General features: G+C 43.4%; 12 protein-coding genes across 19 annotated transcripts in view; 10 read left to right on the top strand and 2 right to left on the bottom strand.

Moving 5' to 3' along the window:
- The window catches only part of cpb2 (carboxypeptidase B2 (plasma)), a gene marked incomplete at both ends in the record, with an annotated part of 4,227 nt that extends 1,054 nt beyond the window's left edge, over positions 1-3,173 (top strand). The window contains 8 exons of the mRNA XM_083680586.1: positions 1-38; positions 485-586; positions 725-829; positions 1,045-1,155; positions 1,714-1,804; positions 2,221-2,423; positions 2,571-2,655; positions 2,986-3,173. The exon at positions 1-38 is cut by the window's left edge and continues 68 nt beyond it. Coding sequence (XP_083536712.1) covers positions 1-38; positions 485-586; positions 725-829; positions 1,045-1,155; positions 1,714-1,804; positions 2,221-2,423; positions 2,571-2,655; positions 2,986-3,173 — 923 coding nt within the window. The remainder of the gene's footprint in view (positions 39-484; positions 587-724; positions 830-1,044; positions 1,156-1,713; positions 1,805-2,220; positions 2,424-2,570; positions 2,656-2,985) is intronic.
- A 526-nt stretch (positions 3,174-3,699) lies between these two features.
- Positions 3,700-16,361, top strand: zc3h13 (zinc finger CCCH-type containing 13). 4 transcript variants are annotated; one of them, XM_083680177.1, is made up of 21 exons: positions 3,700-3,828; positions 4,633-4,779; positions 4,949-5,058; positions 5,281-5,395; positions 5,546-5,657; positions 6,155-6,282; positions 6,524-6,562; positions 6,681-6,829; positions 7,091-7,291; positions 7,525-7,695; positions 8,295-8,638; positions 8,925-9,419; positions 9,783-10,013; positions 10,279-10,792; positions 11,298-11,482; positions 11,785-13,140; positions 13,504-14,181; positions 14,422-14,568; positions 14,965-15,165; positions 15,392-15,555; positions 15,745-16,361. In XM_083680177.1, exons 2-21 carry the CDS (start codon positions 4,642-4,644, stop codon positions 15,958-15,960), a joined length of 5,694 nt encoding a protein of 1,897 aa, XP_083536303.1. In that variant the 5' UTR covers positions 3,700-3,828; positions 4,633-4,641; the 3' UTR covers positions 15,961-16,361. The 4 variants fall into 4 exon arrangements, with proteins under 4 accessions (XP_083536303.1, XP_083536304.1, XP_083536301.1 ...); XM_083680178.1 differs by having other exon boundaries at positions 6,681-6,850; positions 11,298-11,404; XM_083680175.1 differs by having other exon boundaries at positions 6,681-6,850.
- Positions 16,362-18,249: 1,888 nt separating this feature from the next.
- Positions 18,250-20,175, top strand: LOC310812538 (large ribosomal subunit protein eL31-like). The gene is made up of 5 exons (XM_083681155.1): positions 18,250-18,292; positions 18,732-18,835; positions 19,490-19,615; positions 19,890-20,002; positions 20,105-20,175. The coding sequence occupies exons 2-5, from the start codon at positions 18,732-18,734 to the stop codon at positions 20,134-20,136; spliced, it is 375 nt and encodes a 124-aa protein (XP_083537281.1). The 5' UTR covers positions 18,250-18,292; the 3' UTR covers positions 20,137-20,175.
- Positions 20,176-22,448: 2,273 nt separating this feature from the next.
- Positions 22,449-27,622, top strand: chst10 (carbohydrate sulfotransferase 10). The gene is made up of 6 exons (XM_083680834.1): positions 22,449-22,722; positions 23,129-23,265; positions 23,503-23,612; positions 23,727-23,961; positions 24,963-25,068; positions 25,433-27,622. The coding sequence occupies exons 2-6, from the start codon at positions 23,160-23,162 to the stop codon at positions 25,989-25,991; spliced, it is 1,116 nt and encodes a 371-aa protein (XP_083536960.1). The 5' UTR covers positions 22,449-22,722; positions 23,129-23,159; the 3' UTR covers positions 25,992-27,622.
- A 4,634-nt stretch (positions 27,623-32,256) lies between these two features.
- On the top strand, positions 32,257-43,202 carry taldo1 (transaldolase 1). Its single transcript, XM_083680160.1, has 8 exons — positions 32,257-32,446; positions 37,130-37,253; positions 38,056-38,163; positions 38,539-38,670; positions 39,220-39,395; positions 40,996-41,193; positions 42,066-42,211; positions 42,630-43,202. The coding sequence occupies exons 1-8, from the start codon at positions 32,347-32,349 to the stop codon at positions 42,660-42,662; spliced, it is 1,017 nt and encodes a 338-aa protein (XP_083536286.1). The 5' UTR covers positions 32,257-32,346; the 3' UTR covers positions 42,663-43,202.
- A 353-nt stretch (positions 43,203-43,555) lies between these two features.
- On the top strand, positions 43,556-54,019 carry LOC310811865 (uncharacterized protein). Its single transcript, XM_083680205.1, has 15 exons — positions 43,556-43,731; positions 44,644-44,777; positions 45,397-45,587; positions 47,489-47,593; positions 47,989-48,127; positions 48,460-48,613; positions 49,015-49,147; positions 49,626-49,781; positions 49,939-49,976; positions 50,554-50,583; positions 50,834-51,000; positions 51,490-51,926; positions 52,197-52,296; positions 52,534-52,783; positions 52,909-54,019. The coding sequence occupies exons 2-15, from the start codon at positions 44,652-44,654 to the stop codon at positions 52,989-52,991; spliced, it is 2,109 nt and encodes a 702-aa protein (XP_083536331.1). The 5' UTR covers positions 43,556-43,731; positions 44,644-44,651; the 3' UTR covers positions 52,992-54,019.
- A 475-nt stretch (positions 54,020-54,494) lies between these two features.
- LOC310812481 (paired amphipathic helix protein Sin3a-like) lies at positions 54,495-71,344 on the top strand. 2 transcript variants are annotated; one of them, XM_083681062.1, is made up of 21 exons: positions 54,495-54,566; positions 56,236-56,446; positions 56,836-57,015; positions 57,328-57,434; positions 57,631-57,946; positions 58,267-58,521; positions 58,970-59,122; positions 59,423-59,578; positions 60,300-60,386; positions 60,631-60,749; positions 61,000-61,210; positions 61,623-61,739; positions 62,068-62,306; positions 62,483-62,666; positions 63,034-63,634; positions 63,757-63,926; positions 64,155-64,328; positions 64,542-64,634; positions 65,073-65,167; positions 68,371-68,596; positions 68,935-71,344. In XM_083681062.1, exons 2-21 carry the CDS (start codon positions 56,258-56,260, stop codon positions 69,166-69,168), a joined length of 3,906 nt encoding a protein of 1,301 aa, XP_083537188.1. In that variant the 5' UTR covers positions 54,495-54,566; positions 56,236-56,257; the 3' UTR covers positions 69,169-71,344. The 2 variants fall into 2 exon arrangements, with proteins under 2 accessions (XP_083537188.1, XP_083537189.1); XM_083681063.1 differs by lacking the exon at positions 54,495-54,566 and adding an exon at positions 54,611-54,661.
- A 590-nt stretch (positions 71,345-71,934) lies between these two features.
- LOC310811859 (cellular retinoic acid-binding protein 1-like) lies at positions 71,935-77,198 on the bottom strand. Its single transcript, XM_083680198.1, has 4 exons — positions 77,058-77,198; positions 75,349-75,527; positions 74,587-74,700; positions 71,935-72,224 (listed from the first exon to the last, which is right to left on the bottom strand). The coding sequence occupies exons 1-4, from the start codon at positions 77,125-77,127 to the stop codon at positions 72,174-72,176; spliced, it is 414 nt and encodes a 137-aa protein (XP_083536324.1). The 5' UTR covers positions 77,128-77,198; the 3' UTR covers positions 71,935-72,173.
- A 2,029-nt stretch (positions 77,199-79,227) lies between these two features.
- Positions 79,228-85,591, bottom strand: slc25a44b (solute carrier family 25 member 44b). The gene is made up of 4 exons (XM_083681029.1): positions 85,449-85,591; positions 84,257-84,931; positions 83,951-84,078; positions 79,228-82,994 (listed from the first exon to the last, which is right to left on the bottom strand). Exons 2-4 carry the CDS (start codon positions 84,888-84,890, stop codon positions 82,803-82,805), a joined length of 954 nt encoding a protein of 317 aa, XP_083537155.1. The 5' UTR covers positions 84,891-84,931; positions 85,449-85,591; the 3' UTR covers positions 79,228-82,802.
- Positions 85,592-86,823: 1,232 nt separating this feature from the next.
- LOC310811888 (proteasome subunit alpha type-4) lies at positions 86,824-90,925 on the top strand. Its single transcript, XM_083680228.1, has 9 exons — positions 86,824-86,894; positions 87,374-87,400; positions 87,521-87,563; positions 87,922-88,084; positions 88,395-88,472; positions 88,754-88,842; positions 89,277-89,407; positions 90,263-90,386; positions 90,660-90,925. The coding sequence occupies exons 2-9, from the start codon at positions 87,398-87,400 to the stop codon at positions 90,812-90,814; spliced, it is 786 nt and encodes a 261-aa protein (XP_083536354.1). The 5' UTR covers positions 86,824-86,894; positions 87,374-87,397; the 3' UTR covers positions 90,815-90,925.
- A 16,438-nt stretch (positions 90,926-107,363) lies between these two features.
- On the top strand, positions 107,364-118,903 carry LOC310812074 (RNA-binding protein, mRNA-processing factor 2a-like). 4 transcript variants are annotated; one of them, XM_083680493.1, is made up of 8 exons: positions 107,364-107,792; positions 109,725-109,802; positions 111,740-111,778; positions 112,456-112,518; positions 113,627-113,777; positions 114,503-114,651; positions 117,167-117,239; positions 117,600-118,903. In XM_083680493.1, exons 1-7 carry the CDS (start codon positions 107,553-107,555, stop codon positions 117,230-117,232), a joined length of 786 nt encoding a protein of 261 aa, XP_083536619.1. In that variant the 5' UTR covers positions 107,364-107,552; the 3' UTR covers positions 117,233-117,239; positions 117,600-118,903. The 4 variants fall into 4 exon arrangements, with proteins under 4 accessions (XP_083536619.1, XP_083536618.1, XP_083536617.1 ...); XM_083680492.1 differs by having other exon boundaries at positions 114,503-114,666; XM_083680491.1 differs by having other exon boundaries at positions 112,438-112,518.
- Positions 118,904-128,770: 9,867 nt separating this feature from the next.
- Positions 128,771-139,304, top strand: cpeb1b (cytoplasmic polyadenylation element binding protein 1b; the record flags this gene model as incomplete). The annotated part of the gene is made up of 12 exons (XM_083680830.1): positions 128,771-128,785; positions 129,132-129,291; positions 131,077-131,313; positions 132,980-133,233; positions 133,859-134,126; positions 134,484-134,597; positions 134,726-134,830; positions 135,250-135,386; positions 135,652-135,850; positions 136,199-136,293; positions 136,426-136,506; positions 137,643-139,304. The coding sequence occupies 12 exons, from the start codon at positions 128,771-128,773 to the stop codon at positions 137,751-137,753; spliced, it is 1,776 nt and encodes a 591-aa protein (XP_083536956.1). The 3' UTR covers positions 137,754-139,304.
- Between the last annotated feature and the right edge of the window lie 1,239 nt (positions 139,305-140,543).

Raw genomic sequence — 140,543 nt, 5'->3', positions numbered from 1 at the left:
CCACTTCATATTATGATAGATACCATTCGCTGGAGGATGTAAGAGACCTGGGCCCTGTTTGAATATTTGAAGCGCATCCTTCCTTCAGTCCCTTCCTCAGTCATCACTGATCTAACACCATTGGATTGATCAGTGCAAGCTTGTCATAGCGTTGTTTTCATCAATCACATCACATCAGATTAGGGATTTCTTCAAGGAAGGGAGGAAGGAAGGAAGGGGGCCCTCTTAAGAGTATTCAAACGGGGCCCTGGTTTAAGGTCAGACACTACACTACCTGCTATTTTACTGATATCCCTTACCTGCAGATGCAAAGCTCTGTAAACATGCAGATGCATGTTGATACAGATGTACAGCATGTTTACAGATTGTTGCATCTGCAGGTAAACCAGGGCCCCGTTTGAATGCTCTTAAGAGGGCATCCATCCTTCCACCAGCCTCCACTGCTGTACATGCTGACCGTGTAAACATGCTGTCTCCTCTCTAGATATATCACTGGATAAATAAGACTGCCCAGGACCACCCTGACATGGTCAATACCATACTGATCGGCTCATCTTTTGAGAAGCGACCGCTCTATGTTCTAAAGGTGCCCAAAACAGGTTTTTAAGAACTCCCTTAACCAAATCAGTGATGTGTTTTGCAATGAAATTAATTTGCTTGTTATAGACAAGCATGTTATAGACAAGCATTAGAAATGATAGCAATCATTTGTTGTCTTTTCCAGTTGTCTGGACAAGCGGGAGCTGGAAAAAGAGCAATGTGGATTGACTGTGGAATTCATGCTAGAGAGTGGATCTCCCCAGCTTTCTGCTTGTGGTTTGTGCAATATGTCAGTAACATGCTTCTATCATCGCCTTTTCAACCACTGTATTTGTAAACAGGTTGTGTACTGTACATCTGTCGTGATATGTTGTCCTAGATGATATCACCTGATAAAGGCATTGGTTTTAATGTCCAGTGGAATATTTCTAACCTGGCTGGCACTTTTTTATGTTTCAGACAGTGGCATCAAAGTGTTCATTCTCACTTGTGTCCTTTCCTCAGTCCTTAGCAGTTTATAATAAAAACAAAGACATCACTCACATGCTGAACAGCATGGACATCTATGTCCTCCCTGTCATGAACCCCGATGGATACAAGTACACGTGGACACCGGTAAGGTTTATGAGGACTAGTAAGTGGTATTGACGTAAGTGAGATAGATAACCTTAAAAGGGGTCAGTCTAAGTTATATGAAATATGGGCTCCTTTAGAGGCAGGGATCTGGGATCCAGACAACATCAAAGTGGTCGCCCAGACACTTTTGTAAACAGCTGACAGAGTAGCTGGAGAAATGTAACCACTCTCAAATTCATAGACAGAGCTATGGATTCAAGGACTGACCATCCATTAGATCAAAATGATTGTTTACTTATTTAGTTATTTTTGCAATTTTACAATTACATTGTTTACAAACAATGGAGTAAAACAAGCGTATATTTTGAGTTCTGATGGGGTAAGATACAGAACTAAGCTCATGAGGCATTTATAAGTTAAATTCTTCAAGAATCAATGGCTATGTATAATTAATTTAAAAGTTAAAAAATGTATGTACGAATCCATTTTGCACCTTACTCTTACTCCTAAAGAACTAACATAAACTTAATGCATGTTGATAATATGCCAGATAGATGTTGCTATTACATACAGATCTGTGCCCCCTGTTTTTAGGGAAATCGTATGTGGAGAAAGAATCGTTCCTCAAGCAAGGAAAGCAGCTGTTTTGGTGCCGACCTCAATAGAAACTTTGATGCAAACTGGTGCAGTAAGTCTGACAAACACACTTTGTTTTACAGTCCCACAGTATTACCACTGGTATTAATTTTGTATGTACTTTTTAATTACTTTGTAACAATTGGACAATATAGCAACAATATTTCTATATTGTATTCAAAATACTGTGGTAGTGCACTTGCTTTGCAAACGTGAGACCCAAGTTCAGTCTTCGCTCTGCAACTTTGTCCCCTCAGTGAAGGGCTGATGTTTGAACTGGTTGCCACACTGTGTTTAAATCTGTATGCCTTGAAACAGTTCATATGAGATGTGTGTGTGCCCTTGCAAATGGAGTTGATAAGTCACACATTGTAGTAGAATTGGGACAGAAAAGCAGTGTGTGTACCTAGTATACGTTTAGAAATCAGTAGTATATGTCAAGTCCCCACTGCACCCTTGTCTCTTCAGCGGAGGGCTCCTCCCCCTGGCCCTGTGATGAGACCTACTGTGGACAGTTCCCAGAGTCTGAGCCCGAGGCACAAGCTGTGGCCAGGTTCCTGCGCAGCCATAAGGACTCTGTCAAGCTCTACCTGTCCATCCATTCCTACTCTCAGATGCTGCTCTTCCCGTACTCTTGCTCAAATGATGAGGCGGAGAATCACAACGAGCTGGTGAGTCGATAGAGATGAATGGACAGCTAGAATGATGTGTGTTGTCTGATGGTCAGTGCATACATATCTTTTGGAGTTTGTATGGGAGGTCTTTGTTTCTTCATCACCTAGGCCTACAGTATGTTATGTTACATTTATTTTGAACAGTTTGAGCTTGTCATGGAGGCAGCCATGAAAATCAGAAGATACTACAGAAGTATCTACAAATATGGTGCAGGAGCACAGACAATATGTGAGTCCTTCTCTGTTAAAAACAACACTAAGAACTAACTCTACTCTCATACAGTAGGACAAAACTCCAGTCCTGTGTCATAGATGATAAAAACTGCCAATGAACTGAGTTCATTGCTATATTAAAGAGGAGCCGTTTACCGGACACAGATTAAGCCAAATCCTGGACTAAATCACACTTTCAATTAATAATCTCCATTGAAGATGCTCTGACTATAGTCTAGGACTATAGGCTTAATTGTTGCCTTCGATACCATTCCTTTTCAAAAGCTATTACCACCACACAACAATGTGAAGTGCTTTGCGTTCCCCTGTTCCTCATGTGATCCAGATCTAGCCCCCGGTGGTTCCGATGATTGGGCCTACAACCTTGGCATCCGCTACTCCTTCACCTTTGAGCTTCAGGACCGCGGGCGATACGGATTCCTCCTCCCACCATCATCAATCTCTAAGGCCTGCAATGAGGCCCTCCTTGCAGTGAAGAGCATTGCTCTTAGAGTCATAGAGAAGACACAATAACACTCTCTTTGCTCCAGATGAAGAAAGAAGAAATCTGTAGAAGCAACCATTTTCTTGACCAGGCTTCCTAGTACAATAGATTAACTGGGACTCGCCTGGATGGATAAATGAGAAATAGAAATAAAATACCAACTAATCTTGTCAGAAGTGTTTAGTTTAGTTTAGTTTTTCTGTAAATCAGAGTATGAACCATATCAACATAGCCTATTGTTAGACTTGCCAAATGTTCAGTGTGATACAGTCAAGTTAATTCAATGAATCTCATTGTAGAAATGTCATATAACAACATTTAAAGAATTAAAAAGCAAGCAAACTTGAATAAAGGTAACTTTTGAAATGCAAATAATATTTGTGTTTTATTTTTCGGGTCTTGTCAAGTTTCTCCCTCCTGGCTTGCGACTTGAATGGGGGACTTGTAGTTCATCTTCTGAACCTGTTGGTGGCGACATCTGATTAAGTCCTCCGTTTGTCTGCAATCAAAGAAAAGGAAGACATCCCACATCCAATCACTACACGCGCGCACCCATTGCCAACAACATGAAGGCGGATAGGGGAGCCCCTGCCATTGAAATACAAGAATAAAACTTGTAATTTCAAGAGGTAGCGAATCCCCAGACCTTACGAAAATAGATGCGACACCAAATCAATATTTTGGGTAAGGATCATTCTTAACCGCAATGCACGAATGCTATCAAACATCTTTTTAATGCGGTGGTCTGAATGGTGGGGCCCGCGCGCCGCAGACAGAATCCTGCAGACACACATATTCGATGAGGCTAGGCTAGCTAGCTGCTAGCTGTCTATCGAAGGTCCTGTTCTCACTCAGGAAAGGTTTTACCAACACTAACTTACTGATAGAGATGGCTAACTGTAGACAGTGTAATATGCACTCGCTCTAATGCAGCTCAATGTCACACACGTCTCTGGCAGCTATTGTATTGTAGCAAGCTAGCGACTGAGCCATAACAAGTTAGTTATCTAGCTAGCTAGCTAGCTACATAGCTTGCTAACATTTGTGGGGTAAATCTAAATGCTAGACTGGAATGCGAAGCTTCAGTTATACACTACCGAAACAAAGTTTCCCGATCATAAGTACATTTCTTTTTTTGTTGGTATCTTCAATCAGTAAGAACTTCTGAAAGATGGCAACACCTGTGCACGTTGTGTTCATAACATCTGACATTTCTGGGAACGTTTTAGTTCCAGGCGTTAGTTATACCTGTTAGTTATTAGTTATTCCATACCGTTAGTTATGCTTTTTTTAAATCAACGTTCAGACTTACAAGCTGCCATCAGCTTGCTTTAGATTCCAAATAGGCTACACATGTAAGTCATATGTACAGCATTAGATCTCTCACAGTTATGTGACATTTGAAATGTTTTGTTTGTTTGTTTACATTGCTGTTCAGAGTGCACACTGTACGTGTGTGGATTTATAATCATTCTCCAACATTTACAGTCCTGCAGAATGTCCAAGATCAGGCGGAAGGTAACAGTGGAGAATTCTAAAACCATATCTGACAGCAGCAGCAGTACCGCCACCTCCTCTCGCCGGCCCAGCGTTTTTGAAAGACTAGGCCCCAGCACTGGTAGTAATGCTGTCGAGGTATGTAATCTCTAGTAAAGTGCATCTTACCTAATGCAGATGCTGTACATCAAATGCATTGCAGCTATAGAAAGGAGGCATTTAAAGTAACATGAATGGGATCTGTTATTAAGAAAAGAAAGTGGTTCAGCCTTATAAAATCACATCTTTCTTTTGTTCTTTCTTTCAGACTCATTGTAGAAATTGGTTAAAAACTGGGAATTGCAGTTACGGCAACACTTGTCGCTACACACATGGAACTCAGCCTCGAGGCAAAGGATTTAGTGGTACATTTAGTAGGTAAGATGGCATTGTACAACTGCCTACGGTTGTTAGACGCAGGCAGAGATATCATGCACATTTGAGACACTTTAATAGATTTTGGAGCCATGACTGTCTCACAGGTGTTCATAATGTATTTCATAAGTCAGTGGTTTGATAGAGAAGCAATGCCTTTTGTATATGATCCTGGCCCTTCACTAACTCTGTGTGCATGCACGTGCGCATGTGCATTCATAACAGGTCAGCAGAGAGGCCCACTGGCGATCTGCGGGAGAGGATGAAGAATAAGAGACAGGATGTTGAATCAGATGCCCAGAAGAGAGACCCAGAAGAGCCTACGTCCCCCACAGCCAGAGTGAGCCAGAGTTTAATCTGTTTTCTTTTGCCCAGTGGTTTATAGCAGTGTTCACCATCTAAAGGTTCTATAACGTTACTTTTCAATGATAACCAAAGTGAAATAAGTGGGAATATTGTATTAGAAATGTCTTGTAACGTGTTTGTTTAGCAGCGAGACTCCTCCAGAGGCCGACACCGAGAGAAGGAGGATATAAAGATCACTAAAGAGCGCACTCCTGCCAGCGAGGAAGAGCCTGCAGAGTGGGAAGCCAATCGCGAAGGTGAGGTTGAGAGTTGGGTCCGGTTTGAATACTGATCCTTCCTTCCTTTGCTCCTTGAAGAAAACACTGATCCGATGTGTCTTGATTGCTGAAATCAGTAGTTGCAGTTGAGCAATCCAAACACATTAGATCAGTGACTACGTTTTCACTCAGTGTTTGGCCATTCAGAAGGAATTCATTTTGAACAAACATTCCTAAAAACTGTTTATAGAGTCACTGTTTATAGACTGTTTTTAAGAGTCACAAATTCAAGTGGCTATATTGGAGGTTACTTTTTACGTGTCCTAACATATAATCTGAATACAGTAGTTTCTGACTCGCGTTGAGGCCTTTTCTTCGCGTGGCCTGCAGCACAAACAGCCGACATGTTTTTTCACGTCATTTGGACGAGAAGGGAAATAGTGTGTCAATCCTAATCGTATTGGACTGTAGGTATTTATGTGGCTGCTCTGCTTACCTGGCCTGTTTATAGAATGGCTTTTATTGCTGGCTTTCAGACTCAGACAACGGAGACTACGACTACGAATTATCCCTGGAGATGAAAAGACAGAAGATTCAGCGTGAACTCATGAAGTTGGAGCAGGAGAACATGGAGAAAAGAGAGGAGATTGTCATCAAGAAGGAGGTATGAACCGATGCACCAACTACCATTGTGTTTGTTGATAGTCTCATGTAATTGAAGAACCGTTCAAAGTAGTAATATCATTCTTGCAGTTCGAATAGTTAAGTAACTATCCCAGATGACTCTAACAATACAACAGTTACCAGAAGTATCTCAGGATGACTACCTTGTGGGGCTTCTGTGATTTTTATTGGACCTTTTGATCTGTTTAATAACCTCATGTACATGCAACATCTCTCACTAGGAACCAACAACCAAAACTAGGACCAGTAGCACATCCAAGGTAAGGATACGTCCTCGACTTGGTGTAGCTGCACTATCAACACTTGTACCTCTCCTGCCAGTGGTTGTCCTGGAAAGTGCTGCTCAATCACTTCTGCTTTGTTTTATCTTCCATCCAGCCCTCTCCAGAGCGATCAAGTTCAAAAGGATCACCCTCATCTCGGAAATCCAGTGGATCTCCCAAACACAAAGCTGGAGCGAAAGCTTCTGGCTCTGGGAAAAAGGAGAAGAAATCCTCTGTGTCCTCCCCCGTGTCAGATACCACCAGGTCTGAGTCTATCAGCAAAGGGTTTGTGTTTGTTTGTGTGTTTTTGTATATTTCGGTGAAGGGAGACTTAACTCCTCTTACCCACTTGGATTTTGATGTTGTTCCTCTCTAGTGTAGTGGTTCTTTCCTGTAATTTGATTCCATTTGCATCTTCTTGGATACAGATGATTGAACGAGAGAATAAAGTGACAGTAAAGGAAAATGATCCATCAGACCCGTTTGATTTCCTTACTGTATTATTTTTGCTTTCCTGTCCCTCAGGCCTTCCAAGGTGGGCCACAGTAAGAAGAAAGGTCCTCGCACGCCCAGCCCCCCTCCCCCAGTGCCTTTGGAGAACCCTGTGGTGGGGAAGAAGCACAAGGGGAAGCACAAGAACAAGGAGAAGGCTGAGGAGAAGCCCAAGGAGGGCAAGGAGAGGGGCCGCGACACAGAGAAACACAAGGAGAAGAAAGAGAAACGCAGGTAGAGCATCGCTCTGTTTCTCTATTCTCTCTGTGGAGCGAAATGTTGTCTGTCACGTTTTCTGTAATTATAGTGCTTTTAACAATACAGTTTAGACACACAAGTAATTGCTGAACAACAGTAATTGGAACCTAAGAGCTCTGCGGTGAAATGTGTTTACTAGAAGACTGTTGACGTCTCTGTTGACGTCTCTTTTTGCCGTCTCTTTTTCACTGTTTTCTTGGTTTGTGCAGCAGGGACCGTTCAGACAGCTCCCATAAGGCCAAGAGGTCGGTGACGTCAGAGGAACGTTCCGGAAGCGTCTCCTCCCCTTCCAGAGAGATGTCCCCGGCAGCCAGAAAGAAGTCCCCCTCCCCAAAACAACCCCCCCAGAAGACCCCCACACCTGCCTCCCCTCCACACAGGTTAGCCCACGCTTCATTATGCAAGCTAACAGCGTCAGTTTTCAATGGAAAGTGTTAATTGAAGATGCTTTTTAGTCTAGGATTGGGTTTAATATACTATGTATGTACAGGAAAACTGATTCATAAAGACTATATTACGACAGATATGTATCACCTTCCATCTGGGTCAAAACTGTCATCTCCCCAAACATGAGATTTTCCAACTTGTTATCTGACTGCCATTCCTCTGAAGTCTTACACGGAAACCGTACTGGCCATGCATGTGTGCCAACTTCAACTGGTTTTGAGGCGCTATGCTCCAAACTCATTAGTGCGTGTGTGCGCACAGTGAGTAGCGAACTCACCATTGAGTAGCGTGTGTAGCGAACTCACCATTTTCTGTTTCCCAACCGGCCATGCTAGCTTCTGCACCAAGAGAGTTAGCTCACTTGGCAGAGATGCCAACGGGTCTTATACAGGGTCATTATGGAATCATAGTCTTCAAACTCCCAACTGTACAAGTATATTAACGAGATACTCGTTAGTTAGTGCAGGATGTAGATAAGAAAAATGTTCTCTCACCCTGAATATCTGTCTTTGTTCTCCCCTGGTTTTTGCAGGTCTCCCACTCCCCCCCGCCACCAACGCACCCCCACCTCACCACGCCACCACTCTCCCTCCTCCCACTCCGGCTCCTCAGCCCAGAGGCACTCGCCCTCCCCCCGCAGACGCCGTTCTCCCTCCCCGACCTACCTCCGTGACCGTGAGCCCCTGGCCCCAGCCCCCACCTCCTCCTCCTCTCCCAGCCAGAGGCGCTCCCGCTCCCCTGCAGCCCCCCGTGACCCCGCCTCACCCCAACGCAGGACCAGCCCAGGCCGCCACCACTCCCAGGGTCGTGACAGGGGTCGCAGCGAGAGGGAGAGGACGCCGCCTGCTCAGGAGCGCAGACACGAGCGCAGAGACGGTAAGGGATTTTTATTCTCTTTGGGACGGTTTCCAGGACACAGATGAAATTACTGAGAGACTATGAAGCACCTTCAATGTAGATTTTCCACTGAAAGTGCAATCCAGTCTTGCACTTAATCTAGTGACCATGACACCGCCTCTTAATGTCTGACTTGACTCACCTTGTAACTTCATACTCGGACATCCTGCCTATTGCTTAGTCGTAAATGGCCCTGCATTCACGTGACCCAAATTGGTCATTAAGACAGATCTGTTTTTTTTTTATGTTTCACTTGTGCAAACAGAGAGCCGTGGGAAACGTGACAAGGATGGAAGCCGCGATGACCGGGACTACGAGGCCGACCAGAGCTCATTGCGAGACACCCGCGAGGATCGGGAGGCGAGAGAGGGTCGTGAGCGGCGGGACGGGCGGGACCGACGTGACGCCACCAGGGAGACCGCCAGGGACACCCGGGACCACAGGGACGCCAAAGACACCAGGGAGACCAGGGCAGCGGAGACACGCTCCGGCAGAGACTCCCTGGAGTACAGGGACCGCGACAGAGAGCGGGAGAGGGAGAGAGAGAAAGAGAGGGAGCGGGAGAGAGAGAGGGATAGGACAGACGCCCACAAGAAAGAGGAGCCGGCCCCCGAGGAGCGCGCCTACGGAAGAGGCCACGGCCGTGACGATGGCGGCCGGAACGACGGGAGGGGAGAGGGCCGCGGGGAGGCGAGGGCGGAAAACCGACCTGAGAGAGCCGGACGCGGGAGGGGCCGTGGCACCGAAGCCTCGGACAAGGGTGAGAGGAATACGCACCAGATGACAGTGGCTGAATTCCATTCTGCTTCACTCTATTCTCCCAAAGTGTGCACTTGTTCACTCAGCCTCATGGATGTCAAAGGAATGTGTTGGTGTTGGAAATCGGATTGATTCTCCTTCCAGCCCGCCGATTGATAACCATAGGGGGAGGTGAATGAGCACACATTTCGGGAAGAAGGTTGAAGAATTAGTCTTCAAGACAAGTTGAGACTACATAACTATCGTCATCAACAGTTTGTAAATATGTGACGGGGTTTGGTTATCTTTTTGTTAGGTCTCCAATACTGATTTCAGGAATTACCTCTGTGTGTATTTGTTTTTAACCTCTTTGCCTCTCCCTCAGGCTCCACCCGGAACTCTAGAGGCTCTCAGTTAGAGAGTAGCCATGACAGTTGGGACTCGCGTAGTGCTTTCCGTGAGCGGAGCGCGGAAAGGAGCACAGACCGCGGAGCTGAGAGAGGGGCGGAGCGTGAGCGCTACGACACGGAGAGAAGAGGCGAGCAGGCCAGAGACTCGTCTTATGACCGGCGAGGTGGTCATGCTGAGCGTGACCGCAGAGAGAACCGGGAGAGAGGTGAGGAGAGGGAAACAACAAATATTAGATTGATGATATTTATTAACATTATGAATAATAGAAATTCCGAGAGGATCCCTCTAACCTTAATTAGGAGACATTGGCTCACGATACGATTTACCCTCAAGTTGTCATTTGCTAGTCTTGTCATAGTTTGCTCGGAACTGGAGGCTTGGAAATAAACCATGTAGCAACTGCAACTGGAGTGGCTGACTGATGTTTGATGTGGTGACTGACTGACCGACTTAATGTTTTGTTTCACCAGACCAAAGAGCACCCTCCCCAGGCAGGCACCAGGGCCGAGGAGAGGAGCCCGAGAGGGAGGAGAGGAGGGATGAACGCAGGACAGACCGAGGGGAGGACAGACGAGAGGACAGGGCCCGCGAGAGGGAACGGGAGAGAGAACGGGAACGAGAGAAGGAAAAGGAGAGGGAGAAAGAGAGGGAAAGGGAAAAAGAGCGCGAGAAGGAGAGGGAGGCAGAGAGGGAGCGGACCAGGGAGAGGGAGAGGGAACGCGAACGGGAGAGAGAGAAAGAGCGAGAGAGGGAGAGGGAGAGGGAACGAGAGAGGGAGGAGCGTGAGAGGGAGAGGGAGGAGCGAGAGAGGGAGAGGAAGGAGAGAGAGCGGGAGAGGGAGAGAGAGCGGGAGCAGAGGGAGAGGGAGAGGCAGCGGGAATGGGAGGAGCGAGAGAAAGGGAGGGAGGAGCGACGGGAACGGAGAGATGACCCGAGGGACGACCGTTCCGTTCGAGACACTCACGAAGACCGCAAGACCGCAAGGCATGTATCTGCATCAGGAGAAACCCAACACCTGGGCCAAACACGCAATTCTGTCCACAGCATAGAGACAGGATTAAAGAGGCCAGACGCTTGTTTGGTTTGGCACCAGCTCAACATGCTTCGAGTCACTAACTCTAATTGACCGTCTGTCATCAAGATTACCAGTAATATGATTATCAAGGGATTATTAAGGGATATTTTCTGTGCCCACCAGGGGAGGCTGGTGGAGGCAGAAATCAGAGGACGGGCGCATTGTAATGAGTGGAACGGAATGAGGAATGGTATCAATGAGCCCATCCCCCTGATTTCTACCTCCACCAGCCTCCCCTGGTGCCCACATACACTGACCCTACAGTAGGTTAATCCTATATAGGTACCAGCCAGCAGAACAGCCAGCCTTTTCTCCTTTTCTGCCTTCATTCTACTGTCCCAACTGTAGCACGGCTGACCTCTGACCCCCCCCCCCCCCCTCGGGGTCTGTTTCAATTTCCTGTGTCCTCCTCAGGAAGAGGCACCGGGTGGAGAGCAGCCCCAGCCCCCGGCCTTCCCCGAAGAGAACCCGGGACGCCACGCCCGGAGACAGCGACGGCTACAACAGCGCGGAGGAGAAAAGTGAGCTCTTGACTGGCGTAGGCCAGCCCAAGCTCCGGGCCGCCCTCCCCGCCCCAGTGTGTCCGCCTCCACCTGACAGTAGGGACACTCTTTATGGGGCACTCAGCACTGGCTCTGGGAGATACTTAGTCTTATGGATTATGATTTCCCCCCCCCCCCCCCCCCCCCTCCCAAAGGGGCGCCTTGGTTTGCTTTTTCTAGAACTTTCAGTGTGTGGGCACTCTTGCACCCTCCAACAAAAGGAATAACAATGTTTTTTAGCTTTGTTGAGAAAACCACCCAAGGCGCCCTTAAATAAGGTGTTGTTTTTTTGCATCACAGTTCCAATGTTTGTGTTGTATCGTGCTAACAGAGGTCATCTTTTGTGGGGGGTTTTCTAGGCGGTGAGAAACATCGGCTCCTGAGTCAGGTGGTACGCCCCCAGGAGCCACTGCGCTCTCCCCCCAGCACCCCCGCGGAGGACAAGCCCAGCCGCTGGAAGGACGAGGAGCGCCGCGGCGACAAGAGGGAGGTTCGCAGCCGCCACGAAGAGGCGGAACCCCGTGGAGACAGAGGAGCAGGCAGGGGAGGGGGAGGGGGGGAGAGGCGTGGGGAGCACCCCTCAGACAGTAACCTCACCACAGGGGCTGGCTCAGACTCCAGGAGAGGCAAAGAGCAGCGGGAACCCACCCCTCCCCCTAACTCTGCTCCCGCTCCGGCTCCGGCTCCCGCTCCCACTCCTGTGCCTTTGGCCTCAGTCGCCGAGGACAGAGATCCCCCGGTCACATCAGCCCAGGAGGAGGGCAAGAAGAAGACCAAGTCCCAGAAGAAAGGCCTGAAGAAGATCCGGAAGGAGGAGGAGGTAGGAGCAGGTGCAGCAGCTGTCCCAGGTGAGAGGTTCAACCCAGAGCCCCCGACCAGCGCCCCATTAGAAGCCGGTGCCCCTTTCCAATCGCCCCGCAAGGCGCCCAAGAAGAAGGCGCTCGACAAGAAGCGGAAGCGCTCTCGTGGCGGCGAGTCGGACGTGTCGGAGGAGGAGCCGGCCGCGGCCCACCTGCCCCCCGGCAAGAGGAAGCGCGGGCCCAGGACACCGCCACCTATGCCCAAGGCAGAGCTGCTGTCCCAGAGGCCACTGGCCGCCGCGCAGCCCTCCCCCCAGCCCCTCAAACTGGACGCCAATTTCAGCGACTGGTCCGACGAGGACGTCCTGGAGCGCGCAGGGGAAACGGCACCGGTGGCGGCGACGGTGACGGCGGTCCCGGCAGAGAGAGCCCCAGCTGAAGCCCCCAGGAGAGGGGGGCCAAGGGCAGGCAAGGAGAGGGCCAACAACCCCCCAGCCATCGCCCCTCTGCTGCCCCAGGAGCCGCCGGTGCTTCTCCAGACCCTCCCCCCGCAGCCCCTCATGTCCCAGCCCCTGCTGCGGAAGCCCCCCCTGGAGCAGAAGCGCAGCAGCAGCATGGGCAGCAACCAGAGCCACGCCTCGTCCCGCCGCCTCCGCTCGTCCTCCAACGAGTCAGCCAACCGGGAAGACCCCCAGCAGGGCCCGCGCTCCAGGAGGGGAAGGATGCAGGGGGGCAACTCCCGCGACCGGGAACGCGAAAGGGAGCGGGAGAGAGAGAGGGAGCGAGAGCGGGACAGGGAAAGGGAGAGGGAGCGGGAGAGAGAGAGGCCCGCCGTCGCCGAGCCACCGGTTGCAGAGAGGAAGTCTCGTATAGACCAGCTGAGGAGAGGAGAGCCAAGCCGCAGCACCTCCTCAGGTAACGCACTCAGCACGGTACACTACAGTCTCCACACGGTACACTACAGTCTCCACACGGTACACTACAGCACTCAGCAGTATAAACTACAGTCTGAATACACACTCTTTATTTAACCCTCTAAGCAGTGAGGTTCAAATGCATTTGAACCCTACTTTGATGGGCTGTTCGAGATGCCATTCCTTGCTAACGTAGAACAGCTTACCTGTGATTTCCCTACCATTGAATGGTTTTGCCCGGCCCCAAAACTTTTTGGCCTAAATAGGTTTACATCATAAATATTCGTAATGGAAACCGTGAATGCTGATTTTGATGTTTCATCCCCATTGTCGCCCCCCCCACCACCACCACCACCACCTGCAGACCGCCAGGACTCTCGTAGCCACAGCTCCCGACGCAGCTCTCCAGAGTCCGAGCGGCAGGCGCAGTCCCGGGCGGGCTCCTACGACAGCCGAGAGAGGGAGCGGGAGAGGGAGAGAGAGCGAGAGCAGTTTGAGAGGGAGCGAGAGAGGAAAGACCTCAGACAGCAACAGCAGCCACCACCTCCTCTACAGCAGCAACAGCAACAGCAGCAGCAACAACAACAGCAGCAGCAGCAGCAGCAGAGAGACTGGGAGCCCGATGCCCGTGAATGGGGTGGGCGAGGCCGGGACCCCCTGCTCATGCGCGGGGGCCGGGAGCCAATCAGAGAGCGGGATCTCCGGGATATGCGGGAGAGGGAGCGGCTGCTGCCCGAGGGGCTCTTGCAGCACGACCGCGAGCGAGAGAGGGAGCGAGAGAGGGAGCGGGAGCGCCTTGACCGTGGCGATAGGCTCGAGCGCGGCGACCGGGGAGATCGGGAGCGCGAGAGGCTGCTGATGATGGACCTCCCGCCACACGGGGAGCCCAAGGGCAGAGGGGACATGAGGCAGGACAGAGGTGATTACGAGCCCCTGCTCCCCCGCGAGGCCTTCGGCATGGACACAGACAAACCTGGCAACAGCCATCACCAGGTGCTGGGGGAGCAACGGGAACAAGAGAAAACGACAGACAGCATCGACGGTAAGATCTGAACGTTTGAAGAAAAGTGCCCCCTTTTCCTTGTTTCTGTTGGAGTTTATGGCTCTGTTTAGAGTACTTCTGAAGCGCATCCTTATGCTTCCTTATCTATTCCTAGCCTTCCTCCCTTGAGCTAATTACTGATCAAAAATGATTAGATTGGTCAAAGCAAGCTTTCCCCTTGATTGCTTACACCAAAGAGTGTTTTAAACAGGGCTAATTTGGTGCTCTGTGTTCTCTTAGGCGAGGATGACGGCAAGGCAGATGACGCCCAGTCTGTGATGTCCGGCGTGGAGGAGTACGAGCCAATCAGCGACGACGAGCTGGACGAGATCTTGGCGGACAGCGCCCAGAAGAGAGAGGATCAGCAGGATGATGAGAAGGCCCCAGGTACAACCACAGGACAGGACACCACAACTACAGCAATGTGACACGCTGCCCTAAGTGATTGCTAGCACCCTAGGGGCTGTGCAAAACTACTAGAACCACAGTTGTGTGTGTGTGTGTGTGTGTGTGAGTAAATACCTGACATCAACATCAAAGAGGCCCATCCATTTATAGCTGTAATGCTCACTGGTGTTGATCAATGTACCCTGTGTGGTACACGCCAAGGGTCAACCCAGTGTAAAATAACTCAATGTGTTAATGTTGTGTTGCAATGGAATTCAATAATACATTGGGAGATGGCAAATGAAGCTCCTTCATCTTGTTTGGTAGCAATGAGTCCCAAATGTGTAAGAGACAAACTATAAGTCATTGCTCTGTGCTGTGGCTGTGCTGCTGTAGGTCCTCTGGATGTGATAGATGTGGACTGGTCAAGCCTGATGCCCAAGCAGAAGCACGAGCCGCGGGCGCCAGGGGCAGCGCTGCTCAGGTTCACCCCAGGCGCTGTGCTCCTCAGGGCGGGCGTCTCCAAGCGGCTGGCCGGGCCTGAGCTCCTGGAGAGGGTGAGGGAGGTCTGCAAAGGGGAGCTGGAGGACCCTAAAGGTGAGGGGGAGGCGTATTAATAAATGATTGTTGTATGTGACCTTAATAAATGCCTGTAAACTGTGACCTTGTTCCATTGTGCACACCGGTCCTAATACGACTTGATTTATTTTGAACAGCACACGATCGAGCAACCGAGATATGATGTGCTTGCTCTCTATTTACTGAGAATGTTGAGTTGGTATTGCACGAGTTACCGGTTTAACCCAAAGGTTAATCCTGACAGATGCTGATAAGCTGTTTGAGCATGACCTGGGAGCTCTGAACATGGCTGCCCTGAAAAGGAAGGTGGAGAGGGCGGGCCTGCTGCGAAATCTAGGCCCCTGCTGCAAGGCCCTCTGTGCTCGCAGGGACATAGCCATTCGTAGGCAGCTGCTGAAGAATGAAAAGGTGAGTACCATCTATTCCCTCAACAAAACATGGATCCTCCTGAGTGGCCAAAAATGGAAAAGGTTCAAATGATATCACAGCACAATTGTATGGTATTTTCCAGGGGAAAAGAGGGGCTATACTGATGCCTCCAAAAAAGTCTACCTGTCAACAAAATTGACCTCAGTCTATCCATCTGTCTGTCCTCAGGGCCTGACCAAGCAGATGTACCCCATCACTCCTGTGGTGGACAATGAGCTGCTGCAGCTCAGTGTGCGTCTGTTCAAGAAGACTGTCGCCAGCCAGGCCGCAGGCCAGGAGAAGGCTGACACAGGACCACCAGCAGCAACAGCAGCAACAGCAACAGCAGCAGCAGCCACCGCCGCCGCCAAGCCCAGCACACAGCCTGAGCTGTGTGTCTCCTGAGAGTATGGGCTTAGTGAGTAAACGCATGAAAACTGATCTGTGATCTGACAGCTAAGCCTGCTCTTTCCCCCCTAACACCCCCCACCCCACCTGACCCCCCCCTAGCCTTTTTAATCATGGGGAGAGGAAAAAAAAAAAAAAGCATATGCTGAAAATTTCTCAGCCAGTGCTATTTGGAAGATTGATCTGCAAGTACAGCGCCATAGAGACTACTGGGTATGCTAGCCTATGGCGGGATAGAGGCCTTGTACGTTGAACTAATGAAACCATATTTTTTTTTAATGCTATTCAATGTTTTAGAACAGCTTTTTAAAAGTCCCCTTTATAATGAAGTTGCTGTATGTTTATTTCTTTTGTTGTGCAGTGGTTACTAAAACTGTGCATTAAAGTCGTTAGCTGTTTATTTTGTAATGGGTCTTTATCCTTGTTTTGAGTTGAGTTGATGCTCCCTCTTGAATAGATGAACTACTACTTGTGTGTGTTTCTCGTGACTCCATTGCTTTGTTTCAGTGTACGTCAGTGATCATGTACTTGATCATCAACAGAAAAACTGCAAACCAAATCCCAAACCTTTTCGTGACTTGTGTGAATGTCTCCCCTGAACCAGTGCTGCCAAGCTTTTCCATCATGATTTTATATTTACCTTAATTCACTCAATGTGGGACATTTTCCGAAAGAAGAATGGATTTGTTTGAATGATTGGGCAAGGTGTCCTTTGGGTTCTGAAAGGTATATATGTTACAATCTTAGATGCTATAATGTCATTGGACAGCATCAGCTCAGAATATCATCTCCGCTACGTGATTCTAGCAGTCACAACCTCATGTGTCCTAAAAGGGAAGATGCTTGATAAAAAATAATGGGTTGATAGCATGACAAAATACGGTATATCTCTTCACACAAAACATGAACTAAGTTCCCACTAATGTGACTGGATTAGCCTTGTACCCAGGTCCCAGACTTGTCCTCAACACGCAAAGGAGCTCACCACCTTTGTGGCATGGTTGAACCAGATGCCTGCACTTCTATGAACAGGTCCGGCATGCTGACAAACTTGTTCCGGATCAGAGACTGATGGGACAGACTGATCCAATGGTTGTAATACACTAACAACCCATTGGGGATATTGGTGGTGTGGAAGCCAGGATGAACTGCGAGGTTGTACGCGTCAGCATGTCTGGAATAAGGGGACAGCCCATCGGGCGGTGCAGACTTTACAAGGAGCTGTGGATTCCATTATCAACATACTCAGACATTGCGCCACAATATATAACACTCCAGACCGAGCAGGACCCAGGCCAAATCTCTCCCTACTTGAAGTGAATTTGAGAGCACTTAACAGTACTGTATGTTTTGTCTTACTGTTTGAGGTAAAGGTGGGGATGTAAAGATGAATTAGTTCTGGTGCTAGATCTGTCCTTCACTGTGAAAATAAAGATAAACGGACAGCAAGGAATGTAGAAGTTTAGCCATTACTGCTCTGCTGAGGGGCAGTGGAGCCGGGTCATACTACGGGAGAGCTTCTGAATGTTTTTCTGCCCACAAAAGGTTGTTCACACTACACCCTAAATTGGGCAGGTGACACAGATGATCATTGAGCTCCTTTTTTCAGTTTTACTTGGAACTGGGCAAGTTTATCTCCATTCTTAGAACGCTTATATAAGAGTGGAGCAAAACTTGTAAAACTGAGAAAAAGATGAGCTAGAATGTGTGCATTTTTCTTTTTTCTTTTTTTTTTTTACCTGAGAACTAGTATTTGGATTTCGCTTACTGATGTAGGCCTGCAGTACTTAATAAATCATTGTGTTTGACCTAACCTTGCTCATTAGAGTGCAATGTTCTGCATAGATGAAGACTGAAAAGCATATTCTCAGCTGCTTGGAGGGGACATCGAGGGAAAGGTGGAGTATAAAGATCTTCGGAGAACAGCATGATCTTGAGAAATAATAATGTTAGATAGGAATACAAGCGCATGTAGAGGTTAAAACATAATGTTTTGGTGGTCCAGTCATGTTACCATGGCAATGTGATAATATGGGATATATGCTTAGATAAGAACATTCTTGATGCTTTGGCTGTAAAGGAAAACATGAGAAGATTCTGTGCCATGTAGCAACATCATGAATCAAATTGCTGCTTGCTGTTTGTTCCATGGTCAGGGTGATTTTATCCACAATCAGCCAACCACCATCAGTGGGAATCACTGACATATAGGTGGGAACCAACTCACGTGTGCTTGTTATTGTCTGGGGGCCACATACGGAACGGATCTACTTCCTGTACCCACAATCCTGTCTTTCACGCACTTCCTTTCCTACAGACCCCTGCCAAAGTGAGTTTTCCTGATTGATCATCATTTGTACAATCTAACTCCATCTCGCAGTGTTTATGCTGAAAACAACTATTTGCTTCATCCGAAGTTATACCTGTGTTGTTCATGGTGAAATGGGTGATATTCGTGAACATAATGTGCATTTCTGTGGTTAACAACAACAGTCGTATTGGTTGGTCCTCAGATTCCCTGCTATTAGCCAGCATTCAAGCCTGTGTTATCCTGTGTGTTTGTAGTCAGCGTAAAACACAGCCCTCTATCTAGCCCTCTGTTAGAAGTCACTTTGTGTGTGTAACTTGGAATTGTTGCTGCTGTAGTCATTTTTGTGGACCAGAGGTGTTCCGTACAGACAGTTTCGTTCAGTTGTTTTGATTAGCGACGCTTGCCAGCCGGTTGGTGTTCACTGCCTTTCTCAACCTACTTGTTGCCTTGTTGGCAGATGGCTCCTAAGAAAGGTGGTGAGAAGAAGAAGGGGCGTTCAGCCATCAACGAGGTCGTGACCAGGGAATACACCGTCAACATCCACAAGCGGATCCATGGCGTGTAAGTAGACACTACTGGGGGCATATCTTACCAATGCCAACAGAAGCTACATATCTGTGGCACTCTGTCCTTTTAAGATCATGTTAATGCATTGCACTCAATAATATCGAACCATACTAGATACTATTCAGGACATGCTGTTTAGTACAAAAAAAGTGTGGAGTATGGGACACATTTCAACATACTACATCTCATTCATACTGAGAAACTGTCATCTGTAACTCAACCATGTTGTTCATGGTAATTGGTTCATTTTGCTACTGCCCGCCTCCCTTACCTGCTCCATTGAATTGTGTGGCTAAAATCGGAAAGGACTTCCTGAATAGTGTGTGACTTCCTGAATAGCCTGCAGTGAATTCATCCTACATGGAAAGGCAAATCTAGTATGACATCCTCGCATTTTATACATTGCATACTGCAAACCTTTCGAATTGTACATAAACGCCTACTAAATAGGTTGCAGTACGAGCATTCAGACACAGCCATAGGGCATGGGTTGTGGTCAATTAGATTCACAGGTGCATCACCAGAGTGGTGGAGCTCAACTTGGCTGTTGTCAAATCGATGAAACTCCGCCTCTTCTCGTGGCATGATCAGAGAGGTTTACATGTAAGAAATACCTGGCATTAACAGTCTCTCTGCTTTCCTCTGCAGTGGTTTCAAGAGGAGAGCTCCTCGCGCTCTCAAGGAGATCCGCAAGTTTGCCATGAAGGAGATGGGAACTCCTGACGTCCGCATCGACACTCGCCTAAATAAGGCTGTGTGGACCAAAGGCGTACGGTATGAAGGATGTACTCTTATCACAAATATTAATCAGGACACAGGACTAGACGCATGGTATGTTTGTGTAATGGTGCTCTGACGAAGAAGCTTGCTCTGAAATGCGTCCGCGTTAAAGATTATTGAAGGGAACCCAGTTGCCGTCTCAGTGGGGTACATTTTTAACAGCAGCGCCAGCGCTCAAAAGCCACATACTTGAAGCCAACCCGTTCAACCACCTATTTGAGTTGTAACACTGCTGAATGCTCAGGCTTATGTTGATGTTTTTGTACAGGAATGTGCCCTACAGGATGCGTGTGCGATTGTCTAGGAAGCGTAATGAGGATGAAGACTCCCCGAACAAACTGTACACTCTCGTCACATACGTCCCTGTCACGACATACAAAGGTAAAGTCGTCATTGAGATGAAATACATAAGTATGACTCTGTTCTTGTTTTTTTCTTGTTTAAAAAGATCTCTTTCTTAACCTTTTCTTTCTTTTTCGACAGGCTTACAGACTGTCAATGTTGATGAAAATTAAATCTGTCCTCTCTGCAAGTGGAATAAATGTAGAAAAGGAGCTTTGTCTTATCTCTTTATTGCACACAACAAAAACTACTTTTGGGTTGACGTTTAACTGTATTTCCAGTACATGTCTGAGTAACCCACCACATGGATATGCGGTTGAGAATATAGTGGCTGGCTAGGATGGCATCACACGGTGACATCACCACAAGTCCATTCCTGGGTCCTCTGGCAGGGATGAAGCTGGATCTTGATCATAAACTTCAAGCCTATTTCAACCTAGTGTGTACCTTTGAGAATGATGATGTGCTGTGTTCACCTAGTTCCCAGTTACCAGCTGTGTTAATACAGCCTACTGTACACATCTGGATTGGTGTGAATTTCTTTTCAATTCCATACATTCCTGTCGTGAATTGAATTCCGATTAGGTATTGCACTATTGGTCCGTATTGCTTGGGTTTTACTTGAATAGTGCTTTAATTGTCTATTACCATTGCTTGTATCGCGTTAACATGTAGGCTACTGCTGTTTATTTACTGTTTTCCTATTTCACTTTTCTTCTATTGTACTATTGTTCCTCTGACTTTTTATGTACAGCACTTTGAGCTGCAGTCTCTATACGAAATGTGCTCTATAAATAATACATTTATTTTTATATTAATCAAAAAACAGCATTAATTTTAAATTATTTCCAATCAATTGAAAACATTAGAGCGTCTATGTTCCAATTATAGATACTTTATGTTCCAATGGTCAGCAACTCATCTCATCTTTACATTCTAAGGTCAATTGAAAGTAATTTTGAATTCGTTTCAAAAATACACCCTGAATTGAAAATAAATTTGCCCCACCCTGCATACCAGTGCTCTTCAATCCTGGTCCTTTTCAGCGCCTTTGTTAAGGGCCATCACTTTGGAGATGATGTTTCTTTCTCTGGCGGAAATGGTTGTGTGTGTGTGTGTGTGTGTGTGTGTGTGACACTGTACTTTGTGCAACAGTGATGCCACTGTTCCAAGCAGTTTTCCCCCATTGGCATCTGAATGTAAGACAGGGCATACATCTGAATGTAAGACAGGGCATACATCTGAATGTAAGACAGGGCATACATCTGAATGTAAGACAGGGCATACATCTGAATGTAAGACAGGGCATACATCTGAATGTAAGACAGGGCATACATCTGAATGTAAGACAGGGCATACATCTGAATGTAAGACAGGGCATACATCTGAATGTAAGACAGGGCATACATCTGAATGTAAGACAGGGCATACATCTGAATGTAAGACAGGACATACATTGTTTGTCCAAACACATTGACCTTTATGGTGGTGCAGTTCCTAGTGGTGCTACGATGTTACTCAGAACATGTCCTAAGAGTAAAACATTTGTACTGCCTTCTCTTGATCCAAAGGATACATGCATTGATAAGGACTGTCAATTGAATAGCAGTACAACCAGTAATCAGATACGATCCATTTTACTGAGGAAACTGATCACTACCTGCTGTAATGTTTCAATCTAATAGTATTTGGGATAAAACATTAACTTTATATAATAAATATTGCCTAAAAAGATTTTTGAAGTGTCCGACAAGATCATTCTGTGTTGTCCTGTCCAAGTTAGCTAGATACACCCCTATTAACCCTTAATGTTCCTTCTGCAAAACATGTGAAGAGACTGTAAAAGTCATATCTTTTGGGAATGTGCCTATTCCAGAACATTTTAGATCGATGTCTCCCATTATATCAAGATTAACATTTTGATATGAATGTAAAGTTTGTCTACTTATTTTTACGTTTAACGGCTGTCAACATATGCAACAACGAGGCAACAATTCTGCAATCAATTTAGCTATTTTTATTTTTAAAACATTTTGTAGAACAATATATTACTACGATAACATACTCAAAGAATTCAAAAGTCATAAAAACAATCTTAATTGCTTGACCTACAATTTACTATAATCTGTATACATTTGTCTCTTAATAGCCATCATGTCTGTTTATTTCTACCCCACTGTATTGTACTCAATTTGTGAGTATATGTTGTGTGTTCATTATGTATTGTTATGAATTAATTAAAATAACATTTATGATGGTGGCTTTTACTCACCCAGAGCAAATACTTGATGCACAACTTTCTCTTCGTCGCATCGCAAGATCATTGAAACTAGCCTTGTTTGTTGGAATGATGTATTATATTATTATTTGATTTGATTTGTTGACATGTTTATATTTTATTTTATTAGGGCCAATTTATTTATTTTATATAAACAAAAAATCATGTGAACGCTGGGGGGCGTTTTTTTGTGTCTAGAATCTCACATGCAGCCAGGACAGATATTTGGCCAGGAGAAATGAGTTTTTTGTGGACTAAAAGGTGGCGATAGACTTTGAATTACGGGATAAACAGAGAGATGGAGTTTCAAAGACTGGGTTCCACCGTATTTTTATTTCTGTATGGATATATCCTGATTCTGTGATAGGAAACCTCACAACAATATGCCGGAAAAAAGCTCCAACCAGATCCAACAATGATGTCAATACGACATGCAAACTACATGCAAACTACATTGGCTGGCTGCAAAGTAATTCAGCAGGTAAGACGCATGATATGGACTGTGCTAGTTAGCGATCTATCAGCTTTTCTAATGAACATCAAGTCTAAACGGGTAGGTAGCTATTACTGTAGTTAGTGTGTCTCAATACCTCCCTGTACACCACTTTTTGCTTTGCATAGCTAGCAAGCTAACGTCAGGGATCAGTCAATTAGTCAATATTTTGACAGAGGTAAAACTTGGCAGTCTATCTATTATCTAGCCCCGTCTGTGAATATGATTGGGGCTATCTATCACCGTTAGACAACCGATATTGCTTTAGCTAATGGTTAGCCACACACAAGAGTAACTGTATGGCCAATGGCTAACCGTTATGCCTGCTAGCCTCCTAGCTATAGCTCTGGAAGGCCATAATAATGTAGTTTGCTGGATGTCATCGTTCCTGCAGGTACATTCGCTGTTTCGATGACCCCCGGGTGATGCCCAAAACGATGCGGCACCACTGGCTGCTTGTTGGAGCTTGCGGTTGGGTGCTGCTGATCCTCATGTTTGCCAGCAGGTTAATCAACTTTAGAGCCGTGGATGGTGAGCTGACACATATTTTCCTTGCATATATACGATGCGTGGCATATAGTTATACTTATCGACAGAAATAATGAGTGGGCTATGTTTGTATGTTGACCATCGCAGTATCATAGTGTGGACAGAATTGCAGTAAGCAAAAAATAACGTAGGCCTTAGCTTATGCCTGCGAATTGACGAACCTGGTTGTGTAAAGAAATTCCATATCGATGGGGTATCCACTTGCCATCTTGCCTTTAGACTATGGGGAGAAAGCTGAGATGCAGAGCTGGACTGAGCCTGGAACCAAGACCATCAAATCGCTCTCTGCTCACAAATTTCAGAGACCAGCCCCCAAGCCTTCAGACCTGGTAAATTTTATATGGTGTAAAATAATGTGTTTCTCATTGTTGCATCATCTGTATATGCACTCATGGTGTGTTTGTGTGTGTGTGTGTGTGTGTGTTTGTGTGTGTGTGTGTTAGCCCTCAGCAGCCCCATCTGTTGTAGACCCCTCAGGCTGGAGCTCTGTGGAAGCAAAGCGTTTGGAGCTGCTTTCGTCCGTGTGCAAAAACGCCTCCCTCAGGAACCTCACTCACACCTCAATCAACAAGTTCGTCCTGGACCGCATCTTTGTGTGTGACAAGCACAAGATCCTCTTCTGCCAAACCCCGAAAGTGGGCAACACTCAATGGAAAAAGGTCCTCATCGTCCTCAATGGTGAGTGAGTGAGTGGATGATGATCATGATGATTATGATGATGATTGAGTGGTTGACTTAATTCTTACTCAGGTGCCCAAATCTGCCCATGAAACACTACAGGGTATGCAGGCTTTTTCTCCAGCTCAGCACTCACTAGCCTCTTGGACACTATCAAGCTATATCTGAGAGAGCCAGTGCCAGTACCCTTACCCTGTAAGAGGCTTTGGCAGTACATGATTGATAGTCAGAGACAGGGCAGAGAAATGTAAAGCAGAGGGACTTAACCAAAATCTACTTCCTGTTTGCAACACATCTTTGTCTTGGTATGAACGAGTGACCAGCAAGTCTGCTTCGCAGGCTTTAGAGGAAGTAATGTTTCTGGTGTAAGCACACACTGGCTCTCTGGGTGTAACGCAATACTGTACAAGTGGCTACTGTCTTACAACAGAAAGCAAGACTCTGTTCACACTGATCTGGTCAGTCGAGGGATTCGTTTTACATACAGTAGGAGTGACACCAGCTGTCAGAAGACAATGGCCCTAGTAAGGCACTAGTATACCCAATTCAACTAGCCGGCTTTAAAATCAGTAGACAATGCGACATTAGTGATGTGACTTAAAAGTGTAATGCTTGACTGGCTACATAACTTCACAAAGGGGTCAAATAAATAAATAAAACGAGGGGAGAGGGGAAGATGACACCTCCACGCTACATCTTGCCAGAAAGAATGTCCCTTCTACCTACCAGCCCATCCATGCATGTGTGTTTGATACCATTCTATTCCTTCCATGCATTACAACGAGCCTGTCCTCCCCTGCTGCACACCCTATAGCTCTCCAGAAGTAAGTTAGGGGTAGCCACCCCTGCTAAAAATGCCCCCGTCTCTGAGTCTCAACCACGGTAGTGGTCGTGCCATTGTGAAATCTAAATATATTGATAGACCTCAATGATGTGTTTCTGTCTGTGTGAAAGCAGTGTCCTCTTGCTTCACTGTGGTAATCCTCCATTTTGGCCCTCAGGAATGTTTTCAACCGTAGATGAGATTCCAGAGAATCTAGTTCATGATCACGAGAAGAACGGCCTGCCTCGCCTCTCGTCTTTGAGTGAGAAGGAAATCACAGAAAGGTCAGACTTCAGTTCCTCTGTTTGTTTGTTTTTTATCATTATGGGCCAGTTTTCTGGACACAGATTAAGCCTATTATACATCGACTGAAAAGCATCCTCAATGGGGATTCTCCACTGAAAGTATGATTTAGTTAAGGACATGGCTTAATCTGCGTCTGGGGAGCCAATATGTTTGTTTAGCATGGACTGGAAGCTCAGAATTTTCACCACTGAGATTCAGGACAGTAGCTCTGAATCACCTGTGTATTGTTTTAACTATGAAGCACCATTTATGGCATTTAGAAACTGGGAAAATGACACTGTACACTGAGTTAAGTATGGTAAAGTCTGCTGTTTTCCTGAACACTTTTTATTGGGTCAACAGATTAAACACATACTTTAAATTCTTCATCGTGAGAGACCCCTTTGAACGCCTCATCTCTGCCTTCAAGGACAAGTTTGTGAATAACCCGCGCTTCGAGCCCTGGTACAAGCACGACATCGCCCCCACCATCATCCGCAAGTACCGCAAGAGCCATCGGGACAATGATGATGACAAGGTGGCTACGGGCCTGCGCTTCGAGGACTTTGTCCGTTACCTGGGCGACGAGCCTGGGCGGCGGCGCATGGACAGGCAGTTCGGGGACCATGTTATCCACTGGGTGACTTATGCTGATCTGTGTGCACCCTGTGACATTGCCTACAGCGTGGTGGGCCACCACGAGACCCTGGAACGTGATGCCCCCTACATCCTCAGAGCCGCAGGGATCGACCGCCTGGTGTCCTACCCCACCATCCCCCCCGGGATCACCCACTACAACAGGACCAAGGTGGAGCACTACTTCTCGGGCATCAGCAAGCGTGATGTCAGGCGCCTCTATGTCCGTTACCAGGGGGACTACAGCCTCTTTGGCTACCCGAGCCCTGACTTCCTGCTCGACTGAATTGAAACACGAAAGACAGTCTTATATTTTGTCTCTAACATACAGTACATCTTAATCTGTGTGTGGTTTACTGAAGAGAAGGTGAAAGCCGGCTGCCTAACTATGTGCCATATAGTAAAATGTGCCCCACTGTGTCCAAGTCAGCCAGATGTCAGGTGCTTTACTATCAGTCTGATTTGCTATTATTCACGCCTCCATCTTGCATACTTCAGCACACTGTATAAGCTGTGAGAACAGAGGTGGAGGTACTGACTGCTCACGGCTGTATTTGGACATTGTAGTCTTATTAAGTTAAGTCTTATGAGTTCCACATTGTCTTATTTAACAAATAAGTATTATTAATTCATTTGAAATAGAGACTGACTGTAACTGTGCTTACACACTCCACAAAAGCATGTCTGCTGCTGTAGCTAGCTGAGTGGGCTAACAATGAAGGACTGGGAGTTGTGGTGGGAGTGCTGAACTAACTGATAACAATGGAGGCCAAGCTTACAGAGAAGGGTAACTCCTGTGTCTATAAAGTCTCTACACTCAATGCCTGTAAAGATGTCTTCACAGTGTAACTATGTAACCACGGTGGATTGAGAATCATAGAGTAACAGACATGGAAGTAGTTCCTGTCGTGTATCGCCCTGCTGATTAGCCAGATGCTGCCTCGTGGTATCTAGTGGTGTAGTTACTATTGAATTGTCTCCTGTCACCCCATGGATCCACAGTCCTATTCTATCCAATCCCACTTGGTTAAGGTGGGGACTAGGCCGTGGAACAGCAGGCAGTGGACTGTACTACATATGTCGAATGATCATCCATGTAATAAATCCATCCCAGGGTCCTAAAAGGAATAATGACAATCTGGATTGGAGGTGAGCTATGACATCCCATTCCAACCTCATTTTTAGGCAGAGATATATTCAAGTCGAAAAACTGTTTGCAACCTGATGTAACTATCCAGTAACTTGGCAGCAGTTCACTGCACTTTTGAAAAATATTATTTTGGGTCTCTCTTTCCTCCAACCAAATGTTTTAACTTTAACATACTATTACAGTCAGTTGAACTGGATTGTCAATGCAGAGAAGTGTCTGCTTACAGGCCGATCTTCTTGATCATCGTTGGTGATCACTTACATGATATTGACAGTGCCGCTAAGTAATAAAGGTCAATATAAAACATAGAACTGTGTTTTTGTGTTTTTCACTTTGAGATCTGTGATGACCTAATAATTGTTGCAAATAGTGGTGAGTGGTGGAACCAAGAATAATTGTATACAATCATATATTCCAGAATGATGTTGCAGATGAAGTTACAGTTCTCTACAAGGCTGTTTTGAAATCTGAAATAGTGTGACACGCAACTAACTCATCCCATTAATAACTTTTTTGAGGCCATGTATCGTTGCAATTTCCTACGGTAAGAGCTTCAGTCAGGCCAGGGGGGGCTTGTCAAAGCATATGAAGTGTAGCCATTCACGGGGAGAAACAGGAAGTGCTCTATGTGGGGAGAGTGCTAGGGAAGAATTTAAGGCACAGTCTAACCGACAACTCAGTCTATATTGCAGAAATTCCACATCACTATTTTTGATAGTTTTATATTGCGGTGCATTTAAACTACTGTCTTTGATCTCCACTCTCCATAATGGTCCCTTTTCAAATGTCCTTCAAGTGACTGATTAAACGATGTCTGATTAAAATGGCTTCTGAATGACTACTGTTTTGGAAATTAGTTTTTGTTGTTGTATGTGGCTTTTTGACATGAGAACATTTCGGAATTTAGTTTCTCCACTTCTGTTACACAGATTACAGCATCAGATCAGCATCAGGTCTCTAATCCCATTTCAGCATAATTTACTGTTAAAAGGTAGATTCGGCAAGATAACATATGCATACTGTTACACAACATAGTGACTTCCTACTTACAGACATCAAACTAATTCAACAAAGTAAAGAAATGACAGAACTCATTTTTGCTTTTCACCTTTTCCTTTTAGGAACGTGCAAATTTGGAAGTGCTAGCCAACACCCTTACAAATCTTGGCAGATTGGAATAATGCTGATCTTTGTCTTCAGCAAGACGTTGTTTGCAGATGTCTGAATCTATGGAAGATAACAACAATATTACAAAAAGAGTTGACTAGGGACTTCCATGAACCCAAGTAACTGATACATTGAGATATGATAACTGGTAAGACGCACCTCACCTCGCACTGATATGTGGGCCTAGCCCATATGAAATGAGGCCCATGTTATGGAATACACCTCCATAAACTACATTTGTTATGGGTATCATGAATGATATAGTTGTTGTGTACAGAGTTCAGTGGAGGCTGGTCCAATGAGGAAGAGGAGGATGGTTATCCCTTGAATTTGTATTAAATAAAATAATATACAGACAAAAACTCTGCTCGATTCTGCTGCAGAAAATGCAGATAAACAGCTCACACAAACTAAGCAGCTCATATTGTACAAATCAAACAAACTGGTTCAGATATAAGTAGTCTCAACAGTGGTTCCATACGTCCTGACCTCCAATCCGAATCATAGGCTAGCTAGTTCACTCTCTGGCAGTGTGTGGTTATAGGTCTTTCTGGTGCAAAATTCAGATATTAAAAGAGAGAAATACAAATAATTAAATTCTTCAAAAAGCTATTTCTCAAAGTATAATTCTCCTGTGCATTCACAGTTATACCTGGTTCTACGTCAGATTTAGCGTTGCACTGATTGGTCTTTTCTTATGGGAGGAATCAAAATCAGCCAATCGTATTAGAACACTGTGCAAGTGTTTGGGTTTCAAACAGTGAGCAGGTTACATACATGTCTTGCAGGGTATGAAGTTACGTGCAGATGTGAGACCTTGACCAAATAATGAGCTACTTCTTCACCCCGTCTTATCTTCCCCCGCGGACCACAAACTATCCGGGTCCCAGACAAAGAGACTGTTCTATTATCAAAAGTTAACTACATAGTTGAAGCAAAAAATGTTGAACACAGCAATAGTATTAAAATACACAAAGTCAGAATCGCTAAAGCCCCGCTTCTATATTCTAGGCCTTTCCTTAGCCAATTATTTCACTCTCCTTCTCTCAGTATACCCTTACTGTTTAGGTGCCATATAGTGGCAGCAATTCATTTTGAAAAGTTATCCACTAACAACGCATTGATAGATTTTAATTCATTTAAATGCGCAATATGTAACATTCAAGCTTTCTAATGGTTGTAATGACTAATTTAATATCACAATAAAGGAATGAGATCCCTACAAAAAATATTTCATTCACGAATGTGGATATATTTCATTAAACAACCATGTTTAAAGTACTCTTTCCACGCTACTGTACAAAACATCACTCACTATGAGTTTTTTCACACAGCCAGAACTACCCAACATTAGCGAGCTAATTCAGCAAGACATGACACCAAGGGTGCAGGAGTCAGCTGGACATGAGAGACACATTTTGCTAGGGGGGGGGTCTGGGGGGCATGCTCGCGGCCCCGTGAACATTTTCTTTTGTTGAGAAAGCAGCTATTAAAGTCGGACTGAAATGATTTTTCAGAGTAGCACAAACTCACGTTTCGAAGTTCACTTTCAAAGTAAAGTTTATTAAATCATTCATTCATAGATGTTCCTCTGCTCAGACTGCTTCAGGATTAGACTTTGGTGTATCTTTGGTGGTTGACTGACAGCCCATCTAGCCAATCAATGTTACATCTGGTTGCTAGTTAGTACTAGCTACACTTCAAACAACATCCCATTTCACAGATAATTGACTCTACTCACTAAAATCGTAGCATACCTAATATTTTTGCTAAGTTTTGCTAGCAATTACCTTAGCTAGCTGTCAACTCCACTATGTACATGGCTAGGCACACAACTTTGTTAGCACACTTCACCAGTGCCTTATCATGATTGGAGAACGTCAGAAGTCACATTAACATCTTTGAGTGTCATTATTTCGGAGATAACTTAGATATGAATCTTACCCCTTGAAAGTCAAGAATTACAATGAAAAACAAGTTAGGGCGTCATTACAATGAAAAACAAGTTAGGGCGTTACTATGAGCGTCATTTAGTGATTTCCATTTCTGTCCGACTTGAAATGCTAATTTCTACAGACAAATCTTAACTTATAATTGAAGCAAATTGCAAGGCTAAGGGGGGCCTTGCAGAGGGGCACTTATCTGATATAGTCTAATCAGTCAGGGCCATTGATACTGTACTGAATACTAATGTGTCTGCATTGGTGGACTAGGGTCACCTTGTCTCCTGTTTCCATCCAGGGAGAGGATGTGGAGGTGGTCCAGAGCTATAAGTACCTGGGGGTGCACCTGAACAATAAACTGGACTGGACTGGTAACACAGATGGCCTGACACACATGTTCTACCAGTCAGTGGTGGTATGCTGGGGGGGGGGGGCAGCATCAAGGAAGGTGACACCAAGAGGCTGAACAAGCTTATTAGAAAACTGGTTCTGTCCTCTGTGTCACCCTGGACAATGTGGAGGAGGTGGCCAATAGGAGGGTGATTACCAAACTCCTGACCATCATGGACAATCCCTCCCATCCCCTACATAACACTGTGGCAGAGCAGAGAAGCTCCTTTAGCAACAGATTATTACAACCACGTTGCACTAATGAGCGCTATAGGAGATCTTTTCTGCCTGCTGTAATAAGACTGTACAACTCCTCCTCCGGCTAGCTCGATCGGGGTGATCAGAGTCAGGCTGGGGGATGTTAAATCATACTGCACTGTTCTTACTGTATATAATGTTTCATATGTCTATTTTATTTTATTTTTATTTTATTTTCTATTGTCACTTTATTTTGTTGTTGTTTGTAATGTGAGCTGCTGTAACGCCTTAATTTCCCCACAGGGATCAATAAAGTACCTATCTATTTATCTCTATTGTCTTATGACAGGTGTCGTCATTCTAGGGTGACCCGAGTCACCTGAACTACCTGTCTTGCAAGTTATCAGACACATCAGTATGGACGGAGTCGCGCTATCTATTGTAAAACAATGGTATGACTGTGAATCTGGATATACACTCACTGAGCACTTTATTAGGAACACTATACTGACACTGGGTAGGGCCTCCTCCTAAGATGTTGGAAACATTCCCTTGAGATTCTGGTCCATGACCTCCCAAAGGTGTTCTATTGGAGTCAGATTTGGTGACTGGGAAGGCCACTGAAGAACACTGAACTCATTGTTATGTTCATGAAACCAGTTTGAGACGACTTTTGCTTTGTGATACGGGGCATTATCATGCTGGAAGTAGCCATTAGAAGATGGGTAAATTGCGGCCATGAAGGGATGCACATGGCCACAGCAACATCAGCAACAATACTCAAATAGGCAGTGGCATTCAAGCAATGATTGATTGGTATTAATGGGCCCAAAGTGTGCCAAGAAAACATTCCCCACACCATTACACCACCTCCACCATGAGAAGGTGTACAGGTGTTCCTAAGTGCTTTTGACGTTAGTGAGGTCAAGGAAAGGAAGGATAGGAACTCACGCCAGAAGCTTTCAAATCCCGGAAATCTGAAGTCACGCCCCTCTACTCGGTACAGGGGTCGAGTTTCCCCATTGACCCCACGACAACTGTTGGCCACTTTCAACATTCGCTGTTGTTGTTATTTTTATGTTTCAATCAACTTTTTTATGGGTTTCTGGTGTCATCAACATCAATCATCTGCATTAGTTAAAAACCAATTGTACCCCACTGGAAAACCATTGGAAACCGCACTTCCGTATCCCAGTGGTGGAGTGTGGCCACTGTTGAACCCACCCCTTCCACGAAACTCCCGTCCACAACAGTGTCTGATTGACAAGTCTAACCAGCTCAGCACAAAATCCAAATGAGATTGCGATGCAATTTCCACTTTGATAGCGCATGTCATTGAGGAAATTAAATAGCAAAATGAGGCATTGCGATTGGTTTATCCAATTTGAGTGAGCATGTCAATGTTGACAGTCACATACATTTTGCCTTTTCATTTTCATTATGTCACAAACAATGAATACTTGAACAATGCATAATTTTACATTTCATAGTGGCAGGTAAATGCTTCCATATAGGCCAAGCATCGTGGAAATGCGCCTAAATAGAGTAAAAAAGAGGCTACTCATTTGCATTGGCTGAATCAGTCGGAGATGTGGAAGAAGGGCTCTTTCCCCATTGGTCGAGAGGAACTGGCTGCATTACAGCAACCCAACCTCCGCCACGTGCACGCGACTTTCTCCGTTGTCTCGACAAGCGCGCTGCAGTTCTCGTCTGTTAAACCGCGGTCTCGTGTATCCAAAATTCCGCTCTCACGTGCTTTCTGTATATAAAGGCTCACTCTGTCCCCCATCATCATGTCTAGTGTGTCACCTGACAAACGACGAAAGATGGAGTCAGCGTTGGACCAGCTGAAGAAATACACCGTGGTCGTTGCGGACACCGGAGACTTCAATGGTAACGTTAGCTAGCTAGCCATAATGCCATTGACCGCTATGGCAATGGGCCATGATTGGACGATAGCTGCTGTAGTACTGCTTTACCAATTTAATAATCCTAACTAGCCAGCAAGCAAGCAAGCAGGCAAGGCTTTTTAAGTTTGACAGCTAACGTTTGCTAGCTTGCTAGACTACGTGCTTCTGATGAGTCGGGGTCTCTTCCCTTATGACATTTTTGAGAGCTAATATTTAACTTGCTGTGCTTTGAATGAATTGTGAGCAGACAAGCTGTGTTGCTATTATTAAGGTCGTTTTTAGTTAAGCAAGCGTAAGCTTATGACTTGAGTGGGTGTGACTCGAGGATAGTATGGTAAATGTCATGGTACGGATAGTTTAAATAATGTTTTTCCGCTTCCTCATTCAGAGCACGTACGTCGTTTCTGACGTCCATCAACTAAGTCGGAGGCGCTGAATATAACTAAAATATTGCATTGATCTGGTATCTGTCAAATGCTACGTGAATAGCTCTTATTACCTGTCAGGTCATCACATAAATGACTGACTTCTTCTTTCATGGCACTTGTTTGAGTAATCTACAAAGTGTGTACTGTTGGCTAATTCCATTGTGTGCAAACCAAACATTTCCTCATGCTTGCCCTGCCTTGCTGCAAGTCAGGATGACAAGACAGAAACGGTCTGCCTGTTATGTCTTACGGGTAACTGGATAGGGTGACTTGCTACACAGAAGGCTTTAGTTAACCGGATAGCCTCCTATGCAAGTCCTATGCACTGAGTCGGACGTTCTATTGAAATAAAAATTACCACACTAGTGCAAAGACGCATCTTGTAACAAAATCCTACTTTAACTCACACTGGTGTGATGGTTCTTCGAGTGGTTAATTATCCGACTAATCGGACATCAAGCTTGACAAATGTCCCTGCAAAGTAACATTTAAACTCACTTTTCACCTATTCGAGGGGTGTACTACGAAGCGAGCTAGGGGGGGGGTTAGCGACTTCAGCTCCAACTCCGGATTTGGTCAGGGTTAGCTCTTAATTGAACTTAATTTAGGAAAGTTTAGCACAGGGTAACATGTTAACTGTCCCGCTTTCCTTCTGCAGAAGGCAGCCCTAACAGTCTTTTTTTTTAAGCTCTGTATTGGATAATTTAAAAAAAACTAAACTGTTCGGGCTACATCTTCCATCTTGTGCAGGGGTGGAGCCATAGGAAACCTTAGCCAGGGAACACATGTTCAGTTCGAAGTGACCTACAACCTGGGCGTAACCGTAGGGAACAACAGGTGTACACAATACAATGAATGTAATCTTATTACCATCTCTATACAGGAAATGTATCGAGTCATTGGAACAGCTGAGCGAGGATTGCTTAAACAGTTACAAATAAGTTGTCATTCAGTTTGCATTGTTTGTACAATATCGAGAGCCGAAATCGACCCCGCCCCTTTTATTTTTGGTAGCAGATGTGCCTGTATGTCCTCTCTGTTCACCATTAGCTGGATTTCCAATTTGTATTGGATTATTTCGAGTTACGCTCCTGACCAATACCATGGTGTGGACTTAACCAGTGTCAGTCAAGCCTGACTGTGTGATGAGTGTTTACAACAAAAAAGTTAACAGTTAGGACCGACGAAGAGCAATAATGAACTACGATTCTCTTGAGGCCACATCGCTCCGGTGCTGTCTCCGAACGCACTACACGCTTGTTCATCGTGACTCTCTGCAACATGCTTAATCATCGTTCAAATATTAAATTGTGATCAGCTGTGTACATCTAACCTACAGTAGAGAAGACCCAGGACACAGACTTCTCTTCCATTTATTCTAGATAGACTGATGGGATGTCGAACGAGAGGTGTGAAACAGCGACGACTAGCGGATGAAACTGAGGAGCGTGCTCAAGACTCAGAAATTACAAACATGTAATTTCATATTTATTATATGAAAATATAATATGCCTACAATTTGGTTCACTACTAGTAGACCTGGTTGGTTCTCTACTAGTAGGCTTGTTTGGAGGTTTTCCAAATGTGTTGAGCAACTTGAATGTAGCTTAGCTATTGGTCCCATTGTCATTGTGAAAGGGAGGTCTTTTGCCAAATTCCTTGTGAAATGTCTTTACCGGCCAATTCTGTTGTAAGATGACAGGTCTGGTGGTTTGAACTGAATACTAGTGTCAGATATATTCTCCAGAATTGAAATGCTGGAATAGAATTGAGGGACCTTGGAATGGTTAACATTTGTTATGGTAGGGCTTTACAATGTAGTGTTCTGTAAATGAGGCATGCGCACAATCTGTGTATCATAGAATTTCAGCATGTCATACGATCTGCATTGTGTGTGATACGTTCAGCATGCCTACGAACACTCGAATCAAGTGGTGTTCTTGTGGCTGCTGTAGACTTAACAGGAGCAAGTTCTTTCAGAAACCAGTGTGTACTTGTAGCAAGAAATGCCCACTATCAGTTTATCTGACTTGAATTGCTGATTGGCTTTTTTTAATTCATATTTTTTTAAATATAATTCACGCTTTTTCTGACAACAACAACATTGATTGCTTGGACCTCTGGCCCTTTTGATAAAGAAAGGAGACATGGGAATGATTTGAAATCTGCACCTCCCTCTTCAAAAGGAGACTACTTTTGCCATCTCTGCCTTTGGTTCAGTGTTGCAAGAAGTGTGTTTCTGTCAAGTTCCCTGGTTGCAATGCAAGTACAAGCTTGTTCCCTTTGTTCTTGCATGTGTGATCTGTGTATCTGACAGTGCATGGTCAGAAGTATTCCACACTCTTACTAACCCATGTGGTGAAACCCATACTGTGAGTTACTCAGTTTACAAATTACAGTTAAGTCACATGATGTCAAAATGACACTTGGCTTCTTTACCCTGTTTCCTGAAGTGTGCACTTGTTGTGTGCTCTCCCCTACATGGATTTAAAAGGAATTGACTGGTGTCAAATATTGTGGTGGAAACTTCCTCGAGCCCATGCTCACACAATCCTATGCTTTTATGTACATGTGGGGGGACTGCACAAGTGCACCTTTCAGGGAAAAGGAGTAGAGAATTGGGATGCAGCATTTGTGTCAGAGAGAATGGGTGTCCAGAATAAGTTCCTCCTCAGAGAAACAAAGGGAGTCTTTGTGCTTGGTGCCGCTGTAGGCCGTACCCCATCCCTGGCACTGGCAGGGGTATGAACTGGCAGCGGCCCCCCTAACTGTTAGTTCACACACAATGCAGATATAGGACATAGCCATAGCAGCCTTTAGGGGGCACTGTTTCTCTCATTCCACTGTTGTCTGAGTGGAATGAGTACTTTGGCTGAATCATCCATTTTGCCCCTGAGTTGGCAGGTAATGTAAACATGCTCCATTCAGGCTGTGAAGGCCTTAGTTTCCTCTTTAACAAGTGATTGGCTGAAAATACCACATAATCGCAAGGTTCCTGGTTCGATTCCGACCCTCAACCTATTTTGCATGTCATCCCTCCTCTCTCACCCATCCTTCCTGCCAATCTCTACTGTCTCTACCCCAATAAAGTGGAAATGCCCTAAAAACATATTAAAAAAAAAAAAATAAAATCCCACCATAATGCCAAGTGGGTAATGTTATTTCTGTAAGTGCTGTACAGTGCCCTGCTAATCAGGTTGCTTCAGAAGTCTGTTGGTTATCCCTGGTCCACTTCTGCTTAAAAACAAGTGATGCTTACTGAACAAGGAGTTTAGGGTTTTGACATGTTCCTGCAACTTTCTGTGTCTTGCTTGCAGTGAACAGAAGCTGAATAATGTTCTGTAAAATAGATTATAGCCAACGAACCCAACACATCAAACCACTGAACAACTCCTTAAGCGCCACTTTTGTTTTGAAATAATGTGTCGCACCCCCACATTGAAGACCATGAGCATATTCTACGACTGCTCTTCTATTTCTAGTGTTGTGTCAGTGTCATTGGACATGGCGAACGTGAGAAGAGGGTACCGTCATAGATGGTAATGGTATATTCCAGGTTGCCAGTGGGCTGAATGCTCTGCCCATGTTTTCTTCTCTCCAATGGGTTCAGGTTAACTTTGTTGCTTTTGTCGAGTTGAGTGCAGAATATTTTATGACCATTAGAGGGTGCTGGTTGTCCAAATAGAAGGTACTTGTTGAGACTTATTTGATCTGCTCAGTTATATACTGTACTCGCCTGTTCCTCAAATGTAGCCTAAACCACATGAGCCTTTATTGTGATTGTGCACACAAAAGATGAAGACTACAGCATCTTTCTTTTGCAATGTGTTACTCAATTTGATTCCGACTAGCAGCAGGGGAACAAAGGCATACAGACGTTTCGTGCTTCTTCAGTATTGATTGAATGAAAATGGCGATATTCCCAAATAACTCACTCTCAATTAGATATCTTACAAGATGTAGTTTAGTCCCATTCAAGTCAAAACAGGCTTATTAGATGTGGGATGTATCAGGATGGTGTTTGGATTTTTTTTTGTAATACCAGAATCGTCTCTAAAGGCAACATTATTCATTTAATTTAACAGGTCATAAGTGTTACAGGAGGAGTTGCGAAGGAAAGGCCGAAAAATGTAACAAACGTTACGGCAGCAAGCCGCCTTCTTCAGGGTTTCGTGAGTGGCACTCCTGGACTTGTACAGTATGTCTGTTATGTTAACCCTCCCCATCTCTCCCTGCAGCAATTGAGGAGTACAAGCCCAAGGATGCCACCACCAACCCCTCTCTCATTCTGGCTGCTGCCAAGATGCCCGCCTACCAGCATCTGCTTGACCAGGCCATCAAATATGGCATCGCCAAGGGCGGGTAAGATAAGTGCATTTGAGTGGTGCTGCGTCCCAATTAAGCTCCAGAAGCAGAAATGTGCACGGTACACCTGAGTGCGATCCCCTCACATTAGATTAAAAAGGATAGGATCGGTGTAAGTATGGGCTTGAGAGAGTTTCCACCATTTTAGAATGAACATGGGCTCGGTAAGCTGGCGCTACCAAATGCTCTTGTGAATGGAGTGCTGGAGGCGGGGAGCCCTATTGGATCCATGCGATAGTTGAGATTGCAGAAAAGCATGTTTGATGATGATCTTCAAATGACCATACTAGACCACAATAAAATATTGCATTTGAATGTGTTGACATTTTTCATCACATTGGACTAAAAATTAGGCTCTCTGAAACTGAATTCTCATGATTTAACACTTCAACTTAGCAGAAGCCAGATATCTTTAGAGAGCGCTCATTCTGGGATAAATCCTGATGTATACAAAAAAAACACTTGTCAAGTCTCTGCTGGAGATTAAAGGAAGCCACAATCACTAAGCAGTTAACCTTCAATGGTTTTTGATTGACTTCAAATTGATCATTGTAATTAAGTAGTATGTGGAATTCCCTCGGCCAATTTTGTGTTCCCTATGAAACTGAATAAAGTAAAGCCGCGCAGATCCTGTTTGAGTACTCTTGAATATTCTTTCCTTCTAGAATGTACAGATCTGGCCTGAGGCCAATCGTGTTGCATCAGTGATTAGTTGAAGGGAAGGAAGGGTGCATTTTAAGAGAAGTCAAACAAGACCCCTGTCTCTTGTTAACACTGTTCTCTCTCTTCTGTCCACCAGAAATGATGACGAGCAGGTGACCAACACTATGGACAAGCTGTTTGTGAGCTTTGGCCTGGAGATCCTAAAGAAGATCCCAGGCAGGGTTTCCACAGAGGTTGATGCCAGGTACCTGGAACCCTACACAAATATGTACACACCCTACATTGGATTCAAAAACATATGAGTCTAAGAATGTTATTAAATACAGGATGGGTCTGTTCCTTTGTTCTCACCCTCCCCCACCACTCCCTCTGAAACCATAGCTATCCATATGGTAATCATACAGCGTTTCTCAGAACAATGGCTATAGAACTTTAGAGGTGTGGCAAGAGAAAATGTAATCACAGTATTTACACAAGTTGTATCAGTCATATGAAAGTGTATATCCTTCAAACAGTTCTATCAATGTATTTTCCATAACAGTGGTGACTTGACACAGTTCCAATTTGTGTTCTTAATGCTAACTCTACCCCCCCCCCCTCTTCTCCCACTGGACATCAGGCTGTCTTTTGAAAAGGACGAGATGGTGGCTCGGGCTCTGAGGCTCATTGCCTTGTATGAGGAGGCTGGCATCAGCAAGGATCGTGTGCTGATTAAACTGTCCTCCACATGGGAAGGCATCCAGGCTGGCCGGTGAGTTATGTTTGCATTGCGTGTGTTCGAGAGGGGTTATTACTGTCAGCTATGCGTGCATGTATGAACAATAACATGGTATGTGCAAATCTTGCCGCAATGCGTAGGTGACTAATGTATAGACTTCGTCACATTTGTGTCTATAATGTTTACCCAGAACATGCTCGTAGTACAAAGTGGAATGTTGCCATCAAAAGACATACCGCCCCTTAGCTGTGTGTTTTCTGTAATTCCATGACAACTCAACAATGCAATGTGTTTTGTGTTTTGGAATTGGTGCCTGTTTTATAGTACCTGATGTTTCTCCATTTAAAACATTTCATGGACGGGCCCACAAAGCTCTTACTCCCCCACCTAGATTTATTTGGGTTCAGTTGATGTCAATGGAAAAGCATTTTTGGCAGCCATGGCTGCAGATTTGTTAGGGCACAGAAGCGACCCGATCAACGATGTAAACACTGCCCTACAGGTATCATTAAATGTGCCTCTCTGACCTTGTATAGCTATCCTTGAAACTGCCTGTCTAAAGGTATGTGTGTGTGTGCGCAGGGAGCTGGAAGAGAAGCACGGGATCCACTGCAACATGACCCTGCTGTTTTCCTTCGCCCAGGCAGTGGCGTGCGCTGAGGCCAAAGTCACCCTCATCTCGCCCTTTGTGGGCCGCATCCTGGACTGGCACAAGGAGAATACAGACCGCAAGACCTTCGAGCCCCAGGAGGACCCAGGTAAGGAAGGAAGGGCTGGGGTGGGGTGAGTTTAGCCCAAAGCTTCATAGTAATAAGAAAGCTTGTCTTTTTTAGGCAGAGGACAAAAGATGATGAATGTGCTGTGATGTTCAGGGAATTCACCCCTGGCTGTTTTGTACACAGATTTGATGGTAAACACTGACAGACTTGCATGCATGTTTAATTATAACAACCACTGTCTGCTCCCTCTCCACATGACAAATGACAAAGTAAGTTAAAGGTACCATATGCAGGATTGCACCCTCTTTTCATTGCGATGGAAATTGCAATGACAATTCAGTCAAGCGTCTCCTGTCTCCCTCCCCTTGCTCAATGCAAACTACTGAAACAATGAATTTGTCCATAATTTTCACAAATGGTATAGTTATATGACTTTGGAACCTGGACCGGTGTGGTTGAAATGCAGTCTTTATTTAGTTTGGAAATGTTTGCGGAAACATGGATGACACTCGCATTCGCTAAACCTGAGGTTTCAAACAAATCCCCTCATTCCCCAAACAAAACTCAGACAAGGCTGTAATGGCAAATGGGACGTTTACTAGGAAAAATCATCAGAATCTACACTCACTGAACACTTTATTAGGAACACCTGTACACCTTCTCATTCATGTAATGGTGTGGGGAATGTTTTCTTGCCACACTTTGGGCCCTTTAATACCAATCAATCATCGCTTGAATGCCACAGCCCATTTGAGTATTGTTGTTGACCATGAGCATCCCTTCATGACCACAATTTACCCATCTTCTAATTGCTACTTCCAGCATGATAATGCACCGTGTCACAAAGTAAAGGTCGTCTCAAACTGGTTTCATGAACATGACGAGTTCAGTGTTCTTCAGTGGCCTTCCCAGTCACCGGATCGGAATTTAGTAGAACACCTTTGGGATGTGTGAGAACGGGAGATTCACAGCTTGATGGTGCGCCTGAAAAATCAGCAGGAATTCTGTGAAGCAATCATGTTGTCATGGACCAGAATCTCAAAGGAATGTTTCCAACATCTTGTGGAATCAATGCCACAAAGAATTGAGGCTGCTTTCAGAGCAAAGGGAGGCCCTACCCAGTATCAGTATAGTGTTCCTAATAAAGTGTTTGGTTAGTGTGTGTTACAAACTTATTTGCACACAAAGGCTTCCGTTGCTTAGGCCCAGAAACATACTGATTTTGGCAAAATGAAATTGAGGCAGGGTCTTGGCAGGTGCACACATTGTCACAGACTGCCAATGCAATATAGGATTCAGCATAGTTATTTAGTAACATTTCCAAGGGCAAAACGCAACATATTGTGTCTTTTTTTAAAGGTGTAGCATTTTGTTTTTGTAAAAAAAAACACTTGCAGTGTACACATTTTCCTTACTGCTTACAGTGCATACTACCTGACTGAAGCTATTTTAGTTGACTAGCTGAGTTCCACTCGTAACTTTAAAACTAGAAGCTCAACTTATAGATGTTTTTGTTCACTTGTCGATTATCATAACTCCTAATATTGCGTCCTTTCCCCTTTTTTATCCCTTTTACTATCATCAATTTACCTTAACAGACTTATTTTAACCCCCCCCACCCCACATTGTCTTTACTCAGGGGTTGTGAGCGTGACCAAGATCTACAACTACTACAAGAAGTTTGACTACAGCACAGTGGTAATGGGCGCCTCATTCAGGAACACAGGTGAAGTGAAGGCCCTGGCAGGCTGCGACCTACTCACCATCTCCCCTGGCCTGCTTGGAGAGCTCAGCAAAGACCACAGTGCTGTGAAGCCAACACTCACACTGCAGAAAGGTAAACAGATTTGCTGCGAGCCCCTTGGGCTAGGAAAAGTTGCTCCTGAACTCTGTTCAGTTTTTCCCTCTTAATGGCAAAAGTGGAATTTTACTCAAATAATTTGTGGTGATGTTGTCTCATCAGCCCACCAATATAATACTACAAAAAAGGATGTCTGTGAGGCTCTGTCGGGCATAATAATGACATTTCGGTACCATGCGTTTTCTGAAATGGGGCACACAAATAATAAAACAAGCGCAGAAGGTCCCCCAAGTTTCTTATTGAATTACTGTACTAAAGGAACTTCACTAGATGTCAAATCTATTCAGCCTATGAAAATATAAAAACGGTGGAAGACAAGTTGACCATGCTGGGACAGATGATTGAAGTCCACGTGACACACAGGCTGCAGCAAGGCTACTGCCCTTTAGGCATCTGCCCTGGACCGCCCACAGTTAGCAGGTCTGTGTCCCTCCGAGACAGCCTCCCCATTTGATGGCCGGTTTGAACAACGCGCTGTGCAGAATCACTGATCTACAAATCACCTGCTGCAAGAAATAACCACGGATTGTTGGTCAAGAAGCGAATCTGCAGTGCGTTGCAGAGGCTGATCATCTCAGACGAGGAGAGCGGCTTTGAAAACCCGTTGTATAAATGCTGCAAAGTTGTGTGCACTTCGTCAGTGTCTGTCCGCCTGTCTTTGTTGCATGTTGCAAATGGAATCCATGCCCGCACTCAGAGAAAATTAAACAATGGTAGGCTACGAACTGGGGAAATTGCACTTTTCTTTTTTCTTTTTTTATAATCGTAGGAATTAAAGCGTTGACTTTGACAGCCCCAAATAAAAAGAAAGGTCATTTTTAAATGTTTCAATTTCATCTCATTTTCAGCGAAAGACTGTGATCTGGAGAAGGTGCACATGGATGAGAAGGCCTTCCGCTGGCAGCACAACGAGGACCGCATGGGCGTGGAGAAGCTGTCGGACGGCATCCGCAAGTTTGCTGCCGACGCCATCAAGCTGGAGACTATGATCAAGGTGAGGGAGGGGCTGGCGTACGTACGGGTCTTTTCACCAGAGAGCCCTTCAGCACAACACTTTTCTGGAGTCTTGTTCTTGGCTAGTCTACATATTTGATTAATGTCTTGTAGTTTTCAACAAGTCAGGAATTGTTCTATATGAATCTAGTTCATATTATCGATTGTTGGTAATGCTAAGTACTTGACATAAAGCGTAACCTTGGAATGAGTTATTGATTGAACTAACCCAGTAGTTGAAACAGAAAAGTTATGTTGTAATCTGTCTGTGGGTGTCCTCCCGACAGATTATTTAACTCCCGACAGATTAGATTATATTTTATTTTCTCTTCAGCCAGTATGTCACTACGGACCCCTGATCTCTTGCACCACACCACATGAGTTTACTGTTCTCCTCATACTATTTGTTTTCTCCTCAGGAGAAGATGCTTAACGCAAAGAACGGTCAGTAAAAGGGGACCAGACATCCACCCCTCCCTGCAGGAAACGCTGAGGGGGGGGGGGGGCCGAGAAGCAGCCTTCTGTCCACCACTACGGGGCCAGATGGGACCAAACTCACCCACCTTCCTGAACCCTGGCCCCTCATGGGAACCCCTAAAACTGAAGCATTGCTCCTATAGGCTAAGATTGACTCTGATAGAATTCCTTCTTGTTTTTTTGTTTTTTTTTACTCTTACCATATTTGTTTTTGAATTCAGCAGCACTGATGCGATGCATGGTAGTTGCCTCCATTTGAAGATTCATGTCAGATTAAATAATACAGCGGGTCAGACTTGGCCCCGCCTTATTGGGTAGTGACTTGTGTCATGTGACTAGGACCAAAGGCCTTTTTCCATAGGCTAGGACCATCATGTTTTGGGTTGTAATGTACAATGTCTTACTTCCCAGCCCTGGGGTAAAGGGAAAAACCCAAATCATAACAATTGACATTCCTCAGGAATTTCTAATAATGAATATACTGTTTCATCAATTAAACTCTCCTTAGTGATCAATGTGGTGTTGTCTTTATTTTCTCGTCAAACATTTGCGGATGGTTTACTGGACACCGACGAAGCCTACTCCTCCATCTTTTTTTTTATTTTTTTATTGAAAATGTCTGCTTTGTGAGCCTGTGTCATGTTACTTTTGTTTGACTGTCAGCTACATGTATTAATTAATTGGAATTGTAGGGACTTTGTTCGGCAGTTACATTATAAAGGATTGGCAAGGAACTTTGGCTCTGTATTGTTAACAACAAAGCATATCTGTAAAGTACTGTGTCTGAACCTGGTCTCCAGTCTAGCCGGTTTAGCTAGTTCTAACCATTCCACAGCTGCACCATTCCACACCTGCTCTCCTGCCACCCTTGAAAAGGAGTTGAGACTTACGGAGACAGAACTCAAGAGTTGAGCTGTACGATCAACCGAAACAGGACCAAATAACTTGTGTGATCTGATTGAGCGAGGGGAAACCCTTGGGTTGTGTGACAGATTTGAGTTTTTGAACGCCACGTCAAAGGATCCTACACAACTATAGTTTCAGGTATGCCATTTACACCAGAGATGATAGACCTATTCTTTGTGAGTATGATTACTCTTTCAGTTATAGTGTGTGTATCATTGTCAACAGACCTCTAGCAGGCTTCGTTATGAATTATCACAGAGAGCAGAGCTTTAGAAACATGGCTGTATTATTGAGGACAATGGAGAGGTGAGATGTTAGTCCAACTTAATGGCCCTCATGTCCTCTCCTTCTCCTTTTAAATATCTCATCTGATAGATCAACCATTTTGGCACACACCCCTAAAGGACACTTATTTTTTCTTTCTTTTTTTATAATACAAAATGCAACTTTAACTGAAATTGTACAACGCCATAACCTGGGCAGTGTAATGTGTTATTTCTTATGCTTGTGTTTGTAGAATTGACCATGTGTCGCCTAATGTCCCTTTCTCCAGTGACACACCAATAAACATGTCATTTTGGTCAGGCGAAACCATAAATCTATGGGAGTGAAACCTGCGGCACATAACCAGTATTGTCTATTCAGCCAGTCACTATGCGATCTCTGCACCACATTCCACATTAGTTTACTGTTCAGCATCCGAACAGCCAGAGGCGGATGGGTTCCCCTGGAGTCTGGTTCCTCTCAAGATTTCTTCCTTGCCACTGCCACTTTTCTCTCCTCCAGGGAGTTTTTTCCTGGGCTTGCTTTTAGGGGTCTATGGTTTGGTGTTAGATCATATTGTTGTATTGTATTTATTGTTTATATTGTTTTGTATTGTTTTGAAGCACTTTGTGAAATTTGTCTTTAAAAAAAATGCTATACAAATAAATTTGACGTGTGTTAAGCCAGTTTGGCTTTAAAGAGTACAGTACATGATAATCCAACTCTCTATTAGTACTTGGGTATTTATAAAGGTTATCTCACTGTGTGTGTGTGTGTGTGTGATAGAAGCCATAATGTGGTTTGGAATGTTACTGGGGCTCCTGGTTATGGCACCGGGGCTCCACCAGCCTAGCTGTGAGGCGTTCTCCCTGGGTGCAGTGGTCCATGTCGTTCCCCTGGACAAAGACGGAGGAAACACGGTGAGGCTCCTGTTTTTTTTTCTGACCGGTGCTGAGATGTCAGCTGTACTTTAGGGAAGAACCTGGAATGGCGCAGCTCGACCATCATAGTTTAATCCATTTTCCAAATGTACAATGCACATACAGTATGTGTAGCACCCTAAAACAAACATTACAATCCATCATTATAGTCTCTAATCTCTCTGTCTCCGCCATCTTAAAACACATAAAATGGCCATATTTGTATGTTTCTCTGTGTTCTGTTGGTGAAGACTGTACCTGTAAGAATAACCTTTAATGCGCCTCAGAATAATACCACGTGCCACATAATAATGCACCTCAGCGACAATCCTTCTGATCTAAGTGTAGTTTACTCATGGCAAGCACTAATTTAACAAGACATAAACACGGGCCAGTTTTTCAGAATATGTCATCTAGATCATAATGACCCTGTTTGTATTCAATTCTGTCCAATTCTGTGTAATAACAAAAAACAGTCACCTCTATCAATTAGGCCTACAAATCTTTTACTGTCACTGTGTTAATACAATGTTGTTACGCCTGGAATAATATCTGTGCTATTACACAGGTATAGGGGCAACTTCTTGTAAAGTGTTACCAAATTCTCATGATCTTATAGGTGAGGGCTCACTACAGCGTGATCTCCCCCCTCCCCTGCCCATCATTGTCTGGGGTGTGTGAGACAGGGGCAGACTGTCAGGTATACACCACCTCTTTACCCTACGTCGGAACTAAGCCCGCCTCCGGATGGTGCGTCCGCCAATGGCAGAGGACCATTTCCAGCAACTACACAGCCAATGTGACTCTCGGGTAGGTGATTCACTCAGAGTCACTCATTACCTGCTACCATACGATATGATTTCCATTTCCATTTCCATTTATGGCATTCAGCAGACGCCTTTATCCAAAGCGACTTACAACAATTATTAGGAACACTATACTAATACTGGGTAGGGCCTCCCTTTGCTCTCAAAACAACCTCAATTCTTTGTGGCATTGATTCCACAAGATGTTGGAAACATTCCTTTGAGATTCTGGTCCATGATGACATGATTGGTTCACGCAATTCCTGCAGATTTTTCAGGTGCACTTTCAAGCTGTGAATCTCCCGTTCTACCACATCCCAAAGGTGTTCTATTGGATTCAGATCCGGTGACTGGGAAGGCCACTGAAGAACACTGAAATTGTCATGTTCATGAAACCAGTTTGAGACGACTTTTGCTTTGTGACATGTTGCATTATCATGCTAGAAGTAGCCATTAGAAGATGGGTAAATTGTGGCCATGAAGGGATGCTCATGATCAGCAACAATACTCAAATAGGCTGTGGCATTCAAGCGATGATTGATTGGTGTTAAAGGGCCCAAAGTGTGGCAAGAAAACATTCCCCACACCATTACACAACCTCTACCATGAGAAGGTGTACAGGTGTTCCTAATAAAGTGTTCAGTGAGTGTAGATTCTGCATGGGTTACACACTGTAAATGTTCAGTACTAGTTTCCATAACATAGCTCAGTGTCTTTACACTTCATAGTTAGCAGCTGGGCTGTGGCCCAGAAGATAGGCTCCCTCAAAATGTTATGTAATACCAGAATGATGTAATACTGTTCATGTCAACAACCTTACTTATGTTCCTGTTCCTGTTTTATTTGATGGTATTTGTGCACATATTGGTTTCACCATTCAGAAATTACAACACTTTTTATGCATAGTCCCCCTATGTTAGGGTACCCAAAAGTGATGGGAAAATTGGCTTGACAGTTGTTTCTGGTAAGTCAGGTGTGTTCCATCACATTATGTGTGCAGGCTTAAGAGAGCTGTCAATGTCTAGTGTTGATTCTAGGCTTTGGATTTGCCTTTGGAGTCTGCTAATGGTGTCTATTAATATGAGGACCAAAGAGGTGTCAATGAAAGTAAAGGAATCCATTATTAGGCTGATAAATATGACAAAAAACATCAGAAACATCGCCAAAATCCTAGGCTTGCCAAAATCAATAGTTTGGAACTTCATTAAAAAGAAACAAAAGCACTGGTGAGCTCAGCAATCGCAAACGGGCTGGTAGGCCAATTAAGACTTCCACAGTGGATGACCGAAGATTGCTCACCATAATTAAGAAAAACCCTAAAAAAAACTGTCCCATAGATCCGGAACACAAAAGTACCTAAAAAGCCTGCAGAGGTCTGGAGGTCATATCCCAGAGTCAACCTTTAAAGGCCCACTAAAAGAAAATCATAATTTCCAGTGTTTTGGTTTGAATTTTAGCTTTAGCTCAAATCAGCCCATGGGCTTCTCTTTCCTCCTTGCTTCACAGAGAGCTCAGAAAAGGTACAATTGTAAACCCACAACCGAAAATTATCCCATAAAATGCGTATGCTATATCTCAGAATCATTTTCTTCTTTTTTTTCCCCCAGAGATTTACTGTATTCTACAAAGTTCTATCTAGCGCTGCAGTGAGGGAGGGGGGGTGTAACCATGTGACGTTTCTCTTGTGTTTGTTCTAGTGTGTACGTTGACAGACAGTCCTCCACTGAGTTAGAGAGGTTAAGCCACATAGACACGTTTCCCAAATTTGCAGTTGTTCCCCTTTAATAGCAAGCCTTCAGTGATTGGTTTATTTTCATTATTGGTGTATGGCGTATGACCAATTCAGGTGAAGTAAAACAAAAAGGTAACTAACCTTTAAATTCTCCTCTCTTCCTCTGACAATAGGTCCAATGTGGATGTGTTTCTGTCAGTGAAGGCTGGACCCTTTATTCGGGCTAACACTGGTAGACTGAACCAGCCCCCATACTGCGGCCTGCCTCCCCCGCTTAGGTACCTGATGCACTACCTTGGCTGGACCTGTGTGTTTGCACTGCCAAAGACACATCCAAACACATGCAATCTATAGGCCTAAATACAGTATACCTGCTATGTGATACAGTATGTTGATACTGTACTGATATATAGGTATGTTTAGGTGATAATGCTCCACTTCATCTCTCTCTCCTCCTTTTCCATTTCTTCCTAACGTTTCTCTTGACTCTCTCTTTTTCTCTCAGTCAGCCCCACTCCCCCTTTTCTGTGCGTGTCCTTCTCCCACTCTATCTGAACAGCATCACAATCATTAGCCTGTCCTGTTGTGTCACTGCTTAGCTGTTTACGTGTTCCAGTGTCAGGGCTTGTATGAACTTTGTATGACTGTGTATCTTTCCATGTTCTTGTGTCAGGGCTCGTGTGAACTGCCCTCACCACTTCCCGTTGTCTGTGAAGGACCGAGACAGGGACAAGGTACGGTGTCGATTTGCCAAAGCTGAACTCGGGGAGTGCCTCAACTGCATCCAACATGATTTCCTGAAGTTGGAAGAGGTATAACTCCCCTTAGGGTGTCTCTGTTTCCGTCTGTGTACTGCAAATGCCTCAAATGCTTCAAAACCCCAAAATAGAAGGTACAAGAGGTATCTCAAGGTTAGATGTGTCATTCCTCTTCCTTTCCTGTTTAACAGGTCTCTCTCTCCCCTACACCATTGCTTTACTATTCTCTCTTCCATCTCTTTCTTTTATCATTCGCCCTCTCCCCTGTTCTTTTTCTTTCCTCCCTTTCCCTTTCCCCATTCTCTGTGAGGTACTGTTTTAGCAAAAAGAGCCAATCCTCTTTTCAAATGCATTCCATTTGATTTGGCTCAACCACTGTTTCATAGGATAAGTGTATTCTGGCATACGATGGTTCATCGGCCGTGGGGCAATACAGCGTGCAGCTGATGGTGGAGGACTTTATACCTGTGCCCAAGACCAGCCATGATACTGTCCATAACAAGGCACTCAGCTCCGTCCCTGTGCACTTGTCTCTCACAGGTGAGTCTGACACAGCACATTACAGCACCTGAGTGGCATTATCTTTGTGGTGTTGAAAGAATAGAATTATCTACAGTATAATGGGACTGTATGTCCCGTTTTAAGAATAAGGGACATTCTGTTGGTCTTGTCATAGTGACTGTACCATAGAGATAGAACGGAACAGTTCTACTGTATCTCTGTGGACTATACATCCTCAGTGCATCCCTTTTCTCTACTGTGCAAGATGCACTTGATTTCAGTCATATTGATTTTAGGTTACTGTGGATGGACCTATCAGGCAGACTTGACAATAGGCCTTTTAACAAAACTGATAATTTGTGGAACACTCTGGAATGAGATGTGCTCTTAAAAAATAGAGTCTGAGAGGACTGTTATAATTTGTTTGTTGAATGTTCCAGTGGAAGAGGCATCTTCGAGCTGTAGTGCAGAGCCTGTAACTGCAGGACTTACGCCAGGAGGGGGCGCTACCATCTATGTTTTGCCCTATGAACAAGTCGACGTGACTCTCAGCTTTCGCTCAGAGCTGGAGAGGTCTGTGTTTGCCACACCTGTTACTGAACCTTTCCTATACTAACCCTCCTTTTGGTCATTTTCTTGTGTTTGGACTTTCTCAGTCAAATGTGTGTAAAATAATTGCTCTTTGTTTTGTGTAGCCATTATCACTTTAAGGCCAAATCCTGATTTCAGTTACAGTACATGTTATACACAAACCCTCATATGATTCATGCAATCTTTTTTTTTTTTTTACATTCTGTTATTCGGTTTTCTAATACAAATATGCATACAGTGTCAAACAACATGAATAGTTAGAGTCTATTAACCCATTCCCCAATGACATCCCTCCCTCCCTCCCCCCCGAAACATGCAATTTGACCGGGACTTTTATATTACAAGCAGGTATCTCAAATCAGGATTTATCTCTTATTGTACACATTGTTCTCTTATGTGCACTATATTGGCCATACTGTAGGTGTTTTTAGGTGATTGCATCTGTCCTCCTCCTCCTCAGTGTGTCGGAGATAGCGGTTGTTGGTCCTCCTCCTGACCTCTTCAGAGCAGTGCTACAGACCAACGGTTCCCTAGCCACCATGACAATCACATGGGTCAGGAGCCCAAATAATCTGACCGCTCTTTTGCCCATATGTTTTGTGGCCAATACCAACAGGTAACTTACATTTGACATGTACAGTGTGTCATTTAGCAGATGCCCTTATATGGACCGGAGCATGCATCTTAATCATTGCATGTAAGATTTTTTTTTTTCCAAAGATAAATGCAAGTAGAACAAGTCTAATACAGTATACAACCTCTTGTCTTCACAGTTTGCAGTCTGAGCCCAGATGTGTATGGTTCTACCAAAGTAAGAACAATCCCAATTTGTGTGTGTGTGTGGCAAATGTGCGGCAGATGTGCTACCAAGATTATGCATATTATTGAATAACCCTAAACCTCACCCTCCGAGAAACTTGAAGAGTCATACAGTATAACACTATGGTATCCACTTATGTCAGTTTTATTATTATTATTATTATTATTATTATTATTATTATTATTATTATATTGTATTGCATTGCTGATTGTTTTGATTGTTGTTTGCTGCATTGTTGAGGAGCTTGCTTGCCCTCGGTATTTCATTGCATTGTCTACGGCTGTATGTATATGATTAATAAGCTTTGATTTGATTTGATTTATTATAACTGTAGTCCCAGAGCTAGCATCTTACACTTATGCCTTTACCTTAGTAAGCTAACATAATAACATAATGATAAGATATGACTTTAGTATTGAGTATGACATATGAAACAACTTCATTAACTAGATTGTTATTGATGCCATAACTAGCAATCATTACAGGTTTGCAGAGAGAGTGAAGAAAATTAACAGGGGATGCATAGGTAGTTTATGTTTTTAAAAGTTGGTCTGTTTATCTTTTCCAGGGCAGATGGATTCCTTACCTGCTGGAACAGGTATAGAACACATTCTGATAGCTGCAGCCATTTGGATATACAATTCAATACAACACAATGAAATACAATACAACCTTACTCATCCCCTCTGGGCAATTTCAATGAAAGCTGTATGCCATATTCATTTCCTACCAAATCAATCATAACTCCTTTAACAACTAAAAAAACATGAAATCTCTGTCTCTCTGTGAATATCTGTCTGTCTGTTGTCTATCCTTCTCCTTATATGTCTCTGTCTGTCTCCTCCCAGAGCTGAAGTGTGGGAAGACTGAGATGACTTTAGTGCTCCCAGTGTCCACATTCAAGCATCTCAATCTGTCAGAACTCCAGCTCAACAACCCCTCCTGTCCTGTCAACTACAACACAACCCATGTGACCGCCCAAATCTCCCTGACTGGCTGCGGCACAAAGACAGTGGTAAGACTTTGCCCACTGTCACATGTGAAAAAACAATATCTGAAAAAAACATACATACATGCCATCCACTGAACTGACGATATATGAATGAACATAAATTCACTCATATGTGTACTCATATGTGATTGATATACTAGCTACATGTCAGTCAGACAAGGGTTTCCATAACTACAGGGATCAGGTCATTCAAGAGGTAGAATTTGATATATTTTATGCACTTGTATAATAGAGGCTGTGGAAATTCTGTGGAAATCCTTGAATTCTTTTGCCTACAACCTGGTGTTTTTGTGTTAGCTTATGGAGCTATTGCCTAGACTTTAGCTCAGTGGGCCATCATGGTCCTGTGTCAAACAGGCTGTCACTACTGATTTCACTGTAACTGGGGTTTAAAAGGGATCATTGAGATAAGGTTTCTGTGTTTATGTAATTCAAGTGACCCATTCCCTCACCTGTCCCTCTCTGCCCATCTCCTACCATCTTTCTCCCCAGCACTCCCATTCGGAGCTGGTTTACACCAACATCCTGCAAAGCATCCGCCCATACACCACCATCAGTCGAAAGCCCGCCCTGGTCCTACCACTCGCCTGCCGCATCCCTGGCAGGGAGGCCAAGGGCCCACGCTACGTTATCACCATTCCATCAGAAGTGGAGACATTTGGTGCTGTCGAATTCTGGTTGGAGTTTTACCTGCCGGGGGAGGGGCCTTTGGCCAACGAGACCCGTTTGCCCAAGTTCCGTAGACTCCGCCTGCCAGAGCAGGAGCGGGTACGGCGAGACTTGCCAGTCCAACGGTTAAAAAAGGCCGACTCTCTGGATCTACACGTGTTCTCCAACTGCTCTATTGACAGGGCTGAGTTGATGGTAGGCAAGTGCATTGAGTCAGCGACAGAGGACTTCACGACAAGCCAGCCTATCCTCGCCCGGGGGTCAGTACAGGCCAGGGCCTGTTTAACTCCTTACTCAACACTATGACAGTTTTGGTCCACTTTCAGAGCGTATTTATTTCTTATCAAGTCATATTTATGACATACATTTTTTACTGAAGCTGCAGCTGTTTTGGACCATGTCCCTCATGAACCAATAAAATACATTCTCAAATAGGAAACTTGTGTGGGATTGGTCCACCCAACAAAACCATTCAGGCCTTGTATCTCTCTCTCTCTCTCTCTCTCTCTCTCTCTCTCCCCCTCCCTCAGGTGTGTGGCTGGAAATGGAACACTGGAGATTATTACAACATCCTCCAATTCCAAGGTCTACCGAATCGACATAGGCACTCTAAAACATGAAGGAAACACGGTCTGTCTGTCTGTCTGTCTGTCTGTCTGTCTGACCATTTCATAATTTATGAGTAATACATTTTTTCCATCTGGATGCTCATAAAATCTGTTTGTTTATGACCTACAGTTCTCTCACATAGTTTTCCCAGAGATTTGAGAATCTCTCCAAAAACATAGATGAATGTATTATGTCAAGTCAGTATGTTTATAATGTAGTATTAAGTATGTGGTTTACTGTGTTTCCTGTCCTCTGCAGATGTATGTGGAGTGCACAGTACATCTCTGTATCACCACCATACCCTCTCAGAAGTGCCCTGACCCATGTGAGGAAAAAACAACCAATAAGGTATTAATTGACAATCTGCTGACCAGAACATACACCATTCGCTCTGGTCCTGTTAGTCTCCTTGCCGCCACAGCTACCACAACTACCACAACACCTAGTGCCCCTATAGCCACAACCACAGGCATCATCACGACAGCAGTAGCAGTAACAAGCTCAAAAGGTAGGTGTACACTATAATTGCATGTCATTTGCACCAACTAGTGCTGTGAATTTTGAATTAACTGACTTTTGCCCAAATTGACAATCTTGTCCATCTGTTTTGTCTCACTTTTCCCCCTACGCCAGCTTCAGAAGAGGCCTCTGCCATGACAGTGGGTGTGGTCTTGTCTCTCATTCATATGACTCTTCAGATGGTCCTTCCTCACTGAATACATGGAGTTTATCATACCAAATGTGAAATACTGTATATATGCATGCTGCATCATGTATGATAACTACACCACACCTTTATTGTTGTAGCAGCACAAATTGTAATACTGTTCCATAAATTGTAATACTGTTCCATAAGACTACTTAAATGTAATTGCATCCAAAGATTCCAAACATAAAACGAGTGCAGAATACACATTAATAATATTTACACAGGAGTTACATTGCTATGGCTCTGTGGCTCAGTTGGTAGAGCGTGACGCTAACAACGCTTAGGTTCTGGGTTTGAGCATATAATGGCATATATTATTATATATTAAAATGTGAAACATTGGTTTGTTACCACCGACACTGACAAATCCTGCTTTACAAACCAAAGCTTCAAATCATAGTTTTATTTATTTCTTCACACTTGTATTGTATTGTATTGTATTGTATGCTGGATTATTTCATCTCTTCATCCCTCTGGAAGGCGATATTAAGCAATACATTTGGCTTCAAATAAAATAGCAATTGTAGGCTATAACAAATGTGGATTGTCATGCAGTGACAGAATGATAATTGAGGTAATGCAAATGCAAATCATGAACGATTACATTTAGTAAGTCATTTGTAAAAGACATAGCTATAGCTAGAGACATAATGAACATCTCAAAACATCCACTTCGATGCCCTTCCCTTGACCGGAGATAGACTCTGCCTTGACCACAGCTCATTAATTTATCAAATTAATCACTCATGTTTAGTATTTGGTCGGCAATCCTTTGCATACAACTGCCTGAAGTCTGTGACCTACTGACCCCACCAGATGCTGGGTATCTTCTCTGGTAATGCTCTGCCAGGCCTGTACTGCAGCCACCTTCATTCATTACATTTTTGTGACGAAACACACCTGAGAAACTAGAAACACCTGTCAAGCCAATTGTCCCATCACTTTTGGGTACCCTGAAATAGCGGGACTATACATAAAAAGTGTTGTAATTTCTGAATGGTGAAAACAATGTGTACACAAATACCATCAAATAAAAGCTTTTAATAACTGTTCATAATGTTCACACGACTCTTAATCAAGAAATCTGAATGTTGTACAACTCAACATGGGTTTCAATGGTCACCAAAAGTAGTCACCAAAAGTATTTTTCTTAAAGAAGATAGAACTCTCACTAAACTTTCTCCACTACCAATAATTATAATACTTTTAGCCAGCTAATAGAGCACACGAAGTTTCAACTGAAAGTTACATTTCTCGTTCACCTTGATCAAAAAAAATATATAATAATAATAATCTGAAATTATCAAAAAAATCTGATCCTCACAGTACACACACAGTGTCTAGGGAGTAGGAGCTAGAACTTGTTTTTGAATAGGCCCGCATCCTTTCTGTTGACTGACTGGGAAGTGGGAATCTGACCAGTGACCAATTATAATTTAGAATGGGAGGAGACTGACCCGCCTTCATCTGAACCACGCCTCTTTTCAAGGAACGAGATTGTTGTTAGCGGTTTTGCTAGCACGGGGCAGTTCTTGTCTGACATTTCAATCGGAGACTGCATCGTCCACCTTACTGCTTATAGGTAATTTACTGGTGATGGTCTGTTAAGAGTCATTTCTGGGTACAACACATTTCATCTGACGAGTTGTTGCTTATTGGTGGTCGCACTATTGCGAGGTGAGTTTTAGCTAGCCCATTTGAAGCTAACGAAATTTCTTAGCGGCAGCTTGCTCGCTCAGCTTCATGGTCCGAGTAGCTAACGCGGTAGCTACCGCTAAAGCTTGTAGTACCGCTAACCTTGTCCGAGTGACCGATATAAGCTAGTTAACTCCATATTTCCGATAGCGTTTCGTCATTTTCCAAACATTAAAATGAAAACATGGACCTTGCCGATTGCTCCATTTAGCTATGACAAAATAACAATGTCGAAAAGGTCGCTAGCTAAGTGGTCGATTGAGCTAGCTAGTAATAACGTCTTTAGCCAACGCAGCATCGACGTGATTCATGATGAGCACAGCCTGGCAAAACCGAATTGTAAATATATAACTAACTAGCGATTCTGACCAGGCATGATTAATAATGAATGGTTGCAAACTGGAATTTACGAGGAATATTTTCATCTTAATTGTAATTCGGAAATAAAAGTCGACTCAGTGGTGGACTTGTTGTGTGGTCAGATCACGACAAATGGCACAACATGTTGCTAGCTAGCGGGCTAACTGAATGTATCTGTAGCGGCTAGCTAGCTAACTTCGTTGACGAGTCTTTGCCTGGTTTAGCGAGCTAACTCGTTTGTCTGTTTTCGTTATTGTCCTGAATATACGGCCAGTTTGCTGGTTAGTGAAATCAACTGTATTGCTTGTGTTGGCTAGCTAACGGTTGTGCTGTGGAATCAGCTTTGACCTGACATGCTCGTGCATTGCGTTAGCCACAAGTTCGGGCGCGCACGACTCGAGCCTGTGGATGGCGTCAGGCCCGGTCTGGCGGAGGGGGAGGGGAAGGGGTTGGACTAACGTCGGAGACAGGCGAGCTGGTTATGTTGCTAGCCAGCAAAACATATCCTTCTTTGGTTAGCTTATTTGTTTTCTTTCTAAGCTGTCTGACAGAGTTATTTTTTCATGTCGTGGTTATTTTTTCCGTGCCCTATTTGGTTTACTGTGCATTGTGCCATGACATGGGGAGTTAGGCGTCCCAGCCTGCTAAACCGCCTCCACTCCAGTTATTATAGACAAGCTGTCATCGTTATCATATGTCCCGTTATTTAAGGCCGATCACTACCTACGATCGTCATTGCAACGCCCCGATTGCACAAAACGTGATTGTCCCAAGCTGGTCGGGAGTTGTGTTGAAGGAGGTAGCTAGCTACTACTACCGTCCCGGTGAAATCCAAATGCAGTGACGTGGACGTAAGGGTTGCCCACTGCTGCAGCGTGTAGTTGTCCAGAGTCACTGATGTTGACCGATCTCAGGACACTACCAAGCGAGCACAGGTCTTCTGTGACAGAGAACATCTGTCATGACTGCATTCAGTATGAATAAAAAGGTGTTACCTCATCAACCTTGAAATGAACAGTGTCAGACAGACCTGAGTGAACCGAGATAATGAGGCTGTACCATGATTATCAATTACTCATGAGAACAAAATTCTAAGACTGTGCTTGGCATTTAAGCCATTCAAGACATCACATTGCTCTTACTCTGTCATTGCTAACATGTCTCTGTCAACTGTGTTATTTGCTCTTGTATTATAGCTCCTTTGAGTATGAGTATACAATGAAGAGGCGCGCGGAGGAACAGGAAACAGTATTTGCCCCTCAGCAGCAGCAGCAGCGTCGCCTCCCAGGCTCCGCTGAGGGCTTCCAGCACCGTGCCCTCGCCCCTGCCCCGGCCGTGTACGAGGCTGTTACAGACAACATGCAGCCCTCCGCTGGTATCCAGTACTCCATCCCCCAAGGATACCAGGTATGGGTTTAGACTTGTATGGGTTGTACACACTACGACAGAGAGTGTCTTCCATCTTCCAATTGGATGTTGAAGTTACATGGGACTGGAAAAATGGGCTGGCATTAGGATCTCTGGGCTACCAGTACTAGGTTATTTGCAAACGTATGAAGAATTTTAGCCTAGTTTGACCAGAAGTTTGTAAATTATGGCTAATTCATGCAGATTACATTTTTAAACTTTTTACATGTTTTGTTGCTTCTGCCTATTCTCATATTGTTAAATTGTAATGACAGCATTCACAGTTTGTCACACTTCTGAATTCCTTCTCTAACCATTCCTGTAGATCTTAAAGGATTGGTGGGTATGGAATTAAGCTTGAGAATGCTAATATCTGCCTGAACTTCCAGGTTCCCACCATGCCTCAGAGCTCCAGTGGTCATGGACATGCCAATAGTCCTGCCGCTCATGTTGGGCCCCACCCCCACAGCCCAGCAGTCCAATCACAAGGGGCTGCGGTGGTCCAGAGTCACGCCCACCCTCCCACACCAATGGCCTCCACGCAGGGCCAGCAGTTCCAGCGACTGAAGGTGCTTTTACATAACTGTGAACTGATTCACTGCACACCCATTTGAAAAGACGGACTTGGTCTCAAATTAATACATGTATTAAACTCAAGCGAGCTAGACCTACAGATCAGCCTAATGATAAGGTATGAGGGAAGTTTGTCATGACTTCACAAAGTTGTGTGTTATAACAGCTATACTTGTAAACTATTCAAAAGCATGATGGATGGTGCTGAAAGAACTTGTAGACACTTCAGTGAAGCTTATTGTGATATTTGATGGTCTTAATGCCTTCTATCTACAAAATGTATTTGACCTTCCTTACTGTGTCCATAGGTTGAAGATGCTCTGTCCTATCTGGACCAGGTGAAGCTGCAGTTTGGGAACCAGCCTCAAGTTTATAACGACTTCCTTGATATCATGAAGGAGTTCAAGTCTCAGAGGTCAGTTTCGATGCGGGGTGGTCCTTTCACTGTAGCTTCTTATTCCTCCACACATTTTCACTCTGATTCAATGTCAGACGTGGACATTCTTGTGTTTACAACAATTGCCTAGACCTCGTTGTGAACATGTTTGGATGAATGGTGGAGAAACGGAGATGCCGTCTGAAAATATTCACTTCATTATCTTTCCTCACAGCATCGATACTCCAGGAGTGATCAGCCGAGTGTCTCAGCTCTTCAAGGGCCACCCCGATCTCATCATGGGCTTTAACACCTTCCTGCCGCCGGGCTACAAGATAGAGGTCCAGACCAATGACCTGGTCAACGTGACCACGCCCGGTCAGATTCATTACATCACCCCCCATGGCATCTCGGTCCAGAACATCCCTCCGACAGGACCACCCAGCCAGCCGGTGCCTCATCACCAGGCCCTGCAGCAGCCTGCTGCCCCTCCCGCCACCACAGCAGCCCCACCTCTGCCTACCCAGCCCACACCAGCTAAGACCAGCAAGGTCAAGACTACACTCAGTTATAGTGTTAGGGTTATACATTTATTACTTGTATGAAACAGGAAATATACTTAAAAAGTATATTTTTATAAGTAAAAGTATATATAGTATACAAAAAAGTATTGAACTTTAACATATGTAATAAGCACTGAAAAAAATTTATTCAGTTTTTTAAGTGACTGATTCATTTGCTTATACAAAAATTAATTTGCTAATATTGTATTTATTTATATGTGTAAAGACGAATACCTTTCTGTGTTACTGATGTTGAAGCATGAAGTGTTGAAGAGGGAAAGCTCATTGTGGTCTCTGGTTTTCCACAGCCGATGCAGTCTCCAGCCCTGACTCCGACCAGCCAACCCAACCCGTCTTCTATCCCCTCGTATGCTTCTCCTCGCTCCCCCTCGGTCCAGTCCCACACCCCAGTCAGCAGCACACCCTCTAGTGGCCCACCCCTACAGAACAACCAGCCTGTGGAGTTTAACCACGCCATCAACTATGTCAACAAGATCAAAAACCGCTTCCAGGGCCAGCCCGACATCTACAAAGCCTTCCTTGAGATTCTGCATACCTACCAGGTGGGAACATTGATGCTTTGTCCCAATTCACGACCCTTTTCCTGAACTGCGCTTCCTCATTTGGATTTAAAAGTATGAGTTGGTGTGAGCATGGACACAAGGCAGTTTTCCACCACATCTCTTACACCACTCAATTCCTTTTAAATCCATGTGGGGGAGTCCACACATCACGAAAGGGGATGCAGCATTTGAAACCAGTCACAGAAAGCATTCAATTCAGTAAACCTTTTAATGCTCCCAGAACGTTGTGCTTAACCGTCAAGACACCCTCCAGAAAATGTAAACACACACACAGAGTTGGAAGGTGAACAGGAATCGAGAATATTCAAGCACACACTGGAATGTTGTGTATAGCATTAGTGTTTTATGCAGCACAACAGAACCAGTGTTTTTTGTTTTTAGAAATGACCATAACCGTTATCTGTTTGCTGGCTTTTTTTTTTTTTAGAAGGAGCAGCGTAATGCTAAAGAGGCAGGGGGGAACTACACCCCGGCATTGACTGAACAGGAGGTCTATGCCCAGGTGGCAAGACTCTTCAAGAACCAGGAAGACCTCCTCTCCGAGTTTGGCCAGTTCCTCCCAGACGCCAACAGTTCAGTGGTAAGTGTTGAATCTGATAGCCAGAAGCTGTATTGCAAATGGTACTTATTTTGCTCCTGACTCTGCTGGTTGGCATACTAGAGATGAGTGTCCCGAAAGCTTCGTAGCACTAAGATCATCTCTTGCCCATCACCAACAATAGACTTTAAACTATTTTTTAAATGCTACAAGTTTTCAGGAAACTCCTCATAGATAAGTTGTACATCCCCTCAGAGACGTTGTATTAGAATGCCCTGTTCTTTTATCTGCCAAACGTTTCGTGGCGTTATCCTAATTTAAAGTGCTCCTGTCTCTCCCCAGCTACTGAGCAAGACCACGGCGGACAGGGCGGAGTCTGTGCGCAACGACCACGGCGGCACGGTGAAGAGACCTCTGCTGAACAACAAGCAGAGGTTCAACCAGAACGGCTGTCCAATTAGGAGGCACTCCGGAGTGGGTGCCACACCGCCGGTCAAGGTAACTGCTTCTCGTTGACGGTCAACTTGCCCTCAGCAGGATTTCCAACAAGAAGTTAAGAGTACGATGAGATGTTACAGCACTTAAAGTTGGATAATGAGTAAAACAGGGGACAGGAGCTCGAACATCATTGATGGGCTGAAGAGATACCCAGCTGGGTCCTCCTATAGGAAACTTAGTACTTGTGTCACTGAGTTAAAGCTCACTCTTCAAGTTGAAATACCCCCACCTGTGCCATCGAATTGCTAGCTTTTTGGTGACGTAGCTGGTTAATGTTGGATGTTTCCGGGGCGGTGTTTTGCCAATATAGAGGACGCAAGATGGAGACAGTGGTGCTGGGACCTGTATTTGCATTTGGGTTTAGAAGGGTGAGTGTGACAGAGTTGAGATGGTAAACTCACTCCTCCAAATTGAAATACCCCCACCCATGCAATGGAATTGATAGTTTTTCGGTGGTATAGCTGGTTAACATCCATTGGTTCGGTGGCGGTCACGTGTTAGCTTTACAGAGGACGCAAGATTGAGACTTGTGAGCGAGGAAGCGAAACTGTTTCTTTGTAACGTGAAGCCTTTTACATGTGTACCATGTACACATTTTTCATTACCTGTTGGAGTCCATAATCATGCTATATGCTTGTAATTCTTGCCCAGAAGCTCATTGTCCAATATGTCAGTCATAAAGCAATCCTGATTCGCTCTCTACTCTCTTTTGCCATTGCAGAAGAAACCCAAGTTGATGGGGAAAGACCATGCCATGGCAGAAGCCAGCAAACATGGCATTGGCACTGAATCTCTCTTCTTTGAAAAGGTCAGTATTTTAGACCATAATCTCTGCTCAGATTAAAAGCAGAACAAATGTTATGTGAATATTATACAGGTATGATGTGAATGAAATTATTTCAGCAATATTAAACTTTTCAAACTGCCCATTGTATTATCCTGATTCAAATGAATTAATTGACTGTCTGATGATGAGCAGTATCCCTCCTAACATTTTGTGGAGCTATTCAGTGCATTCCCTTAGTCTTTGTTGAAGAACCTCTTTATCACAGGTGAGGAAAGCCCTACAGAGCTCAGAGGCCTATGACAACTTCCTGCGATGCCTGCTCATTTTCAATCAGGAAGTAATCTCTCGGGCTGAGCTTGTGCAGCTAGTGCTGCCATTTCTGGGGTAAGCTTATAGGCACTGTCACTCGAGTGTAACAGCTGTTCATTTCTACATTGATGATAGGTATTCAGGAGTTTTTCATTTCATGAAAAATTTTAATTTTCATTGCATTATTCAGTTGTGTTCATAGGCAGCCTATATAATTAATATCTAAGAATATTAATTAAAGTTATATATTTTTCACAATTAGCTTTACATACACCTATATGCGTTAACCTCCCAGCTAACACCCATTGTGGCATCTTGCCTACAGAAAATTCCCAGAGCTGTTTACCTGGTTCAAGAACTTCCTGGGCTACCGAGAGTCCACCCACATCGAGAGCTTTCCCAAGGAGAGGGCCACAGAGGGCATTGCCATGGAGATCGACTATGCTTCCTGTAAGAGGCTGGGCTCCAGCTACAGGGCGCTGCCTAAGAGCTACCAGCAGCCCAAGTGTACAGGCAGGACCCCACTGTGCAAAGAGGTGAGAGCAGCAGCATTGAAGTCAGTCATTTAGGGAAGTGGTTCCCAACATGGGGGGGCAGGACCCCTAGATTTGGGGCATTCATATTTTCAACAAATAACTAAATGTAGCATTCCATGACCTTGCCAGAGTGTGTTATTTACAAAAAAAACCTTGAGACAGGGACTGACATCAGAAACCTTGAGACAGGGACTTTTTCTGATATACGTCATTTTGAAAAGAAAAAAATTCTTCAAATGGGGAGGTCACAAATTATGTGTGAAATGGTGAGCTCCGGGTGAAAAGGGACTTATCATGAGACTTTCTGCATCAATGAAACGGCTCCATTGTGTTATTAGTTATGTATAAATTACAGATGTTCATCGAATCAAATACAACCCCGATTTGTAACTAACTTTTAACTAACTTTTAGGTGCTTAATGACACATGGGTGTCATTCCCTTCATGGTCAGAGGACTCGACCTTCGTCAGCTCCAAGAAAACTCAGTATGAAGAGCACATTTACAGATGTGAGGACGAACGCTTCGAGGTGAGAAACACTTGACCCTTGCATTATGACAGCCAACTGGAATGCATAGAAAACATATTCAGCTAACTCCCATGTTTTTATTTTGTGCAATGTGTGCATATCGGATTGTAAACAGAGGGTGTTAGGGGGGTGGTGGAGACTTGCTGACTACTTCCTACGTCCCCGGAATCTCAATCGAGAGTCGATTTATTTGTTAAGTTTGTGTTGAGTTGAGCACAGATCTACATTTAGCCTTGGAATGCAAGATCCAATGTTGCTGAATTGTGTCATTCATTACTTTACTTGTTGCATAATCTTGTGTCGATTGCTCTGCTCACACCCTCTGCAGCTGGACGTGGTGTTGGAGACTAACCTGGCCACCATCAGAGCCCTGGAGACTGTCCAGAGGCGGCTGTCCCGCATGTCTGCAGAGGAGCAGGTCAAGTTCCGGCTGGACAACACCATGGGCGGTTGCTCTGAGGTCATCCACCGCAAGGCTATCCAGAGGATATATGGAGACAAGGCCGCTGACATCATCGATGGGCTCAAGAGGAACCCAGCTGTGTCTGTTCCCATAGTGCTTAAGAGGTTCGATACGATGACAACGTTCCCTCTTCATCTTAGAAGTGTAGAACTGTAGCTGTTGTATATGTTATTCGATGAATGTACGGTTAATTTAACTGTCCCAAAAGCTTGTATGCATGGCTTCAGCATGTTAATCATGGTGAATATTCTGAAATAGCTTTGTGTGTTTGTTTGTTCAGGTTGAAGATGAAAGAGGAGGAGTGGAGGGAAGCCCAGAGAGGCTTCAACAAGATCTGGAGAGAGCAGAATGAGAAATATTACCTGAAGTCACTAGACCATCAAGGCATCAACTTCAAGCAGAATGACACCAAGGTGTTCCGCTCCAAGACCTTGCTCAATGAAATTGAGACAATATATGATGAGGTAAGAGGTGGTGAAACAGTAATCACTTTATCTCTCAGCGAATGTCTCTGTCAACAGGTTGAGGTAATGTTGGAGGCCCGAAGAAACCATAACAGTGTAATATCACCCGTGCCATGATATTTCATCTATAAAAAGAAGCCAGATTCTAATGTGTAAATCTTCAGATCTTGGCACTGAGTATTATTTACTTTTTATTATTGATTAAATAAATTTCTATCAACGGGCTGACACAGCGGATTGGGTGCCAGCATGCTATGGTCTGTTTGAGGCCCAAGCTGAACCCACTGACTGACACCACTTAATTAAATTAAAACCCTACCGTGGCGAAGATCTCAGGTGTTAATGTCTTCTCCATTGTTCCCTACAGCGTCAGGAGCAGGCGTCCGAGGACACCACCGCCACCACCCCTCCTAGCGGCCCCCACATGACCCTGACCTATGAAGACAGCCAGATCTTGGAAGACGCCGCCGCGCTCATCATCCACCACGTCAAGAGACAGGCCGGCATCCAGAAAGACGACAAGTACAAGATCAAACAGATCATCCACCACTTTGTCCCCGACATGCTGTTCGCGCGCCGCGGAGACCTGTCGGACGTGGAGGAAGAGGAGGAGGAGGAGGAAGAAGAGGAGGCGGCAGCGGCGGCCGAGCTGGACGAAGACAGCTCAAAGAAGCACAACGGATTGCCTGGCAGTAGCTCGGCCAAGTCCAAGCTGCTCTTCAGTAACACCGGGGCCCAGAAGCTGAGAGGCTTAGACGACGCCTACAACATGTACTACGTCAACAACAACTGGTACATCTTCCTGCGTCTGCACCAGATCCTGTGCTCACGGCTGCTGCGCATCTACGGACAGGCGGAGCGGCAGATTGAGGAGGACTGTCGGGAGCGGGAGTGGGAGAGGGAGGTCCTGGGTGTCAAACGGGAGAAGAACGACAATCCTGCCATCCAGCTGAGACTGAAAGAGCCAAGTAAGTCGAGAAGCACCTCCCATTCTAAACATTTAGTGGACATGGTTACACCCACTAGACGTTGTAGGGTGAGATCATTACTATACATGTATGAAAAGTATCCTTTTTCTTTTCCCTCACAGTGGACATTGAAGTGGAGGATTACTACTCTGCCTTCCTGGAGATGGTTCGAAACCTTCTGGATGGCAACATGGAGCCAGCCCAGTACGAGGACTCCCTTAGGGAGATGTTCACCATCCACGCCTTCATGGCCTTCACCATGGACAAGCTCATCCAGAGTATCGTCAGGCAGGTCAGTACAGGCCACACAAACAGAGTTTGGCCCCTCAGAGGATCCAATCAGATTAATTTCAGAATTTTACCCTGAATTGCTCAGATTTGAACTACAATCCAAATTCTCTTCATATACTCGAACGGAATGCTCAAAGATGGCAACGTGGTGTCCAGTGTCGAGGCAAAACTCTGTATTGTGTATGACTCTGACTCCACCCACACGCCTTTCGTTGTCTCCCGTTTCCAGCTCCAGCACATTGTGAGTGATGACGTTTGCGTGCGGGTGACCGACCTCTACTTGAGTGAGAGCACCAACAAAGCCACGGGGGGCGCCCTGTCCACCCAGGCCTCCAGAGCGACGGCTGAGGGGGCGTACCAGCGCAAGGCAGAGCAGCTCATGTCGGATGAGAACTGCTTCAAGGTAAATGACACCTGCCTCTGAAATGCTCTCTCTCTCTCTGACTTCTCTCTCTCTCTCTCTCTCTCTCTCTGAGTTTTGCTTACTTTCTTTTCGTCCCTCTCTCCCCCAAGTCTCACACTGACTGTTTTCTCTAAGACTTTCTCTCCCTATGCTCTGGAATGATTGTGTCTCTGTATGTGGTTGACCTGTGATTTTTGACTTCCTGTGGTACAGCTGATGTTTATGAAGAGCCGGGGGAGTGTGTCTCTGGCAGTGGAGCTGCTGGACTCTGAGGAGGATAACTCTGATGAACCGGCAGAGGCAGAGGTGTGTGTGTGTGTGTGTGTGTGTGTGCGTCACAGTTGTACATGATGAAGCAGATCATCAATGTTCTTTCACAACTGTATTCTAATGATACAGTATCAAACGTGTGTGTGTGTGTGTGCGCACTCGCAGTTTCTCCTTCACCTCAGTGGTACACATACAATATACCTTACACAATACACTCATCATCATTTGCAATATATTGTTTTCATTAGCGGTGGTCCCCAGACCTGGTCCTGGAGGTATGTGTAGGCTTTATCCTGATTGAGCTTAATCATTAAGTCAAGACTATGATCAGTTGAATAAAGCGTTTTAGTACTATAAATTCATCTTAATGTATTACAATACACACTCGCGTCCCTGCGTCTCCCAGCTGTCAGATGCTTGCTCATGGTACTTCTCAAGCCGCTGTGTAACTGTTGTGTTTTTCTACTTGGACAGCGGTGGTCTGACTACGTGGGAAGGTACTTGCACTCTGACTCAGCGTCTCCAGAGCTCCGTGAACACTTGGCCCAGAAGCCTGTGTTTCTCCCCAGGTGAGGCTCCAGCTGTGCCGCCCCCACACCCCCCACTCCTCCTCCTGTCTACACACAGCTAAAGCATCTGCCCAATGGCTCTAGCCAGCCAGCCATGGCACTGTTTCACTAGCCAAACCAGCTCTGACAAAAAAAAAAACCCGGCTCATTTTGAGAATGAGTGCAAACAAAGCCGTCCCAGCAGGGAATAAAAAATAAAAAAAAGGTTCTGGGTCAGTTTTTAGCACAAACCCAACTTTCAGGGCTCTCCGTAGCCTCAAACTGGGGATCCCGAGTCTGATCCGGTCAAGCACTTGTTGTCGAAAAAGTTATGCCATAGCAATGTTGACTGTGGGTCATATTTTTCAAACGTTTTTCCAGAAAAGTAAGCGCAAATATAAGTTGTTATGTAGAAATGTTCATAGTGCCTGTCATCCTGTTGGAGAAAATGTCATTGGCTGTCGACTCCAAGAGCTGCTTGTTGTTCCTCCATTTCTGGCCCCTCTGCCTTTTTCTCACTAAGATTGCACTTTATCCTGCCATCTTTTTAATACAGGGGACTATTTATTATAATGTTGCATTTTTTTTTAGATTATATTAGTAAGCTAGTATTTATTTGAACTTTCTGCTCAACAGATGAGTCATTCAATTATTGGGTTAGAATATTCAAATTGTATTGCATTTCATTCAATTATTTTATTGTGAGAGTAAAGGCAACAGTAGTGATTTGATATAGGCTGACAGCAGAATCATGAGTACTTTTCACATTGCTTACAGTAGCCTATGTGTGTAAGGGAAAGTATTTTTATACCATCACTCATACTAGTGTTCTGTACAACAATTATTTTCTCTGCTAGAGTATAGACTAGCCATTTGGTATTCCTGAGATTCTATGTGTACACATTGTGCAATGCTCTCAGTCTTTAAATTCATTGCATTGTCACTGTGGCCATTTTTCTTTTGTGGCATTGATATGAGATGCAAAAAGGCCCTTTGGTTGGACTAGACTGAAAAATGTAGCAGAGAAAAGGATTAATCTGAAACCATAGTTTTCTTTTGTTTTATCTTTGCCGTATCATCCTATGCCCTGTGTTCATGTGATTGTATTCATACGAAACGTTCTGTATGTGACTTATTTAATCACTGTTTAGATAAACTGTAAATGTTGTACGATTTGACATTTGGGTGTTCAGTGTACTCGATATAATGTGTAAAACAATTTAAGGATACAGTGCACTCCCGTTGCAATCTTTTTGTTGTGGGTGAGGTTTTTATACGAGTTTACAAGACAAGTGCTGATAACTCATGATAAAACCTGGTCAAGCACATATCTAGGCTATCTGCAACACTTGTACAGAAGAGAGGGGCTTGTGAATAAAATGATGGTCTGAATTGTATGCTCAAATGTTCGTGTATTTCTTTCCAGACGTCTCAGAGCATTGCATGGAAGGGTGGTCGGGTCTTCTTTTTTTTGCCCGAGATGAGTGTTGCACATCAAGCCTGTCTGTCTTTGGTTTTCAGTGCTTGTTGCCGTTTTTTTGAGATGGCTTTCCATGATGTGTCATACATTTCAATGGGCTGCCAAAAGACCTGCTCAAAAAAAACAACTCCTCAATTTTTTGCTCTGTTTTTCTCTCCTTTTTAACCCATTGCATAAATTCGATACTTGTCTTGACCTGATATGATTTATCAGTGCCCTCACCCACATTTTGTCTGTGTTTCTCATATTAGAAATTATGAGAAGTTGGCACAAAACAATTTAAAGACATGATGATTCTCTTCCTTTTCACCAAAAAAAATACTTTCAACAGCAGTGGAAACCAGACATTTTTTTGCAGTTAAGTTTGATCTTCATTGCATGGTCATAACGCTCTGTACATTGTAAGTGGAAGTATGTGCACATCAAAGTATTTTCCCACCCATATCCTGGCTTGTCAACCCTTTTGGCGGCAATGTTAAAAGTGTGTCGTTTCTCCCATTTTATTATTGGAATTTGGCTACTTCACTGTTATGTCTTTAAAGTGGAGCCCTGAATGCAAAATATGCTTCACGGTTTCTGTCCTCGCTCACCTGTACCCTGTGTGGTAAGTACACATTTAAAACTTTCATTCAAGCGGGGTGAATAGTAATTGCATTTTTTAATGCTTGCAAAAAATCTGGATTCGATTTGGTTGACCCAAAATATTGTTTGCCAAGGATATAAAGACTTTAACAAGAGAATCATTATATGAATGTCATATAAAACGGAAGTGCACTGTACAGAAATGCTTCTGCTACTGCAATAGAGCCTCCCTTCCCCTGATGATTTGGTTTCCCTGTTAAACTGTTAATGGGTGAGTTGCTATGCATGGGTATGGGTCCACTCAAATTTCAAATATTCTTCGGTGCATTGAAAGTAACTGTCAGTTGTTACAGCTTTGTGACGGAAGAACTGATAACTTTGGCTCAAATGAGTTAGACTGTAGACTTTTTTTTTTTTTTAGCATTTAGTGTTATTCAGCTATTTGGGCTACATTGATCATGGACTCATTTAGGCTAAAGCTTGTCATTAGATTCTCTGCCTGTGTCCCAAAGCTCATACTGCCTACTGTTTACAAAAAGTAACTACTACATACTATTTCGAGCCTACCGTTCAGTAAAATGTACAGTGTGCAGTAAGCAACACATTTAAACATACTACACCTCAGACGCACGTGTCACCTGTAGCTTTGTGGCGGAAGAACTGATAACCAAGAACCAAGTTGTTCATGGTAACTGGTTACATTTTGCTACTGCATGTCTCCCTTACTGCTCTATTGAATTGTGGGACTAAAATCGGAAAGGACTTCCTTTTATTATTATTATTATTACTTCCTGAATAGTGTGCAGGAAAGACAAATCTAGTATAACCGATCATCCTGGCATTTTATACGTGTAAATACATGCTCAATTTCGGGATAAACTTTTTAATCTTGGATCTTGAAAACGCTACTAAATGGGTTGCAGTATGAGCATTCGGACACTGCCTCAACCAATGTGACCACTGGAAATAGTGAAAATTATTGCAATCTCCACTCACAAATTACTAGCAAAAAACACACCGTTTGAACAATTTTGAAATGTGCGTGAACTATCCCCTCAACGTTGACTGAATTCTCTTATTTGTGGGTATAGAGCTGGGCACAGAGGCAAGGAATGTATATCACCTGTATTTCTAATGGCAAACTTTGTCCTCATCCAATCAGGAATCTCCGGCGGATCAGGAAGTGCCAGAGAGGGTGGGAGGAGCTACAGCAAGCAGCGAAGGCAGCGAATGCGGCCAAGGCGATGTCCCAGAAGCCCCAGGAGGACGACGCTGAGGACCTGAAGAAGAGAGAGTGCATGTTCAAGCTCAACTCTTACAAGATGGTGTACGTCTTCAAATCTGAGGACTACATGTACAGGCGCACCGCATTGACACGGGCTCACCAGGTAGGCACCACATGCAGTTCAAATGCTGGTCCGGTTTCTCCACCCTTCAAGTGTGTAGTTGTGTACTCTCCCTCATGGGTATAGAAAAGGAATGGACAGTTGTTAGAGATATGGTTCCATGCTTACACCAATCCTATACTTTTTAATTCCATTTGGTGGAGTACACAAGCACACAAACTTCAGAGAAAGGGTCTGTCATTGGGGAGCAACACACAGATGTATTTTCAACTGATATGTCAAGTTTACCTGTTATTGTGTTTTTGGAGATTTTTTGTGCAAAAAAAAGAAAAGGAAAAAGAAGCTTAGCTTATGTCTGCCTTCTATCTCTCACTGTCTAGTCCCACCAGAGAGTGCACACTCGCCTGCACAGGCGCTTTCAAGGGCTGGTGGACACCTGGGCCAAGGAGCATGTGACCAGCGAAATGGCGGCCACCAACCGCAAGTGGCTGATGGGCGAGGGGCGCGAGGGTCTGTTGCCCTGCACTACAACCTGCGACCCCGAGGTCCTCCATTACCTGAACATCAACAAGTATCGTGTCAAGTATGGAGGAGCTTCACTCGGGGCGCCATAGTCCCACCCTCAGTCCAAGGAACAGATGTTGGGATAGTATCACTGCTCACCGTCATCAGCAGAAATCAACATGGCAGCAATTTGCTGAATGCCAGAGACTAACAGAGAACTTTATATTTGTTTTTATAAGGACTTTTAAGATGGGTCTACTTTTGCAGGACTTCATGCCAAATTCCAGGGGTGGCCAGCTATCCATCATCTGCTATAGAAACCACATCAGTCTTGAGAGTGGGAGGATGACTGTAGACAGTAGATACATGAACTATAATGAAAATGTATCTGCATCAGGTCATGAGGTTGTTTTTGGCCTTGAACTGTAAAATTGTATAGCCTGTGAATGTTGATTTTAATTTTTCTTCAAGTGGTATGGGTATGTGTACTAGGCTATATATGCACAAACATCTCTGGCAACCACAGTGCAGATATATGGTAAAGACCCATGCCAGTATACCAGGTTATACCAGCCAGTCAAGTACAGTAAGATCTGACTGCCTACACACTGCTGATGTTCTGTAAATAGCTTGTTTATAGCTTTGTCCTTTTTTATCACAGATATGTGCATTGATGTGTAGTGTACCCCTAACAAACTTAGTATGAACCTTAGTCAAAGGTTGCTGAAGAGAAGTACAGTATATTGAAATTGCAAACATTTTAATTACGGTTTTTACCAAATGAATTTATTAGAGCCTTTTTGCTTTGTGTTCTGTGTTTTGTTGTACAAGCCTTCAGTAGCAAAGTAGAACTTTTTCTTCTTCTTGACAGTTTTCTACAGTGTGTTTCCAGACAGTACTGTCTACAACAGCTGATTTTTTTCACTCTTGTCCCTTGGCATCAGATCCCATTCAGAATTTCTGAACAGTGAATGTAGCCTAGAAAGAATTTATGCTTTTTGTGTACATGACATGGGTATAATGTAATGTACGCCGTTTAATCCCGCTGTATCAATTCTTCCCGTCAGTATGAAATCAGTGTTTCTGCATCAGTCCAAAAGAGGAACATGAAGTATTCTTATTATGGTGGAAGATGATGGAGGCCATTTGTAGCTGACAGATGTAATGTTTTTCAGGTTGAGAGCCACTCACAGAACAAACCTTTATTTCAGGTCCAGGTGTAGCCCAAACAATTGTTGTTAAAATTGTATGCTACAGCCCAGTCCTGTCCATGTCCACAATAAGATGAGCATTGACACCCACATAATGAGTACATGTGAATGTTGATAACCATGTGACCTCTAAACAGTTTTATCATCAAGAAGAGACAAAAGCAACCAAGCAATAAGTACAGACTGCAGTACGACAAGCTATTTTATTTTTTATTTTTACAGATTCAAAAAATGAATGTTTTATTTCCTTTTTCACAAATATTGTTCCCCCAATTACTGTCTTATCTGAGTTTCCTGTATTGAGGGTTTATAGTGATAATTAGATTTTCCCCACTGCAATTTGTCAGTGTTTGAATTTGAAATGTATTCAAATGTCTTGGCTGAGGGTCAATGCAAAGTTACACTTTTGTGGTAAAAATTGCTTTTGTTTAAATACTATTCTGTGCAACACATGCAGTACAGTACCTCTCATGTCCAACTCTTCCCTTGAAGTCTTTCATTTTTGTCCAGCAACGCTTGTCAATTCACATGAGAGAGTAGGCATTCTTTGAAAAGATTGTGGTATGAAAAATAAATTGCTAACCATCCTCTGATCAACATTGGGGACCCTAACCCTTTCCAAAGCAGACTGTTCCCTAATTTCCTGTGCAACAGTCTACTGGAGTGAATTGGATCAGCTACACCAGCCTCTTCGTTGTTATAAGTTGTTTGGTGTGGAGTGTGGACTAACCTATGCTCTCAAAGGAGAAACCTCAACAGGAAAAAGTTCCCTATCAACACATTTAAGGAAGATTTCACCCCACAATGCTATTCCAGTCAGTGCTGTTACCAGCTATAGACAATCTTGGATTTGTTTGTTACTATCTCTAGGACTGATTTTTATTTGTATATTTACTGTGTTGAATATGGCGTACAGGAAGACTACTGGGCAGCTGGATTGTACATACAACACAAATACTGCATTTGTACCTTGTTTTCTGTGTCCCTTTCTTTGCCACCTTTTCTCTGACTTCTACAATGTTGTATACCTGAGTGTATTAGTATGGTGTTTGGCATTAAACTATCATTTGAATAGACTGAACCTGTCATCAGTTTCCTTTCTTTTCATCTTTCCCTTTCCAGGTTTGGTGAGATGAGGCATCACAGCCATCATCTGTTTTGATTGGACATTGTCATAATAATATTCTGCGGGGGTGGGGGCGGTGACACAAATTGAGTTTATTTATGTAGCCACATTCAAAATGGCTCACAGGAAATTAGCATGAATGATTTTTAAAGTGCCATTGGATTCCATTTGCCTCAGGCAGTGATTTGCAAGCCTTTTTGCTGTGACCAAGTGCTCCCTTTGTTTCTTGCTGCCCATATCATAAAATGGGATATTTCTCAACCCATATCATAAATGGGATTTTTCTTACTAGTGCCTACCTTTGTAATAAATCTGTTATTTTTTTCTTGCTAGTTGCTACTACACATATCATACATGGGATTTCTCTTGCTTGTTGCTACCCATATCATTAATATGATAGTTAATGTGAATGTGAATTAATGTGATTAGTGTGATAATCCTCCCATATAATGAATGGGGTATTTCTTGTTACACATAAATGGGACATACTGCTGATACAATATGTTGAAATATAAGAGAAGGCACACATTGTTCTAGGACTATTCTGTTTAATTTCTCACACTGTCAAAACACATCAAAATACAAAAAGGAAGGCAATTGTGTATGTCTTGTCTAGATACTATAAATGAAGCATTGTGAATTTGGAAAAGCTGAAAGAGACGTATGATGCTATGTTATGAGTGATGTTTCTATGTCGAGGGCTTTGTTCTTGAGCTGTGTTTTACTGCAGGGAGGTGGAGCTCATAAAAGATGATCCATGTTCTTGTCTGTAGCTCCTTTATTCCCGTACATAAACACGCGTGCACACCACATCGCCTGCTCCAAAGGTCTGAAACAAAAGGAACAGAGACAAAAGATTCCGCAATCAAATGCTGCATCCCAATTTTCCACCCATTTCTCCGGAGGTGTGCACTTGTGCATTCGCCAACATGGATTAAATGTACTGGACTGGACTGGTTTGGGAGATATGGTGGAAACTCTCTTTTACTACTACACATTTAAATACACGTGGGGGGGGGGGGGGCACAAGTGCACAATTTAGGGAATTTGGATGTAGCATAGCGTCATCATCATCAGCTCATATGCTCATATTCTATTGTAGATCTGTGTCCAAGTACTAAGACATAGAGAAGATTTAGCATTTATCTCAAATTCATTTTCCAATTGTCAGATAGACCGAATGACTGCTTTATCACACAATTACATTTCGTAAAAGAAGGAAAAGGAAAACACTTAAGACACAACTGGAAGAGATTTCCTCTCCATAGACATCACTCAATTAGGAGGGTGGCAGCGGGCTGTGAATGAGAGAGAAAGCAGAGGCAGAGAGATAGAGATCTGTGGGTGGTGGGTGATGGTGCCTCAAGTCCCAAAGATTTATGGGAGTCTTAGAAGCATGGCGAGACTGCAACTGCACTTCTGTCAGCACCACGGATCATCATTATCCCAGCACAGGGATCAAGGGACAGAGGGGCGGAGGGAGAGAGGGAGGAGAGAGAGAGAGAGGGAGGAGAGAGAAGTATCACACAGCTTTAAAGGATGGTAGTAAGATGGAGCCATCTGCTGTGTATATGGGCGTCCAGGGAGACATTAACGTGAGGTGCGTCAGGGACCATTGGCATTTCCTAACATAACATGATCAATGAGGCACATTATTGCGAGTCGGAGTAGGCAGTTTGGGCCAAAGCCAGTAGCTTTTCACAACCCCTGACTGCTCTGGTGGTGGTACGGTCCTGCACCAGGCATTAAGGAGAAGGAAATGAACCCTTCAGAACTAATGTGTAATGGGTTTGATACACCAAAGAACATTAACGTGGTCAATGTAAGAGAATTCTATGGCAACGAAAGCATCAAAGTGAATATACTAGTATGCTGTACTAGTATGCACGGTACGAATTCCACACTTGCACACTAATTACTGGGTGCCCAACATAGATAGATTTGACAATTGATATTGGCTGATTTGTTATGGGTGTGCCCAAGCCTGCTGCAATTCAAATCCCACAGGTATAGTTTAGGAGAGGCCATTCGACTGCACACACCCCCCCCCCATCCCTCAATCTCTCTCCCCCTCTATCCCTCGAAAGCTTTATTTCCCCATTAGCTCTCCAATGCTCTGATGTGGGCCATGTGCATGTCCCTTACCAGATTCCTTTGTCAACAGAAGAAGAGCAGGTTTGTATTAGCAAAGGATGACAAATCTGCTGTTAGCTCCTGAGATTTAACAAGCAAGTTGTTCTCTAGTACTGTACATCCACTAGACTGTTCAAAAGGTTTTGTGGTGAAACTCAAACTCATTTGACAATATCGTCCCAAAGGCCAAATAGTTTTGCTTATGCTCCACAGTAACACACAGGATTGTGTATGACGAGAGGGAAATATGTTTGACATTACAAAACAACACACATTACATCGGACCTCTCCCACTTCATCAGTGCTGGCACAAAATATGAGCAAACCTCATGATCTTATTGCAAAACAATCTGACCGTTGTCCAACAATCTAACCTCACAAACGATCGGATTACTTATCCACTCAATATGCATGCAAGGACACACCCTTATCTTGAGTAGAAACACACATATTTCATTTGTTTGTTTGTTGCGAAGACATTCTATCCAGAGATGAGTCCCTCAGTATCTGAGGCTTTCTCCCTGATTTCCCTCTGGGGTAAGTCTAAGTCAATAAAGAGGATATCCTCTTCACTTAAAAACTGGACTCTACACTTATTGGCCCAATCTATTGTTGTCCATCTGGCCTGTGAAAGCAAACAGGCCAGATGTTTACCCAAAGCACATTTTGTTCCTAGGCGGTGCAAAGTAGAAGTCAAGAAGTGTGTTTGATAGATGCAAGGACATCAATCGCAGCATGGAATGTGAGGTTTAACAACAAACGTATGCTAGCCTAATGTAATATAAGCTAGTGCCAGTACACCAAAGAACGTTCTTTGAAATCCCATTGGGATTTTTTCAGCTATGTCACGACACAGCAATGACAACAGTTTCTGAGTTCTGCCTGTGCAAGGAATACTTGGTTAAAACAATTATCTTGACTTGAAAACCAGTCATATGTTGACACCTACCTGTATACTGTTTTAGAGTACTGAGAATGATGCCTTCTCACTTTTGGGTTTAGAATAATAAACAGGCCCCAACTCTCTCCCACGTTTTTGTATGTTTCATGTTCCTCACCAGTATGAGTTGGTCCCCCCTCAGCTCCCTGGTCCAGAAGGTCTTTGGGCCGTTCCCATCCAGCAGAGTCTGTTTGCAGTACATCTTGCTCTCTGTCTCCCACGTGGCCAGGCTCTGTGTACAGAGGGGCTAAGGCATGAGTGTGATGCAACAAAGAGGGTCCATGCTATTGCATCATTGTGTTTCCCTGTCCTATCATCCTCACCAGGGGAGGCTGGCGGAGGTAGAAATCGGAGGATGGGCTCATTGTAATGAATGGAATGAGGAAATATCAGGTATCAAACACCAAACACACATGCTTGATACCATTCCTCATTCCCTTCCAAGCATTACAATGAGGATTTCTACCTCCACCAGCCTCCCCTGATCCTCACTTATCTACAAGGCACTGGATGGGTTTCAATACTCAAATGTAGCTATAGTTTCCACTCCTTGTGTCATTTACCTAATCCGTACATATCTCAATGGGATTACTCAGGGAGTAGACAAGGAACAGAGGTCACTTGTTTAGACTATTGAGGTAAAGCCATAGGGCACATTTCATGTGTGCAGAGTGGCACAGCCACAGGATAGGTGAAAGGGGAGATTAATGTTCTGTCGCCTATTCAGTTCTGTAATATTAGTGTGGATAAAGGAAAGGAGATGCAGTCAAGGAACGGAGGCCACTTTGACCATTGAGACACAACCTGCAGTACTAGTTTATATGCAGGTCAGTGGTCTCCTGGAGCCTGCACATCATTTCCTCTCTATATCAGCCATTACCAGACACTTCCTGCCATCCACCGTCTCCTCATTGAACTCTTGGCCAATCAGGAAGTTGATCTCGGTGGTGCGTACGGTCGTGGAGGTCTTGATGTAGAACTGTTCCCCATTCTGCCTGATCTCCACGTGGGGTTTGGAGGCTGCCGCCCCTGCCACCTTCCTCAGCATGGCATTCACTCCTAGAGCACATAACACCTGTCATATGACCTAACACTGCCATAAGCACTACATAACAAATCACATGTCAAAAGAGGTCAATTTTCAGATCAGTTCGAGAAATAGATGTCAGGTTATAACAATTGATTGAATACGTGATTGGCAAATCATGAAGCGAATCATGGTGACATTATGTGACTTCACACAGGTAGATTATTTGACTTTCATGGTCGGTTATAAGTGTTTATGACATGGTGTATGTCTTCAGTCCCCCCTGCTACACACAGATGAGTAGCCTAGAATTTGGCTGGCACCAGTGTCAAGAGAGAAAAAATATCTTTATTCCACTTCCAAAGGCGAAATAGTGTACCAAACAAAGGCATGCATCGCAGCAGTGTTACCTATCTGTGGTACAGTCGTGGTAGACTGACAGCTACTTTTCCATAACTTGAAATCAGAGAAGATATGAATGCCCTGTGAGGTTTTCAGGTTTTCTTACAGAGCAAGCACAATTGAGATTGTTATCAGCAGATGTTGCAAATATGAGGACACAATGACAAGGTGATGAATACAAGGAATGCTGGCGCCGTTAGCATAGATTAGCTCTCCTGTCGACCATGATAGATTTCTCCCAGGAAATCACTGCAGAGCTGCAATATTTGCCTCTTCTGTCACACAGTTACAGAGCAAACAATTGAATGAGACAATGTCTGTGTGTTTCCCAGTCATTCCCCTATTGCATATGTTTTCTGAGCTGGTCTTTCACACAAACACGGCATCCCCCCATGTCTGGGCAGTACTATGAGGCTTATTGTTCTCACTGCAATTAAAATCGGTGTACTTGACTTTCTCAGAGGAGAGGGTTTCAGTCTTTCCCCCTTTTTCTCTCATCTCTTTGTTCAACAATGAAAACATACAATGGAAACAAAAGCCAAAGTTTTGTCCAATGTGTAGACCTCAGATTGAGATCTCATGAGCAGTCACAAGAGACACATTTGAAACAACAAGCTGAGTGAATTATCTCACCCATTCGCGCTGACCAGCTGGGCTGAACAGTTCAGCATGGATGGGCCCATTCAAATGAATCTTAATGAAAATATGTTTGTGGTATAGGGCAACTAAAATAAGAATGAGAGCAGCCTTGCAAAAAACCTTACAACCCATACAGTTTTAGTATGTAATTTGCAATGTGCAACCTCAGTTTTCAACCAAAACAACCCAAGTAAAATAGAATAAAATGCAGCTCAATTTATCAACATACCAGGCAAAAACTAATCTACACTGGATGATCCCGATTCTGATCATGTACAGTTCTCAGATGATCAAATACGTTGGTCTATGTAAATCTTTGGAGGTCCCACACTCTATTATCAAGCTAATGCATTCATCTATCTCACTTTCTTAGGATATAATAGAATCCTGCTCAGGTTTTGTAAGTGAGACAGAAGACACAGAAGGAATGATTTTTGGGTAATGGTATGAGTAATCCGTAAACTCTCAAATAGCTCTAAACGGTAGAAGTAAACAAGTAAACAAACAAACAAATGTCTTACCCAGGACTTTTAGCAGATCATCGAAATTCTCACTGCTTCTCATTTTCCAAGTGCCGGCAAAATTGGGCATTTTCTTAGGAAGGCTTAGCCTGTACCTGCCTCTCTGTGTCTCTGTGCCTCTTGATGTGGTCTGTATCCTCTTTATCCTTTGCTCCTTTTCTCTGTCGCTCTCTCCCACCCTCCCTTTTTTCTCTCTCTCTGTGTAATGATCCCTCACAGCATGCCTCCCTCTCTCTCTCACTTTCTCCGCACTCTCTCTATCACTTTCTCCCTCCCTCCCTCTCCACCCCCCCCCTCCCCCCCCCCCCCTCTCTCAATGGCAAGTCTTGAAAGTGAGTTAAATGCCCTTCCCGTAATTACCATTTTAAATGAAAGATGAACTGAGGTCCAGGTGGTCTCATTGTATGCTTGCCATATAAATGAAGCCATAGGATATTTAACCAAGCAACTCAGGATCAAAATCAATAGCTATAATCATCAAGTTTCAAGATTCAAGAGGTCTTTGAGGTCCGATATATGGAGATTCTCCCCATTTGACAAGCTCTCTCCCCCTGGCAAAGGTGTAGAAACAGGCACCCCAAGAGAATAAGAGGATACACACACACACACATACACACACACACACACACACACACACACACACACACACACACACACAAACCCCCCAGCAAAGTCTGATTTGTTCCTTTCTGATGGTTCTTCATCCATCACTATGACAAAGTGCCTTCCAGACAGCAGTTGATAATTAATGTATAGAGCAGGGTAGCAAGCACTCTGTCATCCCTCCATGTAGTGTCACGTTAAAAAGACATCTATTTCCCTATGCGTGCTCTTTTGCCTCCGTTTATCTCATCAATCAATACATTTGTCTTTAGTCTTGGGGTGGTGTTTTTCTTTCATTCTTTTAAAACAGAAATAGTTGGATATTGCGTCAAGCATAAACGAAGAACACAACATGAAGACGACATGAATGACTCACTCCCTTGGTTTGTGTTGTGAGCCTGTAGCAGCCTTTGTCATGTTTTCAGTAAGTTGATTTACAATCATGTCGTCCTACAATTAATTTATTCCTTCTGTGTTGTGAGGAAAAAAAGAAACATCCAAGGAATAGTTCCCCCAGTTTAATATCCCTTGATAAATGTTTTGAGAGTTGTAGTGTTCCTCTTATTACTAACATATGGCTTTAAAGGTCGCTTTTTGTTTCGCATATTCAAAACTTATGTTAGATTCATCATTAATTTGTCATTTAAGAACGGTATGTCCTCTAACCAAATATGTGTGGGATAGGAGCACATAATTGTACCTACCAGTAATATATAATTTGCAATATAATTTCACACATTTTGTTTCAATACCAATAGGTAACAGCCATCTTTGTCAAGACCTTAATTTTGCTCTGATCGTTATCACTCTTTATAGGTCCCTCATTGTTGCCAATATGTTCCACACTTTGGACTATGAAGTAAACCACATATTGGATTTTAACTAAATTGACTTCTCACTAATGGAGCCCATCCATCTAACTACTAACTAGCACAAAGAGAAATGACCTTACTTGTCAGAACGTCACCTCCAATAGATATGCTGAGGCCCCCTGGTTATAGGAACATCAACTAAAGATATAAGCCATTCAGACCACCAAATCACATTGTCCTCTCTTAACCCTGTTTCTCTATTGGACAATGGACTTCCCAAGGGACTAGCCCAGCCCTTACTCCCTCAAAACGCTGCAGCCTGCATGGACTCCAAAGGCACTAGGTTAGAGGCCCCTTAATAGCTCTCATAAGTCATTCCTCAAGGTTGACCTTACAGTCATGAAGCTGATTGCAGGACGAGTGAACTTCATTACATCCCAACCAGGGGTTCAATTAGACAGGAACACAGTGGAATTGGGACCATCATTGGATGGGTAAAACACAGGGGCAAAATGATCCAGGTCAGATTAAGAAATCCGTTAAGGGGCAGTTGCTTCTGTTACAGTACTTGGCAGCCGTATGGAGACAATAAAAGAGAAGGGAGAGGGGATTCCTCTCTTGTAGTTGACATTTAGCACATTTTCCCATTAAATGTGACATGCTAGTTTTCTACAGTGTAACAAATAGAAATAGTGAAAGTGGTTACGTTGCACTGAAGAACACTGAAGTGTCTGTTAGCAAGTTGTGATGTTTTATTGTACAAGTTATACAAAGAAATAGAATCATACAACGCAATAAATGAAATGTGCTGAGTGCAAACCGTAAATCATGACTCAGATTACCCACTCATACACATCTGTCACTGTGTAGATCATTACACACACTTTGGTGGCGGAAAGACTGTGCAGGATTCCTTGGTTTGATATTAAAATTCTAAGTCAACTTTATATTTTAAATGCAGCTATTGCCTTTGTGAAGTACAATCATCCACTCAGCAAAAAACATGGATGTTTACAAAACGAGCATTCAAAGAATATAGCATAAAATCCCATAACAGGAAGAGGAATGCTTCATTTCTTACTCTTTCTTGAGAGAATTCAAGTGAGAGCGATACTGTACTTCGTAAATGTGAATCTGAAAGAGTTTTAAACTACTATGATGGAATCAATGTTTTTTTTTGTATCGCTCAATGTTTTATTGATAATGACGTTTGCTTTGCTATGGCCTAGGGAAATCATGACGTGAGAGCTTAAAATTGTCATTAAGGTCCAAAATCAAAGTTTGCCAGATGTTTTCAGACCTCAAACATGGTCTGATAGGGGGGACTTTGATTTTCCAAATGAACTGTCACTTTAGGTTACATAAAGAATAACAATATAAAATACAGCTGCAAGCAGCAATGATCTGGGTCCACGCCTTTCACCCTTTTGTCTTTCTTCCAAATAACAGTGTTATTTAGGTACCACACCATCAATTAAATTTGGATGCCAATTTGAAAGCACCGGTGGCAGGATTCGAAACTAGGCTGCCATGGTTTGGCATGTAGTACTAACCATTATTGCAGGCATGTGGCTCGAAAACCAAACATGTACGAATTGCAGAATATGCTTCCTCTATTATCATCAGGAATATTTTGCCATTGGGCTCAGTTGTGAACTTCTGGCTTTCTATGCAATCGTTATACCAAGTTTTGTGAAAATCAGGAAGTAGCAGAGCTGAGGTTTGAACCGGGCCTGCCACGGATTATTGGCTATAGCACATATTTCTAGATAGGGGCACTAATGCTCTGAGGCACAGTTCTGCGGAGATGTTGGAGATGTTGCTTGAAAATTTTCAAAATGGCAGATGATCCATCATGGCAAGGCCATCGGTCATAAAGGCAAATACTATGTTATAATTATACCAAATATTGTGAAACTTCTCAACCATTTTGTATTTGAAAGACCGTAAGTGTCAGGCCACGCCCTCACTCAACTTCATTGGCTCACTGTGGCCATGCCATTAAAGATATCAACTCAGTTTTTAGCACAGCTTGGACCCCTAAAAACAAGTAATAAAATAATAATATATTTAGATTATTTCAAAGAAATGTACAACCACACTGAGCTGAAAATGATTACATGAATTCACATTGATTGCACTCAAGAGATTTACTGCCACAATACATACAGGGACATGGCTTGTAATTGTCTGGTGTACTTCCATCTCACATGGCTGTCCTTACCCCAAGGAATAGTCTGCTGGGGGTTTATTTGCTTAGACGGCCCAGATCTGTTGCTGTACAGCCAACTCCTGTCACAGTTATCATGCCCAACAGATCTGGCTTGGCCAGCATTCCACCACATTAAAAACAAAACCCTCTCAAAAAATTACAAGACCTGAGAAAATCCAGAAATCTATCTACTGAACATTTAAAACGATCACAGTAAGTTAGCATCTCACAATTGGTCACCTGCCTGATTGTTCAGTACAACATTTACTAAACATTGCCATTGTGTGATATAGATATCAGGGCTTAAACACTAGTAAAGGATTGGACATCGGTGTGGAGCACAATTTTGTTTTTCCATCTCCTTCCTGAAGTGTGGATTCATTCACTCCCCATCAAGGATTTAAAAGCATTGGATTGGTGTAGCAAAGGCTACAGGAAGATTCCACCAAATTACACCAATTATTTCCCTTTAAAAGAGGAACTGAAGGGAAAACCCATCTTTTCCAGTTGAAAATGGTCTATGTTGCCTCAGTAGTAGTCATATACATCAATTCAGGCACCAGAATTGACAGAAACGTGTAAAAACACTAACTTTGGACATGAACGCATTATTTTCATGGACCATTTAATCCCCCCCCCCCGGGAACAAAGTGTAATTGGCGGTGAATTGTTACGTTCCAATTCACCCTGCACAATCTTTAAGGTTGGCCTTTGGCTGGTACATCAAAACACACATCCAAGATACAAGTCTTAGTTGCATTTTTTGAAAATGAGGAGGAGGTAATCAAGGAAAAAATCAGCCACTGCAGCCCCTCTTTAAACCTGTTAGTGAATGAGTGCTCACTTTGAAGAAAAGTGGGTCAAACAGAATTGGACTACATATAGGAAACAATGTGCTTCAACAGTAAAACATTTGTACAACCTCATATTTGTCTGTTTTTAAGATTAAAAATAGGATGACTACCTTAATAACACCCCACAATCACATGTAATACTTCTAATAATCATGTAAATTAAAGCCACTCTGTAGCGTATATTTCCTTTAAATAGTGAGGCCTTACCAACTTGTTGGGTTGGGAGGACTCAGGGGGAGAGTCTTTGTGAGTGCAAACTCATTGAAGAAGAGGAGGAACAGGCACCCTGATTGGTGAAAAGCAACTAATGACAGATTCTTGACAGAGAAGCAATTTGCCATCCAATTCACTAATGTCACCACAGGGGATAAAAGCAGACAAAAGGCTACAGAGGGCAGGTCTAAATTAATCTAGATTGAGCCATTCTATAATCCATCAAGACAATACAAACACATTTGGGGTGATGGACTCTGTTCAGTGCTTATGGTAGTTAAAAAGCAAATGAAAACAACAAGTTACACAAATTCTAATGACTCAAATTAAGATGGCTACTGTTCCTTCCCCCCACACAAACCAAGATCAAAATCCCCCCACTTCACACTAATGTACCTGCTACACCAGGATGCAGTGTGCGCAACCCATGAAGTACCTGTCAGAGCAGTAATTTTACCTGCTACACCAGAAACAGTAAATATCCCTCCCAGTCTGGTTCTGAATGGAACTTCAAATGTATCAAATCTGAATATCTTCCGAGTTGGGGCTTGTCCTTTATAAACAAGGACAATATTCCGGTTTATCAGCTTGTTTTTCAACAGGTACTGCTATTATATGCATGTACTGCTAATATCAATGTTTCTATTACATTATCATACTATGAAGCTGAGCGAATACTTTTTGTAAGTGTACAAAAAGCATAGAAACCTATCATTTCAGACACTGTACAGGGTTTACGCACGTGAATCTGTGAAAAATCCAATCCTAATTTTATGTTTCTGCTAGTGCATCCCCTCAACATCGACACTTTATGCACACGCTGGTGTAGCAGGTAACATTAACTACAGTAGCAGTCTATCAAAGTGGATTTCACGCCCATGGTGTAGGAGACCTACAAGGCAGCAGTTATAAAAAGGCAAACAAAATTAAAAGGGACAAGGAAGCCATCATGGAGAAGGAGAGCAATTCCCTTTCGGTCCCTAGACTTTTCTCTATTGCCTTCACTCATCCCGTCACAGGCCTGTGTGTGTTAGCAATGCAGTGTCCCCTTCTACCAGTGTCTAGAGTCGACCAGCTCAGGTCGCAAACTCATTTTCTTTAGGGTCTCGTATCCCACCACCATAACAATGGCTGTGGGGATGGAGGAGATGATGCGTGCAGACAGCCCTTTGGTCATCCCCCAGAATCCTTCCTCTGCTAACAGCTGCTTGAACGTCTCAATGACGGAGGTCCTACCTTCAACCTGTGTCACAAAAACAAAGGCTGTAGTTACAATTTACAAAGTTAATCAATACATGAAACGGGTGAAAAAAGTTAGTTTAGTCCCTATCCAAGGAGTTATACACAATGTAACTGGGAATGTCTGTTAAAGCCAAACTACAGATGCTTCCCTGCAAGGTGCAAACCACTAGTTATCTTCTAAGGTTACAGTCAGGTTACAGTTTTCTAAAAAGGACCTAAAAAGCCTGCAGAGATCTGGAAAAAGGTATTGTGGACAGATAAGATTAATATTATCATGGACCAGAGTGATTGCAAGAGGGAAGTTTGGAGAAAAAAGGATCTGTCCAAGATTTACAGCATACCACCTCATCTGTGAAACATGGTGCAGGGGTGTTGGGTTTAGGCATGTGTAGCTTCCACTAGAACTTGCTAACTTGTCTGAATTGATTATTGTAACTGCTGACGGCAGCAACAGAATGTATTCTGAAGTGTACAGAAACATTTTGTCTGCTCTAGTGCAAGCAAATGCAAAAACAAATGTTGATTCTTACATCATACAGTAAAACAATGACCCAAAACATGCTACCATAGCAACTACAGTAGGGAGTTTTTCAGGGCCAAAAAGTGGAAAGGTCTTGACTGGCCAAGTCAATCTTTTTATTTAAATACATTTTTTACATTTACATTTTTTTAACATCCAATTGATCATGCATTTCATTTCCTGATGATACGATGTTGGGCAAAAAGACCTCAAAACAAACAACAACTGAAGATGGCTCACCGGTACTGGTGGGGTCATTGGGTTGCAGGCTCAGGCTCAAACTGCATGCAAATCTCTACTTTAACCTCATCGTAACTGCTTGATTTGTAGACTGAAAGTTATCTGCTGTGTGAAGATATGACAGGAATAGATGGGGCTAACATGGCTACAAAAACAGGCCATCTATCTAGTGCATTTTACACGTGGTTGAACTATACCTGCACTCTAGCTCGGACCACGTCCATTGGGTTGGTGACAGTGGAGGCAGTGGCAGCCGCTAGTGGTCCAGCCATGGCTTGCAAAACTAGATGAGGGCAGTCACTGGGGGCCAGTTTGGAGAGCTGTTCTGTGAACACAGTGCGGAAGCCATTTGTCAGGGGTTCTTTGAACGATGCTGGTTGGAGATAGCTACGTTATTACATTGTATGAGCCGGTCTCCTGGAAATCCAGAAAATCTGTGCCCAGTAAAACACCCCTGTAAGTTTGTCTTGATGAAATAAAGTAGACAAGAAAATCGTATTTACCTGCGTAAAAGTGATAAAAAGGCCACCAGACGGCGCTGTTTGGGATATACGTTAGAAGGGAGGCCACATAACCCCTGTAGAAGCCACGTAACCCATCAGCTGCAAAGATCTGAGTGATAATGTCCCTGGTTTGGCCAAATGCAAATGCCATTTTGGGCTTTCCCCCCTCCACCTTGGGCTTGATCCTGAAGCGTGTCAGGTGTTCCCCTTGTCCCTGCATCATCAGCTGCTGAGAGATCACATCTATGGGCACTGTGATGCTCTGGGCCACCAGGGAAGCCGAGCCGCCCGCCACCAGGGACTTGACCGTGTTGTTATTGGAATAGTTGGAGACGTACTTCCTCACCAACTCGTAGGAGGTGATGTAGGCCTGGCCTGAGATCAAGGTGAATGTGTTGACCATGAAGCCTCGGTAGAGGCCCCGCACGCCCTCACTGCGGAGAATCTTAAAGAAGGCATCGAAGGTGCCGCTGTAGAGGGACTTGCCCTTCTGAACTTGGAGTCGGGTGCGGATGAGGGTGGCTGGGTAAACCGTGGCCCGGATTGTCATGGTCATGAATACCCCAAAGGAGTAGAACTTCCTCTTGTCCAGGTCCTCCCATTCAATAATCTGGATATTCCTCTTCTGCTGCATCCTGCCTCCCTGGAGCGCCCCCTCATCAGACTAGCCTCTACCTAAGGAAGAACACAAAACCATGATAATGTCCACAACTGTTTACTCTACTAGGTAGCACAACAGTTGTCACCTTGAAAGTCAATGTATTTGTTGTGAATTATTTAGTTACAGTGTTATTATCATCACGACAGTTCACTCGCTTCGCTAGCTACCGGCATCAGAAAACCAGGCCTGTGTGTGTTGTGTGGAGGTGGGCCATTATTATCTCCAACTTAGGCCAGCAAATAGCTTTCATAGCTAGCTAGCTACCTACCTAACCTGCAGCCAGGTCACAGTCAGAACACAATGTTCCCAGCGCCGAAGCCAAGTGTCAATTACACAATGTCATACCATTGTACTAGTATTTTGTCAAGATACGGTAATCACAAGTCAGAGCAATGTCTATGCTCCAGTTGCCATTCATTAGCTAAGGTTAGTTAACTATGTGTCGATTGATAACTTCCTGATGCATGTCCTCCTGAGCAGGCTAGCTAGGTAGACGGCTAGCGTTTTGGAAACAAATAAACGTTAACTTACTGCGTTTGACAGATGTCTAGCTACTTGGATTGCATGTTCATAGCCTGGATAGCGATGTCATGTCAGTAACAGCCGATTTTGACCGGTTATAGTTCGACTTGATGTCGGCAAGCTAAGGTTAGCTAGTAGCTGCGTTACTATCCTCTTCCTCATCAAATGTCATGCCGCTAAACCGTCCAATCAGTAGCCGAGGAGAGGGACACACACTGCAGGTTAAAGGTCAGCATACATCCGCCTCAAAGAGGACGCAACAATTAGAGGTAGCTGGAGGAGAGGGCGAGTCGAAAGGAGTGGATGTGTCCAAAGCCCTCTGCTATAGGTTCGACTAGACTCTCTTGATTGAACGGTGTTAACCTCTTTGTCCGCCTTGATCAGAAAAAAAACTATTGTCCCTTGATCGCACCAGTACACTGTTAGTAATGTACAAAACAGAAAGAAGCAGAAACCCATACAACTCTCACTAAATCATCAGGCTGGCAGAGCTAATTGTTCAAAACTACAATCTACAGTATGCATCCCCAAAACACCCGACATAACTGTAATACTTTGCATTGCTAAATGTAGAAGGACACCTTAATTATCAATGAGCACAGCATACAGATGATGGAGTTGTTTTCAGTGACAGGACATCTCGGTGACATTCATCACGATAATGTCACCGCACTGTACTGTATTCTGCTCGTTGAGGTTGTCCTCGCAGTTGAAGGCGAGGTATAACTATGGATTCTAGATTGTTCTTTTGCTATTGACTTCAGTGATACATTTAAGGTATTGATGGTATTGACATATGATGATGAGCCAAGATATCAAACCACTGCCAAGATACTTTGCATGCCAATGTGCATGCTGTCTAGAGTTCAGATTATTCTCTATTACAATCGGGAAGGAAACAGCTGGAGTGGGGGAAGATACAGGCAAGGGAGAAGAAGATCACTGCAAAGAAAGAAAGCTAGAAAGAGGCAATGAAAAGGGGAAGAGATTCCAATGCAGGATTGAATGGGGAGGATGAGTATACAGAGATTCTACAGAACTTGTCAAACTAAATAAATATCTCTAACTTCAACCTTTAAAACTCTGACCATGGACACCCCACCTCTGACCCTAGTGTTATAGCTTTTACTATTGAGGCAGCTACTACTTTGGTGGACATCATCCACTGCCACTGGCATTTATGAATACTGAAAAACAGCAATACAGAGTTGTGGTTTCAGATAGCGATTACCTACCTAGGCAGCTAACACAGTCTCCAAACCCTTATATGTGACCCGAGTTTGTTCCGAACCAAGTACAGTATGCGGTGTACTAATCCATCCTGAAAGACAGGTGCCGCTGTTGTATTTTTAGACTGTTATTAGCACATGACAGTGCTACCAGAACTCTATGTTCCCAGTGTGTCAGCAACAAACTAGCTAACTACACATTTGTCACCCAGCTTCCTAACTAAAGGTAAGTAGTTTATGTTTCATTGAGATAAAATACTGAAAGCGTAGGGTCCTAAATTGGGCCACATCCTCTGTATGGTTTGTTTAAAAATGGTGTAAAATGGTTCTAATGTGCTCCTTGTGTGGTGTAGCACTAGCAGGTTAGCTAGAGGATCCTCTTATTCTAGCTAGCAAGCTAGCCACAACACAGCTTTCTCTTTCCCTTGTGCTCAATTACCTTGCAGGAAACTATTTGTAATTCCTCCTCACGCATACCCTACTCTGTGTTGTTTCATGCGGTTGCAAGATTACCCACCTATATAATATATAATAATATCATATAATATTTTAAAATGGTTAATTTCCATTAGGCTAAGTCATGTTTCATGACTAGTCATACTCTGTTACAACAACAGTCACAGTAGAAATAAGTCTTACAACTTATTTCTATTGTGGGCAAACTGGTCATCATACCATTTACATTTGGAAGTGTTTCTTTTGCAGGTTTTGTCTCAGGAAAGCTGAATCATGGTAGGCATCATATCAGTATCTGTTTTCACTGCTGTTTACCAATACATACCTCGCAACTTTTACTGTTACTGCTTTTTGGGGGGCACATCTAACACCACTATAACTCTCTTTTTATTCTAGTCTCGTAGATATGATTCCCGGACAACCATTTTCTCACCTGAAGGCAAGTGTTATCCTTACTTAGTATCACCTTATCAGTTTGCTTGCGAAGCAACACACTACTGTTCTTCGTATTACATAATTTTATTGTTGTTGTTATTAGTAATAGTGGGCTTGCTTAAGCAAGTGCAACAAGGTCCGACGCGACACTCCATATAATTTAATGAGATGGAGTGCTGTGGTATTGCCTCACCCGAACTTGCGATTTAACACAACCATGAGTGTCCTCACTTGTTTCGGCATCACTTGTCTGGAAATATCTGTCATCTTGAAATGGAAAATGTGTAAGAACGCTGAAAGTGTATTGGGGTCGAGATTCGTTGTTAACAACAATGTACCTAATGCCATGGTTATGATTACAGGACGCTTGTATCAGGTGGAGTATGCCATGGAGGCTATTGGTCATGCTGGAACATGTCTTGGGATCTTAGCCAATGATGGAGTGCTACTGGCAGCAGAGAGGCGGAACATCCACAAACTGCTGGATGAAGTCTTCTTCTCAGAAAAGATCTACAAGCTCAATGAGTGAGTCGCCCTGTTCCATCTTCTTACAATGCATCCTCCCTTTCTACTAATGTACTTTGTTCAATCCAAGCAAGCGTTCCACTCCATTGCTTTGACAAATAAATTTTTTTCGGAGAAGTGATTTATTTAAGGAAAGGCGGAATGCATTTTAAAGGTATTCAAACAGGCCCTGAGTTTTCCCCTTCGGTGAAGTTGAAATGGATGATATGGGTGTATAAAGCTTCGGTTTGGAATGGAAGTCTTAAGTTCCAGTACTGTGAGCCATTCATTGACTGCACTGTAAGTTGTTGTTATGTGCTCTATCTTTCAGAGACATGGCTTGCAGTGTAGCGGGAATTACCTCAGATGCTAATGTGCTGACTAATGAGCTGAGACTAATAGCACAGAGGTAAGTTTGGTTTGAGCCTTCACTGTCTAGTGGTTAATGACAATTATCTTTTATCCTTGTCCTTGAGTCCCACAGGCTGTGTGTCCTAGCCATCACTATTACACAAGATTAAAGTAATTGGCATATTATGAAGCCCTGGTTTGTCTGAGGAACATGAATGAAAGCACTGGTCCCTGACTATGTGTTCATCAATTTGCACGCAAACCCATTTACCGTGGTGCAGGAAAAGTGGCCATGCTCAATTGATTATGAGATGAGCATGTGATTTTTCTTTTACATAGGTATCTATTGCAGTACCAGGAGCCAATCCCCTGTGAGCAGTTGGTGACAGCACTGTGTGACATCAAGCAGGCCTACACACAGTTTGGAGGTGTGTATCCACATGGCATGATTCCACTAAAGCAATAGATGCGCTGTGAGTGTCGAACCTGCTATGACCAGAGGTCTGCGCTCTTCGCCGCTGGTCATACGAAACCTTTATTTTAGGCACCGGAGGTCCGACTGAGACCAAGGTCTCTTTTTCAGAGGAGCCCTGCTTACAAACATGAAACTGATTATAAATGTACAAAAACACATGAATACAGTTTGTGCAGGGTAAACTGTAGATAGTCCTGTTGACAATAACCACTCAATGCCTTGCTTCTCTCAGAAATGTGGGAGATAAGCGGTCCAGCTGTAAAACAAACAAAAACAAAACATCAATTCCAGATGCTGTTGTAACTAATTCTATATTGTTAAGTGTAACATTACATTATTATATTGCGTTGAAGAAGGTTTTATTTGATGTGGTTTGTGTGTCTACAGGGAAGAGGCCATTTGGAGTGTCTTTGTTGTACATGGGCTGGGACAAACATTATGGCTTTCAGTTGTACCAGAGTGACCCCAGTGGAAACTATGGAGGCTGGAAGGCTACCTGCATCGGCAACAACAGTGCAGTAAGTCTGCTCTCAAAATGTACCACGACTGACTGTCTGACAACTAAAGTCATTTTCTCCACTCATTGTAGCTTTAAACTCTTACCACAGTGACAATCCCAAAGAGTGTTTAACAATATCATGACTAGTCGCCTGGTGACCCATCCTAGAATCGCTCCGCCGTCTAGCTTTATTCTCCACGGACTCCAGTCTGGATGCACTTTCCTCCCCGAGGCCTCCTAGAATGGAAGTCCATTCTTGCCGATCAGCGTCCTGATGGGTTGGTCTCACTAACGTCAAAGGCTTTGATGCTATGACTGACCCTAACCAATCCAATTTGCTGATGAATTTATTTTTGTCTAACACCCCTCAAGTGTGACTTAGTCACGATAGCTGATCCAGACTGAATTAGTTCAGCGTAATCAAGTTCAGGATGGGTTGCCAGGCAACATGTCTAGTACAATCAATTGTATAAAATAAGAGGGATGACATGCAAGATAGGTCAAGGGTCGAACCAGGAACCTTGTGATAAATGAACTGTAGATGGCGCTCCTGCGCTGTGACGAGGAACACTGAGATTGTAAAGCTGATGCTTTTCCTTTTGTCAAAATATTATGTTTCGTGGGGGCGCTTTGTGGCGTAGCACACTAATGCGCATACAACATAATCGCAAGGTTCCTGGTTCGATTCCGACCCTCGACCTTGCATGTCATCCCTCCTCTCTCTCACCCATCCTTCCTGTCAATCTCTACTGTCTCTATCCCAATAAAGCAGAAATGCCCTAAAAACATATATTAAAAAAAAAATATATATATTATGTTTCATAAACTAGCTGACCATGAGTTTCCTCTGTCTTCCCCCAACCCCCCACATCAGGCAGCAGTGTCCATGTTGAAACAAGATTTCAAGGAGGGCGACATGACGCTGTCCTCTGCCCTGGCATTGGCCGTAAAAGTACTGAACAAGACCATGGACGTCAGCAAGCTGTCAGCAGAGAAAGGTGAGGTTAATACAGTACACTACCATTTGAAAAGTGACAATTGGCCCTCGTGTGTGTGTGTGTGTGTGTGTGTGTGTGTGTGTGTGTGGTGGTATCGGGTTTGCTTGGTTAATGCCGCATTCGGCACGTAATACTGGCCACCTACGCATTACACCATACATTAGCAGTATTATACACAGTGTGTTATCCAAGCAGCAGGCCTGTAGAGCAGTCAAAAGGAGTGGGGCTACAGAATGTTTGTCTCATATGTCCTTTGAACTTTGAACTTCCCAGTGGAGATCGCCACCCTGACGAGGGAAGACGGGAAGACCAAGATCAAGGTTCTGAAACAGAAGGAGGTGGAAGAGCTGATCAAACGACACGAGGCAGAAGAGGCCAAGGCAGAGAAGGACAAGAAAGAGAAAGAACAGAAGGAGAAGGATAAATGAGCACTTAATGTATTTTTGAATTTCATAGTTTCATCAACAAAACCCTGTAACGTGTTGAGAATATGATGTTTGTCTTTTTAATTAAAAAAACCTTGAAAGTTTTTAAACCAATGTACTCGATGAATCTGTCATTACTTTGTCATTGCTTTCCATGTATTCCTGGTTTCAGTGAATGACTAATATTGGATATTGATGGTCATGTTATTTTTTCACATAATTGGGAATACATATTACATCCATCATATTACAGGCCATCCTTTCAGATTTTACTATGTTGTGACAACTACATCCTTCCAAAGGCACATACTGTTGTGCTGTGTCCAGAAAATGTGATAACCCCCACATAATTGGCATGGAAAGGGTCACAGTTTATTTACATTGTTTCAGAATTCCAATGTGCTTTTAATGTTATGATATTTTCCAGTGAATTTATCTTGGCTGAACAATATTCCCTCCTGTCCTTTGTCCTGTCACATCATTAGATGTGCCTTCTCATTGAGCTGCGCTCAGACTTTGTTGAATTGTCTTGTCCATGGAATTATACACATCAGCCACTGTCGGGTGTCATTTTATGCTACACCATCTCATTGTCATACTCTGCAACAGTACTGTATCATATAGACATCTAGGTTCCAGTAAAATGGGAAAATATGTTTCATCATTAGTTCATATTTTTCATATTGTGAGAATCTTCCTGCCCCGTCCAAAAAGGATAAAGTTGATCAACTTTAGCACCGAGTGTCCCACTTGCAATAGAAGCTGTAACAAGTGACAACATACAAGAGGTCAAGAACGCAGCCAGCTAATACGATAATCTCTGTTCTATTATGGGCTAAAGATCCTAAGGGGGCAAGTCCTGCATTTGAGCTATACTGTAGCATTTAGGACTCAATTACAACAGTGACATTGAGAGCATGAAGCACAACAACAGGTATGAGAAGTGCAGGGATGGAGAAAGGTCCCGTCCCAGTAGGCTAAAATAGGTCCTTTCCTTATCTCTTTTGCATATCAATCACCAACCTGACCAGACTTGACAGGAGAGAACAACAAAGAATGGGAAATAGAATGGGAAATAAGCTACGAAAGAATATTGGGTGATGTAAAGCATTGTGTTGTCAACCTAAAATGCTTTGATAGGTTTGATCCAGTACAGTAGTTGAGATGATGGGAGGGATTGGACTCTATTCTGCTTTCACAGGAAAAAAAACTGAATCGATCAAAAAGCAGCCCTTTACTGACGCTGATCTCAAACCTCACCAAGCCATGAGAAAAATGGTAAGGGACCAATGTAGTTGGAAGATTATCCATATACATGTTGGGAAGAACACATGATGGTGAGGAAACCAGTGTCACCCCACCCACCCTTGAAGTGTGATACTTACAGGATATGATATGTACAGGATATGTACAGGCTCCTGCATGTTAGCTGTATCTGTATCAACATTTTCTCAAGAGGTCCTCTGGGGAGTGTCTTGATATATCACTTCCTGTCTTCTTGTCAAGATTTAAAGTTCTCTGTTAGATTGTTCAGTGTTATATACACAGCGGTCACATTTGTCATTAATATCACTGCTGCCCTTTCTTGTCATATTGTTGATTTTGTTATTTGTTATATGTTAATAGCATTGTGATACATTAGTTAACAGAGACCAGTGTTTAAATATAATGTGGTCGGTATGTAAATGGTCTTCCATTTGTGGAAGGGACACATTCATGGGTGGTAAGGGGGAAATGGTGTTATCCCAGTCTTAGGTTGTTTTTTTTATACAAATGGTATGTTATCTATACCTGCCCGGAGCCCTGCCACTTAGCAAACTGACAAAGGTCAGTCTAGTACACCTTTGATTAGTCTTTCCTTATCCTTGGCATTCAGTGTCGATGTAAGAGTGCCTTTAAGTTATTTTCTTTCGCCACTTGGTGGTGCTGTCACATCATAGCTATGTAGCTGTTCTCTGTTATGTCACGTAGGACAATCCACGGCACTTCCTTGTGGAGAAGGGTGAAAAACTGAAATGTAAGGAGTAACAAAGAAATGATTATGAAAGCTGTGTGTGTTTCTTACATGAGCAAACTTGAGACTCTCACACCCCAGTTTAACGAACTATGATATGATTTGTGATGGCTCTACTATTATACATGAATAGGTGAATTGAGACTGTTAGTTTTAGTTTCAGGGATGTGCACAGGGTGCGGCGAATGGGGGCGAGAAGCCTGCCCCTTTGCCCTGCCACTCACAAAGTGCCCTCCTGGATGTTCACATGGGATTATTCGCATCTCAGCACATCACCCTTGTGCCCTTTTTTGGGGAAAAAGCACCTGCCCTTCCATAAGTCTGTGCACGTCCTTGGTTAGTTTATTCAATGGTGTATATGTGGACTTTAAGGGATTAGATTTAAGTCTAATAGATTTAAGTTCCAATATTACAGGATGGGGATGTCATAGTCAGTGAAAGTTGAATCGATTTCTATACAAACACATGGGAAAGCAGACAATGTTAGGGACAGTTGCAACCCCTATCTACAAAATCCCAATTTAACCCCTTGTGTGTTCTACTGCATACTATATTCTGACTTTCTGAGGAGAGGTGTAGATGTGTAGCAATTTATCCTATTCAATAGGCTGTAATTAAGGTCCAAGAGTTGTTCATGGTTAGTTGAGTAGGTCCCAAACCTCTGTGCCCCAGTAATGAGTCAAACAGCAGGTGGTGCCTCTCTGACAGTGACCAGGCATCTGAAAGCTGGGGCTCCCATCAGTGTGTGGTCAGTAATGGAGACTGAATTGCAGACTACCAATTTAGTCTGGACTGATACCAGCTGTTGTGGCTACCACACATGAAGACACACTGTCCAAAAGGCCACCACCATGCTAACTTATGTTAGGATCTAAAGACAGGTAGGACTGTGCCTACCATATCGCAATTTACATGATTTTCCTCAAATCATTTTTGAAGGGAGATACAATGAGAGGGAGCTGTCTTTACATTTCTATTAACTATTTCAATCCTCCAAGCAGCATGTTGTGATATTCCAACACTCCAACTACCAGTTTCCTGGTTATTTTCAATGGATCAACAGTATGTATTCTTTGTAAGGGCAGCAGAAATAAGGTCATTGCTGTTAGCATGAGCTCTTGTTGTGTTGACTCCTCGGTCCAGGCCTAGCTAAAAGTGGGAGGATCTTGGCAGCTGTAGCAGTTGAGGAGTTGCCCCCTAGGCCTCCCACCCTGAAAAGGGTGAGCAGAGAGAGGGAGAGAAAGAGATAGCAAAGGGGACCGAATCCCATCTACTGTGGTGAAGAAGACAGAGAAGGTGAAACCTTTAGAGACAGAGAAATAGAGTTGAGAAAGGTGGGTATTGCTTTCCACCATGATGAAGCAGACAGAGAGAGAGACAGAGAGAGGAGGAAGAAGAAGGGATAGAGGGGGGTGGTGGGGGGGGGGGGGGGGGTGGAGGCCCATACTGCTGTCCACTGTGATGAAGCAGAGAGAGAGGAGAGAGCTGGGTAATCTGTAACAGTGTAAACACTGGCCCAGAAAGGCACTGGAATGTCTCTGCTGTGGGAGCTGGAGGACGAGGTCACGAGGAGGCCAAGGCAGGTGGTATACATCAGCGCCAGAGCTGTCTCCCTGCACTAACTTATCCAAACAAGAGACAGACGTTGCGCTAGTTCTGCTAGCATGGGAGGAGGAGGAGGAAGAATAAGAGGAAAAAAAGAGGAGAGGGAGATAGGAGAGCATGGCCCAGGGGGAGTCCTGTCCTTTTTCTACTCTGTCGTCTTTTCCTCTATCTTTCTCTCCTCCTATCCTCAAGGGGAAAAACAACCGTTAGCTTTTGAGGCTAAACATGAGAGAGGACTGTTGCCATTCCAGAGCCCTTGATCCTGATCCCTGCACTGATCTGGAGAGCTGTGTCCACAAATCACTGATGGCAGGTCAGAGATGGTTTACTCTGTAGAAGACCACATGAGATACACACTGGCCAAGGGAGAGGAACATGGCATGCTAGTCAATATATATTTTCTCTATTTCCTTCTACTGAGACCCATCAATAGTAACGTCCTATATATAGAAATTATAGTGGTTATTTATAAGATGCCATAGTCGTGGTAAATGCACGTTTTTTTCAAACTTAAAATGTATGCATTCTGAACAGAGCATATATATTGATTCTCTTTTTTGTGTGAAACTAGGCAGTCAATTTGGTATGTAAACGATTACATTTAATTGCTGCCGCAGTATGATAAGCCAGAGCAGCTTTCAGCAAATTAAACAAACTGTTTAACTAACTACTCGCCACATCTCTGAAATAACCTTTAAAGTCTGTTTAGGTTCTCATACAGTATTACAAGTCAAACAGTTTTCCATTACAGTAGCATGATAATTACAGTTTCTTCTATAGGTCTCACAGGACCAGTAACACAATGCTACTGACTCCCCACATAGAGAAACAAAGATGTGTCCAGAAAAATAAAGATGTGTTCACTCTACAGGAAGTGCTTGTTGACACAGGGACTGAATAACAGACACACAGTATCAGATAACATACTTCTTTTCTAAATCCTCCAATAAGTTACCAATACTATTTCATGGAATGGATACCAAGATAAAGGCCTCCCTCATGCATGCAGTCTTGTCTAAAGGTCCTAACCTAGCTGAGTGTCCTGAATTTAAAAAAACACTCAAATTCATGACTGTAATTTTGGTAGAATTAAAGAGTACACTGTGGCATGCCATTACAATAGTGTTTACATCACAGACATCCCTGTTTTGACTCACCATAGGATCACCATAAATGGACGTATGATTCTCGTTGGAGTGAAAAGTAATTATGAGCCCCCAAAACATGACCTAGTATGGAGATGTATTACCCTATTGTTTCTGTTGGCACAGGATGACAGGTTGCATTGTATGGTAGACTTTCCCTTGTAGGACCATGAGAGGATGAAGAGAGGTACTCTGTTCTTGTCTTTTTTGCTAGGGCAGAAAACTGGACCAAATAGTTATTGAACTGTTTATGAATAGTGTTAAGTTTGTTTTTAAGAATGGGCTAATCATAAATCACCATCCATTAGACAGAGCAATACTATTTTTCTATTTTGACATCAATCGCTGATTGATCGTTTTGGCAATATTGATAATTATTATTTTCCATTAAAAGTGGAGTCTTTATAAGTCTCGCTCATGTTACTGGAAAAAGGAAAACTACGCACGTCCAATAATCAGGTGCCGGACAGAAAATAAGAACAAATGAAAGTAATGTCTGCCACTCTGTAATGTTTGCCATCTCATCTCGTAGTTATCAAATAGTTAATAAATAGTAATTACATAGTTGGTATACATAACTCAATAGAGGGCTTATTGTCCAAAGGCTAATGAAAACATTTAATTTAAGCTAAGGTTAGTTTGTTTACACAAGAATAACACTCCCGCTCCACAACTCTCGAGCAAGCACTTCCCAGACGTGGCCCCTTGACACCATTGGGAAGAATCACAATCATCCCTCTCCTTACTCAGGAACAACGCAGAGGAGACGACTGACCAACAAACTGATGTAGAATTTCGGATATTAGTTCAAATTGGGTTAGGGTTAAGGTTAAGGTTACACTCTTAGAAAAAAGGGTTTCAAAAGGGTTCTTGGTGGAAGAGTAGGGTTCTACTTAGAACTCTTTTAATTTCGATCTGAGGCAAAAGGGTTCTACATAGAACCCCTTTCATCTGAATACTGTAACCTTTTTTCTATTGTAAATTATACTTTGTCTCAGGGCCTCAGTGGTGGTGGTGACTCAATGTTAAACTTTAAAGGTCTAATGCGGGGTTGATACAACTCTTGAGTTGAAGAAGGAAAACATTTTATCTTAAAACATCTTAATTGCCAGAACAGGACAAACGTAAACATCACTGTTTACACAGCCATTTTGTTTTCTCCAAGTCTACTGTGTGTTGGTGCATCACTCCTCTTCCTGTAGGGGATAAAAACATTATAAAAGTGTTCTACAAAGCACCAAAAAGGGTTCCCTGACAGGGACAAATAAATAACCCTTTTTTGGTACTACTGTATGGAGAACCTTTTTTTCTAAGAGTGTAGGGTTAGGGTTAGGGTTTGGTTATCAGACCCAAACTGAAAGAATAGACAGATTTCATGTAAGAAACCACAGCTCATAAGCTGATGTTATGTAGACTGTCAGAGAACAAATCAAAGTCTGATTATGCCTGGATTTATTCCAATGCGTATCTTAAGGGTTGGGTGACGAGGTGAAGGGTAGTGATTTGTCAATGTTAACTTGTGGAATGTGTGTGGATGATTGGTGAGTGCTGTCTTTAATGTTGTTGTATATTGTTTTTGTGGATCTATAATGCTGGTTGAACTGAAAAGGCAATACGAAATATGATTAACAAGCAGCTCATATGTCAAGTTAAGCAAATGCTGAAGGAGTTGGTGTCAACAACTAGGTATGCCCAAAAATTCACTGCACCATTATGGACTGGGCTGAATGAAGACACTTTTTCATGCTGCTGTATAGCAGGTGTTCCTTGCACCTCCCTTCAGTTCTGACTCTCCTAACAGTCTCTTTCACCTTGAACTGTCCAACTTACAGCTGTCATGTCTGGCGGGGGCCCGTGGCTATCAATGGGGCTTTTGTTCTCCATTCATCACGTCTTCTTAATAAACATTCAGATCTATATGAACTATATTCGATATTCACACACAGGCAAATAAAGTAGCAATGATTTGAATGAGTACGTTTAGTCTTATTACTGTTGATAATATAACATGTTGATACCATAGCATCTTGAGCAGCGCAGTGGTGAGGACTGAAACAGAGCTAGATTAGCTTGCTCCAGTTAACCAATGTCTCTTTCCTGTACGCATGTACAGTATGCGAGCAATCACGCATGTTACCATGTATCTGGGACATGTCAGCATCCGAGTAGCCTGGAAAGTTCCTGACGGAGTCACTTTGGGCCACACCCATATCCACTGTCTCAACCAGCTCTATCTTCCATCCATCCCCCCCTTAAAACCCCCCAGAAACTCTTTCGTTACATTTTTGATAAGAAACGGGCACCGCGCTTAGCACAGTGGGTGGCACCTGAATAATGCAAACGTCAGCATCCTCTTATGGGCAAAAGTAGAGTTTGCTTGAGTTGTCAGAGTGAACGCGCCACGACAGGCCTATGCAAGGGGGGAAGGTGGGTATGAAATATTCATCCTGCTAAGTAAGCCTCAGCTGCAGTGGAGCTGACGGGAGGTGACAGAGGGGGCGGGTTGGGGGGGTGGTGGGTGTAATGTGCCAGTCCATCGGGCGCCCCTGGGTAATGCACTTCACTTTGCCTCTGGAATGTTCCCTACTCCTACTTACCCTCCCCATAACTACCCCCCCCCCGCCTCCCCCCACTGCTGCCCTTAAACCTCCACCTGCTCTGCTGAAACTCCCCCTCTGTAAATAAAACTCAATTTCCAAACTTCAGGTTAACTTATGTGGAATACCAGTTGAGTGGTAGACTACCAATGTCATGTTTTACTTTGGGGAGTGTTAGGATGGGGTTGTTCCAAGGTTTCGTTCATGTGTTTTTTTTTTTTCATTTCTAAGAAATCTTTTAAACTGGTCTCTGCATTATTTAGCTTTGCTTATGTTCTGTCAACTAATAAAATAGGCCATGTTGGCCTCGGTCTAATTGGAGCTTGGCAATGCACTGACTGTCTGACAAGAGGCCTTCTCTTAGTCTCTGACTTTCTGTATCAGCAACATGAAGTAGTTGGTATTGCATGTATATCATTCTATAGTGGAATTGTTGAAAGGACACATTGTTGTACCTTTTACATTGGGACTCTTACTGTATGTATGTACTGTTTCAAAATGGCTTCTCTATGGTTCACTTCCTGTGCACACAGTGTCCCATAATCCCACAGCTTTCCCTATTCTCTCAGTCTGCAGAGAATCCCAGAGGAATCCTGCACCAATGAACCAGTCTCCTAGCCAGGTTTAATATTTGATGAGATTAGTTCTGCTCACTGGGTCTATGGTGTTAGTTCTGCTGAGTGGTTCAGAGCCCTAAATTGAGATACTAAAATTCAGTGTTCTTTTGTGACGGCAACAACTCAAGTACTTTATCCTCATTTAATGACAGCTGGACGTCTTTATGTTTCCCAAATAGTAACAACATGATGACAATCCTAGATAATATTGATTTTAGCTGTAAACAGAGTTTGAGAGCTATTTATAGCTGGAGTGGAGGATGTATTGTACTTCTCATATGACGTCCAGATTTTGGAGGACAAAATCATATTCATATTTGTCCAAGGACATCCTTGAATCGTGTCAGATTTGGCATGTTAACGTATCTAAGCTGATACACTGCTGTCAAATTGTAACATTGTAACTAAGTGGGTAAAGACAAATCTCAACCGACAGTGAATACAGATTTCAAGGTGAGTTAGTGGCTGAAGAGGAGAATGTTTATTTGAAGTAGATTGATTTACTCCCTCTTGTGTGAGACAAGGCTGTGTCCGGCCACTATTAGGCTCCTTGTTATAGTCCATTCGTCAAGAACATGGCTGGTTTCTGTGAAATAGAGAGCAGGAGGTTGAGAGTTAATGATATGTTTGGGTTCAGGTTCTTTGATTTATGTTCTATGACACAACACCAACACTAACACAGGACTCTGAGTACTCTACACTTGTAATAGAGCAGTGTTTGAGAGCTTTTAAATGTAATATGGCACCAGTCAAACTCGTAAAAAGCCTCTCTGCAAGACTACGTAAACAAGTTGAAGTAAGAAGAGGAACAGAGATGTTCGGGTATGATAATTATCTTGGTTGACTATCCTGTGTATTGTCATATTGTCTATACACTGCAGGGAAAATCTATCAAACAAAACAGATTAGTTAATGCTAACGTTTCAAAGACGAATTGTTTCAACATTTGTTCACAAGAAAATATGTTTTGGTTCAAGCTGGCCCAGTTCTTGTTATTTACTGTCGAGAAACTTAGATCCTAAAAGAGAGAGAGAACACAAGTGTGTGAAGATGTAGAATGTTCTGTGAAAGAACACATTTCATTAGCTATAAATCTAACCCTAAGACACTGATCTACAGAGGAGTGATTGGACTTACTTGAGAAAACAAAATTAGTTTGGGAAAAGTGAAATATCCATCAGCCACGTGACAACACATCACACAGAGACGGCCATACATGGCCTGGGAACCAGCTCCCTCTGTGACACATAGATGGCAATCGCACGTTTCATTGATAAGATAATTTACCTCCTGTCTCTTTTACACGACTGGCAGGAATGATGCCAGCACAAACACTCTGCTAATCTAATAAGTGGAGGTAGTCATGGCTACCACCAAAACACATCTGACGTGGTCCCTTTGAGAAATTGACATCGTTTACCAGGTATCACTGAGTGTCCCATGCAGTTGTGTAGCGTATGTTCAGTAGTTATTGTTGTAGTAAAAGTTCATAGACAAGTAAAGTCTACTTGTTCATCCAACTATGGACTTTCTGCCCCTTTAGAACCCTTGGGGAATGTTTCCCGGTCTGAGGGCGTTTCAATCGCAGGGCTGGTGTGATTGTTATCGAAAGGCCTTCCTGTCTTTGAAATTCCATTCCAGTCCTGGTTGCACTGGCCGATGCTCGCTTTTTTTACATAAACATGATGACATCACACCGCAGTGGACCCTAATTAGGGGTCCCCAAAGGAGCCAGAGGCCCATCAAAAGTTTTCCACTGTGTACATTGAAGTTCTCTTGCTTGGTTGCTGGAAAGATTGATGTAAATCAGGGGCATTATTTGTGTTTTGCAGATTACTTGAGGTTGAGAGGGATCACCAAAGATAAACTCAATGCCTATGAATTTGAGGGAGGCCACAGAGACATGATTAAAATCTACTCAATTATCATACTGTATGAGACATCTCCTCTTTGTCTTGCTCCCCTAAGTCAATACCAAGGCTTTATCTCGCTTGGCTAACACAGTCTGAAGGCATGCAGGAGACCCGTGTTTGAACTCCTTCAGTCACACTGAGATCCAGTGCTGCCAGGTCATCAGATCTGTTAGTGATTTAGCCACCTCCTCTGTTGTGTGTGTTGCTTTGCCAAACATGTACCATGACAATGGTACGTCACAATGGAATTGGTTAAACCAAACAGATTTGTCAATCAGGCTCGGTCCAGTTTATAGGCTATTTCTGGTTTATGTTCCAGAGACCAATAATCACTCAATAGTTTTTTTTCTTTGACAACTTCTCCATTCATCTGCCCCCAATCCCGCCCCCCTTTCTCTCTCTCTTTTCTGGGAATATGTTGCCCTTTAGTTTTTAGCAGAACCCTCTGTGTCCATGTTCCATATACAGGAAGTGGAGAGTTGCAGAATGAAAAGAGGATTTTCTTTCTTTTTCTTTTCAATGAAAAGTATTTGTTTTGCTGATACCAGAGAAACTCCCTCCAGTTTGGTCGAAATGGTTTAATCTAAAAGTCCAGTGTCAGCTCCCCAAAACTAATTTATAGAATGTACTGTATATGTACATTTACATTATATTTTTGCTATTCAGCTTATCCTTTCCCATTTTGTCCACTGTTTCATGAGAACTACCCCTATTTTTAGCCATCCCAGTGGATAGATTGTTGTCATCTTTGGCATTTCCTGTGTTCTTGGGATTTTCCACTCTTTCCATCTTCCCAGGTGGGAGCATTCGATAGCCCATGAGACAAACAAAGGCTTGAGAACGATGGTTGAATAATATTCTATCATATTACCAAAGAAAAAAGTGTGTCAATTATGTTTCCTAGTAATGGTATATCAAGCTTTGCAGAACACTGTGTGTATAATCAAAATCATGACATGTTCTCTACAGTAGCAACTATAATTCAGATACACTTATGTACTTGTAGCTGTCTGTTTCAGATTATCTACGAACTGGTATCAGTGGCGAAGACAACCTATGACATTAGTATCCATTTTAGTTTCTTATTGTGTGTGTGAATGTAAACGAAAGAACAGCATAATCTCTGCTCCTCTGATCCTGTCCTTTCTCCAAGGTCCTTGCCAGAAGGTTGAACGAATAATAGAAAGAAACATGTGAGAGATTTCTTTTTCAGTTTCTTTTTTGTTCACTACATATTCGGATACACTTACAGTAGTCTTCTAAATCTGATACTGTTGCTTAGAGAGAGCTAGATTGCGACAAACTTGCTTGCCATATTTCAACTGAAAGTTATTGTATTATGTTCTGTATAAAACAATAAACACTGTCTATCCTGGCAGTGGCTTTGTTGTCATTGGGGAAAACACAACAAGGGTTTGAGAAGTGGTGTGGAGGCAATGACCTGAAGTTACATTGACTTAGTGGATGTTTGTGTGTCCTAAGATGTGAGTGACAACCAAAATGTCAAAGACCGTTGGAATCACTCAACTGTGACGTGGACCTGCCACAGCTGGGCACTGTATCGATGGAGAAGCCAAACAATCATACCAATGTTTGATCTTAAATGCTAGCCTTGTGATACATACATGTAAGCCATTTCATAACATCAAGTCACCATTTACACTCTTTTAGAACATCACTCTTCTTATCTTTGCAGGTGAGAGCTCCAAACTAAAATGAGAGGTTGTTTAAGGGATTGAGTGAGACCCACTTTTCTCAGTCTTTCTTAACCACTTGCGGTAACTCTGATGGAATAATTAACAAGTATAATTGAAAATACAGGCCGTGGTGGGCTAAGAGATTCTATCATCGGTTAAGGTTAGACAGTTAACCCTTGTTAGATGTTATCTGCTTTGGGAGCTGCCATCACTGAGGAGAAGCCAGTGCTGTCAGTCAATCCCACAAATGAACAGACAGTGAGTGACCTAAGAATCTAGAGGTTATGGCAGCATCTCAATAGTTGCATTCTTCCTCCTTGTCCTCTTTCCCTTCATCGTTAGACCTAATTCCAAGCCCAGGTCAAACTACCAAAGAGAAATGACAGAGCAGGTGTATATTCTCTAGCCACATATCATCAGTAAGGGACAGAAACCAGGAGTGTAATGTATCAGCTCTCCTGCTGTCCTCCCTCTTGACTGCCTGGCCGTAGATCTGAAAGGATTAGATAGGTGTCAGCAATATGGTGGAAGCTACAGTACACCTAGCCTACAAAGAGCTACTGTATAGTAGGTGGGGCAAGAACAGAATCAGTCAACTATTAATGATTGATTGACTCACTGTGTTACAGAACAATGACTGCAAATAAACTGAAGAGAACATTCACATTTTTCACAAAGAATGTGTCCCTTTTCATCCTCCTGATAACAAATCATTTTACAGTTGAACAACACTACATTTTTCTAGAGAGGATCACTGATAAAACAAACTCTCATGAAGACATCTTAAAGGGATACTGTATGGCACACTCCTGTGTGTGGGCACAGACTTCAAAGTTTCCTTGGACTTCCAAATAGATGTTTCTCTCAACCACAGAGGACACGGGGAACACAAGCTAAGTGCTTTAGCGGCGGGTGACGCTAACACGATAGGACAGGCCCAGTGTGGCGTGCAGAGGAGGAGAGCTGTGAGAGGTGACTTATGGGACAATGGGGCCGCTTTCCGCAAATAAAACATGAAGCTCATCAAGAGCCTCTGAACTACAGAATACACTCAGGCTTTGTGTCAGCTCTTCATCAACAGAGAAGAAACATAAGGAGATAAAGCTCACTTGCTGCTTGAAGTAGCATAATTATTAGAATCAGTCTTTTTTTTTTTTACTAAACTTCTTTCCCTCTTCCAACAACAACATTTCAATCTCTAATTAGAGTTTACCCTCTAATTGCAATACAGTAGCAATTATCAAGCTTGCTGAATTATGTAGTGTATGTGCATAGGTTTTGGTCTACAAAACAACTCAGACTGAGGGGGAATTCATGAGATCAGAGCTGATTCTAAAAGTCCTAAAAGTAATTCCCCAACTTTTTGATGCTGTGACCCCTCAGCTTTTAGACAGCCTCTGCAGGGGCCCATTACTGGGTCCTGAGACTCACCATTTGGGAAGCAGCACCATAGATATCTAAGATGTTCCACATGAGGAAGGCTTTATTTGAAAGAAAACTTCTCTCTATGATTTTTACTCTAAAAGTTCAGCACTCAATTATGTAAAGCACCTGGGGTAATGCTGACAGGGAACAGTTAGATGCTTGGATTTAGCTCAGAGCTCATCATTTAAACAACTTTTGTGGTTTGTTGTCCATGTCCCTTTAAGTCAGGAGGGCATGAATAAGATATGGTTATGCAGTGCTTCGACGTTAGGCTATCTTTGGCTATGAGTATGGCGTTGACATATCTGGACGAATTGCTTCATTTTTGCTTTTAGCCAATGTGTTGGGATCTGTAAGAGTGAATCTTGATGATTCAAATCGACCCCAAATAGACCCCATCTTATAGCAACCTAGATGGTGGACTCGCTCAAAGGAAAGGATGGAGCCAATGTTAAGGGATTTCTATTCACTCCCAGTCTTATCAAGGGATCACTCACCCAAGAACTAGGCCTAATCAGTATTAAAAAATGATGTTGAAATGAGTCCACATTCTGTTACTTACATCAGAGCTCATCATAACCATGAGACCCCCTTACAGTCCTCTGTCTCAAGTGAATGGAAAACATAGAGGCACCATCTTCTTTTCTTTCTTAAAGACTAGGTCTGACTATAGTACATTGTCAGCAGGTTTTGCTTGTGGATCAGTTTAGGGCATTCTTCTTACCCTCGCCGTTTAATAAAGACATGATCAGTCAGCAGTACAGTCAATATTTTATTTATTGGCCTGATAAAATGACAAGTGGAGCGGAATGTATGCCGAATGCATTCCCAGCGAGGGATCAGTGCAGTGTTGAACCATGAACCATACTATAGCTATCGATTCAAGACCATGTGGTCTTATCTCTGTGTAAGTGTGTATCCCCCTCGCATTCTTTCCATAACAAGAAGCTGCGGTAGTTCTTATCCAATTTATTTTTCAACTTCTAGAATAGACCAAACATACAGGAGAAAGTATTTTCAACTTTTGCAAAAGTCATGAGGCTGAAGAATGGAGTGTTGAGAAAGAGGTGCAATGAGCTGGAAATCCTTGGAGGACTGCTAAAAGCAGGGCCTATGGATCCCAATGCACGCACACACAAGCATGCACGCACGCACGCACGCACGCACACACACACACACACACACACACACACACACATACACACACCCTGGAAATACCTTCTCATACTGTACACAGTCAGGAACTCAGTCATTGAACACAGATTTCCTATAAAAATCCATTGACATAAGATTATGTAAATCTAATCTCACCCTCAAAATGTAATAATATTTGAGATGTATAACTGATTGAGGAAAACAGTAACAACAAATGCATTTGCAGTGCGTGTTGGCGAATGGTGGAGCCTATATATATTCTTTTTTTTTTTTTTTTTAAATGTTATCTTACCACATAATTAAAGGAGCACTCCTGAAGAGTGAGTGAGAAATGACTCAATTAGAATGTACACTTATTTGCACTCTATAGGACAAAACATAAGTAACGTCATGGAAGCAGAGTAACAATTGTTACAACTTGTTAAATATGTGAATTATTAATCAAACAGAATCACACCCATCATAAGCTCAAAAAATTAACCATCAGCCACTGTCTCTTAAATAGCAGCTGTTGATAGGGTGATAATGTATGGCACCGTTTAGTAAACTTATGATACAACAGCCACCACTTGAATGACATTAGACATGATATTTCTGAAAACAGAATCACCTCTCAGTTTGCACTTTGTCATAGAAACCCTCTCCATTGGTTTAAGTGTCTTGTTTGGCACTCTGACAGTGAACGTCTACGTATAAATATCCAACCCCCTGAGATTTATATGACCTATATATAACACGTAACTCCCAGATGTACAATAAACATTGTTAAAGTATACATGATGAAGTAAACAAGGCGTTTCTATATTTAGAAGTATTCTGTACAAAAAGGCATTAGGTCAAACGGTTGCAAAAGAGGTGAATATTTCCATGGTGCGTCTGCCCAGTCTTTTTTTCTGATTGTGTTGCTATACAAAGTCAGGAAACTGCCTCCCCTTGGAGATTTGAGCTCTGGTTGAGAAACACAAGCTACTGGGCTATCTTCCAACATGGGGTCTTGCTTTGATAAAGCTTGTAACTCCTTTTGCATTAGATGTTCCACCAAGTCATTTTAAATTCAGCCGTATTTCTTTTTACCACTATTTGCACTGCTACTACCTTTTTTATACCACAATAAAAACGCCAAACACATTTAGCCATAGGCAAGGCATTGCAAATAATTATATAGAATGCTATATAGAAAGCTATGGCTGGGGCAATATACATGTTAAAATAACATTTACATTTACAGTAGTGACAACGGACAAACAAAAAGGGGATAGGCCTACGTATGTATGCAAAAATAATTCGACCACTTTTCTCTCAATCAAAACATTTCACTGAGTATTCAGTAGTGACCTCCAGTTTTCGGATGGTACACGAAGTCAGTGCAATAGCCTACAATATGCTGTTATTTGCAAATCAAACGATTTTCAAATGTTAGAAACCCAGAGTAAATGACAAACAGACAGATAGATTACTTGGATCTTCTAATATGTTTTAAGTAAACGAAATTTGCCTCTCAACATTGAAAGAAAATGTCCATGTTTTGCATACTGCTTGTCCAACTGATTTTATTTATTCGATAAGTAGCATTTTAGTCTCAAATATTTCAAGTCTATGCATTCCACATAATTTAAGGTAATTTTACCATTATTTTTTTCCTTATGTTTTGGAAGTAGCCTAGAACATAGCCTACGCATGTCATATAGAAGAAGACAAAAGAAAAAAGGAGACTTCATATCCCAGCTATGATAGAGCTTGTCAGTTTCCGAAAATGGAAGATGTAATTCATTCTCGCATCAAACGTCTAGATGTGATTGAAATTAAGGCCTAGTTGATTAAAATAACAGTTGGTTTTCAAATTAAAATCACCTTCAATAAATAGGCTATATAGAAAAAACAATTGCACGTTTTAAACACTAAAATTCTCTAAAGAAATGTCACAAAATACTGAAATACTCGAATCTTCTCGGTTTTTCCATAGCGCACAGGAATAATGGAAGCCTATCATATCATGTGTATCTAAAAGTCGTATATTAGCTAATTAATAACACGAAAGAATAATCTTCAAATGTACAATTCTAAAAACTTTGAACATTTCTAAACATTATCACACAAGTCAGATGATGGGTTTATTGTACTGTGATGCATTGAAAAAAGAACGCCAAAGAAAATAGGCGTATTTTTTTATGATTCATGTGATGCTCTTTAAAAACGTAAAGGGTGAAATGTAAGAAATGAAAGAAATGTATGGAGGGGTTTGTAGTGAAACATTTTCTATTGGCTCATGGTCTCCCATAGATACGATGATGCGGTTCTGAAGGGGCTGGGTTTGAGACCAGCTGAGGCGGATCTTAGACGTGATTACCGCTCACACAGGACTGGAACATAATTGATGACCTAATTGGAAACGAGCGGAACAACGACGGCGGAGACGCGCTCCAATGAAAAAGTTTACTTGTTCTCCCACCAGAACCCCTCAGCAAACGAAATTGATGTGAGCAGAGGGTCGTTCTCTTCTTTCCCCCCTCTTTCACCTTCACAGTGCACTTCTCCACTTTTTCCACCTTTAGTTTCTAGTTTTTCTTTTATGAATGATTCTCTCTCGCTATAATACATCTTTGGATACCTCGGTTATTGCACGAAGTCACCTCGGCACGTCTTTCCTGAAGTCCAAACGCCACCAAGATCTCTTCAACTACAAACGCACTTGGGGAAAATATTCAACAAGGAAAAACTTCACATTTACCTCTACAACTATCGCTGAAGCAAGCCTCACAATGAGTCTAAAAAATGAAACCGAAGCGAATAACAATGTATCCATTGAAGAGGAGGTAAGAATACATTTTTTCCTCCTGACTGTATTTAAAGATTTTGTTTCCATATGGGGACCTCTGATTTAAATGTGTGCGTGACGTCAAGCACAGCTGCATATGAAAAGCTCTGAAAATAGTTTTGTCCTACTTGATTATGTTCTCTTTTCTTTTTTTGCGAATGATTGTTTAAATTAATCAAATAGGCTCTCAGTTCACCCCTTAGAAATATACTTCTGAAACCGGAATAACCTGCCGTTATTTGATTCCAAGGAAGCTCTAAAAAGGGTGTGCCTCAGGGGGTACAACATTTAAATGGTCAAAGCGTGTGAATTTTGGGACGGAACTTTATGCATATGGGTAGCCTACATCACCCACACCCGACGATTGGCTTTAATTGTCATTGTTTTTTTATGTAAAAAAAAAAAAATATATATATCTATTGACCCGTATTTATTCTAACTCCAAATAGCAATTCAAATTTATAGGCCTGAACAAAAGTTGACTATTTTAACAAGTGTATTTATCTTATCAGAATTAACATTATCAGGTGTAGCCATGCCCATCTTCAATATTTTGTAACTTCAACTATCAGCAGCCTCCAGCAGAAACGGAGTGGTCTGAATTTGGAATTTGACTGTTAGAAATAATGAAATTAATCTAAATTTGGTTGTTATCCCCTGGTCATTGACTTTATCCCTGTCTTTGTGTAATTAATTAGTTAATTTAAACTATCCTACCTTGTTGTCAAAATAAATGGAACAATCATTGGTCCGTATCTGCTTTGAACATTAAATGGTGTAGTTCTCCATCTTGATTATGTAAAAAATAACTTGACGAGTGCCAAATGATTTTATAGAAAACATATATGCAGGTGGACATTCAGTAAGGTATAGATTATAGTACGTCATGGCAAAATTCATGTTTAATTACCTTTTTATATAGTTAAAATAGTATATATAGTGCCCTAGCAATTTCTTTACGTCATGTAAAGTCTGTCGGGTTTTTCCCCTGGTAAGGGCCACATGGTCAGGAAAACTCCTGGCCCTATAATGTTAAGTACCACAATTCTATACTGTGATAAAAATGTCCCTTTTTTAGTTTTGGTCAGGCTTACAGTGCAGTGCGTGTCGACATGTCGTGGACTTCTGTACTGCTGGAGCGCCTAAATAATGCTGGAGCTGAGCCCCGTCGGGGTCGGGGCGGCGGGTCAGAGGAAGGAAATGGCGTCACGTTGTGCTCAGTTGTCCAACGTTGTTCCTCTGGCAGCCCATTGTGTGAGTGGGCCTCCCCACAGTTTTGTCCCAATTCTCTACCCTTTTCCCTGAAGTGTGCACTAGTGCACTCTCTCACAGATTTTAAAGGAATGGATTGATGTGATGGGAACTCCCTGAAGTCCATCCTATATGCTTTACATTCCATGTGGGGGAGCACACTTGGGGAGGAAAAGGGTAGAGAATTGGGACGCAGGGAGAAGTAATGGTCCTGCTTGTTTCCTCTCACAGTGGGTTCCCGTGGACAATTTATAGTTACAGCCCCATGTTTGTTGAATTCTGCTGTAAAAATCTGGTTATTCTCTTGCTATAGAGATGAGTCTTGGAGCCATTTGGTGTGTGTTTGTGTCAGCTGTAATTCTGATAGAAAGGTGTTCTGTCCTATGCAAAAGGATCAGTGTTGAGTAATGCCATACCTGTGGTGAAAAAAGGTTATGTATGTAGTCAAGTAAAAGGACCATCAATTCAGCTTTTGTGATGCATGCATGCAATTTATTCACTCCTATTAATATGCATCTTAGGCCTACTGTATTTCTCTTATTTCTATGGAGACTGTATTTTCTGTATTCAATATGTAGAAATATGGCTTTCACATGGATCCAAACCGAGCTTATTTATCATTGATCCTGTATCTTACATGGTCTAGAATCTGTTTCACTGAGTGTGTTTTGAATTTCAGGTACGAACACTGTTTGTCAGTGGCCTACCAGTGGATATCAAACCTCGTGAGCTGTACCTGCTATTCAGACCATTTAAGGTAAGCCTGCTGTTGGATTAGGCTCGCTGTACTGAGGTGATGGAAAAATGCAACCTGTTCCCTTGATTGTTTATTGCTCTTTGAAATGAATACTTCAGTTTCGATGTGGAGCTCAACATTTGCCCTCATATGGAAACAAATGTTCCAACATTCTGTAGCACGATAGGAAAGTTGTCATACAACTTCAGCACATTGGGAAATGACTTTGTATTAACTGTTTCTATTTGGATTTCTATCATATAGATGTTTCTAGAATAAAATAACTGTAATAATGCAACGTCATTGTTCATCTATACAGTACGTCTTTCTCATCGGACACGTCCTATTCTATAAACGTTCCTCCCCCTTCCTCCAACCAAATTGGAAGTGGTATATTACTCACACATGGATGCTCCTCTGGAATGTGTAAATGAGTAGCTCTGCTGTTGGCCAACTATCCCCAGTGACCTACCTACCTTTCCTCTGAGTCACATTTGGGTCCTTCCATGTCCTCTGCTGTGCTATTTGGGCCAAATGAACAATCTTGTGAAATGGCAATATTTCAAGCCAGGTTATTTTGTGTTAATCTATTGGTTGTTGGCCGCAATTGTCACAACTACATGATTCATATCTGCTGTTGTATCGTTTTGCATATTACTGTAGGACTTCGGAGGCGACCATTGTCATATTGATCTCAGTACTGTATCCCACATTGTATCACCAGCGTTGTTGATTTAAAACCTTAACTGTTTGTTAGTAATAATGAGACTATAATCAACTAAACTTTTCAAATAAAAATAAATTAATGTAAGAAGGGGAGATGTGAAAAGCACAGTCATACAGGTCAAATGAAATTAGAGTTTTTCTTTGCTTTTTTTTTTCTCTACACAAAAATATTTCACTTCTGGTATTGAATATACTCGTAGTACATTTGCTTTGAATCTTGTTGTGAGGAAATCCAAACCACAATTCAAACACACTAAAACACACAGCAGGTAAAGCAGTTTCATTTTCCACAACTGTAAATCAAGATTAATAGATATTCCATCCATCCTATATGTCAGACAACTTAATGTTGCTCATGGCTGCATCCAACCTGGGCTATCTTGACTTTGTATAAACAACTACATTTTATAATTAACTGGTTTATCTCTTGTGCTTCAATAAAATCTACAAATGACACGCTTTTGTAAACCGGAACGTTGTATGAATACATTTATTTTGCAAGAATAAACAGCAGCAAGCATAGTCCCCTACATTTGTCAACACTAATGCTATTAATTTCATATTGTTTAGAGGGTTATCAACAAAAATAATTTAATGCTGTGGAGTGAAGCAGTGAACTGATGGAGAAGTCACTGTTTGTGAAAAGTTTTCTGTAAGGAGAAGGGGCTACCTTACTGTAGCTGGTCACTGGATTTCTCTCTTCTGCCCCATCTCAGCTCCCCTAAACAGTTAAGCATAATGTAGGCCTTCACTGTGCTTAATCATCTGCATGACAGCCCTCTCCCCAGCTTAGCATGGGTGCACCCGTTCACTTTCCCTCCCTAGATTTTAAAAGGTTGGCATAAGAAATGGTGGAAACTCCATCTAGCCAATGCTTACACCAATCCAACCCTTTTAAATCTTTGCAGGGGAGTGAAGGAGGGCACACCGAGAAGGGAGTATCTGGGGCCTGTTAAGGAGGGCGAACGCTACAGAATGTTCAGATTAACATTTATTTCATAGCACCGGTATGAGTGTCTGCCATATAGAATAGGGAGTCATGTCTGCTCTATACATTTCATTACGACCTGCCATGTTATGAATTTGCCTCTCTGAATTCAGCCCTGTATTATTGGCACAACTCAAAGACATGAGCCTCATGGTGTTCGCTTTTCTCCTCATATGGAGTGTTCACGCCTCACCTCCTGCATGTGACCTCTTGGTGGTTAATTGGATATCTTTTCTTTCTACAGGGTTACGAAGGGTCACTGATTAAGTTAACGTCAAAGCAGGTGAGAAGCTTTTCTGTTACAGGGAATGTCTCCAAATTCTGTATTTACAACACAGACATGCCTGCATGCAAAGAAGGATTTGTCCAGGAGGAGTAGGCCATAATGCAAAACGTGACCAATTGATTAAGCTATGTAGGTTAGGATTGCCTTTAGACGTGTCAACATTTGACTATGTTGGGTTTCCGAGAGACCTCATGTCTTTGAAGATTAGTGCTCAGAAATTAAATTGGACTTGACCACTGTAATTTATCAAGTAGAACGTCTGGACCACAGACTTATTATTCTGTGGTCTGGATTCAAACTGTACATTATATTTAATGTTCGTATTGCTGCCTATACATTAACATGACACTGTTTTCCAGCTCTTTCTGGGCCATTAATGGCCATACAAGTGAAATTAGTCAATTGCTGAAATGTCTTTGTTTTATCCAGATATGCCTCAATCCCAAAAGAAGGGAAAAGATTGGGGAAAGCATGATCCTGTCATTATAATTGGTGCATTCATTCTCATTCATTTGGGATTGAGGCACATGGCTGGATCTGATGGTGTGAAGATTGGACTTAAATCAACATTACTCCACTTCTGAGATGTGCGATGATCTGACAAGCTTTGATTTTTTTTGCAGTGAAACATCTCTAAGGGGTGCCTTTTGTCTTAGTTTTCTTCTCTCTTACAGCCTGTCGGGTTTGTAACTTTCGACAGCCGCTCCGGAGCCGAAGCTGCCAAAAACGCATTAAATGTAAGCAAGCACCTAACAGGCCCACAATGTAAACATTTGCCATTATTGAAACATCCTCTTCATAGTCCTTCATATACGTGTCTTTGGTCCTCGTCCTCCCTAGAAAGAAACATTGCTGGATTTCCCCCTAAATGTGTTGCTTTGTTGGTGTGTTTTTTTTTTGTGTAGTTACTTTTGTTTTACCTTCCTTCCCATCTTCCTCCATCCTTTCTTAACCTACAAGGCATGGATGGGGGGGGGGGAAGGATCACTGGTGAACAAAGTGATCTTGTCTGATCACTCAAAACCAAAACATTTTGTCTTTTACAATTCAAGGGCAGGGCCATTTTTGGAAACAGAGACCAGAATCCTGTAGACTTACGGTAGTTTATTTTAACCTTGGTACACATCTTTTGTAGTATTGGTAATAGCCTTCCTATTTTGCATATCACTGCTTAGTCCTATACTGTACATAGCCACATTGGTAGTGTTTTGGAACACGTCCTCTGGTAGTGTAACCTCTTATTTTGTCACCATGTAGCCACATTGGCAGTATCTAACACCTCTCTCATAGCATAGCCTTCCTTATGAGCATCACCTTTTTAGACACATCAGCAGTCACACACAGACACACCGAGATACTCACCTGCATGTGGGCACAACGCTTAGGGCACCAAACACAACCAGGGTCAACCACATCCAAGGTCAGGTCCCAAATGGCTCCCTCTCCTCGTTCCCTTTCCCTCTGGATCACTACTGCAAAAGGACTCGACAGGTTAAAGCAATGGCGTGAATACCCATTTGTGCCCTGCGCCCATAAGTGGTCATGAAGAAAAGGAGACGACTTGGGCTCTGTTCAGACACTTTAGGAAATGTCCTTCCGTCCTGTTCTATTGAAGTAATCAATGATCTGACAGTTGGATTGATGAAGGCAATATGGCGGAAACCTTTGTTATCCAATTGCATTCAGATCAGTGGTTGCCTCAAGGCAGGAAGGAAGGATGCATTAAAGGTATTGGAACAAGGCCCAGGAGAGGAGGCCATGATGGACTATTGAGAAACAGCCCTAGACTCAGCCCACCTACCTTACAATACTGTGTCCCTCCCCCCCTCCAATCTCTCCCCTTAGGGCATCCGTTTTGACCCCGAAAGCCCTCAGACCCTGCGGTTAGAGTTTGCTAAAGCCAACACGAAGATGGCAAAGAGTAAGCTGATGGCCACACCGAACCCCACAAATATCCACCCTGCTCTAGGAGCACACTTCATTGCACGGGACCCATGTAAGTGTACGGCTGCACCACTAGGCGTAAGCTCTCACCCACTCTCACTGCGGCAGTGTCAGTCCTTGGTTAGCCCCCCCCCCCCTCTCTCTGCATCCCAATTCTTCTACCTGAAGTATGCACTTATGCACTTCCCCACATGGGTTTAAAAGCATAGGATTCCATTCCTTTTAAATAATCAATGTAGAGTCGGTGCATGACTGCACACTTCAGGAAAAAGGGTAAAGCATTGGGTTGCAGTATCTCTCTCTCTGGGGGTCTTGAGGTACAGTAAAAACTGGAACTAGATTGAATAAGGACTTCATGTTAGTTAAGACTAACTCACCCGCCACATGCATGCGTCATCCTGACTGCGATCAAGACATTCTGCTGTTTTTCAATCAAGGACTTCCACAATCTCACTGGTCTAGTCAGCAAGCGCCCCCGCTCTCTCTGCGCACTCACCTGCTTGTTTCTGTAGTGGTTACATTTTTGTATATTAATGGGGGAACTATCAGATTTAGTCGTATGGTATTGACTTTGTACCATTATGCTGTGTATCAATTGGTTAACCTCCATGCAATTTAACAATGAGCCTCTGACAGTTAATTCCAAAGTAATTCAGTCAAACACCCGATCCAATCACTCACTCCAATTCTCTAGTCTAATCATTTCTGATCGTCAGTGAGAAGTTATTTTTACCCGATTACCGTCCCCTCTCCCTAATTTCCGTCGTGCTTCTCCAGATGACCTGACAGGCGCAGCACTGATCCCAGCATCGCCAGACGCCTGGACTCCTTACCCTCTGTACACCACGGAGCTGACCCCCGGTCTGCCCCACGCCGCCTTCACCTACCCAGCGGCAGCCGCCGCGGCTGCAGCCCTCCACGCCCAGGTGAGGGACCAACCGGTGTGTCTTCATCTTCTTTCCTCTGTCCCACTCCGTCTGGCTGGGATGCCTTCCTCATTACAGCAAGGCTTTCTGAGGAGGGTTTCCTGGCTACTTCCCTTCCAGGGTCATGTTCAGTACGGCAGAGTGTTGGAATTCATTTTTTTCTTTTCTTTTTTTTAATTGAGTTTTGCGATGGAAAACTAAAATGTGTGTTCTTGGACAAATCAGGTCCCTTCAGTTTCACTCTGTTTCAAAATGTTTTGTGCCCTACTGAACACGACCCAGGGCTTGGGGGTCACTCAATTTCATTTCACTTCATGCAAAAAGGTCATTTTACATTCGATTAGTGAACTGAGAATTACCCACTGAATTCTGTGATTTACTTGATCAATTTGAGAGTTGAATTTCAATTTCCTTCTTGCATTGAATGAAGGAACATTAAAATTGACACCAACCCTGGTCCACCTACTGCAGTTCAGCTCCCATCGAGGCCACAGAGCTCTCACTCATGGTCTACCTCACAAACTTAGAGGCTAAACCCCAAGTCAATGCCTTGCTGCTATGCCTGTTGACTTGCTGGATGGGAACTGAGGTATTGCTAAGTTAACTGGTAATTGACGACTATTATAAAATGTAACTGGAGCTATTACAGAATGACTATTCAGTTGATTCATATGATAGAAGTCAACAAAGACATAAGGATGGGGACAGGGGATTGGTTTGGGTTTTGCCATGTTTTTCTAAAACGCAAGGAGCGACTGCACTTTCGAGCAGATATTGAAAGTGTAGTAATTATCCCAAGTCGTATCGCCTCTGGCAGTGGTCTGCAGTTGACAACCGTTGTAGATTACTATTGCTTTTATGAATGAATAGAAATGTCGTCATATCATTCTGTAGTCGACAGGATACTGGTGCTTTCTGTAATGCGTTTATTCTTTCACACAATAACAACGTTGATCACACCACACCACTTAGACCTTCTCACATCCTCCCCCATTGGTTCTCACCCAGCAGTGGCCTGGCCCCACTGCTCCATAGGTGTCTTGGCCTGAGTGCTGGAGGTGTGACTGAAGGCTCAAGTGGAACACACACACACACACACACACACACACCATAAGCTCCTATCTTGCGTCAATATGTAACCTGACACACCAGGGTCAATGGAGAGTAGAATAGAATACTTTATCCACTTGGAAATGTTGCTTGCATCATAGTCACTACCACTGTCTACTGAGTTGGTGAGATGTCAGTAGAGGACGCTGTTGTACTTGGTGCACTGACGGTTATGGAGTAAAGACATGTTGAACTTCACCTCTTAGTCTGTGATTTTAATCCTGTATAATATCCTAACCAAGCGAGTTGTAAGTGTAGGATTGAACAACCACCTTTTCCAGAAAATCAGCTTTAAAGAAGTCAGTGACCTAGCCAAGTGCTTTCTGTGTCACATATTTTCAGTTGATAAATGAGCACATTGCTACAGTGCATGGAAAGGGTAGTTTAAATCTTTCCATTGTTGGCTAATTGCTGCGAGTGCTGTCCTAATGGTACTGTAGGTTACACAGCAGTAGTCTGAGCTTCAGCAAGAATAACAATGGAAACTGTTTCTGTGATGGGTCATGTGAAGTTCACTGCTGACTTAACTTCCCTGTATGAAAACAGAGGAGTGTTACATTGTGAAAATGGGCAGCAGTTATGGACCATTTTCGCGGGCGCAACAGGCAAAGGAATTCAAAGTATTTACTGGGAGTGACTGTCAGTCATGACAGCCTTCTATGGAGGTGCCAACTTACTGTCCTCGTCCCTGGCTGGAACATAAGCTTTCTATGTTAGAATACAAGGGGAAAAGTTTGCTAATTGCAAGATGGTGAAGGATCCCTAAAATACTCTGAATTCCCCCTTACCCTATGAGTATGGAGAAGCTATCCCTATTACCCTACTGTATAGCTAACACGCTACCAATGATTTTGAAGAAGCTGGAAAAACTGGGGAAGCTTAATGAGTAGTTGACCATAGTTGTCAATGTGGGTTTTTGTGTGACACAAAACAACAACAAGTAATCAAAGCATGAAAATTACAAGTTCTACTTACGGTATGACCATGTTCTGCAACCAAACTTGTTTCATCTGAGGTGTGGTATGGAAAGGCAGTCATTTATTACTCAGTGGTTACCTTAAGATGGAAATGTTATGCATGGAGAGGCCGTTTTCTGGAACTATTGCCCCATTTTGAGTTTTTTTTAAACGTATTGTCATAATGGCAACTGTGACCACATTTACATGGTTTCAGGGTGACCAGGAAGTTAAAGGGACAGTCTATCCAAATCTTGTCTCTAGAAATTGTTTCATACCCTGATAAAGCACAATTTGGATCTGAACACGCATTCTGAAGTTTTCTGTTTTGTCTCCTATCTCTTTGCCTACAGTTGTATAAATAAAGAACTTGGACTTGAGACGTCTCTGAAACTGATGCCGTTAGGGTAGTCTGATGTACATTACTGCATTTTTATTTTCTTTCTTAGATGCGCTGGTACCCTACTCCTTCTGAAACCTCCCAACCTGGATGGAAGTCCCGGCAGTTTTGTTAGATAACTAGTGAGTACCTATGGTGTGTGAACTGTATTGGGAGTGCTTGCTGACATAATGCTGTCACTGGCCTGTTCTATGGCAACGAATCAGACATGAGTATTAACACTGAAAGTGTAAAAACTAAAATAACTAATGTATACTCTCCACTTGCAGACAGGTTTTATAAGTGAAAGATTATGATCATATTAAGGATTGACGTGACTGATGTGCTATTTTCAAGACCGTCATGTAGCTTTGTCATATTAGATGTGGCGTAAACACGTGCGTCACGGGTTTGTAGAACATGCTGTACAAAATGGATTACATTGAATTTATTAAAAACGGCACCTGAATAATTGAATAATTGTCCCATTTCCCTCCCCTCAGACCTCCATGGAAACCAGGCCTTCTCTGTCCAGTAGAAGCAAGGTTTGCTGAGCGCTTCATTAATTTAAATCAGGTTTATTTAACGGACAAATGTGCATTATGGACATATTTATCTCCTCTGGATTCTCTCTGGAGGAGTCTGATCTGAAAACACCTAGTTGTGGACAGACCAGGCCGGTGATTCCTCTTTGGCTATTGCGGTACAGTCTTAGCACTTAAAAAAACCTCACCCAAGCCAAGTCAACTCCCATGGATCATAATTAGCTGAAGAGGACGTCGTGAAGAAGTGACTGTCCCACTTTAAACACTATACCACTGTTAAGCCATATAAAGTCTTCAGAAATCCTTTAGGAGGCCTAGGCTGTAGATGCCTAACAAATCATTACCAAATTCATGCTTCATCAAGATTACATTTTTGCCACCTGTTTATAGCATGACATTTGCTTGTAAATAATTTGTAAAACATCTATAGGTGTTTATGAAGGCTTTATATGGCCTTGTAGTGTCATTTGTTTGGATGTGGGACTGCTGAAGTTATACGTTAAGCTATGAGTCAGAAGGGTCAGGAGAGCGTCGAGTCATTGCATGTTGAAGTATTTTGGCATGAAATAGAATACAGAGTTCTGTATCTTTTTATTTTTTAGTGCTTGTGTTGCCTCTTTACCTGAGCCTAGACAACTAATCCCTTTGTTTTCCTGTGTATACCTGGTCTTGCTTCTGTGAAAGTTGGGCTGTTGCGTAAATGGCTCCTCTTGCATGGACCTTGTGAATGCATCCCTATGTTCTGACAATCTGTCTTGCCCAAAATATCAATGTCTGTTAAGAGTATATTTGAGCAACAAAAACAAGTACAAGTATTTTTGTACTTTTGCGTAATGTATATTTATGCATTTTTTGTGCAACTTAATAAGGAAACTGTATACGTTGGTGTTTAGTCGTCATTTGGTGTTATTTTGAGCTATAATCCTGTTTATGTAGTTAAAAAAAGTGCAATTGTAAGTTATTTGTTTATTTAGGGCCGGGGGGGGGGTCTCAGTTACAATACTGAAGCGTTCTGAAAGTGGCTGATGTGCCAGTCTGACTGCGAAAAACGAGATTGCTGTCAAATGCTGGTCTTTCAGAATGTGAAACTGTACTACAAACATGAAGGGTTGCTTTTGTGGGGCATTTTGTATTGAAGTGGGCAGCAGGATTAGAGTGATGGAGGAATTTAAGTTTGCAGTTTAGAACATGTTTGTCTCTGTATCTGCTGAGCATAGGATGTACAAATATTCCCATCTTATGAAATAAACAAGCAAGTGAATGCAATTGTTTTCTCCTGTTTTTTTTTTTCTGGATTGAATCAGTAAGACACGGTTTGTATAGTCTGACTGTTCGAACTGGCCACTCACCAGTGAACAAGCAACTGTTTAGCTGCAAACTCACTTACTTAATTGATCCCACATTGCAAACAATGCTCAGTTATATTTTACATCTAAAAATTGTATATTTTATAGTCTTTCAGTCAGAGCATTCAGACATGGTAGGCTCTGTGTGCTAGTCTGCACATCAGATGTTTGCATATCAATTATGCATCACAACTATTAATTTTAAATGTACCATTGCATTAGTGTCCCTTTGAATTACCAGTAGTTCTGACCTACACCCTGCCCTCTGAGATTTTTGAGCAGTTGTGCTCAACCAACCAAATGGCCTCTCAAGAGACCCCTTTAAGTGACCACTTCCAATGGGACCAGCTGGTTAATTATGGAGGGCCACACTGTAGCAGTGATGGTTGTCTGTGAACTTGCCATAGTCCACTAAATCATTAATTGTGGTGAGTGTTTAATGAATGATTACTTCTTAAATCAGCCTTTAACCTTGATTAATTCTAATGTCTCTTGATTTACAATTGTGCTCAAAGACTAGGAAATCATGTGAATGCACTAGATATCAGGTAAGATGCAGAGAAGATCCTTTTATTGCCACACAACTGCGGTAATAAAGACAAGCTGTAGAGAAAGGCCCATACCAATCCTTTCCACCAGACAAAACAATGTTAAAGGCAACTCAGTACATCGAAAATACAATGACTGGGTTCCAACCAAGTAGTAGCACCTGCATTCACAAACAGTAATATGCATCACCAACAATTTCAGGAATAAACAGTTGAAAGTGTCATCCAAATAAAGTCCTAATGAATGCAAATCGAGTAAAAGAAGCAAAGATCCTTGCAAGTAACAGCAATTTGCCCTTCAGAAAAAAAAATTGGGTCACACAACATCACTTTTATCCCAGAGAGTTGAATCGACAGGTAATCAATGAGAGCTGCTGGAGCAAGCACACTATGGATTGAGGACAGAACGGTGCATTTCTTGTCTTCAACTGCATCACTAATAAGCCAGGAGGTGAGGACCAGAGCACAACAATGCACGTCTATCATACATCACTGTAATCAGTAACAAAGTAATGATGTATAATTGGGAGAAAATTTAAGTCACTAATTTGCTATCAGATTGCTCTTTTGTACATGATCAGTACACAGTATGTGAGTTGGTTTTGTAACTACCATTTATGGTAGTATTATGTAATTGTATAATGTTCAAATCCACCTCTTGATCTATGGTATTTCAGTGAAATTCAAACTGCTAGAGAGAACATATTCCTGACACACAGAATGTTCTGGCATGGCCGTTGTCATTCAATGGCTAATAGTCTGCATTTTCAAGTGAATTGAGAAAGTGAGATCAATCAATCACGTAGGGCATATAATTTCAAAGCACAGTCCACGTGAGACGAGCAAGGGCGCTTCCTACAGGCTTACCATACTGCCCACACAACAACCACACTCACTTTGTCACTGAATAGAATAAGCACGTCCCCTTGTGGCGAAATGAAGTAAATGCAGAATGTTTTAGGTCATGTTACAGAGCATGTCCCTGACACAGAGGGTGAATTCCTCACCTGTTTCAGTCAAATTCACTCCGCACAGTTTGTGTGTTGTTTGTATCTTAACTCTGACTACGCAACGGGAGTGTTATAATTGTCAAGCCCAGTTACAAGTTCAAGTTTTTTTTTGTCAGAGACGTTGGATATCCATGGGAACATCACATTTGGCTGCAACTATACACATTCCAATTCATTGACTGGAAAGCCGAAAACAAGCTCCGTGTGCGTGAGATTGGTGCTGATGACGCAGACAAACAGACGCGGGAAAGTCTGAGTCTCATCGACACATTGGCTGTGTTCCAAAATGCATTCTTGCGCTCTACCTAGAGCGTGTACCATGTACGGATCTGCTCTATCTGAAGCGTGTACCATGCACGGATCTGCTCTAGATAGAGCGTTTACCATGTACGGATCGGCTCTATCTGAAGCGTGTACCATTGTACGGATCTGCTCTAGATAGAGCACAAGAACGCATTTTGGAACACAGCCAATGTTACATTATTCGTGGAGCCTCGAGAGGGTACAGTGATGCAATGTAGGGGGGGGGCATTGATCACCATCCACAATAGGAGATGAAACAGCACTGTCATTGTAATCTCTGTCACATGCAACACACATAAGCACATGACTAAATGGCTGTCTCCTCCATAATCCGTTACATTTGTGAGCATGCGGAACCCCAACGCGTGGTCGTCGTCTCCTTCAATGGCTTTCAGGGGCATGGCGCCATCTACTGGTGCCGAGAGAGAGAGAGCGAGAGAGAGAGAGCGAGAGAAGAGGAGAGAGAGAGAGAGAGAGAGAGAGAGAGAGAGAGAGAGAGAGAGAGAGAGAGCTAGCCGTAACACCAATTCATTAATCTCTATGATGTAATGTTACTCAATACAGTATGTTGACCTACTCCATTTACTGTTTAGCGAATGATTTTATAAATAGCAACATGTTATTTCAAACTCTTGTAAGTTAGATGTTGTTGTTAGGGAACGGAACAGATGATTTCACCAATGATGACCACAGAAGCCATGAATTGCAACAGCTGTAAGAAGAGAATATACAGGCAGGCGTTAAAAGGCATTCATCATGTGTCAGCTTCATTGCTCTGTTGTGGGCTTATAAAGGCTGATATGTTTATGTTGTAACATATTAAAACAGACAACAAGTGTACTAGTGTCAAAGGGGTGGCTTACAATGACTATCACCAAGGCAGGTTACTCTATGCAGTAGCCTATCACAATAAGGTCTAGCCTATCCACACAACCCTAACCTCCACACACTATCATGCCATTCCCGAACCAAAAAAAAAAATCAGTATACACAGTGTACTATGTTCCGTAATACAAGTAATAACCAGATGAAAGAGGTGCAGTAACTCTCTTTTTCGGATTCAAGTCGATATTAACAGAAATTCACAAATGACATGCTTATAGTCCTCTGATTACTCACTGTTAATTAGGCTTATTTCAGTCTAGAGTAGTATCCTACCAAATGGAAGGAAATACTATTATTTCATTAAGGTCAGATGAACATTACAGGTAGTTTAATGCAAGGAGTAATGAAAGTATTTTTCATTCAAGGACTGACTACAATTTGAAGTTTGATATAACGATTGTTCAATGTGTTGCTTGTTACTTTGATTCAACGATTTCTGTGAGTTCCACCCCCCACAGATTTGAACCCAACTGTTTTTGTTGAAGTGTAAAGTGTGGCACATACTGAGTTGTTGTTTTTTACCGCCTAGGTACCGCCTTTTGAATGTGTAGTTCAGAGATGCGGCCAGTAGAGGGCAATAATAAACTGGTGCCATATCTAACGCGCGCGGCCCCGTCTCTTAGTTGACAGTTGACAGTTGCCAGTTATCAGATGCCAGACGAGAGATTTGACCGTTGCTTTTCACAATTATTTGCAGGTGGGTCACAACACATAATATGATAAACTGAAGCGAATAATTATAATAACATACATATTGCTACACTTATAGCAGAAAAACTGTATAAACTGTATAAACTTATTTAGGAATGATTATTATGAATTCGATATGTGTTGTGCTATGCTAGCTGGTTGTATCGACTAGTTCGTTGCTAGCTACCACAACGTTACTCGATAAAAACGGTTATTGATGTTTTGAGTAAAACATATAGTCAAATATGAACATAGGGTTTCATTCTAAGTATTTTGGTTATAACATATTTTATCATTCATGGTGATTGGTTAAGGATCACAATAGATTCCGTTATTGAACATTTATGAACTAGCTAAAGTCTGTCTGAGGGTAATACGGTATAATCTCGCTGCTATGGTAACCAGCATCACTTAACGGTTGCTAGCTACACTGAAATGAGAACGATAGATTGAATAAATTAACAGATAAAGTAGAGACATTATACAGATAAAGATTTGATAGATTAAATACGTTAACAGAGAGAGAGAGATACATATTACAGGTACAGATTTGATAGATATAATAAATTAGCAGTGAGACAGATACAGTAAACAGATAAAAAGTGAATTCATTGCCACTTGGAGGTAAATTAAATTGTAATGCAAGTCAAGGGCTTTTAATATACATTGTATGGATTTTGTATTGTATGAATATTTGTTGTTTGACAGTTAGCAGGGTTATCAGATGCCAGACGAGAGATTTGACTGTTGCTTTTTATTATTATTTGCAGAATAAACTAAAAAAGTATGATGCCTGTGTGAAGTCTCCTTGTTTTTCATAAGTGCAACATATTTCTGGCAAGTCAACTATGACCTTCTGAGGCAGAAGCGAAGGGAACATCTCCAGAGACGGACATAGATCATCAAAGTGACAGCTACAGTGACAGAGACAGTACAGCAGTGACATCATGGACCTACAATAATTGCTGGACAGGGCCAATGCAGTATTGAGCGACCTACAATTGGAGCCGGTGGTGGAGGTTCACAGATTCCTGAAATGCATAAGCAAGGATGATGAAGCTGTGAGGGGTAAAAACAGACAAAGCACTAATCAGACTATTTGAACATGAAATGGACCAAGTGGGAAAGGGCATGGAAATAGAAGTGTCATGTCAGTGTGTCCAGGAGCTTTTATCCTACATGGGGGTAATAGGAGACAGGAGTAATGAGGGGGCAGAGGCAGAACATCTCAAGTTGAAGAAAAATGAGAAGTATCTGGAGCTGCAACAGGCCCAAGAACACTCCAAGAAGGCCCTTGGTGAGGAAATAAAAGCTTTTAGTGGCAAACTGAGTTTCACTGACATCAAAAGTGGACAATCTAATACAAACACTGACACAGAGAAAAGTGCCAGAGGTCACTATCACAAGGGAGTTCCATATCAGTGGTTAGATAAGTGAGGGAGGCCAGAGGGACAAGCTGTCATATACCAATCTTATGCACCAGATAGACTGTGAAGTCAGAAGCTGAAGAAGATCACTGTCAAAACCACTTGTGTAAATGAGCGACAGAATGGTCTTACTCACCTGATCGTGGATTGTCAGCAGACCCCTCCAGCAGCAGCCCAGCCCATGAGAAATTCCAGTGACCTGAAAACAGGACAAAAGGGACCCAGCACTGAGCCACATGCCCGAGACAGGTCCACGCTATGGTGGGGGAGCTGAAAATGGAGATGGCTGAGATTAAGAAGATGGCCTCCATCATTGCAGACACTAGACCTGGCTATCGCAGACAGGCCACAGCAGAGAGGGGGGAACACGACTGAGAGGCTGCAGGATGTGCCAGGAGAAGGGAGAAGGAGACAGCTGTAGGCACTGTTTCAAATGTGGGCAGACATGGCATGTGTCCTGTGGGTGTTGTGCCTACTGTCAGTACCAGGGAAACGAGATGGGATTACTGTCAAGGGACCAACAGTGCCACAGCAACCAGAGTCCCGATGCTGTCATAACTGCCTACGAGGAGAGGACAAAGACACAACATTGCAGAAATGCTACTCGGACCAAGACCACTGACAGGGGTGGCAGCCAACAAGACAGCAATACCATTCATTGGTTGGATAGCTGTGGAGGTCAAGTTTAACAGCTTAGGGGTTTCCAGTCCCAGTCTTCAAATACCAGTTCTCGTGTCAAGTGATCCTAATGTGGCAGAGGATCCTATCATAGGCTTTAATGTAATAGAAGACGTTATCAAGGACCAACAAACACAACAGGAAATAACTTCAGATGACGACACAACTAGTGTTGGGAGTGAGGCTTTTGACTTGTGTGCTGCTAAGACAGTTCTCTATCTCACGCACACACACCAGTCAGACAGTGAGGAGGCTGTAGTGAAAACAGACAGACAGACAGACAAAAAAAAACAGTACTTCCTCCCGGACAAGCCACCACTGTTAGGTGTCATACTCGCATACAGATTGACAAAGACATTGTGATGTTCTTCCCCCCTGAAACAAAGCCACACTTTCACATGCCTGAATGCGTACACATCCAAGAAGTACCTGTCGCAACGGGTAAAGGAAAGTACTAGGGGTGTAACGGTTCGTGGGTTTTACCCGTCCTGTTCGGTAAGGGCCCCCCAGTCCACGCGAAGTGATCTAGGTATGCACACATTGAGCTTGCCATGCCCAGTTGAAAATTAATTCCACAATTGTCACTAGGGCACAACTGGCTACTCGTGCCAGGCTTCATCATCACTGTGGCTTCACTCCGACAGGACATCAGTCCCTGGAGCAACAGGATGGATAGTGTCGCTCTAGGTGACCTGAGACAATGGGACTGGGAGATTGTATTTAGGTCCTCTGGGGAGACTGACCTGGCCACAGCATCTAGGAGGAGAGGAGAGAAACGTCAGTCATCTTAGAAACGTTACAAGAGAGAATCTACTTAGAGCATAACACAGAGACAGGATAAGAAACAGACCGTAATACTCACCATCCAGTGACAGCACTGTAGACCTGTACTCACCAGCCCTTGCGCCCTCTATCAGCTGGTCAGGCAGCAGGTCACCAAGCAGCAGGTCGCCAGGCAGCAGGTCCAGGCTCAGCAGTACAGAGCCCAGCATGGAAACTGTCAGATGCTCCTCTGCCCTTCTCGGACCATCCGCAGGATCGTTTGTTGTTGTGGAAGCGGTTGTTACCATCTCTGACAGACACTGTCTCCTTGTCCAGGGTAAACTGGTACTTCACGATTTACCCAATATTGGATTAACAACCAGTTGTCTGGCAACATGCTCCATTTGTAAAATGTAACAGGCCCACTGAGGCCTTGTTCACCTCCACCACGCCATAGGACTCCTTGCCAACGTCCTCGATGGCGAACGTGAAGTGACAGCAGCTCTATGAGGCGCTCTGCGTTGCGGAATGCGTCTGTGGGAAGGGTTGGGGCGGCTCGAGTGGCGAGCGTCATGGCAGCTTCCTCCGGGGCATGGCTCAACAGTTCCTTAGCTCTGGTCAGGTACTTCTCCATTGGCTCCTCAAACAAACCTGGCTCGGAGGTGACATCATCTATGACCTCAGTGGAGCTCTGCTCCTCCTGATCTACCACCTTGTCCTCAGAGGTCAGGGGTCACAGGCAGGTGATGATGTTTCCAGGACCTGGGAGGAGCTGTGGGAGGGTAGTTGTCATGGTAGTGTCCAGGAGCAGTGAGCGGTAGATGGCTGTAGTGGACATCTCTTGGTGCTGCAGGATTGCTGAGCTCTTCGGTATGGCAGAGTCCGCCATCGAAATGGTACCGTTGCTGGAGGAGCCTAACAACGGCATGGCGGAGACATTATGCACTATACCCTTCACGATGCCGGTGACATCAAGCTTCCCGCTCCTGGAGCCTGAGGAGGAGGAGGCAGGCCTACAGGAGTGGGAGACCACCTCTACGATGTCATTGGACACCCCTGAGACCCTGGGACTGGACAGGAAGTCCCCAAGATGGGTGTCCTCTGACTCCGCCCATTGCCAGAGGTCATCACTGCTCTGACCAAACATCACTGCCAATTTTACCTCCACGGCTTTGATGATCTTGGTCTTGGAAATTTTCCGCAGGAGGTCACAGAGGGACGGCCTGATGCTTTGCTGCCCAGACAGGGTTGGGATAGATCAGCTTCCAGCATCTCAGTCAGGCCTTCCGTCCCACTCTGGCCATCTTCAGATCTGGAGAGGGACACATAATGAGTTATACTGTAAGTTAAAAGTAGGTAAAGGGGGGAGGGGGTGGTTATTAGAATGGTAAATGCTAAGTGGGATCCTTGGGGCGACCCGATTCTGATGTTGGTTTATTTGAATTTGGGTTTATTTGAACAAGTCTGTAAGGGAGGGGCTCTCCGTTGCTGCTGTGGTGGACTGATATTCAGGGTTATATGATGGATGGGTGATGTGTCCACTGTATGCAATGATTGTGCTTACCTACTCAGGAAGACTCAGTCAGCATGCAATGGCTGACATGCATGAGGGCAGTCCTGTGGGAAGACAGAGGCATTGGGTGAGCAGAGTAGGGATGATAACTACAAGCACAGTCAATGTTTTGGAGGTGTTCCATATCTGCTAATAATCTACATAACAAGGAATTTCATTGTGTACCAGTATTGATGTTGGGTAAAATTGAAAATGTATTATTATGTAATGTGTGTGTGTACTTACCTGCTGTGTTCCTGTGGGTGGCCCAAAAGAGTCCCCCTGCGGACCCTCCGGGAGCAACCATGCCATTATTAAAGGGGGAATAATGAGGAAGAGGAAGAGGAAGACCTTGTTCATTTGGAGTGTTCAACAAGGTTATTGAAGATGATGATATTTTGTTACATTTGTTGATGTAGTATGGAGTTGTGTATTGTGTTTGGGGGGGGGTTGTTGTCAGTGGATGTGTCAGTCAGTGTCACTGGGGATGGTCTTAGTAACGAGGGTCACCTGGGAGTTCTACAAAAGGACTGGGGTTTAGTGTATTTGGGGTTGGCAGGGTAGCTGTGACTTCGTGCCCATGGCCTGTGTGTTGGTTTGTGCTGTTTAAATAAATGTCCAATCGAGGGCTTACCCGTCTTCAGTCTGAATGTCTCCTCACTGAAACCTCCAAACTGTGTGCCAGTCCACAGTTTTAATGACAAGGGTGACTCAAGTCTTGGGACGACCTGACTCTGAATTTACCCGATTGAGATTTACAAGGGTTAAGGTTTAGGGTAGAGTCGTCCCAAAGATCCCACCTAGCATCTACTCTGTTGAAATTAGGTCATTTCCAATCACTCACCATTTTGGAGTTGAAGGAAGAGAGGGCCTTATAGTGTGAGTCTCAAAATAGTGCACTTAAAAGTGCATAGGGAATAGGGTGTTGTGTGAGATTTGGCTGTGACCTATACCCTACCCTAAACCCTGTGTGTAACACCATCAGCCTCACCCACAAGACCATCAACAACTAACTCATCTCCTTCGAGGTCAGTGAGGATGAGGTCATCACTTGTTACCCTCTGACATCTGGAAGACAGCAGAAAGTATTCAATTCATTTCACTTGTCACATTTATCCAACTCTGTCTGCTCTATGATTAGAAACCCCTTAAGTGTGACATATGTCCATTACTCTCATATCTAGGGCATATTACTCCGGTTTACCTTGGGGATACATTTCTACTATATTTAGCCTAGCAATACATTTATTTTCTTTTTTTAAAATGTAAGAACTAGGCCTCACTGACTGAATCTGAATATACTTCAAACTCTCTTCTGCCACATGTTCATTCAAATCAGATAATTACACTGTCTATTCATAATGAACATCTGTATCACCACATGTAGGGTACCTTTTTCACCCCACATACCTTTGGACAGATAGTATCGAAATAAAAAATTACCCGCCAAGACAGAGTTTGTTATCAAATCCTGCATAGAGGAGGATGCGATCAGGCTATCAAATCACAATCTCTCTCCTACCTCCAAAAGCCCTGGCAATGTGGGGGGAGGGGGGGGGGGGGTATCGTGTAATCTATATGAAAGGGTGGAGTTATCGTGTAATATTCGTGTGCGCTATATTATTTGATGCAGCGTTTGCAGCCTATCATTACATTACGAGGTGGATACAATGTAAGATAACCTGCTTGCCTTCAGATTAACATCGAGTGGGTAGAGGGGACAGATCGTAGATTGTGAAACTCAATTTCAACCACGGCCACGTGTACCTGTTTTTAACTTGACAATGGTACCGCCCAAATTAGCAGATTTGATTTGCACACATTTTTCTGATTAGGCCTACGTAGGCTGATTTTTTGACCGGCAAAAGTTCATAAGTATGACCTATCCCGAAGACCGTTTGAAACATCTAGAATAGACCATCCATACTATGGCGTTTTCTCTGGTAAGTGACTAAGTGAAAAATGCCAATTAATTCAAGTATTTCCACTAGTGACTTTCGTTCGTCAAACAAGGTGTAGTCTTATCAGTTTTTAGGTCAACTTTTGCCATTTGTCAATTCAATATTGTGCCTTTATGAGACTGGAAATGAAGATAGAACCAATATTATCCTAAGTGGGCCTTGTTTAAACTCGAACTGCAAACTCAGTTTAATTAGGGCATATTGACCGACACTTCATATTGATGGACACTTTAGTAGCCAGTAAACTTTGCTGCGTCGGTATAAATAAGTTGTCTTTCTTAATAAGTTTGTCTCTAACAATAGTGTGTCCTCCTATTGACATGTTCAGAGAGATGACCTTCGAGCCCATGACCGTTGGGAGCCGGAGTCCCCAGCCTTGTCCACCTGCACTAACGCGGACATATTCCGCCGTATGAACACCATGTTGGGCAACGCGCTGGATTTTACAGGTGTGTGTACCACACCCAACAACAAGGGAAAGCTCACAGGTAAAACTCCCTTCGGTGTTGTCACAGGTGGAGTCAATGGCTAGTTTTGCAGGAAGAATAATGACCGTAACGTTTGAAAAATGTCAAATGTTTTCCCTTTTGGCCAGAAAAATGGCTACCATGCCTGAGGTGTTTGTCATTTTAGTTCAAGTGCCAACAGCTGATTCATGCTGCCTGCTGCACTGCCTTGGTTGCTGCATCATTGCAGCAGCATTTCAAAGCAAGAGCTTTTTGCCAAGACCCAACAAGATGTGGTTTGTTCACCTGATGGATTGGCTTTTTAGTCTGAAATCAGTCCTCACCAGAACCCTGTTGATTTATGGCTCAGGCTTCACACCGGCATACCCAGATTGATTATAATGTGGCTTTCTGTAATAGAATAATTGTTATTTTAGGGTAGCCCGCCACATGTTGCTCTCAATGTTCTTACTGTTGGCCGATAAGGCAAGCATCGACTGACCTGAGATGTAAAACAATTTTATTTGACCCTATGGTTCCATGAACGTTCAACCATTTAAATTAAGTTAAATGGTCTAATGTATTTGTATATTGTGCTGTTTTTCGTCCCAAAAGTACAAGTCATTATGCCACCCCATATAGCGAAACGCTAAACAAAATGCCCCCTAACTCCTGTTTGACCCCATTAAATTTAGCCTAAATGATGCATTGTAAACGATGCAGAGTCAGTCTGGAAATGTAATCCAGCTAAAAACAAAGCTTCAATAATGGCCTATATCCCCCCCCCCCCTCCCCTGCCTTCACCCCACCTCTCCTCTGGCCTGCCTGGAGTTGCTGAATCAGGGCTGTAGCTAGCAGTTGGAGGCTGTCCAGCCCTGAAGAGCTATGGGAGGAGCTGGCAGTGCAAATCACCCTGTCCTCCAACTTCTGATCAGTCAGCTGCACACTGCTGTAGCTACACTCTGTCTCTGTGTGTGCGCGCGCGTGTGTGTCTGTGCCAGCTCAATACACAAGGGATTTCTTTTGGCAGTACCCCCAAAACACCTCACCTACATCCACCCTGCAGCGAACCTACTGCCACTCCTCTATCACATTCTCCCTCTCTCTCTCGCTCTGTTCCTTTTCCTCTCTGTCTTCCTCCTTATGCTGCTCTCCCTGCCTCTCTCTCTCTCTCTCTCTCTCCACCCCTCCCTCTCTGCCAGCTCACCCAGGAAACTAGGCTAGACCCACTGTTAGCAACAGCAGCAGCGCCTGTCTGCCACCGACACCCAACTGAGACGTGGCGTGTCTGGGAAGGAAGGAAGGGAGGGAGGGGAGGCGAGGCAGAGCTCTATCAGCTGGCGAATATCTCCCAACAGGAATTTTTTCATTACACAGTTGTTAGGAGGGGAGAGGAGCCGGAAGAGGTGTGTGTGTTGGGGGGGAGTAGCTGATGTCATTAGCAGGGGGGTGTGAGTGCATCAGCAGCAGCCAGGTCACATGCTAGGTGGGTCAGTGATGCGGATGGAGATGCATGGCAGTCGCACCGGGCTCAGTCGCAGCAGGTTAGTTAGCCCCATCACCGGGGGAGGAAAAGGGGAAGGGTTGCTACTGTCTGTGGGACGGTTAATTTTTGGCCGGATTCGTTTTCTTTTTTTCTTTTCTATTTTTTTTTTTTTTTGGAAGGGAAAAACATCTCTCTCTACACCACTCCCTGTTCATCACTCACCAGGGCGAATGCAGAGTGCCTAACAACTGTTATACCCTCTCTCCTTCTCTCTCTCTCTCCCTCTCTCTCTCTCTCTCACTCTCTCTCTCTCTCTCTCTCTCCACTTCGACTATCCACAGACCAGCAAGAATCGGAGCTGGCTGCAGCAGTGGGAAGCAGGATGCTTTTCCCCAGTGGCGTCGGCGGTAGTGGCGTTGGCTCCCAGGAGGCGTCCCCCCGAGGCCTGCCCGACATCAACGACCTGGGCCTGGGCCTCCAGTCACTCAGCATGTCCGGCTGGGAGCGCCCCTGGAGCAGCCAGGATACAGACACACACACCACCGCCTCCTCCCAGGCCCAGGCCAGCTCTCCCTCCAGTGAGTAGCTTGACACGGTGCTTTAATGCTTCCCATTGTTATGTAGTTGCCTCGTCGGCCTGTGTTTTCCCCCTTTGACAAATGAGGCTGGTACAGTAAGTGTAGGGTTAACTGGAGGGTGGTTCGTAACTATTTTTAGAACGCCTATTGTTGTCAACAATGAAGACAGGAAGTACAGCAAACTGCAAAGACTTCCTGTTAGCCACAGATCACATGTTCCATCAGACTGGAGGAATAGGATGGTAATATGTTACTGTAGATCGGATCAAGTGAATTGGTAATTTGTGTGTGAAGGTTTGACCCGTTGAGCTTGTTTTATTGTACTATCGAGATGTCAGCTTGGATCAGTGGTCTCTTTGGTGTGGTCAGTGTTGGAGTATGTGAACTATGTGAAACAGTTAGCTGTTCTCCTCATCCCTGGATTTAGAGCTGTGACTGAACAGGCTGTGTCGTCGGGGAAGAGGATGATGTAGCAGTTTTGCTTTGCTGCATCTTTGGCTGCTGTGGCCTTGTCGCGTATTGTTTTAAGTTTTGTAGATGAAGATATGGCCAAAAAGATATGGCCAAAAAATGTCAAATCTTGTAAGTTTTCAGATATGTTCAGGAGCATCCCTACTGAATTAACTTGGTGCATATTTTCCGAACGAAAAGTGCGAACGTATTGACTTAAATTGCCTTACGGTCCTTTTGTATACCACAAACTCTCATAATGATGATTTGATATTCCCTTCAAACTGTCAACCCATCTCTAAAAATAACCCCTCCGGTCTCCCACCCCATTTTGTACTGACCCAGTTCCAGTGCTGAGATTGCATCACAACATGTCCATACCATCCAGAGACAACTTCATTAAGAGCACTGCTCTAAACTGGGCCTGTAAAGTGGGCCAGACAGACCTCAGTGCTGCTGGGGACAGATGCGAGATTCCCCAAGTGCCTCCTGTCCAACACACACTGTGGCTGTTACAGACCCACTGTAAATATTTGGCATGGCTGTCTGGATCAGCTGACCCCAAACTGTATTGTCAGACCAAGCCCTAGCCCAATAACCTTGACATATGTGGTCAGCCCCTGATGAAGAGGAGTGAGTTTGATGACCAGCTCCCTACAACTACTTGGGCCTTACGTAAAGATGGTAGAGTTTAAAAAAACCAAAAACATTCTTGACTGTGATATACTGATCAATGATTGAATATGACTAATACTTGGAGACCAAATGGTCTTTTATTTGTGCCATTTTGAAGGCCTTATGTTATAGCCAAACGATTTCTACTTCTTTAATAGATAAGAGAATGGAACATTTATTTAGCTGTGCGTTTTCAAATGGCTGCTGCTGAGCTAATCAACTTAAATGCTAATGTTCTTATGCCCGTCTTGGAAACTTGCAGTGTGGCAGTATTCTAATGGGAAATGGCCAACCACTGTGCTGAAGGCAAAGGCTGTTGGACCGAGACAGATTTGGCTCAAAATTCAGTTCTCAGTAATCTGAGCTCTGAGGCAACCATTTCGTAATGCTCATGATTGTGTGTGTGTATATATTTCTTAAACTAATCCGACCCCCTCAGAAGTCAGTTTTGGCAATGGAGTCACACCTACTGTACCAGTCACACTAGCAATTCTTTTACGGTTCTAACAGCTGTGAATGCTGTGTCACTGTCTTCTCCCAGTGCTGAGCATGCTGGGAAGCCCCCTGGGCAACATCTTGGGCAAGCCCCTGGGTTACCAGCCCAGTGAACCCATGGGCTCGGCAGCAGACTTCCTGGACAAGTTCCCTGGCATGGCGCGTATGGGCGCCCGACTGGACTCGCGCTCCTTCCTGGATTCGTGCTCCTTCCTGGACTCACGCTCCAGCACCAGCAGTCCTGTGGACTCTGAGACCAGCGGCTTCAGCTCCGGCTCAGAACATCTCTGTGACTTGCTGGTAAGTTTGTGTAGGAGTGTTTTTGTGTGTGGGGTACAGGGTTCTCCCCAAAGAATGCAAGAGTGGCGCTGCGCCACGCTATGAACTGTTTGGTACCACTATGTAAACATTTCAAGGCAAATTAAACTAGATATTTAGTCATGACAGAGTAACTATCTTTGATTGCCAACGACATTATTGTGAAAAGTGTTATGATTTCCTGAATTTAGCATTTTATCTGTATTTTTTGGACATTTTCGCATGAATAAATGTGAGTCAGGGTTTTGATAATGCAATCCAGCGCCACAATGTTCCTGGGGGGAACCTTGGGATAGGTGTATTTTCAAATTTGGGGATATTTTGTCTGAACCATGCCTCACCCCTGAAAATGGTTGATCTTAGGATCAGATTTTCACTTGGGTTGAACTGTAGTTGGTCTAAAGGACAAGTCATGAGAGATCTGCTGATTTACGTTCGTCAAGTGCCAACTTTTGAATTGCATAGAATGTGGTCTTTCTGTGGAATAGATATAGATGATGTGATGAATCACTGTGGGCCCTTACCTTCTTTGTAAGATATGATGAATACTAATGAAGTGACTTTGAATAAATCTGAAGGCATTTCTCTCCTCTCCTTCTCCCACCAGTCCTCTCTGAGGATCTCTCCTCCCCTGCCCTTCCTCATGTCCAGCCTGCAGAAGGACACTCTGAGACTGGGGGGTCTGGGCTCACGGGGGCTGGACCACCATGACTTCTCCCCCTCCCCGCTGACCCCCCCTCCTAGCGCTAGCCCGGTCTCGGCTCTGTCCCGCCGCTGGACCAACCCCTCCATGTGGCCGGGCCTGGACCTGCTGAAGACGCCTGACGACCCCTTCAGCATCGAGAGGGAGGCCCGTCTGCACAGACAAGCCGCTGGTAAAGGGAGAAAGCTTCGATTGAAAACATGGCAGTCTTAACATTCTTCTCGAGTTGAATGTTGTGTACTACAGGGTATCAAGACATTGTTTGAAGGAGAATTAAACATGTTTGGTCATAAGCATCATTTGCTATCAGGGAATCAAGTGATGCGTCAACAAGCGGCTTCAAGTTACACTATAGGCCAGCAAAGCCGTATCACTTAAAAAAAATGAAGCCTTAAACCAGTATTTAACAAGTTAAACATCATGTTTTACTGTTAATCTCAATCTGATTAATTTTTCCATTTAACAGATATCATTGCTGTTTTTAAGGATTGTTTAAAGCCATGTTAAGCAGCACTGTGTACCCTTACAGCTGTGAATGAGGCCACCTTCACCTGGAGTGGCCAGCTGCCCCCCAGGAACAACAAGAACCCTCTGTACTCCTGCAAGGTCTTCCTGGGAGGGGTGCCCTGGGACATCACTGAAGGTACTACTACTACTAATTTCAGATGGCTGGAAGAAAGTACAACAATCTCAAATGGAACACCTATGTCGATTTCACTGCATTTTCTAGAGCTGTGTGTTGACTCCTCTTTTCCCTCCCTCTCCTTCAAGCTGGCCTCATCAACACGTTCAGCGGCTACGGCCCTCTGAGTGTGGAGTGGCCGGGTAAGGATGGCAAGCACCCTCGCTGCCCTCCTAAAGGTAATATGCCCAAAGGTAATGACAGGCTGGTAGGATATACATCCATTTTTCCTCATGGTTCTAAGGTGGCACAGTGGTGGGCACACAGAATGAGGGTGAGTTTAGGTCAAGAACATTTCACCTGGAGGCTCAATGGACCCAACACCTGCCACACTCCATCCCCAAGGCACGCGCACACACTCACTCATGCATTTGAGACTTTAACTTGACGACAAATGTCACGTTCAGGGTTTAAGATTTGTTTGTTTGTTGGTTGGTGTGTAAGTGCTAGTCTAGTAAGTGCTAGGTGTCCTCTAGTCTGAAGCTGGCATGGTAATCAACCGTTAAGTAGCATGCAAGTTGCAGAAGATGAGCTGTATACGCTTCATACCAAATTCACCACGGTCACGTTGCTCCCCGCCTGTTCTGAAGCATCACTGTGTTGTGCGCTGTAGGCTATGTGTACCTGGTGTTTGAGAATGAGAGGTCTGTGCGAGGGCTGCTTCAGGCCTGCACCCAGGACCTGCTCCACCCAGAGGACAACGGGGAGTACTACTTCAAGATGTCCAGCCGCAGGATGCGCTGCAAGGATGTGAGTTACAAACACAGCAAGGGTATTCGACAGGTCCAGGGCATGACTGTTTTCAACCTAGACTCGTTAATCAGGCAGTTTCTTCTGCTGACTGAGCCAAAATGTCCTCTACGGCGGTCACAGTTGGTGCATCCCAATCGCCTTAATATTGGCTTCCCTTCCCCACCTCCCTGCTTCCATCTAGCCTGCTTTAACACCAGCCCAGATTGAGAGAAGAAACAACGTTTTAGATGACTAAACGTCCTTTCATCTGTCTGTTCTCCAGGTGCAGGTGATTCCCTGGGTGATCTCGGACAGTAACTACGTGCGCTGCCCCTCCCAGCGTCTGGACCCCAGTAAGACTGTGTTTGTGGGAGCGCTGCACGGCATGCTCAACGCTGAGGCTCTGGCCAGCATCATGAACGACCTGTTTGGGGGAGTCATGTACGCCGGGATTGACACTGACAAGCACAAGTACCCCATAGGTGAGAGATTCCTGACTCACGTTGACTGTGTAAACGGCAGAGGAATTGAGGTTAGGATGCTGTCGCTGTTGTGTGGGAATCCTGAGTTTTTGAGAGTCTTCAATTTGCTCTTGATTGGTCCGAAATGCAGCACGGTTAAAGATGGAATCCAGATGAACATAAGATGCATTGCGGCTGGTCTTTTTTTCATTGCAAGACCAAGATCCGTACAGATGAATACTGCCTTGCCTGATGGTGGCTATTGAGTGCTAATACAGTTGCAGTACATCTGTTTGTCCAGAGGAGGGTGGTATATAAAATTCACTAACTTGCCTGTGCCCCCCCCCCCCCCCTCCTCTTTTCCTATAGGGTCAGGGCGCGTCACCTTCAACAACCAGCGCAGTTACCTGAAGGCTGTGTGCGCTGCTTTTGTTGAGATAAAAACTCCCAAGTTTACAAAGAAGGTAAGTGATGTTTGTTTGTTATTGGGCTGAATAACTCTGTATCCATCCGTTTTCTCATTGGGTTAAATAATGAGGGGTGGGCGTTCTGCCTCCCACTAAATGAGTTGTATATTTCTCCTGTCCCTCCCTCAGGTCCAGATCGACCCCTACCTGGAGGACTCCATGTGCCAAGTATGCAGCCGCCAGCCTGGGCCTTTCTTCTGCAGAGACCAGGTGAGGAGGCATGAAAGACGCATACTGGTGTTTTTTCACGTTGTGAAGCGAGGGGCACAAGAGAATTTAATGTCCAACTTCCCACTGTAAGGCCTTATTGGAATCTAGCACCGTTTCGAGAGCGTGAGAAACTTCATAGGTTCTAATAAGTTGGAACAAGTCTACAGTAAACATGTTGTCCCCTGTGGATGACGTCACACCCCTTTTGTGTGAATTGATGATAATTATTCAAACATGTTTTCTGGATGAGGGGGAGAATAAAAACTAAATGTTTTCCTTTGTTGTAAATGTAATAGTTGTCTATGGATGGTGATGGTATGTCAGTTAATGGACTGATGGGGAGATGCATTGATAGAAAACATGATTTAAAAAAAAAATGTTATAGGTAGACAAGGTGACATTTATACTGATGGTCACATTATGGTTCAAAGTTTGGAATTTCAGTTACTACAGCATCCTTTTAGAACAGTCAGTGTAATTTCAGTGTACTATAGCACCCCCCTTGGGCCAGTCAGTGTAATTTTGTAAATGCCAGATCTCTGGCAAGATGCATCATTCACCCAAGTGAATGAGACGGACCCAGACGGATCCGATGTCCCCTCCCCGAATGCATTGTGGGGGACAACAAAGCTTTCATCCAGGGAGCGTGCTTTCATTCAATGGCGAACGTGCATAAAGGTGTCATGCCTACAGGTTGACATTGTTCAGCGCCATGATTGCTGCAATTGTTCCTCCACACACTTTCCATAGTGCCACGCCAACATTGTCAGTGCATCATTCTGTGTTCATGTTGGAAACATCTAGATGTGCAACAGCAAGAAATGGTAACATACTGCGGCCTACTTGTGCTAACACCAAAATGGAGAAACAGAGGGCAACCTATGCTGCAAACGCACTACTGCTCAAATAAGCAATGGATGTACTGTGGTAGATGTGTGGAGGAATCATGGCGGCGGTCATATCGCTGAATGACTGTAGGCACGGCATCTTTATGCATGTTTGCCATTTGGAGTAACAGACTCAACAAGAAAATCTATTACACAAACACCAGAAACATCAACGGTAAACCAATAAATGGGTATGCTTATGATGCGTAGTAATCTCCCTCCACCCTTGTGTTTCTCTCCCGACCCCAGGCCTGCTTCAAGTACTACTGCCGCTCCTGCTGGCACTGGCAGCACTCCATGGACATCCTGAGCAACCACCGGCCCCTGATGCGCAACCAGAAGAACCGGGACTCCAGCTAGAGCTGAGGCCCCACAGCAAGTCAGGAGGGCCAGAGAGTCCCTCACACCTCATAGGGTGAGGCTGAGAGCACGAGTGCCAGCCGCCCCCCCAACACACACGTTGGGGGGGCACCACGGCACTTACCACCAGGACCTGGGGAAAAACACTGTAGAAAAGTTCACTATTGCACTTGCTACTTTTTTGCTGTTTACTTCATCACGATGATGGCACTATGCACCAGTGACCTTGTTGGGCCCCCCCCCTCCCCACACACACACTTCCTTATGCAAGTTTCCCAGACTTGTGGCCAGATGGAGAGATTGATGGTTTCAGTGGCCAGGGTTCTGAAGTAGATGAAAATGCCTTGATTTTTCATTTATATTTTTTCTTCTTAGAAATTTGTTTTGGGTTTTGTTTTACATGCGTTGCATATTGAAGAGCGATCATGCAAGTCTCATTGCCGTTCACTGGCAAATGCCATACAGTGCCTTTAAATTGTTTTCCCTACCCCCTCCCACCCCCAGTTGGCCAACTGTTTTTTCCTGTGCAAGCCAACTGGTGTTTTTTACTTTGGAAGATGAGTTGGGCTTCATTTAACCAGTCGCATTTGACATTTTTACGCAGTTTTTTACTAATTTGTACACAAACGGTTTTTAGTCATGACATGGAAATTTTGAAAAGAATTCTACCTGGCGGCTTTTTTATAATTTTTTTCCCTCCATCCCCATATATTTATCTGGGGCTGTTGGTAATTTTTGTTCCTCCCTTCCCAATGTTCTACTGAACGGGCACACAAAAGGTGTTGAAGCATTACTTTGCTTGTATTGTCTGTCCAGTTTAGAGATTAAGTGTAATATTAACATTTCTGGACACTGCTTCAACAGGGTTTCCATCACATTTACAATCAATAGGATGGATAATTTTTACTGAGACTGGACATTGACATTTTGATTGTACATAGTTTTACTGTTGCACTTTTTAATTTGCACTTTAGGAGGGGTTGGCAGTGGTTTTTAATCACTACTTTTGTACATCAGCAGAGGGGCAGGTATTGTGTCCATCTCAATAGTTTTGTGGCCATCTTCCCATGTTTCCTTGCCTTTGTTTACACTAATTAGAAAACTCAGGATAGGATGAAAGCAATATGGTGGTTACCTACCACCAGGCCTTCACCTGTCCTGTTATTTCACATCAGTGTAAGTGGAGGAGAGGAAGCCAATTTAGAATATTGAGATCTACCAAGAGTCTGGGGCCTACGAGCCCAGACACCAACAGCTGCTTGTTTCCTGTTGAATGTAGAACTTCCACTTTGCTAAAAAAACAAAAGCCAAGAGCTTGAGTAGACCTAACGCAGCATTCCCTCTGCCTTCTTCCCCCCCCCCCCATTGCCTTCCTCGTTCCAGTTTGACATATTAATATGCATAATATTGAGCTGTGCCAAAGACGAGCGTCTTTTTTCTCCATCAACTTTCTCATGCTGAGCTTGTTTGTCTTAGCCTCAGCTGCTTTTTAGAGTTTTGAAAGTCTACCTCATTGTGGTCTGCCAAGTTTGCTGCTACTGTACTTACAGATGTGGAGGATGTTCAGATTGGGCACAATAAAGGTGTTTAAGCATTACGTCTTGTGTTGCTTCTCGTCTTTTTGAAAAGTCATGGTTGCAAGCAAGTCTAAATACTGTCAGATCAAATGCACATCTTTGTGACGCTGGGCTGGAAAATCTAAGTCAAGTAGTTTGAGATATTACTAACTAGTTGTGGGGGGACATGCAGCGTTCGGCCTGTAGAGGGCGCTATAGGACCGTGGCCAGGGTTACGGGGGACGAGGCTTGCGAATGAAGCCTCGTTTAACGAAATGCTTAAGATGTGTGGAATTTATGAATAAACGGGACTATTCCCTTAACCGAACACTACGTCTGCCTCTGTACAACGAACCTTGTTACATTGGCGCCCAACGTAACAAGGTTCGTTGTACACAGAGGCAGACGTAGTGTTCGGTTAAGGGGAATAGTCCCGTTTATTCATAAATTCCAGTAATGTTCGTATTTGGCTTCCCCGCCCTCTAAACCCTCGGCTACTTTCCAGGTGCCGTTCTTTCTCCTGCTCCGCCGTTCCCAGCCCACATCTTAAGCATTTCGTTAAACGAGGCTTCATTCGCACCCGGTGTGCAAGAAAGCCTCGTCCCCCGTAACCCTGGTAACGGTCCTATAGCGCCCTCTACAGGCCGAACGCTGCATGTCCCCCCACACTAGTCTTAAAGCCAAAATGGGAAAGAATGCACTTCTGAGTCTTGATTGAGGTGATCAATTGTGTTAATCCATGTTTATAGGAGAACACACTGCTGTGGTAATAAACCAAGGAAGGTGCAGCAAATCAGCCACATTGCAAGTGACCCAGTGTGCTTGCTATTGAGGATCTGACATAGACGCTGACCTTCATACAATGCTAATATTAGCCTTTTTCCAATTGTTAGGAACATGACTCCTTGTGTCCCCTCCTGTCCTCCACTTAACATCCTGTTAACATATTCTCCCCCAATGAAGCGAGTGGAGGACAGGAGAGGCTCTTGACTCTTCTGAACAGGTGTAACACTTTTTTTTTAAGGGGATTTCTGCTTTATTGGGATGGACGGGAGAGAGAGGAGGGATGACATGCAAGATAGGTTGAGGGTCGGAATCGAACCAAGGTCCACGTGGTAAACGCATTAGTGTGCTACGCCACTAAGCGCCTGTTTTTTTAAAAATGTTTTATTGAAAAGCAGTCTTGTGTAATTTAATACAGAACCAGGTTGAATAAATTCCAAGGAAATGCAGG

The sequence above is a fragment of the Argentina silus genome (genome assembly GCF_951799395.1).
Source record: "Argentina silus genome assembly, chromosome: 11".
Taxonomy (NCBI): domain Eukaryota; kingdom Metazoa; phylum Chordata; class Actinopteri; order Argentiniformes; family Argentinidae; genus Argentina; species Argentina silus.
Note: the sequence above shows the minus strand (reverse complement) of the source record. Positions and strands in the feature narration are given on the sequence as shown.

Bases quoted from the DNA above. Each gene is read 5' to 3' on its own strand.
- zc3h13 (XM_083680175.1), top strand. From the start codon at position 4,642: ATGTCCAAGATCAGGCGGAAGGTAACAGTGGAGAATTCTAAAACCATA. The intron at 5,396-5,545 runs GTGAGCCAGAGT...GTGTTTGTTTAG, and splicing joins CTACGTCCCCCACAGCCAGA to CAGCGAGACTCCTCCAGAGG. The intron at 10,014-10,278 runs GTGAGGAGAGGG...TTGTTTCACCAG, and splicing joins CAGAGAGAACCGGGAGAGAG to ACCAAAGAGCACCCTCCCCA.
- LOC310812538 (XM_083681155.1), top strand. From the start codon at position 18,732: ATGGCTCCTAAGAAAGGTGGTGAGAAGAAGAAGGGGCGTTCAGCCATC. The intron at 19,616-19,889 runs GTATGAAGGATG...GTTTTTGTACAG, and splicing joins GTGTGGACCAAAGGCGTACG to GAATGTGCCCTACAGGATGC. The intron at 20,003-20,104 runs GTAAAGTCGTCA...CTTTTTCGACAG, and splicing joins CCCTGTCACGACATACAAAG to GCTTACAGACTGTCAATGTT.
- chst10 (XM_083680834.1), top strand. From the start codon at position 23,160: ATGCCCAAAACGATGCGGCACCACTGGCTGCTTGTTGGAGCTTGCGGT. The intron at 23,266-23,502 runs GTGAGCTGACAC...TCTTGCCTTTAG, and splicing joins CAACTTTAGAGCCGTGGATG to ACTATGGGGAGAAAGCTGAG. The intron at 23,613-23,726 runs GTAAATTTTATA...TGTGTGTGTTAG, and splicing joins CCCCCAAGCCTTCAGACCTG to CCCTCAGCAGCCCCATCTGT.
- taldo1 (XM_083680160.1), top strand. From the start codon at position 32,347: ATGTCTAGTGTGTCACCTGACAAACGACGAAAGATGGAGTCAGCGTTG. The intron at 39,396-40,995 runs GTAAGGAAGGAA...GTCTTTACTCAG, and splicing joins CGAGCCCCAGGAGGACCCAG to GGGTTGTGAGCGTGACCAAG. The intron at 42,212-42,629 runs GTGAGGGAGGGG...TTTTCTCCTCAG, and splicing joins AGCTGGAGACTATGATCAAG to GAGAAGATGCTTAACGCAAA.
- LOC310811865 (XM_083680205.1), top strand. From the start codon at position 44,652: ATGTGGTTTGGAATGTTACTGGGGCTCCTGGTTATGGCACCGGGGCTC. The intron at 45,588-47,488 runs GTAGGTGATTCA...CTCTGACAATAG, and splicing joins ACAGCCAATGTGACTCTCGG to GTCCAATGTGGATGTGTTTC. The intron at 51,001-51,489 runs GTAAGACTTTGC...CTTTCTCCCCAG, and splicing joins GCTGCGGCACAAAGACAGTG to CACTCCCATTCGGAGCTGGT.
- LOC310812481 (XM_083681062.1), top strand. From the start codon at position 56,258: ATGAAGAGGCGCGCGGAGGAACAGGAAACAGTATTTGCCCCTCAGCAG. The intron at 56,447-56,835 runs GTATGGGTTTAG...CTGAACTTCCAG, and splicing joins CCATCCCCCAAGGATACCAG to GTTCCCACCATGCCTCAGAG. The intron at 60,750-60,999 runs GTAAGCTTATAG...TCTTGCCTACAG, and splicing joins CTAGTGCTGCCATTTCTGGG to AAAATTCCCAGAGCTGTTTA.
- LOC310811859 (XM_083680198.1), bottom strand. From the start codon at position 77,127: ATGCCCAATTTTGCCGGCACTTGGAAAATGAGAAGCAGTGAGAATTTC. The intron at 74,701-75,348 runs GTAATGGCTGAT...CTCTGTACACAG, and splicing joins TGGATGGCAGGAAGTGTCTG to AGCCTGGCCACGTGGGAGAC. The intron at 72,225-74,586 runs GTGAGGAACATG...CTTTTGTTTCAG, and splicing joins GGGGGGACCAACTCATACTG to ACCTTTGGAGCAGGCGATGT.
- slc25a44b (XM_083681029.1), bottom strand. From the start codon at position 84,890: ATGCAGCAGAAGAGGAATATCCAGATTATTGAATGGGAGGACCTGGAC. The intron at 84,079-84,256 runs GTAAATACGATT...CTGTGTTCACAG, and splicing joins TTTTTATCACTTTTACGCAG to AACAGCTCTCCAAACTGGCC. The intron at 82,995-83,950 runs GTATAGTTCAAC...TTTGTGACACAG, and splicing joins TGGTCCGAGCTAGAGTGCAG to GTTGAAGGTAGGACCTCCGT.
- LOC310811888 (XM_083680228.1), top strand. The intron at 88,085-88,394 runs GTGAGTCGCCCT...TCTATCTTTCAG, and splicing joins AAGATCTACAAGCTCAATGA to AGACATGGCTTGCAGTGTAG. The intron at 90,387-90,659 runs GTGAGGTTAATA...TGAACTTCCCAG, and splicing joins CAAGCTGTCAGCAGAGAAAG to TGGAGATCGCCACCCTGACG.
- LOC310812074 (XM_083680490.1), top strand. From the start codon at position 107,553: ATGATTCTCTCTCGCTATAATACATCTTTGGATACCTCGGTTATTGCA. The intron at 109,803-111,739 runs GTAAGCCTGCTG...TTCTTTCTACAG, and splicing joins TGCTATTCAGACCATTTAAG to GGTTACGAAGGGTCACTGAT. The intron at 112,519-113,626 runs GTAAGCAAGCAC...CTCTCCCCTTAG, and splicing joins CTGCCAAAAACGCATTAAAT to GGCATCCGTTTTGACCCCGA.